The sequence below is a fragment of the Cnephaeus nilssonii genome, assembly GCF_951640355.1.
Source record: "Cnephaeus nilssonii genome assembly, chromosome: 11".
Classification (NCBI taxonomy): Eukaryota; Metazoa; Chordata; class Mammalia; order Chiroptera; family Vespertilionidae; genus Cnephaeus; species Cnephaeus nilssonii.
Genome location: NC_137082.1, coordinates 74387966 through 74502125, shown reverse-complemented (window position 1 = coordinate 74502125; position 114160 = coordinate 74387966). Strand labels below are relative to the sequence as shown.

The 114160-nt window shown below is 44.0% G+C and overlaps 2 protein-coding genes across 4 annotated transcripts; one reads left to right on the top strand and one right to left on the bottom strand.

The window, feature by feature from the left end:
- The first annotated feature begins 13249 nt into the window (after positions 1-13249).
- RPRD1A (regulation of nuclear pre-mRNA domain containing 1A) lies at positions 13250-52222 on the top strand. The gene is made up of 7 exons (XM_079784457.1): positions 13250-13552; positions 27473-27602; positions 31381-31487; positions 31936-32033; positions 34827-34953; positions 35091-35266; positions 50818-52222. The coding sequence occupies exons 1-7, from the start codon at positions 13402-13404 to the stop codon at positions 50965-50967; spliced, it is 939 nt and encodes a 312-aa protein (XP_079640583.1). The 5' UTR covers positions 13250-13401; the 3' UTR covers positions 50968-52222.
- RMP24 (ribonuclease MRP subunit p24) lies at positions 51633-62919 on the bottom strand. Of its 3 annotated transcripts, XM_079784459.1 has the most exons (6): positions 62716-62913; positions 62609-62631; positions 59998-60197; positions 58658-58857; positions 54904-54990; positions 51633-51760 (listed from the first exon to the last, which is right to left on the bottom strand). In XM_079784459.1, exons 1-5 carry the CDS (start codon positions 62790-62792, stop codon positions 54912-54914), a joined length of 579 nt encoding a protein of 192 aa, XP_079640585.1. In that variant the 5' UTR covers positions 62793-62913; the 3' UTR covers positions 51633-51760; positions 54904-54911. The 3 variants fall into 3 exon arrangements, with proteins under 3 accessions (XP_079640585.1, XP_079640586.1, XP_079640584.1); XM_079784458.1 differs by lacking the exons at positions 51633-51760; positions 54904-54990 and adding an exon at positions 55013-57002 and having other exon boundaries at positions 62716-62903; XM_079784460.1 differs by lacking the exons at positions 51633-51760; positions 54904-54990; positions 58658-58857 and adding an exon at positions 55006-57002 and having other exon boundaries at positions 62716-62919.
- Between the last annotated feature and the right edge of the window lie 51241 nt (positions 62920-114160).

The window sequence follows — 114160 nt, the reverse complement described above, 5'->3', positions numbered from 1 at the left end:
GACAAGACCCTGTACCTTCCTAGGGTCTATTGAGAGATAATTGGACCAGCATTTTGTTCCTCAAACCAAACAAAAGAGGAACAGCTAACTTGCAGCTTCGAGTTGGATAAAGTCCCAGAACCTCATAAAATCTCACAGGATATAAATGAAAAAATTAATATAAAATTTACAATTCACAATTCTTGTATCTAGCAAATCAAGCTCAACAGTATATAATGTTATGATCACCCTGGCCTGTGTGGCTCAGTTGGATGTCATCCTGTGCACCGAAATGTTGCTGGTTCAATTCTTAGGTCACATGCCTCATTTGTGGGCTCAGTCCCCGGTCGGGGGTGTGCAGGAGACAACAGATTGATGTTTCTCTCTTCCTCTCCCTCTAAGAAATCAAATAATTTTAAAAAAATATGCCGAAACTGGTTTGGCTCAGTGGAAAGAGCGTCGGCCTGCGGACTGAAAGGTCCCAGGTTCGATTCCGGTCAAGGGCATGTACATTGGTTGCGGGCACATCCCTGGTAGGGGGTGTGCAGGAGGCAGCTGGTCAATGTTTCTCTCTTATCGATGTTTCTAGCTCTCTATACGTCTCCCTTCCTCTCTGTAAAAAATCAATAAAACATTTAAATATATATATATATATATATATATATATATATATATATATATATATCCTATCTAATAAAAGAGTAATATGCAAATTAACCATTGCTCCGCTACGCCCACAAGCCATTCAGGAGCGAGTATGCAAATTAACCCAAGATGGCTGCAGCCACTGAGAGCAGGAGGGAGGCTTGGATTTCCCCGGCGATGGAGGAAGCCAAGCTTTCCTCACACCCTGGCCGGCACAGGCCTCTGCTTAAGGCTACAAAGTTTCAATTATAGAAGATAAATAAATCCCAACAGAAATGGCTGCTGCCACAGAGAGAGCAGAAGGCTTGGCTCTGCTCCAGGCTACAAAGTTTCAATTATAGAAGATAAATCCCAGATACCAGGGCCTCCGCTTGGGTCGCCAGGTGGCGTGGCTGGCCTGCAAACCACCACAGGCCCCTCGCCCAGGCCGCCCCACACCCCAAGGAAACCCCCACCCTTATCCAGAACACCCTTCAGAGCAAACCAGCTGGCCCCCACCCATGCACCAGGCCTCTATCCTATCTAATAAAAGAATAATATGCAAATTGACCATCACTCCAACACACAAGATGGGTGCCCCTATGTGGTCAAAGATCCTGCCCCCATGTGGACACAAGATGGCCAGCAGAGGAGGGCAGTTGGGAGGGACCAGGCCTGCAAGGGAGGGCAGTTGTGGGTGATCAGGCCAGCAGGGGAGGGCAGTTAGGGGTGACCAGGCCGGCAGAGGAGGGAAGTTGGGGGTGACCAGGCCTGCACGGAAGGGCAGTTGGGGGGGACCAGGCCTGCAGGGGAGGGCAGTTAGGGTTGACCAGGCCTGCAGGGGAGGGCAGTTAGGGGCAATCAGGCTGGCAGGGGAGTGGTTAGGGGTGATCAGGCTGGCAGGCAGAAGCGGTTAGGGGCAATCAGGAAGGGAGGCAGGCGAGCAGTTGGAAGCCAGCAGTCCTGGATTGTGAGAGGGCAGTCGGACATCCCTTGAGGGGTCGCAGATTGGAGAGGGTGCAGGCTGGGCTGTGGACTGAAAGGTCCCAGGTTCGATTCCAGTCAAGGGCATGTACATTGGTTGCGGGCACATCCACGGTAGGGGGTATGCAGGAGGCACGAATTTCGTACACTGGGCCTCTAATATATATATTTAACCCTAATATGCAAATAGACCAAACAACCGGTCACTATGATGTGCGCTGACCAACAGGGGGTGTGCACGGATCATGGCAGGTGTCAGCAGCAGGTGGTAGAGCATAGAACATGGCGGGCATCAGCTGCTTCAGGATGGTGGAGCAGGTGAGCGGGGACACCAGACCAAGATGGGATGCTGGTCACTGTCATTGTAGCAAGCCTCTGGTGGTTACTGAAAATTCTTTGCTCCCTCGGTCCTGCCAGGCACTTGCACCTGCTGCCAGCACTGGTCCACTCACACCCACTGCTGGCACCAGAGCCGCTGCTTGCACCTGCTGCCAGCGCCCGAAGCCAGCCCCAATCGCTCGGCACCATCAGCAGGTGCACCTTGGGGCTTCTCCATCTCCCCCTGCTCCTGAGGGGTGATTGGGGCAGCAGCCACCACTCGCACCTGCTGACAATGTAGAGCAATTGGGCCAGCGCCAACAGCACATGGGAGTGACGGTGGTGGGAGCAGGACTGCCAACAGACGGGGGCAGACAGGGGACTGGGGGCTGTGGTGGGAGGGTCCAGGTGGGAGCATGGAGGATGGGCCGAGACCCGCCTCTGTGCCCACAGCAGCCTCGTGGCCCACAGTTCCTTTCAAGGTGCACAAATTTGTGCACTGGGACCCTAGAATATTATGATCAAGTAAGGTGTTCCCAGGAATGCAAGAATGGTTAATCAGAAAACCCATTACTATACTATACCAGCAGATTAAAAAGAAAAAAACTTATAATTAAATCAGAAATGTAATAAAATAATTCAGGATTAAAGAAAAACATTTTAGCATAATAAAAATAGAAAAGCTTTAGAATTCAGGGAGTCTATTAAAAACTTGTCTTCTTAAATATTCCCATCCTATGAAGTCCAGCGTTTAAGAAAAGCAGAAGAGGGAGGGGGAAATGTGTGGAGAGGGAGGAACTAATGTAGACCAGAAAGAGAAACTACAACCCCAAAATGGAGTGGATCTTGGACCTCTCATATAAAGTACTATAAAAAGTATAATGAAAATTAAAGGACTGGCTTGTGTGGACACCAAAGAAAGGGTGTCACTACTATCACTACTTGCCCATGGTAGAGGTGCAGAAAATGTAACTAAGACCTTGTCTATACAAAAAGAAATAGACAGCCAGTTTGAAAGGGAATTGCCATGGACTAGAACAAAGAATATCCTTACATGATATTATTCTACACTGTCATTAAAATTTTTCCCAGATTTGGATCACCCCCATTACTTATAATAGTTCCTTGCACCCGTGGGGATAAAAAAAAAAAATCATGTTTGGTGCTTGGAGACGAACGTAACACATCTCTAGATATTTTAGAATTACAACAGCATATTATACAATTATCCCAAACAAACTTACAAACTAATTCTTTGAATGTCTGGCAGCAATTTAAAAAGGACATGAAAGGGTTTAATCCCTTCCACTGTGTAGAGGGTCCCCTGGGAAGGCACCTGAGCATTCTAAATTGGCCCCTCTTGCCCTTTTGGCCAAGAGGGACCCACTTCTCACAATCCAATTGTCCACAGCTGTTGCCTGAACTTCTGTTCATGCCAAGGTTGAAACCTCATGATGGCTGGTACCATGGATCTGTCTTTCGCCCAGTGGGGTGAGCTGGGCCTCCTTGGAGAAGAAACCTGGGTTCCACAAGATATGTGATCAATGCCAGGGCCCTGCCAGCAGGCGAGGGGATCCCAAGGCAGGTGCTGGGCGTGGAGGCCATGGGGGCATAGGCGACCAAGGAGACAGAACTAAACCTCACATCACCCTGCTTGGCCCCGGAGGATGGCTGGTTAGCCAGAGACGGGTAAGATTCCTCAGGGAAGGAACAACCTAAGACAGGCACAGTCGCATAGGGGCCATCAGGAGAGAACTTGGGGGTCAACAGAGGTGGGGCACAGACCTTCACCCCCCCCAAGTTTGCAGGGGCCTGAACCCTCACCCCTGCTGAGGGAGATCTCCTGCCCCCATGGCTGCTCAGCTTCACATGCCCAGCTCAAATCGGGACCCAGGTAACAGAGACTTGGCCGACAGCAGATGCCCTCTCACTGCAACAAGACTTGATGGAGATGTCTTGCACCCATGATTCAGGAAACTGGGGTCTATGGTATCTAAAGCCAGCCTAGTACCAGGAATGCTCAGGGCCTACTCAAGAAGGCAAATAATCCTCTCCACTAATATTTACAGGGTAAAACAAGATGGTTGTTAGAGTATTAAATTTGACAGTAAAATAGTAGTCAAGTTTTCAGACTAATTTAAATTGGCCAATCAAAATAAGCAAATACTCTAGAAAAATCAATTGTACCAGACAAAAAAGCTGTTACTAAAGTGTTAACTAAAATTTTTATTGCTAGTTCATCTCATGGTAAAATTGCAGAACATATAATGAACCTAAAGCAGTCACATTTTAGTGCAAAAAAGTAAAATTTAAAAGCTATCAAGATTACAGCATAAAATTTCCAAAAGCCTCCTAATATTTAAACCAAAAAAGGGGGGATAGTAGAAGAATATCATGTAAGGAAAAATATCCTGTAAATAAATTACATCTAGAAAAGTTTTACTTTAGAAAATTAACTTTCATTTGTAATGCTAACAGCAAGTCACCCAGGTAAAACATACATGGTGTCAAAACAAGCCAAAGGAAAATCGTTTGGGCAAAAAAAATGAAAAAGGATCACAAGTCAAATTTATAGAAAATATTCCTTTATTAACTTTTGGTCGAGAATATGTTTGTATATTTTCAGAAAACAACTCCGAGACCATGTGGATTCCTGCAACAGAGAGGAATTGACAGGAGTGCTCCAGCCATGAAGACAGAAGAGACACAGTCTAGAGATGGAAGATGCTGACCATGCCTTGCCATACTAGCAGTCAGCAGATGTGCGTCACTGCAGATTGCCCAGGACCAAACCAGAGAGGGTCGGACCTGCATTACCACCATTTGTCCACCATCCAGAACTGAAATATCATTGCTGTTATGTACACATAAACAACTGTTGGACATAGAAATCGGGACTCAAAAGAACTGTTGGCCCAGAAAGAAACTCACTATAGACTGATTCATTTGCCTCTCAGCATAACCATTATTGCTTGTCTCATTTTCGGTTCCTATAAGTGTATTCCTAGTATCACATGAGCTCACTCATCTAGGGGAAAAGATGAACAACATAGACTGAAGAACAAGAACAGCATTGATCAGGTTGTCAGACCTCAGAGGGAAGGTAGGGGAGGGTGGGGACAAAGGAGATAGATCAACCAAAGGACTTGTGTGCTTGCATATGAGCCTAACCAGTGATCACGGATAACAGGGGGATGGGGGCATGCGTGTGGGGGGGTTTGGGATGGGAATGGGGGGGGGTTGATGACAAATATGTGATACCTTAATCAATAAAGTAATTTTATTTTATTTTATTTTATTTTTTATTTTTTATTGAGGTATTATATGTGTACATATCTTACCATTACCCCCCCCACCCCACACCCACACATGCCCTCACCCCCCAGAGTTTTGCGTCCATTGTTTATGCTTATATGCATGCATACAAGTCCTTCGTTTGATTTCTTATCTCCCCCCCCTCCCTAACTTTCCCCCTGTAATTTGAAAGTCTGTTTGTTGCTTTACTGTCTCTGTATCTATCTTTTTGTTCATCAGTTTATAATGTTCTTTATTATCCATAAATGAGTGAGATCATGTGGTATTTTTCTTTCAGTGACTGGCTTATTTCACTTAGTATAATATTCTCCAATTCCATCCAGGTTGCTGCAAATGATGAGAATTCCTTCTTTTTTATGGCAGCATAGTATTCCATTGTGTAGATGTACCACAGTTTTCTGATCCAGTCATCTGCTGACGGGCACCTAGGCTGTTTCCAAATCTTAGCTATTGTAAATTGTGCTGCTATGAACATAGGGGTGCATATATCCTTTCTGATTGGTGTTTCTAGTTTCTTCGGATATATTCCCAGGAGTGGGATTACTGGGTCAAATGGGAGTTCCATTTTCAGTTTTTTGAGGAAACTCCATACTGTTCTCCACAGTGGCTGCACCAGTCTGCAATCCCACCAGCAGTGCACGAGGGTTCCTTTTTCTCCGCATCCTCGCCAACACTTGTCGTTTGTTGATTTGTTGATGATAGCCATTCTGACAGGTGTGAGATGGTACCTCATTGTTGTTTTGATTTGCATCTCTCGGATAATAAGTGACTTTGAGCATGTTTTCATGTGTCTCTTGGCCTTCCTTCTGTCTTCTTTTGAAAATATTCTGTTTAGGTCCGTTGCCCATTTTTTTTATTGGATCATTTATCTTCCTTTTATTAAGTTGCATAAGCTGCCTGTAGATGTTGGAGATTAAACCTTTATCAGTGCTAGCATTTGCAAATATGTTCTCCCATGCAGTGGGCTTTCTTGTTGTTTTGTTGATGGTTTCTTTTGCTGTAAAAAAGCTTTTTATTTTGATGTAGTCCCATTTGTTAATTTTCTCTTTAGCTTCCATTGCCCTAGGGGCAGTGTCAGTGAAGAAGTTCTTTTGGCATATGTCTGAGATTTTGTTGCCTGTGGATTCCTCTAGTATTTTTATGGTTTCCCGTCTTATGTTTAAGTCCTGTATCAATAAAGTAATTAAAAAAAAAGAATAAAAGTGACGACAAACAAACAAACAAACAAAGAAAATTAAAGGAGGTACCAAATTGCCACAATTCCATAGCTGTCACCATAAGTACTATCTCATTGGTAACTAGAAAGGATTTTTTTTGGTAAAATATATATAACATAAAATTTACTATTTTGACGATTATTAAATGTACAATTCAGTGGCATTATATCCACTCACATGTGCAACCATCTCCACCATCTCCAGATCTCATTCGTCATCCCATACTGAACCTCTGTCCCAGTAAACAATAATTTCTCATTCTCCCCTATCCTAGTCCGTGGTAACCACAATTCTACTTTCTGTCTTTATGTATAGGGTGTTCCAAAAAATGTATACTAGTAATACACTTTGAAAGATTATAAAGGCAGTGTTTATTAAAATACATCTCAAAAAAATACATTTCATTTTCAAAATTGAGCTACCAGCTGTTAAAGTGTATATACTTTTTTTTTGGGGGGGGGGGAGACTTTCTGTATTTAACTGTTCTAGGTGCATCATATAAGTGGAATCCTATATAATAGCAGGCTAATATGCAAATAGACTGAACGGTGGAACAACTGGAACAACCGAATAACCAAACAACCAAACAATCAGTTGCTATGATGCGCACTGACCACCAGGGGGCGTGTGCGGAGCATGGCGGGTATTGGCCATGGTGGGATGGTGGAGCAGGTGAGCGAGGGTGCCAGACCAAGGGGGGCACCAGTCACTGTCATCGGGGCGAGCCTTTGGTGGTTACTGAAAATTCTTTGCTCCTGTGTGCTGCAGTTCCGCCTGGCACTTGCACCTGCTGCCAGTGCTGGCCCTGCTCACACCCGCTGCCAGTGCCCAGCACCGGTCCTGATCACTTGGCGCCATCAGCGGGTGCGAGTGGTGGCTGCTGGCCCCAATCGCCCCTGAAGGCTTCTCCACATTCCCCTGCTCCTGAGGGGTGGTCGGGGTTAGCAGCCACCGCTCACACCCACTGATGGTGCTGGCCCTGATCTCACTCGTTGCTGGTACTGGCCCCAATCACTCCACGCCATCAGTGGGTGCAAGCAGGGCCGGCGCTGTCAGCACATGGGAGTGGTGGTGGTGGGAGCGGGGCTGCTGGCAGAGAGGGAACCAGGGGCTGCAGCAGGAGGGGCCAGGCGGGGTCATGGAGGATGGGCCGAGACCTGCCCCTGTGCCTACCACAGCCTTGTGGCCCACAGTTCCTTTCAAGGTGCATGAATTTGTGCTCTGGGCCCCTAGTCATACATATTTGTCCTTGTGAGTCTGGATTATTGACTTAGTATAATGTCTGTAAGGTTCACCCATGTTGTAGCATGTGTCAGAATCTCCTTCCTATTTGAGGCTGAATAATATTCCACTGTATGTATAAACTACGTTCTATTTATCCACTTGTCTATTGATGGTGAAGGGTTGCTTCCACCTTTTGGTTATTGTGAATAATGCTGCTATGAACATGGGTATACAGGTATCTGAGTCTCTGCTTCAGTTCTTTACCCAGAAGTGGAATTGCTGAGCCATATATATCCTATGTAATAAAAGGCTAATATGCAAATTGTCCCCTTGACCTGGAGTTTGACCAGGGGGTGGGGCCAGCCAACCAATGTCCTGCATCCTGTTCCCCCCGCCGGCCCAGCCTGATCAGCCCTGATCAGCCCTGATCAGCCCTGATCAGGGCGGGCCAGCTGGATCCCACCCGTGCACAAATCCTTGCACCGGGCCTCTAGTATAATTATATGTTTAATAGCTTGAGGAACTGCCATACCATTTGCCATAGTGACTGCATCATTGTAAATTCCCACTGCTGTGGGGTTTTTTGAAGCCAAGGATAAAGATATTTGCATTTGGGTAAGTATTATATAATTAAATTACCTCTTAAGTCTAGTTTAAATGTAAAATTCTATAGCTAATTTAATAAAAAGCTTTTTGAACTGATCTACAAAATTAACCATCATTTGTAAAGCTGTTTCTTGGAGAAAATACTTGTAGATTTCTTGTGTTGACTTAGAGAGCTTTCTTATATTTGGGGATACCAGTACCGGGAATATCTAGAATGTATTTAAATCAGTTCACTAGCCAGATATAATGGAACCAGTCTGCCGCCTTGTGGGATTTTAATGAAACTTCCAATTTTTACAGATTGAGAGGATGACAGTAATTTAGAAATGATGTTCAACTATTAGTTTTTATTTATATGTCAATTTAAAAACCAGTTTCATTTAACATACCTATGCAAGAGCTATATGAGGACAACCAAAATACTGCTAATATTTGAATAAATGTAGCGGTATTTCTGTTCTTGGCTAGGAGGAATGCACAAAAGACAAGTTGAGTATTCATGGGAAAAGATTCAACTTGCTTTTCATTATACAAAAGACTAGAGGCCTGGGGCACGAAATTCATGCACGGGTACGGTCCTTAGGCCTGGCCTGCGATCAGGGCCATCTTCCCTAGTGGCCCGCAGCCGGCCCCGCCCCCCGCCGCCACCCACCCCCCGGTTCCCCATTCGCCAATGGGGGATTGGAGCCTGCCAGCTGGGGAAGGGAACCAAGAGGTGGTCAGTGCACCTCATAGTGACTGGTCGAGTGGTTGTTCTGGTTGTTCCGCCGTTACAGTCAATTTGCATATTACCCTCTTATTATATAGGATTACATATTGCAGGATTTTTCACTCATGAGAAAGGTTCAATTTAAAAATATAATTATCTACAACATAGATAAATCTTGAAAACATTATGCTAAGTGAAATAAGCCAGCCACAATATGTAGCAAAACTTTTATTGGTTCCATTTTATTCTATGTGTTACCATTAGCTTTTTACTTCCATTATATATTAGGTAAAAACACTTGGCAAATGAGAAGGGGTTACAAAGTAAGAATAATAGCATTTATTAAGGTCTATTGTAGGCCTCTACACCAGCGATTTTCAACCGGTGTGCCACAATAATTTTTAAAACATGCAATACCTGTCTATTTGGTCAGGAGCACTGACCTCTTTTCCCTTATATTTTCAAATAAAAAATTACAACAGTCAGCACAACAATAGCCATTCAGTGTTAAGTAACCTGTCTCGAATCATAAATATATGGTCATATAATAGAGTTTCGTTTTATTGGTTACATTGCATCTGACTGGTTAATTCTTGGTCCAGAAATCCTTATATATCAGTACAGCCACCTCATTTTTAAAAAATATGTTTTTATTGATTTTAGAGAGAGAGGAAGGGAGAAGGATGGAGAGATAGAAACATGGATTGGCTGCCTCCTGCATGTCCCCTACTGGGATCAAGCCTGCAACCCAGGCATGAGCCCTGACTAGGAATTGAACTTGTGATCTCCTGGTTCATAGGTTGACACTCAATCACTGAGCCACACCAGCGGGCTCTTATGATTTTGTTAATAACATTTCTTTCTCTAGCTTACTTTATTGTAAGAATACATTATATAATACATAAAGTTCAATTAGAATTGAGATGGAGAAGAATGTAGTAGGAAGAGTTGGAATCTCAGGTGAAGAAGACAGGTTAAACTTAGACTAAGTTAAGGTTAAAAACTAGACTAACTAAATAGGATAAACAAAAGGATGTATAATGGGAGGAATGTAGAGACAGAAATAGATATTGGAGTGAGAGGAAGAGAAGGGAAAGTTATTTGAAGTATCTCTGAACCTCAAGTTGTAGTAACATTAGAAATGGGGAAGATGCCTTGGCCCCTGTGGCTCAGTTGGTTGAGCACGTCCCATGTACCATAAGGTCACCGGTTCCATTCCTGGTCAGGGCACATGCCGGGGTTGTGGGTTTGATTCCCAGTAGGGGGCATGCAGGATGCAGCCAATCGATGTTTCTCTCTCTCTTTTTAAAATAAATATAAACATATTTAATTTTAAAAGAAGAAATGGAGAAGATAAACTATACTTATAATCAAACATGCAAATAAATAAACATATTTGATGCCTATTTGGTGCAAAGTTCTTTCTTTTTTAAAAAAATATATTTTATTGATTTTTTACAGAGAGGAAGAGAGAGGGATAGAGAGTTAGAAACATCGATGAGAGAGAAACATCGATCAGCTGCCTCTTGCACACCCCCTACTGGGGATGTGCCCACAACCAAGGTACATGCCCTTGACCGGAATCGAACCTGGGACCCTTGAGTCCACAGGCCGATGCTCTATCCACTGAGCCAAACCGGTTTCGGCTGGTGCAAAGTTCTTGATCAGTGCTTTTCAAAAGATGGTTTAGGAATTTCTATGGTTTCTTATGTGTCTTTCTTGAAGATTTCTGTATTAATATTTAGAATATGATAGTATCTATCTGTTTCCTTTGTGAACTACCATAGTTAAGACAAGTACTATGTCAAAATGTGCTGCATTAGTGATGAGATTTCTGAAATTAATGTTTAATTATGTAAGTGATACATAAATGTTCTTCTTGTAAAAATATGGTAACAGTATAGACACAGTTTAAGGGTTGCAATCCTCTCTGACACCGCTATTGATGTAGTGTGTATTCTAGACCCTTTGCCATGCATTTATACACTTAAGAATTCTTTTTTTTAAAATATATTTTATTAATTTTTTATAGAGAGGAAGGGAGAGGGAGAGAGTTAGAAACATCGATGAGAAACATCAATCAGCTGCCTCCTGCACACCCCCCCTGGGGATGTGCCCATAACCAAGGTACATGCCCTTGACCGGAATTGAACCTGGGACCCTTGAGTTCGCAGGCCGATGCTCTATCCACTGAGCAAAACCCGTTAGGGCCACTTAAGAATTCTTAAAATTTTATAGAATACTAGAGGCCCAGTGCATGAATTCGTGCACAAGTGGGGGTCCAGCTGGCCTGCCCTGATCGGGGTGGGGGATGACAAGGGGAGGGGCCATGGGCAGTTGGCCGGCAGGCCCTGTCCCCTGGTCAAACTTCCTGTCAAACTCTTGGTCAAGGGGACAATTTGCATATTAGCCTCTTATTATATAAGATACTTTTATAAAACAAACTAGAGGCCCAGTGCACGAAATTTGTGCACGGAGGGGAGGGTGTCCCTCAACCCAGCCTGCACCCAATCTGGGACCCCTCGAGGGATGTTCGACTGCTCGTTTAGGCCTGATCCCATTGCCGGCGGTAACCCTAGCCCACCGGGATCGGGCCTAAACGGGCAGTCGGACATCCCTCTCACAGTCCAGGACTGCTGGCTCCTAACTACTCGCTTGCTTGCCTTCCTGATTGCCCCTAACCGCTTCTGCCTGCCAGCCTGATCACCCCCTAACCACTCCCCTGAAAGCCTAACTGCTCCCCTGCCAGCCTGTTTGCCCCTAACTGCCATCCCCTGCAGGCCTAGTCACCCCTAACTGCCCTCCCCTAGAGGCTGGGTCCCCCCCAACTGCTCTCCACTGCATGCCTGGGTCCCCCTGAATTGCCCTTCCATGCAGGCCCGGTCACCCCCAACTTACCTCCTCTGCTGGCCTGGTCACCCCTAACTGCCCTCTCCTGCAGGCTTGATTGCCCCCAACTGCCCTCCCTTGCAGGCCTGGTCCCTCTCAACTGCCCTCCCTGCTGGCCATCTTGTGGTGGCCATCTTGTGTCCACATGGGGGCAGGATCTTTGACAACATGGGGGCAGCCATCTTGTGTGTTGGAGTGATGGTAAATCTGCATATTACTCTTTTATTAGATAGGATAGAGGCCTGGTGCATGGGTGGGGGCCAGCTGGTTTGCCCTGAAGGGTGTCCTGGATCAGGGTGGGGGTTCCCTTGGGGCGTGGAGCGGCCTGGGTGAGGGGCCTGTAGTGGTTTGCAGGCCAGCCACACCCCCTGGCGACCCAAGTGACGGCCCTGGTATCTGGGATTTATCTATCTTCTACAATTGAAACGTTGTAGCCTGGAGTGGAGCCAAGCCTCCTGCTTGCTCTTGGAGGCAGCCATTTCTGTTGCTATTTATTTACCTTCTATAATTGAAACTTTGTAGCCTTAAGGGGAGGCCTGGGCCAGCCAGGGTGTGTGGAAAGCGTGGCTTCCTCCATCGCCGGGGGGCAACCCTAGCCTCCTGCTCTCTCTAGCTCTGTGGCTGCCGCCATTTCTGTTGGGATTTATCTTCTATAATTGAAACTTTATAGCCTTGAGTGGAGGCCTAGGCCAGCCAGGGTGTGCGGAAAGCTTGGCTTCCTCCATCGCCAGGGAAACCCAAGCCTACCTCCTGCTCGCTGCTCCCAACTTTTCACTGTTACTGAGCTGGACAGGAATAACTAGTATAGAGCTCCTTGGGCAAACATGCTGGTGTTTCCCTAACATTGACAGCAATTAGTGAAATTGCAGGGTCACAGGAAAGGTGAACTTTAAAATATATCATATCAAATAGTCTTCCAAAATGCCTGTATCAATTTACACGCCCACGTAGAGATTTTTAATCACTCCTTTCTTTTTTTATTTTTATTGATTTTTTTACAGAGAGGAAGGGAGAGGGATAGAGAGTTAGAAACATTGGAGAGAGAGAAACATCGATCAGCTCCCTCCTGCACGCCCCCTACTGGGGATGTGCCCACAACCAAGGCACATGCCCTTGATCGGAATGGAATCTGGGACCCTTGAGTCCGCAGGCCAATGCTCTATCCACTGAGGCAAACTGGTTAGGGCAATCACTCTTTTCTTGGCACTGAGAATTTTCCCCCAGGCCTAGGAGGGTACTAGGCCAGGCAAACCCCGCCCACCCGCCCTGCTCAGACCGGCGCTACGCCCCGCCCCCTTCCCTGCGCTGCTTTTGCCCCGCCTATGCCTCTGAGGTCCCGCCTCTTCCGGGACGTCCGGAACGTCACATCCGACCGGAGGCCATCTTGCTGGTTCGCGGTGGGTCTCGGGTGTAAGGCCGGCGGTGGCTTGGGCGTGGGGAAGGGTGGGGTGAGGGGGCGAGGCCGCAGCGAGTGCGGCAAAACTCTCCTCCCCTAAGCCCCACCGCGTGCGACGGCGTGAGCGCGGTGTCGGAGGGATGTCCGCCTTCTCCGAGGCGGCGCTGGAGAAGAAGCTGTCGGAGTTGAGCAACTCGCAGCAGAGCGTGCAGACCTTGTCCCTGTGGCTCATCCACCACCGCAAACACTCGCGCCCCATCGTCACCGTGTGGGAGCGGGAGCTGCGTAAAGGTGAGTCCTCGGGAGCCCCATTCCCCCATCCACCCCAGCTCCACGCTGCCTGGCGCTCCCGACCCGGCGCCCCTGGCTTCGGTGTCCCGGGGGCTTGAGAGCAGCGTGCACTGCGCTGCCCGCCAAGGCGGCCCTGTGTAGGTATTGCTGAATAAAGGGGCGGAGGATTAAAAAAGACCTATTGATTTAACCCAGAAACAGTAACTAGGGGCTCAGGACTGCGCACCTCATTGGGGCCAGGAATTCAGGCAGTCGGGCATTTTTTTTCATTCTGCACATCAATAATGGAGGCTGGGCAGGAGAAAGGTAGGGAGGTGGAAAGGAAAAGATTGGTGTGAGGTTGGGAGTGACTGCCATCATGTCTATAACACATCAGCACAGTCTTGTAAAATTAATAAAGGAATCAGAGTTTTAGAACTGGGAAGTCTACAATAAGGTGTGGAATGCAATGGGGGAAATCCTGGATTTATAGGTTTTAGAGGACCTGGGTTGGGGCAAATTTCTTAATTTCGGTATTGAAGTTGCTCCATCTGAATATGAGGTGGTTGGATTAAGTGATCTAAGGTCATTGCTTGCTGATCATGTGCGTCGAGGGCACCGTCTTTATTTTTCAAAACCTTCGATACTGTTTCTGTAAATGAAGTTAACTTTTTTGAGTAGTAATTGACTCTCACTGAAATACCCAGAATCATTTCACTTCTGCACAGCACCTTTATCTGTAAGAACTGATTGTATGTTAGTGCGACTGAAAATTAAAAAAATACATTCGCTTAGTCTGAATTTGTACCTCAATTCTTAATTCATTGAGTAGAGAAAGTGGGCACTCTTCGTTGTTGTTTCAGACATTCTGATGTAGTGAAAAGATGGTTATTTATTAAGGGTTTTAGTAAACTGTTATTAATCAAAATAGATGCCTGTTTACTGACCCATGTGAAAGCCATATATGCTGTATTAATTAATATGAGAGCCCGTGTAGCCTTGGCTATTTAGAATGGAGACAAACTATTTTTTTTCTTTTGTGTTAATTCGGTAGAAGAAATTGATTTAGAGCTCCATTTTTCAGTTCATATATAAGTGTGTGTGTATTTGGCTCTCAAGGAGGAATTTATCTTCAGTGAGTGGCCAGAAAGGTTTGAGAAATCCATATATAAAGGTGTGGAAAATAGCTGTGAACTTTGAGATGGCAGGAATGTCTTTGCTTCTATACCTTACCAGATTTCAAAATCAGCAACAGGTTTATCCTTTTTGGCGGGATGGAGCATTTAAAAACACTAATAGTCAATAGGGGATTGATACCAGACTATTTTCAAGAACTACCACAAATCAGTAGAAAAATGGTGATACTGTTAAACGTGAGAGAAAACTTGAAAGGCCAATAAATGATACTTAAAAAAATAAACCAGTGAGACTCCACTTTATATTCTTTTTTAAAAAATAATTTTCATGATTTTTACTACATTCTTTTTATTTTTTTAAAATTGATTTCAGAGAAGGGAAAGGGAGAGAGAGATAGAAACATCAATGATGAAAGATAATCATTGATCAGCTGCCTCCTGCACACCCCACAGTGGGGATGGAGCCCACAACCCAGGCATATGCCCTTGACTGGAATCGAACCTGGGACCCTTCAGTCCGCAGGCGGACGCTCTGTCCACTGAGCCAGACCAGTTAGGGCTCCACTTTATATTCTTTATTTTGCAAAATTAAAAAGAAAGACAATACCTGGAATTGGTGAGGATAAGGAGAAACGAACTTTATCACCCTGCCGGTTGGAATGTAAAAAGGAGATCAGCTTAGCAACCTTGAATAAAGTTGAAGTATATGTATATCCTTGGACCCAGCAGTTTTCTTTCTAGGAATATATCCTAGAAACTAGTATCTGTGCTCAAGGAGTTACGTTTATTGCAGCCTGTTAGTAACAAAATTAGAAACAGTTTCAAACATCTCGTTAGAGTATGGACAAATATACTGTGATATTTTTATAATGTAGTACTGTCTAGCTTTCATGAATGAACTAGAGCTACATAAAACACGACAGATTAAAAACAACAGTAAACAAAATGTTGAGCTGAGAAAGCAAGGTACAGACCAATATGGCATTTAGTAGTTTTAAAACATGCAAAGCAATACTCTAGTTTATAGATATCTGTAGTTTCAGTTACATGCATAGTAAAGATTAACACCCTATTCTATGATAGTGGTGTTGACATAAGAAACATCCAAATTGTAGAGAATTTTTACAAGAGTTTATTTAGTCAAACTGACGACATATGCCAGAGAGTGAAATCTCAAATGCTCTGGAGAATAACAGTTTTGCAGCTTTTGTGCATTTGAAATTCAGGAGGGGAAAGCAAGGTAGGGATTGGATTACAGGATAGTTAATAAGATTATGAGTTCTCTTGAGGATTAATATCCCCTTTGAGGGGTATTCTGGTATATCAAAGGTGTGCTAACCTAGAATCATAAAAACAATGGACAGGGCTGGTTTAAAACCTTTCACTAAAGAAGTTATAGGCCTGGGGCATGACTACACACCATCACCTTCCAGTTAGGAATTTCTGATAAGATCAACCTGTGAGGTTACTTTCCATAGAACCCCTTTTATTTGTCCATAGTGGTTAGTTACCATAAAGGAGAGCGGAAATGAAAATGGATTTATTATCAATTTTTAAAATATTGATACAAATGTCAGAAATGATAGATGTGTTATTTACCTGTGTTTGGGGATGTTTCCATGTTTAAATGCTTCATAATTAGAAAATTTAAGGTATATAAATAGATGCTTTAGGAAGTGAATGGTGTTGGTGATGATAATAAGGTTGGTAATAGTGGTTACTCTATGTTTAATTTTTATACTGTTAACAGCGGCTGTCCGGTTTTAGATTGCCACTTACACTACACCAAGCATGTCAAACTCAAAGGCTAACACCGGCCAAATAAACAAGGTGTAACTTTATGTGGGCTGCAAAAAAAACAAAAGCTTCAATTTTCATAGAAACGTAGGTTTATTTCCATAGAAACATGCTGAATACAAAGGGCTGAAATAAATGAGTAATCATTAACAAAATAATAGGACATTTTAATAAAAATTAATATTTTTTCTTGAACATTAGCTTACCAGACACTGAATAACTGCACAAATTAATAAGCGTAACTCAAATAAACCAATTTTTCTTGTTCTCTGAAACCAAAATATTTCCTGTTGTGCACACCCAACAAGTCAGTCCAAGACTAATGATGTGGCAATCGGCTGCTAAAATATTCCCCGCTACAGTATTAGTGGAGAGATGGCGCGCCTGTGTAAGCGCGTGAGGGAAATGAATGCAACACAATTACAGTGATCAGTCATTGTAGTTCGTTATTAATAATTGTGTATAACAGGATATTGTAAAAATTAAGTTATGAAATTTTTATTACACTTCTTACATGCCATTATATTGGCTGGGCTGCAAAAATATTCGTTGTGGGCCACATGCTGCCTGTGGGTCGCAAGTTTGACATGCTTGCACTATACCATGGTCCCAATTTCTGCACGTGCTTATTTTGAGTTTTGAAAAGAAGTCAACCTAGTGAGTGTGGAATGGTATTTGCTTGTGGTTTTAATTTGCATTGTCATAATGATTAGTGTGACTATATAGCGAGGATTTATTTCTGGGCTCTATATTCCATGGGCTATATGCCTCTTTCATACCACAATTGACCCTTGAACAATGCAGGGTTAGAGGGATACCAACCCCTAGTGCAGTCAAAAATCTGCAAATAACTTACGTTACCCCCAAACTTTACTAATAGCCTAGTGTTGACTGGAAGCCTTACGGATAGCGTGAACAATCAATGAACACATTTTGTATATTATATGTATTATATACTATGTTCTTAAAATAAAGTAAGGTAGAGAAAGAAATGTTATTAAGAAAAACATAAGATCCCTGCCAGTGTTGCTCAGTAGTTGAGTGTCAACATGTGAACCAGGAGGTTGAGGTCCAATTCCATTTCCATTCCCCGTCAGGGCACAAGCCCCAGTAGGGGGCATGCAGGAGGCAGCCGATCAATGATTCTGATCATTGATGTTTCTATCCCTCTCTCCTCCCTTCCTCCCTCTAAAATCAATAAAAACATTAAAAAAGTCATAAGAAAGAGAAAATATTTAGTATTTATGTTTAAAAATTAGCATTTAAGTGGACCCACACAGTTCAAACCTACATCTTTCAAGGGTCAATTGTGTTCTGATTACTGTAGCTTTCTAGTAAGTCTCCCTATTATAATTTTCTTTTTTAAGGTGGTTTTGGCTATTTGGGATGAGAATATATGAATTTTAGGATGGATTTTTCTTTTTCTGCAAATATGCCCTTGGGAGTTTGATAGAGATTGCATTTAATCTGTAAGTCGTTTTGAGTATTGTTATCTTAACCCTTTGCACTCGCTTGCTTTTTTCTCGATTCCTGCTACCGATGCTAACCGTGTCGAGTCACACTCGACATCCGAGTGCAAAAGGTTAATATTTACTCTTCCAGTTCATGAACATTGGATGTATTTCAATTTATTTATGCCTTCTTTCTTTCAGCAGTGTTGTAGTTTTCAGTATATAAGTCTTATACCTCCTTAATTAAATTTATTACTATTTTATTGTTTTGATATAATTGTAAGGAATTGTTTTCTTAGTGGCCTTTTGTATTGTTCAGTTGTAATTGATAAGTGCAACTGATTTTTGAATGTTGATTTTGTATCTTGCAACTTTGTTGAATATGTTTATTAGCTCTAACAGTTTTTTGTGGAATCTGTAGGGTTTTCTACAAGTAAGATTATGTCATCTGTAAACAGAGATAATATTACTTCTTTCTTTTATTTTTCTTGAGTTGCTATGGCTAGAACTTCCAATACTATCCTATATAATAAAAGCCTAATATGCAAATTGACCGAATGGCAGAATGACCGGTCGCTATGACGTGCACTGACCACCAGGGGGCAGACTTTCAACACAGAACTGCCCGCAGGCCCCAGGCCAGCCAAGGCAGGTGCCAGCAGGGGGCCCCCCCAATCGCCCCACCGGTCGCCCCGCAGAGGGAGGTGACCGGCAGTGGCGGCGGGCGGGGCCAGCTGGTGAACTAACTGGGGGCAGCTTTCACGATGAGCGTCTGCCCCCCCGAGAGGGAGGCGACTGGCAGCAGCGACGGTGGGGGGCAAGGCCAGTGTGCAGGCGGCACCAGGCCGGCCAAGGCCGGTGCCAGCGCCCCTCCCCCCCTCGCCCCACCCATTACCCCACAGATTGGCCCTGATTGCCGGCCAGGCCTAGGGACCCTACCTGTGCACAAATTTCCTGTACCAGGCCTCTAGTGTTGAGTAAAAGTGAAAGTGGACATCCTTCTCTTCTTCCTGAATCTTAGGGAGAAAGCTTTCAGTCTTTTGCAATTAAATATGGTGTTAGATGTGAGTGCATATCTTTTTAATGATCTGTGTGACAAAATGGGAAGTATACATAAAGTACTATGTATGGAACATTCTGGAGGAAATATATTTGTGAGATTGAGTTATGAATGAAACCAGCTGCTTTTTTCATGGTGCCCCATTTTTATTAAAAAAAAAAAAGACTGACAGAAACTAGTTATTCAGACATGGGTATTTGGCAGGTTTTTCTCATAAGTGAATGTAGTGAGCCTGTTTTGTTGAGGAAGAATACTGACAGTATTTGTTGCCCATTATGAAATTCAAAGGTTCAAGCAAAAATTAGAATTTTGGAAAATTTGCATCTGCCACCCTGAGCCTAAAAACTTTCCAATACTTTTTAACACTTTTCCAATGAAGTCAATGATGATATTTACAAATGTGATTTTTGATACTGCCTGATAAAATGTTTCAACATTTGGAATATCTGTGTAACTCATTGAACCAACATTCTTCAAAAGACTGATGCACAATGTTACAAATTTCTGCATAAGTAAAACATCCATTCAAAGAGCAGGGTAGACTAACGGGTTTTAATATAAAAAAGTTTTTTATATGTTTTCAGATTTTATATTATAATTGAGAATCTTAAAAATCACACCTTGTTGGATTTTGGTGTTGCTTTAAAGAAGATACTCACAATTTATCTGTAAAGGCCATTAAAATACTTTTCTCTTATCAGCTGTATATCTGGGGGAGGCCTGCTTTTTTTCATTATTTCCACCAAAACAATATATTGTGGTTAAGTTTTGGAAACTTATTTTTTAAACAAATGTTATTTATGTTAGCATATAATGTTTTTCTATTATTGCTCTTGGATGAATTAATACATATTTTTAAATTTCTAATAAGGTAAGTATCGGAAGGTATAACCCATGTGAACAAAAGCTCTTTAGATTTCTCAATAATTGCAAGAGCATGAAGGGTACTGAGATCAGAAAATTTGAGAATTACTCTCACATTAACAGAGACCATGAATGCTTTACATTAATTTTGTTTTATTTAATCGTAATCTTGCCTAATGTATTATAGTTGTTTTAGTTTCTAAAACTAACTTTTAAATTTGTGTAATTACTATTAATAATCCATAAAAAATATGTACAGTAATGTCTGAAGTTTCTTCCAACCACCCCTTCCTAGGAGTGCTTTAGCTCTGAAACCAGAGGCCTTAATGTGGAAATTTTTTTAAATACTATTATATGTAGATAATTATAGATTCACATTAAGTTATAAGAAATAATACAGAGAGATCCTGTTTACCCCTTGCCAGTTTCTTCCAATGATAACATCATGCAAAACTAGTTTTCTATAAAATTTTAAAACTAGATATTGCAAAACAACACTGCAACTGTGATATTGACATTGATATAGTCAAGACACAGAGCATTTTCATTATCACAAGGAATCCTTGTGTTGACTTTTCACAGTCACATCCACTTCACTCCTGGCACACCCTCTACTTAACCCCAGTTTTTCAAATTTTTATAAATCAAGTTTTCAGTGTCAATTTTAAGAACTCTGCTTAGCCCTGGATTCTGAAGATTTTTTTGTACATTTTGTTCTAAAATGTTTATAGTTTTACATTTAAGTCCATGATTCATTTAGAGTTAATATTTGTATAAGGTGTGAAATTTAGGGTTCACTTTTTGCATATAGATATTTAGATGTTTCAACATCATTTGTTGAAAAGAGGATTTTTCCTTCATTCTGTTGCTTTTGTGCCTTTGTCAGAATTGACCTGGGCATAACCCTTGGCTGGTTTGGCTCAGTTGATAGAGTGATGGCCTGATGACTGAAGGGTCCCGGGTTCGATTCCGGTCAAGGGCACATGCCCAGGTTGCGGGCTTGACCCCCAATAGGGGGCATGCAGGAGGCAGCTGATTAGTGATTCTCTCCCATGATTGATGTTTCTATCTATCTCTCCCTCTCCCTTCCTCTCTGAAATCAATAAAAAGTATATATTAAAAAAAATTGACCTGGGCATATTTGTGTGAGTCTATTTCTGGGTTCTCTATTCTAGTCCACTGATCTGTGTGTCTCTCCCTCCACCAATACCATACATAGTTTTGATTATGATAGCTATATAATAAGTCTTGAAAATAGATAGATTCCGTTTGCTATATATATATATATATATATATATATATATATATATATATATTTTTTTTTTTTTTTGCTATATTTTCAAAATTGTTTTAGCTATTCTAGTTTACTTGCCTTTCTATACAGACTTTAGGATAATGCAACTTTTATCAAAATCTCAACAAAATAATCTTTATTAATACAGACAAGATTATCCTAAAGTCGTTCCCAAGGAATACTTCATTGGAAGTGTTCTGCACTTCTGTTCCATCACATTAACAGATGCATAATGTGAACTTACTTTATATTTAAGGACAAGTTTGATAATTCGATGCATTATGAATCCATTATACAGTTCCCCATCACCTTTTACCCAGTGATTGTAGCAGCCACTGATGACAGTTGGTTTGACCCTTTTTTAAAAAATCAGGGGTTGCCAAAATGTGAATTTCTAATATTTTTTATCATAATACTTATTTTTATTTAACATGTAACAAATATTACATGTATATTGCACACAAATATTGAAAACTTTTATTCCTTCCTGAAAGCATTTGAGATGAAAGGCTTAGACATATTTTTGTCAAAGCCTTTTAAAGTATTATTTTACTTCCCGTATTTCTTGTCTGGGGTACATTAATATTACCTTATACATGTATATGCTTGTAAATATATACTTGTATGTGTAGAAGGTCGAAGCGTAGCAGAAACTACTGAAAAGGGGAGAAAGAGGACAAGAGACAAAACAGCCATGGCATTGGGAGGCATAGAAAATAATCAGATGTGAAAGGTAAACAGTGAATGTCAGGTTTACTCACTGAATGAAAGGCAGCCAGTGGCCTGGTAGAAGTCTCACCTCTCTGGCAGAACCTGAGATGAAGACTGCCAATCCGGAAACTGTCTTTGGGGGTCCAGTAATTCTTTCTGTGTTTACTATTCAGAATTCTTCTGTAACCGAGATTCTCAAAAGTGTGAACCCCAGGCTGCAGCATTAGTATTTCCTGATAATTTGTTGGATATGCAAATTCGTGGGTTCTACCCCAGATCTACATCAGAAGTTATGTGGATAGGAACCAGTAATCTATGTTTTCACAAGCCTTCTAGGTGATTCTGAGGCGTACTGAAATTGTATAAGAACTTTCTTTCATCAACCATTGGTGACTCTGAAATGCAGTTCATATGGGCACAGCAGGATAAATGCTTACTTTTCCCCCTTTGTCAACTGAGTTATTTATTTAGCAACCTCTTTTTTTTTTTTTAAGGTATAATGGCCATAACAGTTTTAATACAGTAACCAGTCTTCACAAAATAACTTTAACCTTTTGCACTCGGATGTCGAGTGTGACTCGACACGGTTAGCATTAGAATAAAGGAATCAAGAAAAAAGCAAGTGAGTGCAAAGGGTTAATATGTTGTGTCTGGGCTACCAGCATCTCGTACTGTGACATTCCTATCCTATATAATAAAAGGCTAATGTGCAAATTGTCCCCTCGACCAGGAGTTTGACCAGCAGGCAGGCCGGCCAACCGCCCATGTCCCCTCCCCCTGGCCAGGCTGGTCGGACCCCACCCACGCACGAATTCATGCACCAGGCCTCTAATGTGTGTGTGTGTGTGTGTGTGTGTGTGTGTGTGTGTGTGTATGCCTAATACGCTAATTATCCCTCCCACCGTTCTACCCTTTGATCAGTTGCTATGACATGCACTGACCACCAGGGGCAGATGCTCCAACCGGTAGGGTCGGGCAGATCAGGACTGGGTGAGGATAGTCAGACATGCCCTGGAACCGTCCCCAGTTCCTCCTGTTAGAAATGCTCTCGCCCTAGCCAGTTTGGCTTATTGGATAGAGTGTCGGCCTGCAGACTGAAGGGTCCCAGGTTCGATACCGGCCAAGGGCACATGCCTGGGGTTGCAGGCTCGATCCCCAGTAGGGGGCACGCAGGAGGCGGCCAATCAATGATTCTCTCTCATCATTGATGTTTCTCTCTTTCCCTCTCCCTTCCTCTCTAAAATCAATAAAAATATATTTTAAAAAAAGAAATGCTCTCAATGATGTCGCAGGAATGAGACAAACACTCAAAACTGTATTGTCAAGGCAAATTTACTTCTGTGCAGAAGGGTGCTCCTGCCAGCTGCAAATCATAGGCAAAAGAACACTGAATGGCAAGTCCGTTTGGGTTTTATTTCCTAATGTGGGGTCTGCCCTGCACCTCTGAGCTCTGACCTGATTGGTCAGGGTTCAGAGCTCGGATTCCCATTATTGTGCCATTGGCTAATTCAGAGGAAGGGGAAGGTAAGGCAGAGCCTAAGATGGCGGCCCCCTGAGAGCCTGAAGGTCATATCAAGATCGCAGAACCTAAGATGGCAACCCCCTGAAAGAATCTGAAGGTCATATCAAAATGGTGGGACCTAAGATGGCAGTGAACTCCTTTCTTTGACAGAAAAGATTGCTGGTTCATTCTCATACTCCCCAGCCCCCAGTGGGGTCCCTCGGCCTGGCCTGCGCCCTCTCGGAATCCGGGACCCCTCAGGGAATGTTGGAGAGCCGGTTTCAGCCCGATCCCCGTAGGCCAGGCCAAGGGACCCCATCAGTGCACGAATCCGTGCACTGGGCCTCTAGGACATATATAAGCATTTTGTCTTAAAGTACAAATGTTAAAAACAGAGTAACTTAAGCAATTGCCTATACAAAGGTAAATAGACACTGTAGGTTATTTCTCTTGAATTTTTGCTGCATAAAATTCCAATTACATGTCAGTATAATGTATTGATTTACAGAATACATGTTGAACTGTGAGGTATGGCAACTCCTTATAAATAGAACTAACATGTAAACCTGAATATTTTGAATGATTTGTTTTTAGCTGATATGAATAGGTAATACAAAAAAAAAAAAAAATCCAGCTTCCAAAGACCCTAGAAATATTTTTCTAACAGAAATAAAATATTTTAGTAATTCTCAGTTACTTCCTAACATTTCCTTTTTTGGAGCATTGTTGAATGGACAATAATAAATGCTGAAGTGAGGCTAAGTTTGTTGTGAAAGTGTGGGTTAAGCCAGTTATTTAAAAAGTCCACTAGGTAGTTGCTCATTTACTTTATATCAGTTGAGATCCTATATAATAAAAGGCTAATAGACAAATTGACCAAATAGCTGAATGACCGGTCGCTATGACGCGCACTGACCACCAGGGGGCAGATGCTCAGCGCACCTCTGCTCAGCCAAAAGCTGGGCTCAAGGGGAGCGCAGTGGCGGGAGCCTCTCCTGCCTCCGTGGCAGTGCTGAGGGTGTCCGATTGTAGTTGGACATCTCCTGGACTGCAAGAGGGCACAGGCCGGGCTGAGGGGGCCACATCTCCCCCCCACCCCCTGCTTAGTGCATGAATTTCGTGCAGCGGGCCCCTAGTGTGTGTGTGTGTATATATCTATATCTATATAGATATATACAGATATCTGCATCCTAACTTTATAATTCTAGATTGCAGTTAAATACTCCTAATTCACTTGAATTACCATGGTAATAGATGATCAGAAACTTTGTACTTTCTAAAAAAGGACATGCTTAACATTTCCTGACATTACTTCTAAATTCAGGTGAAGCACAAATCCCCCAAAACATATATTCTGCTCTAAAATTAAGTGGTTGAGAGTTTGTAGTAAAAGCTATCAGAAATGGATTTAACATTTCCACCACAGAGTACATAAAATAAACAAAAATAACTGCTATTTAAAACATGTAATGGATATACCATGATTTCTTTAATCATCTTTTTTGATGTTATCACCAATATCTTTAGTGATTTCTTTGTGCAGTTATGATGAATTTATCAAGAGTATATATTCATAGAAGTGAAAAATATGCAAGGTCAAGGGATTTGTGTATTTATATTTTTCATAGATATTGCCAGGTTACTTTTTAAAATATATGTGTTTTTGATTTTTTAAAGAGAGAGGAAGGAAGAGGAAGAGAGAGAAACATTAATATGAGAGAGAAACATTGATCAGCTGCCTCCCTTACGCACCCCACTAGAAATTGAACTGGCAACCTTTTGGTGCACAGGAGGACGATCAACCGACTGAGCCATACCAGCCAGGCCGCTGAATTACTTTTCTAAGACATTGCATTAATTTATATTTTAACTACCAATATCTGAAGGTATCTGTTGGTGGTACTCTTACCCATACTCTTGCCAATTTTAGTTAGTGTCATACTTTCATTTTGATTCATCTAATATGTTGAAAATGATAATTGTTTTTAATTGCTTGACATTTGTGTTTCTTTGACCTTCCCATCACAGTACTTGCCCATTTTTTAAGAGGTTATTGATTGTGAGAACTCTGGAATGGAGGGGAAGAAATGAAAATATTTCAGTTCAAGACATTGAAAATAAGCAAGAGCTGCTGGACCTTTAGGAAAGTTTGTCTTTCATAATTTGAAATTGAGGTTGCTGAGAGCAGTGTAATTTTGTAAGTGTTCCCCTTTTCAGCTATGCAAGGTGAGGTTAAGATTGGACGCTAAGCTCTTGGTACAAATAATTAAAGACATAGGTCTAGGCCAAAATTTATTGACATAATAAATACCGAGCAAATTCTGAGTCAGCTGCTAGGCTTGATTTTCATAGATTGGTAGTTGAGATTGACAGTTGTTGCTTTACATGGAACTTAATTTAGTTGGAAAGTACAAGATTACATAAAATAATTATTAAGTGCTTCATAAGAAACGTATGAAGTGTTCGAGAGCATATCAGGGCTGCCTAACCTATGTGTAGAGGAACCCATTTAACAGGTCGGAAGGATGGGTAGGAGTTGAGGAAATTGTAGTAGTAGTAGTGGGCATGAAGAGAGTAGTGTAGAGGACAGACCTGTTAGGGTTTTGAGTTCACAATAATGAGTTAAAATGTTATCTGGAGAACACTAGAAAATCTTTAAAGGGGTTAAAACACAAGGGACGGATGGGCGGCTAAGTCTGAGGCATCCTGGCAGTGATACAGGAATCCACCAGCTCTATCCATTTTTCACGCACCGCAGCTATTAAGGAGCAGTGTTTGACTGAACTCTTTGTCCAATCCGGGACAGATAAAGCCCTTTTAAAAATTACCTGTTGATTATGCACTTTCTGTGGCAAAGAATATTACTAAGTTAAAGTAGATTGTGCCTTACAACCCTCATCCATCTATCTAACATGTCTTCTAAGCTGTGGTGATTCAGTTTACCAGGGGAATAAATGAGGCTATCCAGCAATTAATAATAAATCTTTAATATATTTTTGTTTCAAGATAATGGCTTTTCTGATTTCCTTCTATAAAACCTACAGTAATGCTCTTTGGTGTGTGTTTGTGTGTTCAAATTAAGAAAATATTTTTATTGATTTCAGAGAGGGAGGGAGATATAGAAACACCAATGATGAGAGAGAATCATTGATTGGCTGCCTCCTTCACGCCCCCTACTGGGGATGGAGCCTGAAACCCAGGCATGTGCCCTGACTGGGAATCGAACTGTGACCTGCTGGTCATAGGTCGATGCTCCGTCACTGAGCCACGCCAGCCGAGTTGTTTATTCAATTTTTTTTTGCCTCTCTCCATGTAGAAAGCTTCCCCTGGAGAGAGGGTTCTGAAATTTATAGGTAGCACAATATAATTTTAGCTTTTTGTTGTATTCATCAAATCTGTGATTTTTAAATTTCAATCTCTATGGAAACATGGGTGATTAAGTTAGATTATGATATTCTGCATTATATCAAAATGAGTAGGCATATGGTCTGTACAGTTTAAGAAAATAAGTAATGACCCTACCACTTTCTGATTATGAATAAACAAAACTAGATTATGAACTGATTGTGAATTAGTGAAATTAGATGGCATTTCTAGAATCCTGATTAAGTTTGTTTCATATTGTTTATTTAATATCCCAGACTCTGGTTTTTGAAACCTTGTAATTGATTTTTTATTTGATTGTTTGTGCATTATTTTTAAAAGACTGGATTTCATATAGTGCTTAATAGTTTTAATAAAATTTTATACCAGATAGAGTCACAGAGGTGCATTTTTGCACAGACATGAGGATTTCAGTGTATAAAAGTATTAGTTTGGGAATAGTGATAAGACTACCCATCAATGAAAAGTAGTTTGGTTGACTTAGTAAAACAGCAAAGAAACAGAAAGATTCGTAATTGACTACATAATTGATCTCCAGAAACCATAGAGTAGTTATCCTGGTGAGTTGAAGGATAGTAACTTGATAAGTTTGGTTGTAGAATGAGAAACTAGGGTTTAATATGATAAGTAATGGTTAGTAGGTTGGTTGTAGTTCTCAAACAGGTTAATTCAGGTGTTGAGAAAGTTTGTTCAAGCTAAGTGAGGATATTTTAAGTAGATTTTAAAATTTTTTTATTTTTCAGCCAAACCAAACAGGAAGCTTACTTTTCTCTACCTAGCCAATGATGTCATTCAGAACAGCAAAAGGAAGGGGCCGGAGTTTACAAAAGATTTTGCACCAGTTATAGTGGAGGCTTTTAAGCATGTTTCAAGGTATGATCACTATTTTGGGTACTAGGTAATCTGTTTTAAATGCATAATATGTCCTTTTGCTAAACTTGCCTTAAGCCATTAAATTAAAAACCAAGGAATGTATTTTTTTGAAGTTTTCATTTGAAAAGACCTATCTATAGATGGCATTTGTAAATGTGTTACATATTTCTGTGAAGGATATTTTTTTTAATCTGTTGCTAAGGTGGGCACTTAGAGTACTTGAATTACAGCTTTCTTTAAAGAGACTAAAAGCCGCTGCCATATTGGAATGAACATTGTTCAGAATGAATGACGGTGTTGAATTGAAAATTTGTGGCTTATAAAGCTATCAGTATTCCAGCTAATGTTTCTGGATAAACTTAGTATGTTTTCTCCTCATATTACTTATAATGATTTTAAGGTTTTCTAGTGTGTGGGTATATGTCATAATATTGTTAAATGCTTTGGAAATCTAGGATATTTAAAATAATCATTAACCTGCTGAAAAATTTTGCTACAGAGAGATTCTGAGGGTAGGAGTCTACTTGCTATGTCCTTTTAAAATGCTTATTTCCAAACATCATATGGATATACTTGGTCAATAACTGGGTAAACGTTATTGGGATAGACTATTAGATCAGTCTAAATTACATAGTTCAGTGGTGAATGATGATTTGTGTGGAATGAGTTAAGGATGAAAGTACACTCACCATATGCCTTTACAGTTTTAGACACATTGGATGCATTCTTTTAAAATTACAGAGTGAAATACTGCTGTATGTTGCTTTCTTGAATAAATATTATTTATCTTTGAATTTAGATATTGTCTTGTATCATCTTTTTAGATGTTGGTATTTAAGTCTTAGAGTTCAGTCCTAGGCCCTCTTCTGGGGTCATATTCTTCACTTGCCCTCTGAACGATTTCATACACTGCATGTAACTAGTTATTATCCACACCCAAATAACTCACAATCTTATGCTCCAGTCCAGATATTTTTTCTTGTAGAGTTGTATGTCCAATTGCATATTAATTTTCTAGTTGTCTGCTTCCAAACAGCTCAAACTCACCGTGACTGATAGTGAACTCAGTATGCCCTTGCTCTGTGTTATACATTGCTTCTCCTCTAGGTTTCACTCTATGTGAGAAATTAGGTGTCATCTTTCACTCTGTGACTTATACCATGCTCTGTTTTCTCCTTCTCTCCTCCTATTCCATATACTATGTATAGTTCCCTCAGTTCTTTAGATTTCTCCCCATTCCAATTACCATATTGTCATTTCTGTACAATTTCAGTAGCCTCCACTATTGTTTAATCCTTTTAGAAACTGTAGTCAGAGTTGCAGAGCTGATCATAACACTCCCTTGCCTAGGAGTCATTCTCATTTGTCCTAGAGATCAGTTAAAATGTCCTGAGCAAGACTTAAGATGTTTCTTTAGCTCTGACGGGGTATCTCAGTTGGTCAGGGCACGTACAAGAATCAACCAGTGGCCGAAACCGGTTTGGCTCAGTGGATAGAGCGTAGATCTGTGGACTGAAAGGTCCCAGGTTCGATTCCGGTGAAGGGCATGTACATTGGTTGCGGGCACATCCCCAGTAGGGGGTGTGCAGGAGGCAGCTGGTCAATGTTTCTCTCTCATCGATGTTTCTAGCTCTCTATCCCTCTCCCTTCCTCTCTGTAAAAAAAATCAATAAAATATATTTAAAAAAAAAAGAGAATCAACCAGTGGATGCATAAATAAGTGGAACAACAAACTCATGTTTCTCTTTCTCTCCCTCCTTCCCTCTTCTCTCTCTCTCTCTCTCTCTCTCTCTCTCTCTCTCTCTCTCTGTCTCTCTGTCTCTCTGTCTCTCCCCCCCTCTCTGTCTCTCTCCCTCTCCTTCCTTCTTCCCCTCTCTCTAAAATTAGTAAATAAAAAAGTAAAAGCAAAAAAAAAAAAAAAGATGTTGCTGCTTCATGGCCCTGTCTACCTCTTCAGACTCCTCTCTTTCACTCCTTCCACACTCATACTCTATAGTTTACAGTTTAAGCCAACCAAACCTCTTTATTTCTTTCTGCCTTAGGGCTTTTATATATTGTATCTCCCTAGAATTCAATAAAATATTTATGGACTGCCTACATGTGCTAGGTCCAGAGGATACAATAGTGAACAAGACAAAATTGTGTTCTAGTGGAGCTTACATTTCAGTGGATGACACAGGTAATAACTAGATAGACAAGTGAATATATATTATAATGTCAAAAGATAAGTACTGTGAAGAAACATAAAGTAGGGAAGGAACTAGAGATATATGACGTTGCTCAGTTATATCATGAGGTAAAATATGACTATGTTAGGGAGGTGGCATTTCAACAGAGACTAAAGGAAAGGATGAAATGAGCATCATGTGACTTTAGGAGAGAAGGATTCTAAGTAGAGAGAACGCTTGACAGAAACATTGAGATAGATGTGTGCTGGGCATTTTTGAGCATCAGCAGCAAGGGGATTTTTTTTGTTGTTAATCCTCACCCAAGGATTTTTATATTAAGCAATATATTTTTATTGATTTCAGAGAGGAAGGGAGAGGGAAACATCAGTGAGAGAGAATCATTGATCAGCTGCCTCCTGCACGCCCCCTACTGGGGATCGAGCCCACAACCTGGGCATGTGCCCTTGACCTGAACCGAACCCGGGATCCTTCAGTCTGCAGGCCGACACTCTATCCACTGAGCCAAACTGGCTAGGGCCTGAGGATATTTTTCCCATTGATTTTTTAGAGAGAGTGGAAAGGAGGGGGAGAGACAGAGAGAGAAACATTGATGTGAGAGAGACACATTGATTGGTTGCCTCCTGCACATGCCCCAGCTGGGTTTGGGAATCGAGCCTGCAACCGAGGTACATGCCCTTGACCTGAATCAAACCCACAGCCCTTCAGTCCTCAGGCTGATGATCTAACCACTGAGCAAACCGGCTAGGGCAAGCAAGGAGATTTGTAGGAGAAGGTATTTAGGGAATGTGGACTAAGAGGTAGACAGGAAGCAGAACATGTCCACCTGGTGGCTCAGGGTAAGGATTTTGAGTTTATTCTTGGTATGATTGACAGTTTTTGGAAAAGCAGTGTGATCTGATTCACATTGGTAGAGAATAGTGAGAATAAAGTCTGGGAGACCAATGAGAAGACTTAAATCCCCGGGACAGAGATAATAGTGGCTCAGTCTACATTGGTAGTGATGAAGGCAGTAGGAAGTCCCTTGGGAGTAAGTCTGTTTGCCACTTCCATGTGTATCCAATCTTCAGATCTCAAAGTAAATATCACTTCCTTAAATATCCTTCCTGATCTCTCTGGAATTGGGCCAGGTCTCTGTTATGGCTCTCTTTAACACCTTGTTCTCTTTTGAGGCATTTATAAAAACAGCTGCCATAAAGCTCCTTTGTATTGCCTATGTCAAAGATAGTGCTTTGATTAATAAATATTTGTTGAATAAATTTCAAAATCACCCATTAGAAATCTTCCTTAGCCTCATGTTTAGCACCCGTTAGGTTAGGGGCATCTTCTTTGTAAACCCCTAGTAGCTGGTATTAAAACATTTGTATTTTTTTGGTTCGTTTGTTTAATAATATGTCTATAAACTCTTTAAGGGAAGCAAAAAGTATGTCTGTTTGGCTCACTGCACCCCTGAACTGCTGGTCACATAATGGTGCTCAGTAAACATTTTGGAGCTCTTTTCAGGGAATGAGTGTCTGATTGTATTTAAAATCACCCTTATCTTTTCAATAGCACTATGCTTTTTACTGTTGATATTTTTATTTTTTCTTTAGTGAAACTGATGAAAGTTGTAAGAGGCACCTTGGAAGAGTGCTTTCTATTTGGGAAGAAAGATCTGTTTATGAAAATGATGTATTAGAACAACTTAAGCAAGCTCTGTGTAAGTATATAATCTTTTATCATGATCTCTTCATTAAAATGTATTTTTTAAACAATATCTTTTTATTGATTTCAGAGAAGGAAGGGAGAGGGAGAGAGAGAGAAACATCAGTGATGAGAGAATAATTGAGCGGCTGCCTCCTGCATGCCCCACACTGGGGATTGAGCCCACAAACCCGGGCATGTGCTCTGACCGGGAATCGAACTGTGACCTGCTGGTTCATAGGTCGACGCTCAACCACTGAGCCACGCCGGTCGGGCAAAATGTATTCTTTCATTAAGCCTTGGTTGAGTAGCTCAGCTGATTAGAGCGTCGTCCCGATATGCTAACTTTGTGGGTACAATCCCTGGTACCCACAATGTTGTGGGTACAATCCACTGAATGCATAAATAAGAACAATAACAAAAATGTATTCTTTCATTAAAACCTAAATTTTCTTTCAATTCAGATGGTGATAAGAAGTCTGGGAAGCGAACTTATGAACAGATAACAGTGGATGAAAATGAAAACTGTTCCTCTCTGGGATCTCCAGGTGAACCACCACAGGTAGAAGTTTTTCTCTGTCAAGGGAGTTACTTCATGTGACCACCAAGCTTTATTAATTTCAGTGTTTCACTTTTATAAATTGATTTTTATTATAGTTCTGGGCACAAGAAAGAAGCTACATGAATATCTTATGTTTCTGATTAACATTTGTTATGTTTAATATAATACGTTGCGCAGTGTATATTAGGGCAATATATTGTATAGAAAGGATTTCTGATTGCTTAGTATGATGAGGTCTGGTAAGGTACCTACTACTTAAAACCGTTTCCTTTTAAATAAATATTATATAATACTATTTGTTGTATGACTGAAGTACACTAAGCATTTCATTCCTAGAGATAACACTGCCCCTTTTAAGTATTTTTGCTTTTAAATATGTAAAAACCAGTCTTAGAAGAACAAGTTCTGTGTGACTGTATAGTTTCTTGATAAGATAAATTGGATTAGAATCGTTAACTTAATATTCCATGTCCTCCCAGGTTGATGTAGTATAGCATTCCTTAACTACTAGATGATTCCAGAAAGACATTTTTAACTTTTAATTATGTGGGCATTGAGTCTTAAAGCTTCCTCCTTCTATGTTTCAAACATATAGGAGGGACAGATAAAATTTAAAAGGAGAAAATGAAGACATAGCCATACTCTTAAAACAAGGTAAATATCATGGTGGGCTAGAAATGGTACAGAAACATAACTCTGTGTGAGCTAGGGCCTGATTTCTGCTGAGCTGTGATCTAGAAGCAGACATGGGTTGCCAGAAATTAATATCCTAGAGGGTATCAAGAAACACAGTGTTCTGTGGGAGTTGGAGGACTGGACCCAAATTCTGCATAAAACCAGAGGCTGGTAGAGCTCTTTCCTCATGACAGGAGCTTGAAAGAAAGGTACAATTGGTTCCTTCCTAGAACTGGGAATTTATGTCAGTTAGTACTAGGGAGGCAGAAAGAATCCAACCAAGGTGCTCAACTAGGGCCTGAGCCAAGCTACCTGTTGATGCAGTGACAGAAATGCTGAAGCCAATGTGGTCGCCAAAGGATGAGAGCTAGAAAAGTAGTAAGATCATAACATTTGAATCAGACAAATACTAAGGTTTGTATTTCTTTCCATTTGGTAATAAGACAGAAAATCACTTTGTTTAGAGCTTTATTATGATGTCATGAACAGTAGTTTATCTGAATTCTAGAGAGAGAGGGTCTGACCCTCTCCTACAGTCCCTGATGAAAGAGTAACCTCAGTTGTACTTCTTAGGCGTATCTTTGAGTAACCGTCTGCTTCTCTAGTACTTGTATAAATATTGTTGCTTTTAGTTTTTTGTTGTTGTTTTTTATTTTGTTGCTTTTCGTTATATATTGACCACTTTTAGATTAGTTATACTGCTTAATTCTCAGTGGTTTTAACTGAGAATTAAGCAGTATAATTAATCTGATAAAATGGTGACTACTAGCTTTGTAGTCACCTTTTATTTATCTCATTCTTTGTAAGAATGACTAAAATTTTTCTTTGTACGATCCAGCTGAACTCATTTCATTCTCCTCTATTAGAAAGTCCTAGGCTAGTGTTGTTTCAGACAACTTTGCTTTATTATCTGATCCTTGACTCAGCATCGGGAATTTAGAATTAACTCGTGGGAATGTGAAGATGTGATGAGAATAAGTTGTAGTTAAAGGATGCATGTGTTGTCAAGACCATGAAGCCAGGTTTCTTGGAACTCCAGAAAATTTTAGAACTCTCTAAGACGGATGAAAAAATTACACACACCCCCAGGGGTGGGCAAAAGTAGATTTACAGTTGTTTGTATGGAAAATAATACACTAATTAATAAATAATAATACAAGAATAAACAGAACAAACTGTGTTTGGCATACTCACAACTGTAAACCTACTCTTGTTCATTTTTCAAGTATGAGTATAATTAGTGTCCCAGGATCTAGTTTTAGAGATTAAGAAAAGAAAGGAGGGAGGATGGGATAAAGACTAGTAAAAAGAAAACTTAGTCATTTTTCTTTGGAATCACTGTATAGACATTATGAATTCTGAAATCATCAGCAAAGATTTCCCTTCCCTCCTAATTATAGCTGGTATATGAAACAATGCAACTAAAATTTCTAATAAAATAATTACTATACTGGTTAAGCATTATATAAGTACTAGTCGTTAGATATGTGGAACTTCGTAATATTTTAATGATCTTCTTAACAAACTATAGAATAATTGAAGGCACCATATTTAAGCATATTTCAAAACTACATTTTTCCTATGCTTTAATTGTATCATTTAGAAATGGAGTAGGGGAGACTCTTCTGTGTTGTGATAGGTGATTTGTAGACCCTTCCCCCAATATATACTTTCATATTGCAAAATTCTATTCAAGGATAATGATAATATAATGACTATATCATACATAAAACTTGTTTTGTCCAGGTTTAAGTTATAGTCTGCCTTCCCTTTTACCATTGTGTGTGTTTGGTATATAAATCAACCACATCAATTTAATAGATAATTATTTTTACACTATCTGTCTCTACCACTGGAGTATGAGTTCCTCATGGCCAAGGGCCACATCTCAGTTATATGTTTCCAATTTATATATTTCCAGTACCTAGTGTAGCTTTTTTTTCTTAATATACAAAAGAAATGGAGTGTTTTTAGAGCAATTGATATTTGAAACTTTGAATTAGTAAGTAGCACATAAGGATTAATAAATGTGAAATAAAAATTTTTAAAAATACGAAACAAATTTTGTATTTGTTTAAGCTTCCTTTATTTTGGTTCTAAAGTTGTATAACTTTTTAGACTCTAGATCTCGTTAGAGCATTACAAGATCTAGAAAATGCTGCTACAGGTGATGCAGCAGTTCATCAGAGGATAGCTTCTTTGCCTGTTGAAGTCCAAGAAGTATCCCTACTAGATAAAATAACAGGTAAGATGTCGACAGTGTGATCTGAATTTTGGAGGGAGTTTGGGTGAGGGGTGGCATTGTTTTTGTTTTGTTTTGTTTTGTGTGTGTGTGTGTGTGTGTGTTTTGGCAGTAATTTTATTATTCTGTGCTTTTCTTAGATAAAGAATCTGGAGAAAGGCTTTCTAAAATGGTAGAGGATGCTTGTATGTTGCTGGCAGATTACAATGGCAGATTGGCGGCTGAAATAGATGATAGGAAACAACTTACTCGAATGTTAGCAGATTTTCTTCGTTGTCAAAAGGAAGCCCTTGCAGAGAAAGAGCATAAATTGGAAGTGCGTAACCTTTTCCTTCTTTAATGTTTATTTCATTAATTTCTTTTTTTGGTAGTAATTTATATCTTGATGTTCCTGCACATTTTTTTTAATAGACCTTTTTTAGACAGTGGCCCAGGTAAGTTACTACTTGCATTAATTGGTTTCTTTCTACTTGGATCAAATCAACCTGCCTAAGTAAATTTAGAGATTTGAATTAGCAGAATTGGTTGCATTTAAGACTTATTCATTTGAGATCCCAGTTATAGTAATTTACCTTATGAGTTAAAATCCTTATTTTCAAGAATAAAAATAATGGGAAAATAGCAATTATTACACAGTCTGGTGTCAAATACAGTAAATTATGTTTGGAAATATTTAATTCCTATTCTGAATACATGAAATCTTTTGGGTATACAAAAGATTTAAATAAAAAGACTTTGGGGCATAGCATTTGTTGTGGGTATGCTAGTTCCCAGTCTCTGTTCCCGAACAATTCATCAGTTTTGCTCAGCAAGGTAATCTTTAAGTTATGCCTTTGTTTTATCCCTGATCCTGATTAACATATTCCTACCCCACTCCTAGCTCAATACATACCCTTTAAATTGAGAATTGACACTGTTGATGAGAAATTTGGAGGTGCAGCAGTAAAAAAAAAAAAAAAAAGAGAGAGAGAGAGAGAAGCACTCTCATATTTCCTTTGAGCAGAGTAGCAATTGTCAGAAGTGGATGAGCCAGATTTGGTTTTATTTAAAAGAATCTTTCATTTGACTAGTTCTTGTTTAAATTGTATACTGCTCTAGTAATTTCTTATTCTAATAATACATAAGAGACTTTCTAATTTATCTGGATCCCTTTATTTAGAGATTGCTCTCTGCTAATTTGTAGTAAGTTATAATATCGCTTCTATTAAGTTGCTTTTCTTTATTAGTGTTTAGTCATCCTCCCCTCCTCTCAGGATTAAGACCATATAATTCAAATATTTCTATAGTGTTTAGTTCTCGTTTCAACAAACTCTAATTGTGCCGTAGATTGTTGCCATTTCTACCTGTGAGAGAATCTACCTGATGAAGTACCAGCAGTAGAGCGCTTACCCCCTATGTCTTAGCTCTTATTTTAGCATTACCCCTTTTCAATTTGTTTCTCCTCTGCTCACATACAGGGTGGGCAAAAGTAGGTTTATAGTTGTGAGTATAAGAAACACAGTTTATTCTTTTCTTTTTTAATTGATATATTGTGATGACATGTAATAAGATGATATAGGTTTCAAGTGTGTAGTTCTATAACACATCATCTGTATATTGTATTGTGTTAACCACCCCAATCAAGTCTCCTTCCATCACCATTTATCCCCCCTTCACCCCTTTCTACCTCCCCCCATACCTCTTTCCCTCTGGTAATTGCCATGCTGTTGTCTACCCAGAGTTTATTCTTGTGTTATTTTCCATATGAACAACTGTAAACCTACTTTTGCCCCACCTGTGTATACTCTCAGAACATAGTTGTTGACACCATGCTCTCTCTACCTTTAGAGAAGTTGTCCAGTTCTCCATAGAAAGTAAAAGAATTTGTTTAAAAGATAATTTTGATAGTTAACTTACTAGCTTTTGATCTTGTAATGGAACTTCAGTCTTAAACATATTGTTACTTCTTTTATTGTTAGCAGAATTAAGGGTAAGTAATGTCATACAGTTTTTGTCTTTAGCCTTTTGGTATGGTTTCTTTAACTTCTGTTGAGCTTTTGTTGCAGGTATTGGACATGGCGTATCTTCTAACGGTGTCATCATCATTAGCATATTCTTCCTGCTAAAAATAAATATCAAACTCCAAAGCCTGTATTGTCTCATGTTTTTAAAAATTGAGAAGACTGAAACTTTGTTATTCTACTTTATATTGCTTTCTCACTTAAGTTGGTTATTTATCACTGGTTAGGAAAATAGAATTTATGTTTTAAATGTAAATGTAGAAAATAGAAGATTCTACCCTCCTACCCCCACCCCCTATTCTTAGTATGTGATGAGGCTGATGCTAATAACAATAACACCATGTATATCAGGTACTATTCTAAGCACTTCACATATGTCAACTCATTTAATCCTATATGTCAGGAAGTACTATCATCCCCATTTTACAGGTAAGAAAACTTAGGCACAGGGACATTAAATAACTTGCCCAGGTCACAAAGAGGTAGTGAATTATTTAGAGCCAGGGAATCAGTTTCCAAAAATACATATTTGCTCTTAATTTTTACTTAAAGAAATGTAAGATTAAAACAAAACCTAAGTCCCATCTCTGCAACTGTTCCTGCTTCCTCCTTCCTCAGAGTTAATCGCTGTCTTGAAATAAATTCTTCTAGGAGCTTTTTTTGGGTGTTGTTTTTCAGCATGACAATTTTCTATTACAAAGAAATGACCTAAATGATTTTAAACATTTTTTACAATGTAAAGAAATATTTAGGTTTCTAATGAACTAGGAGGTTATTCCACAGAACTTTTTGTAAATTGTTATTTATAGCTAAGTGATTCCTTTGTCATACGATAGAAAAATATTGAGATATTTGGACATTTTTTGTACTAAGTAGGTGGCATCACTTTAAAGTTGAGACTAAGAGGTCAAGATTTATAATTACCAAATCAGCTGTGATATCATCAAATAGTTTTAAATTCTCATCCATTTTTGAATATCAGCTGTGATTAACCAGGCATTGATGTGTCATTAAATGCTCTTTTATTTTAATGAAACGTAAATGTAAAAGTTCAGGAATTACTTATATTTCTTCAGGAGGCTATTATTAAAGCAGTAGAGGCCTGATGCAGGAAATTTGTGCAAGAGTAGGCCTTCCTTCCCCCTGCCAGCACCAGCTTCTCTCCGGCACCGCACCTGGGACCTGGGCTTCCCTCGCAGCCTGAGCTTCCTCCTGGACGTCTGGTCTAATTAGCATATTATGGTTTTATTATAGATTTGTTATAAATGAAAATGTGAAGTTTTTTAATTTTGGAAATGATGAATTATTTTTTCAACTTATGGCTAACTTTAGCCAATTAAGTAGATAATTTAAAATAGACTTGATACATCTAATATTTTTATTTAGAAAATATTTCATAGATTGCTATGGAAATCATTTTGCCATTTAGAAGTTGAATTTATTGCAAGAACTATTAGTCACTTAGCTTGTTATTTTGGGAGGCATTTATAGATGGGGCCTTATAAAGACATTTTGATTTTTATATTTCTGGAGAGGAGGCAATATGGAGATCAGAAATTCTTCCATATTCAATGAGATAATGTGTTTTTGCTCAATTTTAAGTATTTTTTCATGATATAGTTGAAACTGGTTTTATAAAATTCCTATGTACCTCATAGTACATTGATAAGGAAACCTTTGGAGTGGTGGTCACCAACTGGTGGTCTGAGGACCACTGGTGGTCCATGAGGACTGAAAGGTTGGTGACCGCTGATTAGATTAAATTGATAGGCTTCTGCAGAGAATTGGAAATCACAATTTGATGGCTCTTACAAGGAAAAATCAGTCATAGTTCCGAGTTCTAGAAGTAAGGATAGGAAAGCTGTCAGAGAGGACAGTGTTTATCTTTTTGCAGTTTTGCATCAGTATATTCAGATTCAAGTCATTTAAAAAATGAGGGCATAGTATTTATTGTATGATGTTTGTTTAGTTTCTCATGGTGTCGGATTATATCCATTGAATTGCTTTTATTAGTTTGTGCATTATATGTAGTACATAGAGAACATCCGGGTGCTGGCAGTTTGTATAGTTGTGCAAGAATATTTGCAGGATTTGCTGAAACCGGTTTGGCTCAGTGGATAGAGCGTCGGCCTGCGGACTGAAGAGTCCCGGGTTCGATTCCGGTCAAGGGCATGTACCCAGTAGGGGGTGTGCAGGAGGCAGCTGATCAATGTTTCTCTCTCATCAATGTTTCTAACTCTCCCTCTCCCTTCCTCTCTGTAAAAAAATCAATAAAATATATTTTTTAAAAAAGAAAGAATATTTGCAGGATTTGATTCTCATAAGTAGAATAGAATAGCTAGGTCAAAGGGCATGAATGTCTTTAAGTGTTGATAGTGTACTTAACCCCTCCAAAAGTTAATGCTTTTTTAAATTCCTTGCAGTATGAGTGCATCTTTCCCAATACAACCTTACCCTCTCTGAATTTCAGTGATCTTGTAAATTTTTGTATATCTGATATCTTAAAAATTATTTTTTGTTTCTTCATTGTTTCCTCATCATTTATAGATTAATGGTTAATTAATGACTTGGCTTGTCTTTTACTATGTTGTGAAAAGCCATTTCTGTTATACTTAATTCCTAAATATACATGGGAATGTAGTCCCTCCTCTATTCTATTGGTACATTTGTCTTACCTTTAATTATACAGTAGATTTTTGTATTACTTTTTGGCATTTGTGTTATAATTTTAATCAGGATGTGTATATGAATTTTTCTTTCCATTTATGTTATACTAGAGGCCTGGTGCATGAAATTCGTGCACGGGGGGGGGTCCCTCAGCCCAGTCTGCACCCTCTCTAATCCGGGACCCGTCGGGGGATGTCCGACTGCCGGATTAGGCCCAATCCCGGAGATCAGGCCTAAACCGGCAGTTGGACATCCCTCTCACAATCCGGGACCGCTGGCTCCTAACTGCTCTCCTGCCTGCCTGCCGGCCTGGTTGCCCCAACTGCCCCTCCTGCTGGCCTGGTTGCCCCAACTGCCCCCCACCGGCCTGGTTGCCCCCTCACTGCCCCCCTCTGCTGGCCTGGTCGCCCCCAGCTCCCCCCCCCCTTGCCGGCCTGGTCACCCCCAGCTGCCCCCCCCCCCCTGCCAGCCTGGTCGCCCCTCACTGCCCTCCACTCTGCCGGCCTGGTCGCCCCACACAGCCTGCTATTCAGTCGTTTGTTAGTCCCTCACTAACCCCCCCAGCCAGCCTGGTCGCCCCACGCAGCCTGCTGTTTAGTCATTTGGTTGTCCCTCACTATCCCCCCCCTGCCCACCTGGTCGCTCCACACAGCCTGCTGTTCAGTCATTTCATCGTTTGTCCCTCCTTAACCCCCCTGCTGGCCTGGTTGCCCCACACAGCCTGCTGTTCGGTCGTTACTGTGAGGGCGTCTTGACCAATTTGCATATTACTCTTTTATTAGTATAGATATATATTTGCCTACATGCTTAATATTTTTTTTAAATATTTTTAAAAGACAGTATTTGCTGAGTAGACATTCTTTATGAAATTATTTTTCAGTTATAGTTGACAGCTAAGTAGACTTAACTTACTTGGCCTTTTCCCTGTTTTTGGAAATACTGTTTGCTTTTGTTGTCTGCCCCTCCTTTTTTTTTTTTTTTCATATCACTTCATATTATTTTTTTTTTTAACAATTTCTTAGTGATTTCTTCCTCGGTATTTCATCTGTCCTTTCATTCTTTTCTTTTTCTTTTTCATGGATGCCATGTTCTTTGGAAGCTTGTTTAGACCAAGTAAATGGCCTTTTAGGCCCCTCCATGTGAATAGGAGTTCATTTTTTGAATAATAAGAATTACATGTCATAGGGGGGGCATCAGGATTTTAGAGATGCTTAGGTGGGGCATGGCCAAAAAAAGGTTGGGAACCACTGTGTTAGGCAGTATTTTCCAGGTTTTTCAAGAGTGCTTGCTTTTACAACTTTGTTTTCCAAAACATTCAATTTTCATTTTTTTAAATGCTTAAGATAAATTTTGTTTTACCTGAGATATTTGATGATTAGAAATTTCTGATGTCAGACTCTTTTTAATATAGGAAATAAGAATGTTTACTATATATAGCATATATATGCACATTTTAAATGAAAATTTAAAATTCTATTGCTGAAGTTCTCTGCATGTAGCTTTTTTTTTTCTTTAATTCTCACCTGAGGATATTTTTTAGAGAGATTGGGAGGGAGAGGGAAGGACAGAGAGACACGTCAATTGGCTGGCTCCCATATGACCAGGGCCTGGGATAGAGCTTGCATCTGAGGCATGTGCCCTTGACTGGAATCGAGCCCTTGATCCTTTAGTCTGCAGGCTGACTATCCACTGAGCCAAACCAGCTAGGCCTGCATGTAGCATGCATATATATATATATTATTGATTTCAGAGAGGAAAGGAGAGGGAGAGAGAGAGAGAAACATCAGTGATGAGAGTATCATTGATCGGCTGCCTTCTGCATGCCCCACACTATGGATTGAGTCTGCAACCCAGGCATGTCCCTTGACTGGGAACCAAACTATGACCTCCTGGTTCATAGGTCGATGCCCAACCAATGAGCCTTGCCAGCCGAGCTCTCCCCAAACTCTTGATCAACATAAAACAATACATGATTATTGTAGAAAACTTGGAAAATACCTGAAAAAGCAAAACAAAGTTTATATTAACCACTGAAAGCAATCATTAATATTTTGATGTATTTTGTTCCACTTTATTTCTCCACATTGGGATAAATAAGTTATGCTTATTAGGCCTATAAGTCTGTATGACAAATTAGTGGGGAGATGTTTACTTTCAAGAATATTAGACGATGTTTAATAAGTCTTTATTGCTTCTAAGTCCAATTCCTTCAGTATGCCATTATAATTTATTGGGGGAGTGGTAATATTGGTAACTATACCTTGTAATTAATTTATCTGCTCATCACTTTAAAAAAAAAGTTAGATTTCAGAGGAAGGGAGAGGGTGAGGGAGATAGAAACATCAATGAGAGAGAAGCATTGATCGGCTGCCTCCTCCACACCCTCTACTAGGGATCAAGCCTGCAACCCAGGCATGTGCCCTGAACTGGAATCAAACAGTAGCCTTTTGGCTCACAGGTCCATGCTCAACCACTGAGCAACACTGGCTGGGCTCAGCTCAACACTTGGAAGTATAAGATTTGTGTCAGAACTATAAATTGTCTTTTTTATGTCTATGCACATCAGATTAGCTCAAGCAAAATGTGAACCTCTTTTGTACTTAGGTCAATTCAGTGTAAGGAGAGCCCTGTGTCATTTAGACTAACATGATCTATCTCAGAATTCTGTCAGACTTAACTTATTAAAGCAAGATTGTTTGTAAAGCATTTCTCAGATCTGGTTATGTTTAGATCAGGTTATGGAGAAAGTCATTGCTTAATAACAAAGCCTGTTTTATTCTTTGAATCTTTCTAGGAGCCAGTCATACTAATATAAAGTAAATTCTTGGGAGTTTTTAAGGGTTATTAAACTTAATGCATTTTTAAATTGAGATAATTTACATATAAAATGCACAGATATTATGTAGGCAGCTTCAGTAAACTTGATAAGTTTTGTTATTTATTAAATGCTGGACACATACTACAGTAATGTGTTTTATATTCTAATCTAATAATAGAGGAATATGCAAATTAGCCAGGATGCCATAACGTTACGACCAAACAGAAGGGACCTGAGGCTGCATGGTGCCTGGCCGGGGCGAGGGACCTTAGGCCATGCCCCCCGCCCTGCAGGGCTTGATGGGGGACCTCAGGCCATACCCCCAGCCCCGGTGCCGGGCCGGGAGATCTCAGGACGTGCTCCCCGCCTGGCAAGGCTTGATGGGGATGTGGCTGGCTGGGTCTGGGTCTGGATCTCCTGTGTTTTTGAAGCGCATGTGGGTGGTGGGTGGGGACTTGACTCTAGGTCCCATGGCGTGCCCCAGACTCTGACAGGAGGGAGATTTTCATATACATTTTACTAATTTTCTTTCATCTCTGACACTTCTATTATAGAGAAAGGCCAAATAGCAATATTAAAATATTTCCTGTAATTCCCCTTTTTTAAAAAAAAATATATTTTATTGATTTTTTACAGAGAGAAAGGGAGAGAGATAGAGAGTTAATAACATCGATGAGAGAGAAACATCGATCAGCTGCCTCCTGCACACCCCCTACTGGGGTCGTGCCCGCAACCAAGATACATGCCCTTGACCAGAATCGAACCCGGGACCTTTCAGTCCGCAGGCCGACGCTCTATCCACTGAGCCAAACCGGCTTCGGCCCTGTAATTCCCTTTTAATGTGCACAAATTTTGTGCACCGGGCCACTAGTTGCTAATAAGATTTTTAAAAATATGTATTTTTACTGATTTCAGAGAGGAAGGGAGAGGGAAAATAGAAACATTAGCAATGAGAGAGAATTATTGATCCGCTGACTCCTGCACACCCCACACTGGGGATCAAGCCCACAACCCGGGTATGTTCCCCAACTGGGGATCAAACCGTGATCTCCTGGTTCATAGGTCAACCACTGAGCCACGATGGCCGGGTGCTAATGAAATTTTAGTTACCTTCTGACTTGGGAATATGTGTAACTAAACATAGTTTGATTTAAAATGTGTGTGTGTGTGCGTGCTCATGTGTGCATGAAACATGAAAAAGATTATTGAATATGAGAACGGGCATTCTTAACCTTTGAGTTGCCAACAGCTTTGAAAATGCACATATGCACACATTTGCTTACAACTTCAATTGAATTAGGACTTCCTCTGATACTCATGGCTCACAGTTTAATGACCTGTTGATACCTAACCATTGCACAAAGAATGGGATTGATGTGGGTCTCGTATTACTTTCATTGTCTTCTTTCTCTGCTTAAAAACTTCTGCTTATGCATTTAGATTTTTCTAAGTTAAGTGCATCAATGTGGTCAGAACTAGACTTGGCATCACTTCATGGGAGGAAGCACTGGTCGTGTAGCTACTAGCATAGTGACATAGCTGGTATAAATAATGTTAAGCTACACTGTATGTTCATGGAATGCTGGCTCAACCACAGCGGATTTCTGTTCAGTTCTGGGTTTCACATTAATAAAAGGAATTAACTTACCATAGTGTATCCAGAGGCAAGGACCAAGATGGAAAAGAAATGGAAATAATACCTCAGGAGTATCAGCTCAGGCTTCTGGATAGACATGAGTTACGTTAGGGCAAAAAGAACAGTGGCTGTATTATATGTGACAAAGACCATTCTGCCAGTTAGAACTGCCTAATGCGAAAGGACTATTTAATACAGGAGTTTCAGCCTCTGCCGTCTATACCTACAGCATACCCTAAACACAGTCCAATAGATTAACACAATCCTCACAGATTAACATAAAACTCACCATCAAGGCTGATTTACCTCAGTTCGTATTACCCAATAATCTCAGCTTTTGGAAAAATTACAGCACATGCCAAAAGGCAAGCCACAGTCTGCAGATACATTTTATTTTTTTAAGAAACAGACTCATGTATGATACAAATTTTGGGATTACCAGACCAGGAATCTAAAATAACTGATTGTGAATATGTTAACTATTTGAAGAGTAGACACTGTACGAAAACATTTAAGTAGAGAGATGGAAATGGTTAAGGAAAATCAAGTGCTAGAAACTAAAAAACACACAGATGAAGAGTACCTTTGATGGTCACTTCAATATACTGGACACTGGTAAGAAAAAACTCTGAGCTTGATGGTAGCTCGATAGAAACTTCCCAAACTGAAATGCGAAAATGAACAACCAAAAAGCCCAGAATATTCAAGAATTGTGGGACAATTTGGAAAGGTGTAACACACATGTACTTGGAATAGCAGGAGAACAAATGAAGCAGAAGAAACAATTGAAGTAATGCCAAGTATTTCCAAATTTAATGACAGACATCAAACCACTCATCAGGAGGCAGGACACTCTGGCATATTGTATTCAACTGCAGTAAACCAAAGACGGGGGAAACCAAAGAAGCCAGAAGGATAAGAATTACAGTGGCCTTAGCAGAACCATGCAAGCAAGAAGAGAGTGGGGTGAAAAGTGTTGAATGAAAACAGACCTAGCGTTCTATAACAAAAAGTGAAGGATAAAAGGAGTTTGCTGCTATTGGCGGTGGTCAAGAGGTTCAAGGACAGCATTGAGTCTAATGTTTGCCGTTATATATAAATGGTTAGTTCTGGGAGATGGTAGTACGTATTGAAGTCATTTTGAGGAATATTACAAACCAGATTCCACTCTTGGAGCTTTTCCTCTGTAAATGAGCATATTGAGGGTTGGAGCAGGAATATAGCAAAGACACTTACTTTTGCCCCGAAACAGCCTAGAACCTCTAATTTATGGCCTATTAAAACTTTGTGAAATATGTTCCATGAGACACCCAATTTGGGAAACACCAGATTAGTTGACCTTTATGACCCTGAGATCATGTGATTCTTTAGTAACTGGACATTGTATGGTAAGGGAACGAGGCTAAAAAGGCACACAGAAAATGAAAATAATGTAAATATAGCATGAGTGAGTCTAGTTCCTCACTTAAATACCAGCCAAAATAGGAACATGAATGTGATTTTTGCAGATGCCATCTAGGATATCACATTACATTTATTTGTCATGTCTCCTTGGACTCTTGGCTGTGGCACGACTTTCCCTGTGTTTGATGTCCTTGATAGTTTGGGGGAATGTTAGTTAAGGATTTTGTAGTATGTCCCTCAATTGAGATTTGTCTGATATGGACTAGAGTTATGTGTTGGGAAGGAAGACCACAGAGATAAAGTGCTATTTTCATCACATTTTGTCAAGAGTACATTCTGTCAACATGACTTACCAGTGTTGATGTGCCCTTGATTGGCTGGGATAGTGTTTGTCAACTTCTCCACTGTAAAGTTAGTCCTTTTTCCCCTTTTCATACCTGGAATAAGTTTCCATGTGCAGCTCACACATAAGGTGTGGGAATCCATTAAACTTTTCAAATATGTGATACTTTAAGTGAACCTTTTTCAAATATCAAATTGCAACCCATTTTTTAAATTGAATTCTATTATAAGAATTTGGAGAGCAGATATTCTGAGTTGGTTAAGGAGAACAGCTGAGTTCTTCAGAGAATGGATGTGAACAGCCTTGTTCTCAAAGGGTTGGGTTATAGCCACAGCACCCAAAGCATCTGTTGGGAAAGGTAGTGTTTTCCTAAGATAAAAAGCTCAAAATTTTCCAAATAGTTGCTCACTACTTTTTTCTAATTCACATGTTCTGCTTTTTTTCATTTCTTCCTGACACGGGGAACATTTCTGCATTCTGCTGTTAGCCTAATTCTCTTCCCTTAGGTGCACATTGGAATCATGGGATGTGGGAAATGATAATTCAGAAAACCATGTTCAATGTAAATGCATTTTTCCTGAAACAAACTACAAAATACAAAATTTGACAAAATCGTGGTTGATGGTGGATATACAGAAGATAAGGGTGACGCAAAATGGTTGAAAATCATGGAAAAACACTGCCACGTACGCACTCATAAGCCTAATTGGCTCACACATCTCAAGGTTTTATTTTTTAAAATTATACTTTCTTTTTCAAAAACATCTTTTAGAGGAGAAGGGGGGGGGGGGAGAGAGAAAAATGCCAATGGTGAGAGAATCATTGATCGGATGCCTCCTCACACCCCACACTGGTGATTGAGCTGGTAACCTGTGCATGTGCCCTGACTAGGAATTGAACCATGACCTGGTTCATAGGTTGAGGCCCAACCACTGAACCATACTAGCTGGGCCATCTCAAGGTTTTAAATAGACTATTTGCTCGTGATAAAGCCCAAATCTTCATTTCTATCCCAGAATGCTAGAACTGCATTTCCAAATGCTGCCAAAAGTCCCAAGGATAACTCCATGCTGGAATCGGAACTGTTTCCAAAGGAGTTTCTGCCTGTCTTTTGCTCTCTGACATAATAGCACCTGCATCCAACCACTCATGGAGCCTGAACCCTTATCATTCTTCACATTGTAACCACAACCAAGTCCTGCTGAGCTTTCTCTTTTTTTTTTTTTTAAATTTATTTTATTGATTTTTTACAGAGAGGAAGAGAGAGGGATAGAGAGTTAGAAACATCGATGAGAGAGAAACATCGTTCAGCTGCCTCTTGCACACCCCCTACTGGGGATGTGCCCACAACCAAGGTACATGCCCTTGACCGGAATCGAACCTGGGACCCTTGAGTCCGCAGGCCGACGCTCTATCCGCTGAGCCAAACCGGTTTTGGCTGAGCTTTCTCATTATACAGTTTTTGTCTTTTGAATTAAGTTATTGTACACACAGTATAGTTTGTGAAGCTCTGTTTCTCTTGCCTTGGTTCAGGCCCTAAATCTTTGCTTTCGTAGACAATGAAGTAAACTGGCTGGGTTTCTTCCTCAGATATATTCTCTTCTATACTATATCAACACGAATTCTCTCACAAACTGAAATATGACCGTGTGTGGTAAGGAAATTTACATGGCACCATGCACTATAGTAATAGTAAATTGCCATGTACATATTATGCCCTTTATTCTCTGCCCTTTTATCATGCTGTTCCATTGAACTGAGTGTTTTTACCACTCCTCAGTGGGGCGATAGCCTCCACCTTGTATGTCATAGAAATCAGTTTTTGCCTCTGATGGAACACATTATACTTCATTAACTTGTTTGTTTGCCCATTAAACTGCTCTTCTGTATGAGGATTGTGATTCATCTTTGTGTCTCCAGCACAGTGATGGGCACATACTCTGATAGATGTTCAAATGTTTGCTGACTGAAGTGTGGTCAGTTGAGACCTTTGAGTTCAGATCAAATGACAATGCTATGTTTGAGAATTTTAAATAATATGCAGTAATGGCTAAAAGCTCAGTAGAATACTCAAACTGACATCCAAAATGTTGGTTGTAAAGAGTTATAAACCATATGCTTATTTTCTATAGACTTGCTTTTGACTTTCTTGCCCATCACATATGGTATTCACTATAATACTTGCATTAACAGATAGCAAATTGGTCTTCCCAGGAAGTCAGGTTAGAGTTGGGTGGAAAGTATTTCTGTTGTTTGAGCTTGGTATCTACTGCATCTGGACAGACCAGCTCACTTTTTCCTTTATCCATGTGAGTTTATTAAAAGTGAATTTCTTAGTAAAGTAGCAGAACTTGGAACCCATTTTCCCATTAAAAACAATACTATCAGTGGTACTTATGTTCTCAGACTAACAAAGCCTCCCCCACTTTAACAGTCTTATTGAGATGTAATTCACATACCATGTAACTTACCCATTTAAAGTATAGTTTTTTAGTACATTAACAGGATCACTACAATATATAATTTTAGAACATTTTTGTCCTAAAGGAAATCTCTTACCTATTTCTACAGCCCACCTGAAGCCCTAAGCAATGACAGATCTCCTTTCTGTCTCTAAATTTTTCTATTCTGGACATTTGATATAAATGGAACCACACAGTATATATGGTCTATTTGGCTTCTTTCATTTAGCATAATGTTTTCAAGGGTCTTCCATGTTGTAGCACATATCAGTATTCCATTAATATTCATTGCTAAATTATACTGTAGGGGATATACCATATTTTCTATTAATTGATGGGTAGTTGGATTTTTCCCTACTTTTTGGCACTGACCAGTTACATGGCAATGGACATTCACGTATGAATTTTTGTGCGGACATACAATTTCATCTTTATTTTTTACAAGTAGAATTGCTAGGTTATATAATAACTCTGGATGACTGAGGAACTAACTGTTCCCCAACTTGGTTGGACCTTTTTACATCTCCACCAGCGGTACATTTTTAGCACTGTGCCCTGGATTGTACAATCAGGTAGTTATCAGGCTTCATCTACTTTCATCTTCAGGCTAATGTGAGACAGTTTACCACTGCTACTGAAATCTCCTGTCTTTAAGATGACTTGTTTCTAATGTGGGAAAGCATGATTGTACAGGTTTATGAAGGATGATCTCATAGAGGGGGTTAAATGAGGTTATTTTAATGCCTAGCACATAATAGATGTTTAATAGATTGCAGCTTTTGTTATGTTTACCAGTTTTTTTTTTGCATTCAATGTATCCCAGTTGGCTGAGGGCTTTTAATTGCCACAAATCTTTTTGTTGTTAATTCTCACCTGAGGATATTTTTTTCCATTGATTTTTATTTTTTTTAAATATATTTTATTGATTTTTTTACAGAGAGGAAGAGAGAGAGAAGGGATAGAGAGTTAGAAACATCGATGATAGAGAAACATCGATCAGCTGCCTCTTGCACACCCCCTACTGTGCCCACAACCAAGGTACATGCCCTTGACCGGAATCGAACCTGGGACCTTTGAGTCCGCAGGCCGACGCTCTATCCACTGAGCCAAACCGGTTTCGGCTCCATTGATTTTTAGAGAGAGAGGAAGGCAGGGAGCGGGAGAGACAGAAACATCGATGTGAGAGAGACACATTGATTCGTTGCCTCCCTCACTCACGCTGCCCAGGGCTGGGCATCGAACCTGCAACCTGGGTACATGCCCTTGACTAGGAATCAAACCATGACCCTTTAGTGCTCAGGCCAACGCTCTAACCACTGCACACACTGGCCAGGGTGCCACATATCACTTGAATGAAAGTATTAAGAGAAATCTTAATAATTGAAGAACATCTTATCTGAATGCTAGAGACTAGGATGGGCAGTAATGACCACTAAAGCCATAGATGACATTTCTCAAAACATTCGACATCTAAGTATTGTGCTGACCCCAGAGCGTTTTGGGCATTATTTATTAAAAAATGATTCCGCTAAGAACAATGAGACAGATGGAGATGTGTGTATACCCTCATACTCGCATGTCCTAAGGAAGAAGCATGTGCTGAGTATGGAGGTGTGTGATGAGACCCAGCTGAGATGTATGCAGTTCTGATGTGAAATACCCTGGTACCCATCTTTTGCATGCCACTGCACTACTCTGCTGGAACCTCCCTGGTGTTTGTGTGTGTCGCTGGCGAAGGGGGAAAGGGAAGAGGAAAACCGTGCCTTGAGATTATGGCTCCCTATTAAGCTCTTATTTATTCTTTGTTGCTCCTCATGATAGATTAGAAATGCAGGGATATATAAGACATGGCAAGGATTTACTCCTCTCCCATGTGCCCAAAGCTATCCTTGACTTATCCAGCCTTCAACCTTGTCTGCTTTGTCTGCCAGTGTGCCCAGGTCCCAATGTGTCAGAACCCTCCTTTCCCTCATTCTCTTAGAGCAGTTGGGTTATGGTAATTCTGACCAACCCCTTTCCCCAGTTGTAGTTATTCTTTGAAAGAGAAGGGTCAATAGTACAAAGAAATCTTACTAGTTGATTAAATTTTAGGCAGAACAACTGCAAGGAAGTGGCTCACAATTCTGTGTATCAGCATCATTTTGGGGAGCTTTTACAAAATTCACAAGCTGTGGACCCACTTCCAGGGATACTCTTGAAAAATCTGAGTTCCCTAGGTGATTCTGATGTGCAATCGGGGCACACAATCAATCCCTAGTAGGGGTGCATTCCAAAGGCAGCTGATAGATGTTTCTCTCTCACATCAATGTCACCCCCACTCTCACGTCTTTCCCCCCTTCCTCTCTCTAAAATCAATAAAAGAAATTTTTAAAAGATTGTGGTTGTTCATAAGAATAACAGTTTACCTGGTTGTGTATTTCCAAAGTCTCTTTTGATCCTAAATCTCACATTGTAATCGTTTTTTATTCAGCATTAACTGAGTGTATAGCACTTCTCGGAACTGCCAGAATTCTAATGAAAAGTATTTGATGTTACAGGAATACAAGCGCAAGTTAGCCAGAGTTTCCCTGGTGCGCAAAGAACTCAGGTCCCGGATCCAGAGCCTGCCGGACTTATCTCGATTGCCCAATGTCACTGGCAGCCACATGCACCTGCCCTTTGCGGGGGACATCTACAGTGAAGATTGATGACCAGTCTCTTTCCAGGGCCCAGGACTGTGCGGGAGATGGAGACAGGTTAGGTGGATAGTCCTGTAGCGTTATTTTTGTATATTGTAGAGAGAGTGACACTAACAAACAAAAAATGACAAGTAATTTATAAAATTGTTTAAAATGTTGGTTTGTTTACTATTTTATTGGTAAGTTAACAAGACTTAGTTTAAACAAAGTGATCTCTGTGTATTAATAAGCTCACAAATAGTGGTTATTTTCAAAAGCTCTTTTGTAAATTTTTTTGACCCAGGGCTTTGTGAGAAATTCCATGTTTTTATTTCTTTATGTATTTTCAAATGTTTTTCTTCAGTATCTAATCACTATATAGTATGTAATTCCTGAAGGGTAAGAGCTAATCAGGATTTGGTTGAAACTTAATTATGGTATAATTAGACTTGATTGTAGAAGGGACTTAATGTTTCAACTTAATCTTCACCCTCCTCCCCGACCAAATTATCATTTGTGTGCCTCTCAATGCCTTTGATTCCTTATTCCTTAGATGTCAGTAACTTAACACTAATCATGGATATCATTTTTAGGGTCAAATCAGAGCACCATAGGGGTTCCATTCCAGCTGCCCGTGTTTAACAAGAGGAGTGTAAAGTAGGGGCCCCCTTGATTAAACTGTTTAGAAATAGTTGATCAGAATAATATGAAATGCTTGGGAAATGTTGTAATGTTGACGTTTTGCTAAGAGGACAGCTTTCATTTCGCCAGATCAGTCTTCTTTTAACTTATCGATCCCTTTAACATAAAGCCATCTGTGGGACTAAAAGAAACAAATAGTGATACTTTTATTATTCCCATAGCCTTTAACTTTAAAAGCAATGGTATTTTTAGCTCTAATATCTCAAGGACACAATATTCATTAATGTTCAATAAAGTAGCCTGGAACATTTTCAATGTTTCCTTAAGATTTTTGAATGATTGTATATTTGGAAATTAAGCAGTGCTGCACTACAGGGTAGATCTGGTAATATTATATTTGTATATTTAGAATTACCAAAACAAATGTACTTCTTCCTTTCATCTTAACCCTGTGTGTTAGAGCAGTTGCATGCTCTCCTGCTTTCTTCTTAAATCACATTGTTAAGCTGTGGATTTGTACTCAGTAATGACTTAGGATAAACATTTTTTTCATTCATTACTTTACATATTAGACATTTTCCTTTTTGTTGTAAGCAGGTTCAAATTAGATAGTCAATAAAACATCTTTAAATCCGAAAGCCAATTCTGTCTCACTAGTCTGAATGGCTTCACTCTTTCTTCCTCAGTATGAGAGAGTATAAAAAGAATTTATATGTGAAGGAGAAGGCAAATGTTTATTTTTAATAGCCAGTAGTTCTGGAAACAGTGCTTCTAACAATTTAACCTTTCTTCAAAGCAGACACATGTAAGTGGTCCCCATTCATCTGGCTTCTAGTCCAAAGCTTTTTAGTTACCTTTTGGGAGTTGGGGCACATGTTCTCACAGGAACAATTATAATTAGGTTCCGTGTGAACACCACCACAGAAAACTCACTGGGAACCTAACCCACTTAACTATGGATGTAATTCATGTTGACATAATTAATGTAGTTGGCAAATGATGTGCAGCAGTCAGACTCACACATTGGGGTGTCTGTCTTGTGTCCCCCTGTCCCTCTGTGTAGGATATATAAGAAAAAGATTCAGCTTGGTAGATGTGTGTAACAAATGCACAATTATAAAAACCTAGTTATAACTTTTAAAAGTATATCATGTGAGTTAGGTTTTTTTGTTAAAGTGAAAGCAAAAACTTGTATATTAATTTATTTTCAAAATCTTGACCTTATTTATGATATGCTAAAGTGGTGATTTATTCATTCAAAATATATTTTTTTCCACTTAAAACTAATTTATAAACTGTGTATGCCTGGGAAGCTTTGAAATCTAATAGAAGTTTGTTGAAATATTTTCACCATTTAAGACAGACTTCTGACTTAGATACTGATTTTAATGCCAGTGTCCGCTCTAAATATTTATTATAAAAATGCATTATTTTTTTAAAGAGCTTGATGCAATTTGTTGATAGTACTCAACCTGAATCCGAACCCCAATTCCCTCTATGACCAATCCTTCTCAAACCTTTGGTTGTTGGTTAATTCACTGACTGAACACAAATGATATGGTGTGGTTTAGAAGTTACATTTTCAGCCTTATGACAGTTAAAACATGGTAAGCCTTAGTAGTAAACAGTCTTTTCTAAAAGGTAGACTACTTCTCAAGAAATGGGCTTAGATGTGGGTATTGTAATACCAAATTCTAACTCATGAGCATTTTCTTCACTGTGTATGTGAGGCAAACCATGTATCTTTGAGTGCAGTTTGGCCTGGCCCTCAAAAGAAAAGTGTATCGCCCCACTTGCATAGGGGTGCTGTAGTGTGAATAGATACCATCATTCTTTTCTCTACAAAACAGTGAGAGCTGTCTGGAGTGGCAGTTTGAGCAGATTCCCTGGCGTTCCCTCTGCTCCTTCCATCACTACAGTAAGTAAAGAACCATGTGGGCAGCCGGGAGTCAGATCAGCTATGCTCAGTAGCCAGCCTCCCCTCTGGGTAAAGAGCCCAGATGCAGCTGTTCTGGCACCTTCTCTCACAGGCACTCCAAACCATCACAGCTTTTCTATAGGAACTCCTTCAGAATCAGCAAAAGCTGCGATGACCCAGTCATCTTGATTTGCAAAATTAAAAGAACAAAAACTAGGTTGTCAGTTGCCACTGTAGATTAGCAACACTCAATCTATGAGTGATTGAACTGGTTCTGAGAAATCTTTAGAATGAAGAAACTCAAGTACAAATTAGTTGGGAAAGTTAGAATGTCCTTTCTGAAATTTCCATTCTAAAAATTGACATTATATGAAATAACATAAGCTACTAAACTGCTTTGTATTCTATTAAGAAATAGCTCCTAAAGGTAAAATATTGTTTCATAGTTGTGCTTTATGAAGCTTTTTTAAAAAGTGTAAACCCAGTTCTCTGTGTAGAAAGGGAGCATTGAGTTACCTGAATTTATATGTGGCATTTGTTGCCACCTGTAATTCCAGCCATCCACACGTGTGTTCTTTTTTTTTTAAGCGAATGCAAAGTTGATTGAGAGATAGACGCCCTCTAGCCGGGAGGGGACCCAAGTGGGTTGCCGCACACATGAGTGTTCTGAGGTGGCAATAGCACATGGGAAGATGAAGTTTCCCTGTTTCTTTACCCCTATTTGTTTGGCTTTATCTGATGACAATATAAAATGTTCTTAATAAAGTTTTATGTTCTTTTTGAAATGTGCAGCTTATTTTTGTGAATCTGATTGATTGATTAGATATGGGGTAGGGAGGGAGAGATTAACGGACTGGAAGGGAAGGAAAGTATTGGAAGTATTCAGCGTCGTAGGTGGAGAAACTGCTGAAGGAGATTCCTTTTGCTTGGCCAGTGGTTCCCAAACTTGAGGGAACATCAGAATCACCCAGGCGGCTTAGTAGACTAGAGCTTCTGGGGTAAGGTCTGATTGTTTGCATTCCTAACTACTTGGTGCTGATACCACTGGGACTATATTTTGACAACCCTGCTCTAGACCAACTTTTGAGGTCCATGACTTGCTTCACAATTTAAAATTCCAGGAGATAAGATAATAAAGTATGGGTTTACAGTTCATTATATAGCAAGTTCCTTATGAGCAGAGGACAAGACCAAATCTTCTGTTGTGACCTCCTGCTCAGTAGTGCTTAAGTGCTTTTGAATGAACAGACTCACTAGTAGCTTGAACTCCTTCTTTAGAGCACAGGCCCTCTCACCACACCTTGCATTTAGAGGAGAATGGGGGACTACTTGAAATCTGGGAATCTCTGGCAGTGTTCACCAAACTTCTTTGATAAGACTCGGGACATTTGCATATGGGCACATACCAACTGAATCAGAACTTTCTGTGATTCTTATCATTTAGACATTCTGGGAGATGTAGTCCTCTTGGCCGGTGCTTCAGTTCGCCATTCCTGGATGGGAGAATTACTTAGCTATATATACTGTATATATAATTCCAAGATATTAAAACAAAAGCCCAAAGCATGGATGCTAAACACCATTACCCAATCTTTACGTGAGCTTTGTGTGATCTTTTCCTAAGTTCAGAATAAATAATGAAACAACTAATCTGGAATGACCATGATCTAATGATCTCCCTAGAGAGTTTATATTTTTACAAGTTAAGGATTCAAAGATATGCTTTAAATATTACAAATTATATCTATATTCTATGCATATAACTGTATATTAAAGTTAGTAAGAAAGCCCTTGCCAGTTTGGCTCAGTGGATATAGCCTGCCAACTGGAGGGTCCCAGGTTCGATTCAGGCCAAGGGCATGTACCTCGGTTGCAGCCTTGATTCCCAGTCCTGCTCGGGGAGCATACGGGAGGCAACTAATCAACGTGTCTCTCTCACATAGATATTTCTCTCTGTCTCTTCCCCTATTTCTCCCCCTCCCTTCCACTCTCTCTAAAAATCAATGGAAAAATGTCCTTTGATGAGGATTAACAAAAAAAAGAAAAAAAAATGTTCTCTAAAAAACGGATAGACCTGAAAAGATAAATGAAAGATTTCATATCAAGACAAGGTTTTATGTCCACACTTTAATTTTAATATTCTCTTTAGAGATGCCTAGAGACCCTTCTGCCAAATAGAAAAGAAAGTCAAGAATACATAGTCTTCTGTTTGCAACTGAGGTAAAGTAAATAGCTCCCGGCCTAGGAGTTCCTACTTTTACTGCTTACTTCCCAGTCATGCAGTTGGAGAGGATGTTAGTTCTAAATCTAGTGTGAACAAGTGGGCTAAGGAATTTGAATTTAACTGCCATAGTTTAGGAATATTTGCAGAGCTTGTGCTACGTGCTGGGCAGGAAACTAGGTGCTGAGATCACAGGCAGTTAGGGACAGTCAGAAACAGGAAACTACAGGATCACCAGCACTGTAGGAAGAGTGGCCCTCAGTGCAGTGGGGTTGGAGTAGACGGCATTCTCCAGAACCATGTGCAAAGGCCCACGGCTGGCAAGAAGATAGTACATTCCGAGAACTAGAGCTCCTATGTCTGGGTAAGTGAACAGAAGAGCAGAGAGTTCAAGAGAAACATGTTCCAGTGAGAAGTTAGCCAGAAAGGTACAGTATCTATCGTGACCAAAGTATTATGCCAGCTGCTGCAGCCTGTGGCCCGCAGTCTGAAGTTCAGAATGATGGCCCTCACCAACCCTCTTTGATGATGACACTAGTTAGTGTAATTTCACTTTACACGACTATAAGACTAACTCGCTAATAACCTTGGCCGCCCAGTTTACCAAGCCCTAATGGAAGAAAAATAAGTTTTAAACTTGTAGCAACAGAGAGGCTTAGAAACAGATTATAGTTTAAAATATCTACATTCTTTATTTACAGGTTTTTAAAAAACAAACAAACAAACAAACAAAAACATGTTGAGCCCAGGCTGGTGGCTCAGTTGGTTGAGCATTGTCCTGTATACCAAAAGGTCAGTGCGATTCCTGGTCAGGGCATATACCCAGGTTGGGGTTTGATCCCTGGTTGGGATGCTTATGGGAGACAACCAATCTATGTTTCTCTCTCTCTCCCTTCCTCTCTAAAATCAATAAATATATATTTTTTAAAAACTACCTACAAGGACCTTTCAGAATCACCCTGGGAGATTGGCAGGCTTTAGTTATTCATTCTAATGAGGTGTTTTCTCCATAAACAGAAGACTGCCAAGAAAAGTTTGCTTTTGGACCCTAGTTTTTAAAAAGCTGTTTTTCTGGTAAGTTTGGTTTCAGAAATTGCATTAAACATTTCTTATTTTCATAAGTCCATCCTTTACAAAGAAGATAAGAAATTTCTGAAGTCCACCTTTGAATTCTTTTTGGATTCACTCTGGCTAAGTAACATTTTTAGTTGGGAGAAGTGTTTCTTTGTTCTGTTTACATTTTTTGAGGAGCAAGTGGGTGTCGACTGTCCAGATGTAGGTGTTCTGAAATGAAACATAAAACTACACTTAGGAATACTGACAAAGGACAATTTAATAAGTGTTCTTCCTGCTTAGCCTAAAAGACTGCCATGAGACACATTTTCCACTCTTCTGTATTATGGCCATATATGAGCAGTGGCTGTACCCAGCAGTCACTCCCAAAAACCTCCTCACTAAACAGGCTACAAGCAACATTTAGTTGGTATATTGGGTGGTTCTGGAAGCTTCTACCACACCTGAAAGAGAAGGCTAAAGGTAAAGTGTCATCAGGTTTGAGTTCCCTTTAAGTCTGACATCAAGACTCATGACAAAGCTAAGCAATGACTTTGAAGGATCTCAACCTACACATATAGGTACCATTCCGTTGTATCTTCCCCAGAATGGAAGCTCCACGGGGCAGGAACTCTGTACTAATTGTATAGTCCAGTGCTTTTTAACAGTGTCAGGCACAGAAGAGGTTCTCTAAATATATCCACTTCATAAATGATTCCCCACCTGGTATGTGTATATTTACGCCTCATTCTATTTTATTCTTTCCAATTGTGTTTTATCCCGAACCTTTATTTGGGGTTTGTCAGCCTGACCCCTCTTTTGCCTCCCCATCTATAAGATAAATGTGACATATTTTTCTCAGTCCTGCATGTCTAAGAAGCAGTCTGGTCTAAGTGCAAGTGAATTCTTTTAAATACACCAAATTTTCTTTTATCTATTTTTATCCAATAAAGTAGAAACTCCATGATGAATTCTTATCATACCAAATAACAAAACAATTAAACCAAGAATATAGAGAAAACTGGTCTTGAAAGTTTAATTCTTATCCAATAAATCCAACATTAAAAAAACTCAATTCAGAAAGCAGAGAGAATCCAGCCCTTCCTGACGTTTGTTAGAACGTGTCCAGTCAAAGTTAACTCAGTATCATTTGACAAATCCCTATTTAGTTACATCTCCACAGGAATTTATTAGAGGAAATAGCAAGAACAAAGATTTAGAGCAGGAAACAAAGGGTGAGTTGTTCAGTTTTGCTGACACAGGATACATTAAGGCAAAGTAACACAGGCAGACAGATTGGTGCCAGATACTGAGGGCTGGAGAGCCTGCTGCATGGCCCAAATGGCACAGAGGGAGGTGCTTCTAATCAGAGCTGTGCTTCAGGAGATTAGAAAGGTTAAACAGGAAGATTCACCAAAAGGAGAATAAAGACCTGAACAGATAGCGGCAGTAGGGATGTAAACACCATGAAAGTAGGACAACAGAAACTGGCAGCTGACTGGACAAGGACCAAGGCAATGGTTGTCAACTGAACTCGCCATTTCAGAATGTCTAGAAGAGCATGTTTATTCCCAGAATAAGGAACTTAAGGAGGATGGGCAGGTTTGAGTAGTCAGCCGTGGGAACCTGTAGGGTGAAGTAGATATATTTAGCGTGCAGCTGGGAACAGGGAGAGACTGCAAGTAGAGGAATATACCTGGAAGTCATGCAGAGGTGAGAATGAAAGCTGTGGGAGAATATGAGACTAGAGAAGAAAAGGGTCTGGAGGAAAAAAGAGGGCCAAGGCTTGGACTGCATGGCAAGTTTGGGCACTGCACATAACAGGAAATTGGAAGAAATACTCAGGAGTTAACACTGCAATTCAAATAACTTAATGAGTTAATTACCTGAAAGTCAATGTTGGGCTCTTGCCTTTGGAACCAGACACCCTGTGATTTAGGTTTTCAGAGCCTAGAGACTTTCTCTCTGGGGTCTTCAGGCTGAGCTTCCTCAAAGGCGTGGCAGGATTACTCCTCAGTGCTGACAGAAAGCTTCTACTCTTACCATGATGTTTAACTGTTTTGTTGCATGTTTTACAGGTAATCAACTACCATAAAAAGAAGAAATATATGGCGTGATTTCTCTTACAATTTAGTCAAATAAAGTACATGTTCCTTAAATTCTTATATGCAACGGAGCAGACCAGGTACTACAGGGTGAGTAACAGAGGTTGACCTTGTAATCAGGGAGCTTGTAATCTTGCAGCAGGAATCAGACCAAATACAAATTTAAAATGAGAAAATCTCCAATAAAAAATTAATGCTTAGCCCTAGCCGGTTTGGCTCAGTAGATAGAGCATCAGCCTGCGGACTGAAGGTTCCCAGGTTCAAGGGCACATGCCTGGGTTGTGGGCTCAATCCCCAATAGGGGACGTGCAGGAGGCAGCCGATCAATGATTCTCTCTCATCATTGATGTTTCTATCTCTCTATCCCTCTCCCTTCCTCTCTGAAATCAATAAAGATATATATATAAAAAAATTAATGGCTAAACTTGTGTATTTAATTTAAAACACCTTTTAAAGATAATAAAGTCTCTTATTTCCTCAATGTAAAACCATGTTTGGGGGGGAATGGAGGAGACTGGGAATAATACCCTTTAACACCTGGATGGTTCAGTGTATCTTCTGATATTCGTCTCAATAAACCACAAGTAATTTGATTTTGGTTGTTTTACCCATTTTATATCCCCAATACTTAGCATTATATGACATAAGATAGACCCTTAATAAAGGTTTAATGAATGAACATAAGATGTAGTTACTTTTGTTGGGCATAAACGTAAATACATACTCTGACATGGAAGAAGGGATGACTGAAAAAGTGACACATGCCTTACAAATAAGCTACTGTTGTTTGAAGAAAAGGACCATTAACAAAAAATAATTTAGTGGTAGCTGCAGTTCAGGTGAAGTCACATTGGTCTGCTCAAGAAATCCTCCAATTTGTAAAAATAATTGTGGTCAACAATGAGATCTGAGAACAATTGAGAGTTCGTGATATGTGATTCTAAGTAATTGTAAAAAAACAAAAAAACAAAAAGCTGTACTCTTGCTGAAACAGTAATCACTAGAAAAGAAATATGTATATATTTTGACAATTGAAATATACTACTACAAATCTCTGAGTTATGTTTAGGCTGATTCTCTTATCCTCATTTTGAGTGAAAGTCTACAAACTGAAATCTTACCAGTACACTTTTGGAGTCTTTGTACTTTTTCACAATTTTTGCTTCTTTAAAACTGAGTGTACAATTTCTTGCTTCTCGATTAAGAAGTTTCTGTATTCTTGGTGTCAGTTTGGGCTTGGGTTTGAGGCGTACTCGAGAATTATCCAGAATCAGCAACTGGAAACAGTATGGGCATGTTTCTTCAAAAGTGCTTTTAGCATCTAAAATTATACAAATGGAACTCATGATTCAATAAATTAGAATACTTTTTTCCCCCCCTCAAACTGCCAATTTTATAAAGGTAAAAAAGAAAGGTATGTTATTTAATATAAGCAGATATACATTATCCTTAAGCAAACTCAAAATTTATTAAAAGATAAACTGGCGATGATTTATTTTGCAAAACACTATCATTGTATCCATTCATTCCTTTTAGCAATGGACAGGTAATTCCCCACTCTGTTGCTCCTTACTTGTACTAAGTAAAAAAGGCTGCATGTCCCACCTATTTTTCAAACACATTGATCACAAAATATGAAACTTTACTATGACTCTGTTTCTTTTTAAAATAATTTTGTGGCTTGTGGGCTGGGCTTTGTCTGCAGGTAGCTCTCTCAGTACAAAGTAACAGATATGCCCAAACCCTTTATGCAAACAAGAAAGCATTCCCTGACCAGGCTAGGATGTGGAGACACAAATATGGGAGTGAAAGAGTTGCTCTCTTTAAAGAACTTACGTGTGGGAGCCCTAAACAAATGAAGATAAGACTGGTAAGAACTATAACAGAATATGATGTAAATGCCCTGGAAATTATTAAACTGCATGGACCAGCCAAACACACTCCAAAGAGAAGGCTTGACAAAGTTTGTCATGGATGACTATACATTCTATCTACATTTGGAGCTGGCACCCATTGAAGGTAAGGAGCTTTCAGGAAGAAGTACAGTGAAAAAGAATGCATGGCTATGGAGGGAAAGCTGAGGGCATGAAGGTGATGCAGCTGAAAAGGAAGGTGAGCACAGCATCTATTTATTCAGTGAATATTTATTGGTGAGCAATGTGCTAAGCCCTGGGGACACAACAGCACTACAAAGAGCTAAGCACCATGCTTGTAACTTAGCTCTGCCAAATGTAAAATTCATTCATGTCTATTGAGTGACTGTTAAGTGTCAGCACTGTTCTTGGAGCTGGAGACACAGCAGTGAACAAAGGACAATTTGTGGAGAAAGACAATAAATATAACAACAGCTAGTAAGTGCTGGGAAGAAAAAAAGACAGGAAAAGTAAATGGGGAGTGGCGATGGAGCTGCTGTCATCCTAAACAAGGCAGCCAGGGAAGGCTTCGTGGCGTGACATTTGCAGAGACCATAGGAAGTGAGGGCCGAAGCCAAGCAGACATGTGAGGTCCAGGCAGGAGAAAGGGTGAAGGCAGTGATAGAGCCTAGTGGTGGTTCGAGTTACGTGAACAAGAGGGAGAGCAGCCCTAACTGGTTTGGCTCAGTGGATAGAGCATCAGCCTGCCGACTGAAGGGTCCCAGGTTCAATTCTGGTCAAGGGCATGTACCTTGGTTGCAGGCACATCTCCAGTAGGGGGTGTGCAGGAGGCAGCTGATTGATGTTTCTGACTCTCTATCCCTCTCCCTTCTTCTCTGTAAAAGTCAATAAAATATATTAAAAAAAAAAAAGAAAGAAAGGGCTCTTGGGCACAGTTTTCAAAGACCCATTAAAAAAAAGGGGGCGGGGGAGCAGGTCAGAGAGATGATGCCATCTGTAAGGTTTTGTCGTCCCTTTACAAGAAGTTCACTTTTACTCTGAGATGGGAAGTTATTTGAGAGCTTGTAGCAGAGAAGTGACATGCTCTGGCTTAAGCTTTTACTAGGCTCACTTTGGCTGCTGGATTGAGAATGGCCTGCAGAAATGCATGGGAGCTGTTGGCAATAACCTGGGAGAAAGACCGGTGGCTGGGACCAGGGCGTTAGATGGCTGCGGTGAGAGGTGGCTGGAGTACGGATATATTGCAAAACCAGCAGGGTTTGCTGGCATATTGGTTTGGGAAGGGAGTCAAGAATGGCTAATTATAAAGAGGAGTTATTATTTCTGAAATGGGAAGACTTGTGTTGGGGGATAAAGCTTGGGTTTTGACCTAACAGACATTCAAAAGTTGAAAGAAGGCATCGGGATGTGTCTAGAGCTCGGGGAAGAGGTCTGGGTTGGGGGGATATGAATTTGTAAGTGCTCAGTACACGGAATTTAAAAGCCATGAGACTGGATGAAAAACTGTCACCAAGGAAGAGAGTGCCGCTAGAAAAGAGGTCCAAGGGCAGAGTCCTCGGGCGCTCCAACGTTGTAGAGATTGGGGCAACCAGGAGGGACGGGCAGAGCAGCTCGGATGGACTGGCTAAAGAGGTAGGAGAACTATGTGAAGTCAAGTGAGGAAACTGTTTCGAGAGACTGATCAAGGTGTCAAATCCCGCTAATAGGTCAGGCCAGGTAAGGCACATGAAGCCTGGGGGAGGGTCGTGCGGGCAGTGGGTGGATCAGATTTCTCTGGTCGATCATTCAGAGTACAGTGCGGAACGGAGGGGCGCGGGCGAGGCGAGCCTGACCCACAACCGACGGGCGTTCTCCCTACCGTGTGACGAACTGAAGGCCCAGCTGAAAAAGAGAAAGAGGCCGTGAGGAACGCGGGCACACCACCCCGCCGCGCTCCCGCTCCCGCTCCCCGCGTCCCGGCCTTACAGGAGATAGCGGGCCTGGCCCGGGCAGCGAGCCTGCAGTTTCCGCGCCGCGGCCTCGAGGTAGTGCTTCTGCCTCATCGCCACCACCGTCCCTCCGCGACACCAGGAGACTCCGGAAGTTGGATTCCCGGCGTGGCGGACTTTGACGTCGGGATCCACGCTCCGTCCGGAAACGGGCGCCCTAGATGCGGCGTTCCGGTCTCTGGCTTTGTCCCACGCGGTCCGGCTCTCTCCTCGGCCCCGCCCCTCTCCTCGGCCCCGCCCCTCCCCGGCCCCGCCCCCACTTCCACCCCGCCCCCGCCTGGCCCCGCCCCTGGCCCGTGAGGTATGGCTGTCTCCCTGCCCAGGCCCCGCCCCGCCCCGCCCCGCCCCGCCCCGCCTCTGCCCCGCTCCGGGGCCCAGCGAGAATTCCCCGCAGACCGGAGCCTGGGCGGAGCCGCCTAACCCGGCAGTGGTAGCGACGTAAGGAGCAGAGAGTCCCACGGGTTCCTCGGTCTTTCCCTCCTACGCTCTCCTTTCTGATTCCCCAGTTGTCATTTCCTCAGCCCTCGTCACCCTCTAATTCGCGAGCCCGGGCATGGACTCTGGCCGAGGCAGGAGGATGCAGGGACGCAAGGGACCTACACGAAAGAGCTTACTTTTTTGTTTTCTTTTTCTGTTTTTAATTGAAGTGAAATTCACCCAACATAAAGTTAACTATTGTAAGGTGAAAATTTGGTGGCGTTTAGTACATTTACAATGTTTTGCAAATACCAATGTTATTCTATCGCCCTAAAGGAAACCCCATACCCATTTAGCAGTTGCTCCCATTTTCCCCTCTTACCCAGCCCCTAGCAACCACTAGTCGGCTTTGTCTCTATGGATTTACCTACTATGTACATTTCATATCTAGGAATCATACTTGTGATCTTTTGTATCTGGCCTCTTCTACTTAGTGTAATATCTTTGAGGTTCTTCAGCTTGTAGCATATATTAAAACTTCAGTCCTTTTTATGGCTGAATAATATTACATTGTATATAACACATGTTGTTTATCCATTCATTTGTTGATGGACATTTGATTGTTTCTACCTATTGGCTATTGTGAATAGTGCTGCTATAAACACAAATATGTATTTGTTTGAGTACTTCTTTTCTTTTCTTTTGGACATATACCTAGGAGTGAAATTGCTAGGTCATATGGTAAGTCCATGTTTAACAAGAGTGGTTCCCACCCTAGCTGGTTTGGCTCAGTGGATAGAGCATGGCCTGCAGACTGAAGGGTCCTGTGTTTGATTCCACTCAAGGGTACATGCCGAGGTTGCTGACTCGATCCCCAGTAGGGGGCGTGCAGGAGGTAGCCGATCAATGATTCTCTCTCTTCATTCTCTCTCTCTCTCTCTCTCTCTCTCTCTTCCTCTCTGAAATCAATAAAAGTATATATTTTTAAAAGTGGTTCCCATAGTATTGAATGTTTAAAAAAATAAATAAAAGTGGTTCCCAATTTCTCCATATTCTCACCAACATTCATTATATATATATAAAATTGATTTCAGAGAGAAGAAGGGAAAGGGAGAGATAGAAACATACATTGGCTGCCTCCCTCATACCCCCTACTGGAAATCATCTCGAAACCCTGCATGTACCCTGACTAGGAATAGAACCAGCGACCTCCTGGTGCATGGGACAAAGCTGAGCCACACAGGCCAGGTTTGTTTTTGTTTTTTAATTCCAGCCATATTGATTTTGGTCTAGAAAGACCTTTACAGGACTTCTGACCTCCAGAACTGAAAGACAATAAATCTGTGTTGCTTTAAGTCACTCAGTTCATGGTAATTTGTTATGGTGGTAATAGAAAACTAATGCAACACATATTTGGAGGTTTTTTCTTTCCATGGATTTGTCCCTGGATTACCCCCCACCCACCTATCCACCTCATTTTTCAGTTCTAGTGGCCTCAAACTCTCTTCTCTTCCCTTCAAGCCAGTGAGGCTGTGGTTCTCTGCAGTTAGAGCTGCTCATGGAGTGGGGTTGCCTTCAGCTGAAGAGCCACAAAGTCACAAATCTCATAAATGTCCATTCATCTTTCAAGGGTGGCTCTCCAGTTTTCTGCCTTCTTTTGGTAAATCTCCAAGGCCTTTAAATAAATTTTTAAATATTTTTTCAGATTTTAAAAATATATAGTTTTATTGATTTCAGAGAGGAAGAGAGGAGAGAGAGAGAGAGAAAGAGAGAGAGAGAGAGAAACATCAGTGATGAGAGAGAATCATTGATCAGCTGCCTCTTGCGTGCCCCGCACCGGGGATTGAGCCTGCAACTTGGGCATGTGCCCTTGACTGGAATCGAACCCAGGACCCTTCAGTCCGGAGGCCAATGCTCTATCCACTGAGCCAAACCAGCTAGGGCTTGATCAGATTTTTAACTTATTATCCAAAGGAAGGTTAGTCCACCATTTCCAAAAGCTAGAAACTCGTTATACTCTTCTGCCTACTTATATATTTGCAATTTTCCATAATTTTAAACAGAAGAATGAGGGGAAAATGGTTGTATGCATGTCTTAATTTTTCTCATCTCATTTATCCAAAGGCTGAAAATTAGCTTCCTTCTCTTGACATGGCACTTTAAAAACAAAATGAATAGAAAGGAAAGTTGTCAAAACGTTTGATGTGGCGGGTGGAGGAAGAACCACAACCCTAGCTGCTGGGAAGGAAGGAAACCTTAGTTACAGGTTTGTTCCACCACCTGCAGTTCCTGAAAGTCACCAGCAGGGGGAAAATGTTCCGTTTCCGATGGGTCCCAGCGCATCGCCGCGAATTCCTTAACCGGAGGAAAGAAGGCGAGAGCGCCGGGTGCATCTCGGTGGGTGTAAGGAGGGAACTGGCTTAGAGGGGTCACTCGGACCGCAAAGACCCCGCGAAACAGAGTCCACCTATTCCCAGAAGCCGTCCCTTTCGAGGCACACGGGTAACTTGGCTGGAACTCCCAGCTGACCTCCCAGCCCCACACTCAGGACTGCAGCAGCTCAGAGCCGCCTCCAAAGCGGCCCCAGCGGCGCAGGCAGGAGGGGCAAACCCTCGTCCGGTTCCCAGGTGAGCCCGTGCCCGAGTCCGGGCGGGATCCAGGTGAGCGTGTGCCCGAGTCCGCGAGTGACCAGGTGAGCCCGCGTCCGGGGTCCGGAACGGAACCAGGTGAGCCCGCGTCCAGCCACTCCAGCGTCTGGGTCGGAGTCGGGTCACAGGACTCGAGCAGTCAGTGGGCAAAATGGGTTGAAGCCGAGGACGAAGCCAGCTGGTGCTTCAGGACACGGGCCTGGGCACAGCCGGGTGTTCCAGGGCTGGGGGCAGGAGACCAGAAAGGACCTCCTTCCGCCCAGTGCGATCCTAGGATTACCCTTAAAAATAAGCCACGCGAATGAGGTGCTGTGTGCGGGAGGGGCGGGAGAGGGGTTATTTTATTGGTGCTGAACACGAACCACTTTCTGGCGGACCTTGGCTGGCGACACCGTTCATTCGGAACCAGCGGCAGAGCCCGGGTCTGTGCCCCTGAGTGTTTGAATGACTGCGTGGGTAAATGACAAGCGACAGACGGGAAGAAATACCACCACTTCAGGGGCTATTTTAAGATTGAAAGTCAGTGGAGACTGAAGCAGTGAGAGAGACTGGAAAAGGAAAGCAAGAAGAGAGAGATAAGAAGAAAAGATACAGGAAGTCTGAAAAAGAAGCCGAGGGGACACGGAGCCCGGTGCATCCCCATAGCTCGGTGGGGGCGCGCAGGTTAGGGGCAGAGCGGTGTCCGGGTTGACACGTGGGAGGAGGGGGGACTGGGGGGGCGGGGCTGGGGGGAGGAGCCTGACCCTGAACAGATCATTGGAATTGAGGAGGTCATCGGTTAAGAATCCATGGGTTATCGCTGGAATTTTAAGGTTATCATGGTAGGAATAAAAACGTATGCATCGGAAAGGCAACAAGTTTTATTTTGACAAATGACCAAGTAAGATGTAAACATTTAATTGGATTAGGAGAGAAGTTGTAAGGAGTTTGTGATTTTTCTATAACCTCATGAACATTCACAGAAGATCTCTAGAAAAGCATTTATTGTAAATAATTAGACTTTGAAATTGGAAGTGTTGCAAAACAGCACAATTATTACCCTGTCTTAATAATGCTGTATATAGCATCAGTAGTATGTCAATTATACAGGGGTGGGCAAAAGGGGAGGAGCCTGCAACCAAGGTGGGTGTCCTTGACCAGAACTGAACCAGGAACCCTTTGGTCCACAGGCCCATGCTCTATCCATTGAGCTAAACTGGCTAGGGCCATATTCTTGTGTTTTAAAACTTGCCTATTTACTTGGTGTTTTTAAATTTTGGAATGGGGAGGAAAAGGCAGGCTACATGTCCATGAATCAGACATGGCAATAAAGCCTCAATTATTGGAGAGGGATCCTTAACTGAATGGGAAATAAGAAACTGAGGGGGAAGATGTGGTGACCCCATTTGCACTGTATGTACCATTTCTTCCTAAATGGCGGGGGGTTCAGAATAGGCAGTCAAGCTTAGTTTTGGCTAAAATAAATTAAAAGTATTTTTTTCAGGAAGTGTTTATATGGAAGAATTAAGTAGCCTCTTAACACTTTCTCATAAGGCCCCAGGGACTGACTGACTCCTAGCATCTTAGAAGCAAAGCACTTGTTACTAAACCTTTTACCTTAAATCTTGCTTTAGTATATGCTATATGGCTCTAATAGAACTTACCAATTAGTCAGGATATGTGCTATTAGTTATATTTTTTAAAAACAGGAAATGTCACATTGTAGGCTATGGGATTCCTTCTGTTAGTTGTTCACATTTGAGCCTATGGACCAGGCGTCCTCAAACTACGGCCCGCGGGCCACATGCGGGTGTTTTTGCCGTTTTGTTTTTTTACTTCAAAATAAGATATGTGCAGTGTGCATAGGAATTTGTTCATAGTTTTTTTAAAACTATAGTCCGGCCCTCCAACGGTCTGAGGGACAGTGAACTGGCCCCCTGTTTAAAAAGTTTGAGGACCCCTGCTATGGACACTGGGAAAACCAACTAATTATTTTAAGTAAGACAGAGGTCTATGGTTTTGTTTGTGTGTGTTTTTAATATAAACACCCTGGAAGTAGGCAGTCCCCTGGCTGGTGTAGCAGCTACTCGATCTCCCCAGGAACCTAATTTTTCTCTTTCTTTCTGCTGTTATTGTAACTGGAACTAAGGTTTGGCTGTCTGCTGCCATGAAAGCCAAACTTGTGAGACAAGTGCTGGTGAAAAAGGAAGGAGGTTTATTCAAGTGTCAGCATCTCAAGAAGATGAGGGACTCTTGTCCAAAGCCCATCTCACCATCTCAGTCAGGCAGAGGTTTTTACAAGGAGGCAGAGGGAAAGGGAACAAATAAATCAAGGGGAGGGGTTGAAAAGTTCTCTACGTGCAGGCCAGCACAGCACATCCATTCTGATAAGGACCTTGAAACTGGGCAAGTGATGTGCGGCATCCTGGTCTTCATTATCCTGGTTCTATGTCATCATGGTTCTAACAGTTGAAGGTCAGCAAATCTCCTGGAACTGGGATGACTGAAGGTCCGAGAGAGTGCTTGTGAATACTAGCATGTGCTCAATAAATGGTAGCCATAACTGTTACTGTTTTATTTTAACTTACATAAGCAACTGTGCTTTCCTTGTGGATTTGATGATCTTGAAAAGTTATACTATCAAGTGATACTTTCCTCTAGAGTCTGTCATAAAATGAGAATTCTTTTCCACTGAAAACTTTATTTTCACCGATGTTACTGCATTGAAAAGCTTTTAAAAAAATACTGTAAAACTTGTTTCAAAATCATGAATGGAGAGAAACATTATCTGATAATGTTGGCAGCAAAACAGCACTAGAATGTTACCGGTGATTGGACCTGAGTTCAGCAACCTCAGTACTTGAGTTCTGGCTAAGAAAGAATTCAGAGGCAAGCCTCAAATAAAAGTAAAAGATATACGAAATGAGCTCTGGAAGAAGTGAGCCAGCTGGGCTGTGTGGGCTCAGGAAGAAAATTGTAGAGGCAAAAGAAGAGCCCTTGAAACTTAGGAGAAAGGAAACTAGGATGTAAGGGCCTGGGGGAAGAAGAAGGGGAAACGCTTGGGTGTGCTTCAGAGAGAGTGACACTGGGGAAAAGAAGATGTGGGGAAAGGCACTGAGAGAGAGAGAGAGAGAGAGAGAGAGAGAGAGAGAGAGAGAAGGAGAGGAGAGGAGAGGAGAGGGATAGGGAGGGTGTGCTGCACTGAGGCCTCAAGGATTTTTAAGGGTAGGGATTTTAAGGGTTGTCCATAGAATATTCATCAGCTTTCCTGGGGTGTCCTTTCAGGGTCATGGTCTCCACTGATTGGTCAGTGCCAGGTCAGGGGGTCATTAGTCATTGCAGTTGGTCCTAATGTCAGCCATGGCATCACCCCCACCTGGCGTTGCTGCTTTTCTGGGCCTGGAGCTGAAACACAACTGAGACCTAGATGTTATCTCTGATTTGCCAAAACTCTGTCTCTGGGGTCAAAAGACCCGAGGCTTTGTTCCTAAAATTATCTGATGCAGATCAGAACTCATTGTTCTAGGGGCTTAATGCTTAAGGGAGTGGTTGTGCAAGAGCCTGTATGGGAGTCTATGAGCTGTTCTCTGGAGCCCTTGTGGGGTCTACCCCATGACTAGAGATATGAAAGGTCAGGGAATCTAAACTGAATGACCAGCAATCTGATAGGGCAGGAAAGGTCACCCTGGGGGTGAGGTTCCACCCTAAAATTGTCTGTTGCTAGGCACTCAGGGCTTCTGCCCTGGTGACCTTCTGTACCTGGCCTATGGGTCCTACTCTGCTCATGTCTATCTAACTGCCTACTACAGTGATATACCAAGAGCAACCAAAAGTCTCCCCATGTTGCATGTACCTGGTTTTGCTCTGTCTGGGGTAAGTGGGAGGTTGTGAGTGTGGGCATTTCTCTATGTTCCATGTCACATGATCTCCCAATGCTGTTTTTGGGTGGGATTTAGACTGCTTTTCTGGGACAAAGGCAGCTTAGAGAGAAAACAGTGACATTTGGGTGCTTTTGAAGGCACACTTAATTTTAACTGTTCCGTAGTATCCCTTTGAATGCTTAACCAAAGGTGTATGTGAATATTTCATGTGGGAGGGTCCTTACATTTTTATAAAGTGGATTCTCTCATTGCTTATTTAATAGCTATGGGCAGAGATGTTACAAGTTGTTGATGCATCTATTTGGTACTTTTTGTAGGTGTTTATAGTGAGGACAGGTTTGCCATTCTGCCTATGATGTACCTTTGAAAGTACTGCTTGATTATGTGTTACTTCCATAAAGATACATTTTTCACAGAAGACTTTTTGCCCTTTCTAGACTATAAAGCATCATGTAAATATAGGTATCACAGTAATTCTTTAAGTTGAACACACCCTTACTTGGTTATGACGTATCTTCTATTTATTTCTTCTTATTATTTTTATCCTCACCCGAGGACATGTTCATAGATTTTCAGAGAGAGGGGACGGGTGAGAAAGAGAGAGAGAGAGAAACATCGATTGGCTGCCTCCTGCACACACCCCAACTGGGGATCAAACCCGCAACCGGGGTATGTGCTCTGACTGGGAATTGAACCTGTGACTTTATGGTGCAAGGGACGATACTCCAACCAACTGAGCCACAGGGGCCAGGGCTATTTTTTATTTTTATAAGAGTTTATTTGAGCCAAACTGATGACATATGCCAGGGAGCAAGATCTCAAATGCTCTCGACATATCTTTTTATAATACCTAAGGGGCAGGTGGTACTGCATGTAGAAATTGAGGATTGATTTTGTGAGCCTGAGGCTGCCACAGGCTTTATAACCATTGGCCTGGGTACATACTCACATCCCAGGGCAGTCTGTTGATATGAGGCAAGGAAAAAATATTGCTTTTTAAAAAACAATTAGTTTTTACTTATTTATGATTGAGGCATGTGTGTGGCTCGTGAGCCGCGGTTTGCTGACCACTGGGCTAGCGCAATGTGGTGGCCTTTAAAAGGCTAGAGTAGGGATAGTGCAGGCACCAGATTTACTGAAGGTGGACATGGTGTAGGGTCCCATCCTGCCGTCATCACAATAGTATGACGATGGCCACCATTAGCACATCCTCCACCCACCTGGGTGTTTCATGGGTCACATCCAGGCCCTCTGGGTGGCACAACGCCAGGGCACGTTCACATAGTGAAGGGGCAATGCAGGGAGGAGTGAGATTCCCACAGACTCCCACAGCTGCACCCTAGAGCTCTGCATTGCCAGGACCCTGGTCCTGCTTTGGTGATAGTCCCCACAGGGCTGCACCATAACCTGCACAGCCCTGTCTGTTTGCCATCTTTCCAGACTCCACGCTTACTAAACTTAGATCCTCAGTGCCTAGTACAGTGTCTGGCACATAATTGGGTCTCCAAAGTGCTGGCTAATTGAATGAATAAACATGTCTGCAGGAGCTGGTGAGCCTCAGAAGGTGGTGGTGGTGTGTGTCTGTGTGTGGGCTGGCCTTGTGTGGGGCTGCTGCCCGAAGGCTCAGCTGGGCAGGCGGAGAGGTGCCCAGCAGGCAGACCTCCTGTCTTCTTTCCTCTACCTGCTACCTCCTAAGGCCTCTCTCTGCTGTCCCCTCTCTCTCTGACTTTATGTAGGACTCACTGTCCTTTCCTGAACTCCCTCCCACTTGCAGCGTGAGGGGCTGTCCCCAAATATTCTGGGGAATAACTGTCTCCATCTCACACAAGGGCGAGGGGACTGTGTGACATGGAGACAGTTATTCCCCAGAAAATTCCTCCCAGGGAATGTGGCATCTGCAGATCAACCATGGACTTGTGTGTGGTTCGAAAGGGTCTGGCTGAACCCCAAAGTGATAGTTTAGAAAAATTGTGACCGGCTATTAATAATTAAAGAAACTAATTGTGTATGTGTGTGTGTGTGTGTGTGTGGGGGGGGTGGGATGGGAGGGGAGGGGTGCAAGGTGAATGGGGTGGGGAAAAGAAATTAAATGGACAGCCGAAACCGGTTTGGCTCAGTGGATAGAGCGTCGGCCTGCGGACTCAAGGGTCCCAGGTTCGATTCCGGTCAAGGGCATGTGCCTTGGTTGTGGGCACATCCCCAGTGGGGGGTGTGCAGGAGGCAGCTGATCAATGTTTCTCTCTCATCGATGTTTCTAACTCTCTATCCCTCTCCCTTCCTCCCTGTAAAAATCAATAAAATATATTAAAAAAAAAAAAGAAATTAAATGGACAACAAAAGCCAGATAGAATAACGTTTTATTCATTTATTAATTTTCTTCCATTTATTTATGTAACAGAGTTTAGACAGGCTCAGGACTCGCATCCTCTGTGAGGTGAAGGAGTTCTCTGAGACGCTGATGGAAGCTGCAGACTCCTCTCACAGAAGCACCCTTAGGTGCACAGAAGTCGTGCACGCCGTTTTGGGCTTCACCAGTTGCCTGAGACGTCCAAGTTCCTTGGCTCTTTGTCTGCAGGGGCGGAGGAGGGAGGATATCCTGGAGGTATCTGACTTCTTGAAAGACTAGTACCACATTATAATTACTGTTCCCCTCAAAAGCTAATTAAAGCGCCCACGAAGCATTGAAATTTACTGAATTGGGTTGAGTCACAATGCATAGAAGAAGCTGTTGCCAGAAGCACACGAATGCCAGGTGAAGATTAGAAAAACCTTATGAGAAAGATAAAAGGCATAATTTTTACTTTGAACTTGAAAAATATCCATCCTGCACAGAAGCAAGTGGCCAAAGCTAAATGTGACAAAAACAAGCGACAGGGTCAGAACTAGAATCATAGGCAGCTGGAGCTGGGGGTGCAGGAGGGGGTTAGAAAGTGTGTAATGCATTTACCCTGGGGCATTTTTGTCCATTTATTCCACAATTCCGTCATATTTTCTTATTCTAAACCTAAATGCCCTCTTTATCCTCATTTGACAGGGAAAGGCCGTGCACAGTACCCATGCCAGAGGTCACGAACTCCCGTGTGACTGCAGGGGAGGCAGAGGTTAGTGCAGCCGCAAGGTGGGAAGGGCGGCCAGGGAAGCTGAGAGGTCTTTCTCTCAGCGAGGAGCCAGAGGAGCTGGGTTTCCATCCTGAGGTTTCAGGGTCCTCGCCCTCCCAGGCACTGGCTGTGAGCGAGCACCTTCTCACAGAGGCCGGTTCCCTAGGGTCTGCCGACTTGCTTTTCTCGACCATCAGTAACGCCTGGACTCGCCAGGGATTTTGCATGCAAATGTTCTGGATTAATAAATGTCAGTCCTTTACATCCCCATGTCCTGTGCCTTTGAAGAGGAATTCCAGAGTTGACTATGTGTTGGACCTTACTCACCTGAATGGCCTCTTTTGTTTGGGGGCCTGAGGAGTGGCCCCAGGACAAAGGCCTTTATCACTTTGGGAGGGGGCGCTGGTGGGCTCAGAGCAGTTCCAGGCGCTGGCCTGCTTCCCCGTTTGCCTCCTTCTCACAGATCACAAAGGACAATGTGCATCTGCAGACCTGAGGCAGTTTAATGTGGCTGCTTTCTTCAAAATTAACATGTGACGTGCAGAAGCCATCTTTTCATAGGATCACAACACTTTTTGTTTGTTTGTATTTTTTTATTTAAGTGTTTTATTGTTGACACTATTGCAGATGTCCCCCATCACCCCCCCACTTTGCCCACTTCCCCCCAGTCCCCGCCCCCCTCCCTTGGCCCTCCCCACACTGTTGTCTGTGTCCATGGGCTATGCATATATGTTCCTTAGCGAATCCCTTCACCTTCTTTATCCAGTCCCCCTCATTCCCCTCCCCTCTGACATTTGTCAGTCTTTTCCATGTATTCACGCCTCTGGTTCTTTTCTTTTTTCTTTTTTTTCTTTTTTTAATTTGAGAGAGGAAGGGAGAGAGATAGAGAGATAGAAACATTGGTGAGAGAGAAACATCATTGATGGGCTGCCTCCTGCATGCCCCACACTGGGGATCCAGCCCACACCCCGGGCATATGCCCTGACCAGGAATTGAATCCTGAACTCTTGGTTCCTGGACTGATGCTCAACTACTGAGCTACACCGGCTGGGCTCTGATTGTGTTTTGTTCATCAGTTTATTTTGTTCATTAGATCACATAGAAGTGAGGTCATGTGATATTTGTCTTTCTCTAACTGGCTTATTTCGTTTAGCATAATACTCTCCAGTTCCCTCCATGTTGTCTCAAAGGGTCAGAGAGCCTTCTTTTTTTACAGCTGCACAGTATTCCATTGTGTAAATGTACGACAGCTTTTTTATCCACTCCTCTACTGATGGGTACTTGGGCTGTTTCCAGATCTTAGCTTTTGTAAATAATGCTACTGTGAACATAGGGGTGACAACATTTTCTTAAATGACAGAAAAACTTTACCTTTTCCTTCCTTTCCATGCCCTTTTATTTATTTATTTATTTTAAAAATATATTTTATTGATTTTTTACAGAGAGGAAGAGAGAGGGATAGAGTTAGAAACATCGATGATAGAGAAACATCGATCAGCTGCCTCTTGCACAACCCCTACTGGGAATGTGCCCGCAACCAAGGTACATGCCCTTGACTGGAATCGAACCTGGGACCTTTTAGTCCACAGGCCGACGCTCTATCCACTGAGCCAAACCGGTTTCGGCGATGCCCTTTTATTTTTTAAAATATTTATTGTTGAAAGTATTATATATGTTCCTCTCCCCCCATTAGCCCCTTCTAGCCCATGTCCTTTTATTTTGCAGTGGCATTCACACATTGCCCATTGTGCGTGCATCTCTAACACAGTGCAGGTCTTCAGCCTGCCCTTCTATCTGGTTGATGTTGAAGTTGTAAAATACACAGGCGCTGCATCCCTCACCATCTCCAGTTTTTATCCAAAGCCCACCTGTGAGCTGAGTGCACTTTTGGGGACATGATTCAAGACAACTGTTCCTCCACAGCTTCCTTGATTTTTTACTTTTTCACTGAATTGCTGGCACAGGAGATATTTGCAAATTAGAGCTTTAGTATTCTGAGGATGGTAGTCCTGGAGAGTGCTGTGTCAGTTTCTGAGCGGCTGTCTCAGCGGCAGACCCATCCTGTGCTCTGTGACGCTGGGGCTGGGACCCCCCCTGCAAACCTCCTTTTTGCTTTTCAAGCTGACACCCGTTAGGCTCCCCCAATAGGGGGCGCTAGAGGGAAACAGCAAAAGGGCCGGAGGAAGGGACTTGCTCAGACCCCCTCCCCTGCTTGCTGTTCCTGTGGAAGTCAGTCACTCCATCCCTGGTTCCTCAGGCTGGCGGCCACAGTGCTCCCCCAATAGGGGGCGCTAGAGGGAAACAGCAAAAGGGCCGGAGGAAGGGACTTGCTCAGACCCCCTCCCCTGCTTGCTGTTCCTGTGGAAGTCAGTCACTCCATCCCTGGTTCCTCAGGCTGGCGGCCACAGTGCTCCCCCAATAGGGGGCGCTAGAGGGAAACAGCAAAAGGGCCGGAGGAAGGGACTTGCTCAGACCCCCTCCCCTGCTTGCTGTTCCTGTGGAAGTCAGTCACTCCATCCCTGGTTCCTCAGGCTGGCGGCCACAGTGCCTCCCCTGGAAGCAGCTGGATCCTGTTTGTAGTTTTCCCAGCACTTGCAAAGCCAGTCTCATCCTGCACCAGCTCCCCAGTGCCTCCTCCCGGAACTCTGAGTCCCAGGCCCCCTGGGTGTCCATCCAAGCTCAGAGACCCCGGCACCGACTGGCCAGCGACCCTCCCCAGGACCCGGGGTCTCAGGTCTGGATCCCCTCTTTCTCTGGGCAGCTCAGACACACCAGCCTCAGTGGCAGCTCTCACCCTCTGTGTCTGAGGAGACTAGCCTTCCCTTGCTGGAGAACGTTCTCATTAAATGTCCCATGAAATGAAATTCTCTAATAGCATATTATTTTCTGAATAATGTCTTGGACCATAAGTTGAGTCACCGAGGTAAGCATGATGGATAGAAAATAATCTCAGACTTTCCTTGCTCAGGGGGAGCCCCCACATCTTGTCTGGCAGTGGAGTGATTTGCTGTCCTCAGGTACCCCTGGTTCCGAAGTGACCGCGGGATACAGTTGCATGAACCCGATGCCATCGTGAAAGGCCTCTTTCTCAGCGCGTTGGCGCACACCTCGCAAACAGCTGGTGGGAAGGGTGGCACCTTTGAGAACTTGGAGAAGATTAGATTTCCTCTCGGGCAGCAAAGGCTCTATTTTCCTTCTTCCTTTTTAAATGGGTGCTGGTAGCCTTAGAAGACGCAAGAGAGTCAACGTGTTATTATTTTTTTTTTTTCTTGCTTCACAACTAGGGCCTGTGCTCCACTCAGGAGAACTGGCAAGCAGCCCTACAAAGACCCACTTCTTCAGCCTTTTGTATACAACTGCCCGAGAGAAGGAGGACTTTGAAATGCATTTATTGAAAACTCCACGCACAGTCCAACACTCCATGGTCTGGTGACTCCTGTCATGACTTCTTTGGAAATGAGTAAGTCGACCTTCAGAAAAGACGTAGTTCAGCCGGACGTATTTGTTCATTGAAATCTTTTGCCTTTGGCTGAGCAGCTCATTTTCCCCTGAGAATCGCTTCCTCCTCTGCAGCCTCTCCCTCCGGACACAGCGGGGCAGTGGGCAGTGGCTTTAGCAATAAGAGTCTGAATCTGCTAAGAATTTGACGAGCTGTCCTTTCTGATCTCTAATGTCGCTCGCAGATGTGTTCCCTTGGTTAAGTTTGTTTTCACCAGAGCCCGAGACAGGCTTGCTGCCGGCAGTTTATTTGGGAGGTGAGGGGAGAGTGAGACAGGGGCGGGGCGGGGCGGGGGGTGGGGGCAGTGGTGGGTGAGCGGAGGGTAGAAAATGCAGGTGTGCGGCTCCCTTCTGTCAGGACCTGGGGAAGCAGGGGGATGCCTCGCAGAGCTGTCTAAGACCTGAGCCTGCAGTGTTGCGTTTAGTTGAAGGCTCTGCCCTGCTTTGGGCCACAGGTAGAGTGAGAATATTGTGGGAACGAGGAAAGGTGCAGCACAAGCTGGCGGGGCCGTCACAGCTCACAGGGACTGTCTGTCCCCTGCAGCTGCGTGGGGTGGACATGGTCACCAGAGGTGAGCAGTGGGCTTTGCAACCACCTCACATCAGACCCCGAGCTCCATCATGAGTTAGCATTGCTCACCTCATTGGATATTATTATTCTTATGGGGATAAAAATAGTACTTTACCTCCTAGAGTGTTGGGCTCCATCAAGATTAGCTATTGTTGCCCGGCCAGCGTGGCTCAGTGGTTGAGTGTGGACCTATGAACCAGGAGGTCATCGTGTGATTCCCGGTCAGAGCACATGCCTGGATTGCAGGCTCGATCCCCAGTGTGAGGTGTGCAGGAGGCAGACGATCAATGATTCTCTTGACATTTCTATCCCTCTCTCCCTCTCCTTTCTCTCTGAAATCAATTATATATATATATATATATATATATATATATATATATATATATATATATATATATATATAAAATCAAAATTATTTAAAAAAAAAAAGATTAGCTATGGTTACCCAACAACAGTCTCCTAGTCCAAATTGAGTCCAGAGCTCCCCTTTCTCTTTCCAGGCGAACACAACTCTGTTTGCAGATTTTTCTCAGGGAAGGTGGAGCCCTGTGCGAGCACACACTGATGAAACATACCTCCTCTTTCCCGCTGCATGCATCAGGGTCCTGCACCGTAGCTGCCCTCTGAGGACTCCCGTGTGGTCTCCCTTCTCATTTCTCATTCCTTTGCTTCTCCGCCTTCCTGCCCCGCTTGTCCTCGAGGTGCAGAGGGGCTGCGGAGCTCAAGCCCTCAGTGTGCCCTCCTGCAGCTGCTGGCTGCAGTCCTGAGCTGCTGGTATCCCACTGTACGTTCTTCAAAAATTTACTGCAGCCCATTGTGCTTCCTTAGAAATGCTGACATAATGTTTCTCCGACAGAATCTGTAACATTCGAATACTGGCAATACTTAGATTAATGCTGACACTTTTGTTGACCCTCGAAATACAGATAAGCTGAAGTAGTTCAGCTAATGTCAGCATTCAGGGGCCTAAACTTTCCAAATTGACTGCAGCCACTCTAGAGCATCCTTACTGCTAGGAAAAGTGTCATATCTTCTGGCAAACAGAGGTGTTTTTCTTCTTCAGATAAGAGGTATATAAAAATTAAGCTACCTTTTTTTTTTTTTTTAAACATTGGCTGCTCGGATTCTCTGAGCCAAATTGTATGTTCCAGTGTGAGAATTTATTTACTGTTCTATTCATCTCCTCCCCTGGATATTTAATTCTTGTTTTAATTATCCTAAAACATAGGTCTTTTTATTGTAAGCCGACTCTAATCCTCTTAGAAGCATTAAGTAGAAAATGATGCATGAATTATTAGAAGTGTCATCACCCCCATGAAAATATATAGTCACTGTTGGTTGTTCTGTCTTCCTGGGTATAACACCTTTCTTTTCTTTCTTTTTTTAAAAATATATTTTTATTTATTTCAGAGAAGAAGGGAGAGGGAGAGAGAGATAGAAACATCAATGATGAGAGAGAATCATCGATGGGCTGCCTCCTGCTCACCCCACACTGGGGATCGAGTCCGCAACCCAGGCATGTGCTCTGACTGGGAATCAAACTGTGACCTTTTGGTTCCCAGGTCAATGCTCAATCACTGAGCCACACCGGCCAGGCCTGAATAGAACACCTTTCAAAGCCAGGATTCCTAAAGCCTGTTCTATAAGACGCTGGTAGTTTCCATTCCATTAATTGTTTAATAATTTCGAAGGCATGGGGTATTTTAGTTGGGATGTGCTTGGTTGCAGGTGACTGAAAAGCCCATCTACTGCACAGGCTTGAGCATTAAAGGAGACTCACTGGGTTTTATGACCCAAGTGTCTCATGAACTCTGGGGGTGATTTGACCGAGGTGCTGCCTCTGGCTCTATTGCTTAGTCTCTCCTCGCTTGGCCCTCTTCTGTGTTTGGCCCTCTTCTATTTTTCTTGAGGTTGCTCCCCTCAGCAGGGGCGGGGACTGCCAGCTGCCTCTGAAGAGCCTATCCCTGACCCAGACGCCACAGCAAGGGGACCGGAAGCACTCTGAATGCCGGCCTGCCACCCCACCCAACATCTTCGGGGCCGCACATGAGGGTGGGAGGTGGAGGGGAAGATGGAGGGAGGTTTAGTGCTCCATCTGACAAATGAAAAGGGAACAAGGGAAAGACTTTGACCTACCATGAGCAGAGCTACTGTCAAACTGGGGATGTGCATTTATGTGGGTGGACAATGCCAGAGTTTGTCTTGTTGGGCCTGGTTATTTCTATCAAAACACTCATAAGGGGTTCTGGACACCTTTTCCTCTTAACCAGCCAAGAAATAATCCAATTATTTTTAGAAAATATGCTTTTATTCCATTTTTATATTTTCCTGTATCTGGCTGACACCTATGTCTGAAGTAAGCAATTATTAGAAGGCTGTCAGAATTTATGGAAAAGAAGAAACCCCGTGAGTTTCTTCTTGTTGGCCTCCAGAAGAATTTGCCTTGGGTTGTCTCCAGAATGGGCAGGTGGGAAGCTTCCTACAACAATATTTATTTTTTTTAAAAAAAATATTTTTAAATTGATTTTAGAGAGAAAGAAACATTAATGATGCGAGAGAGTCATTGATTTGTTGCTTCCTGCATGCCCCCTACTGGGGATTGAGCCCACAACCCGGGCATGTGTCCTTGACCGGAATAGAACCCAGGACCCTTCAGTCCACAGGCTGACACTCTATCCACTGAGCCAAACCAGCTATGGCCCTATAACAATATTCCTTAATGTAACATGTCTCTACCACAAGTTTGTAGTTGTGTGTGTGTTTTTTAAACATATTTTTATTGATTTCAGAGAGGAAGAGAGAGTGAGAGAGAGAAACATCAATGATGAGAGAATCATCAATCAGCTACCTTCTGCTGGCCCCACACTGGGGATCAAACCCGAACCCCGGGCATGTGCTCTGACTGGGAATTGAACTGTGACCTCCTGGTTCATAGGTCGATGCTCAACCACTGAGCCACACAGGCTGGGCACAGGTTTGTAGTTTTATAGGGTTCATCAATCAATCAATCAATCAGTAGCTGGTGTGAGATTTGAGTTTAGTGCATCAGAGGGGAGGTTGGTTCCACATGCCCAGGAAGCAGACTGGTGCTTGATTCAGTGTACCCACTAATTGCTTTCCTCCAGAAAGACCCTAAGGGTCTGAATACACTCCTGCAGAGAATGCTCATAAGGGGTTCTGGACACCTTTTCCTCTTAACCAGCCAAGAAATAGTCCAATTCTTTTAAGAAAATATACTTTTATTCTGTTTTTATATTTTTCTATATCTGGCTGACACTTATGTCTGAAGTAAGCAGTTATTAGAAGGCTGTCAGAATTTATGGAAAAGAAGAAACCCCGTGAGTGCATGCACACACACACAGACACACAGATGCCTCTCCTGACCTCAGCAGCTTTTCCCTGCTGGACTGAAGGTGGGACAATGGCCTCTGTCTAATGCCTTTTCCCCGAGGAGCACTGTGGCCTTGCGTTCCCATGCAGAGCTATGAGCTTGGCCGTATGCCACGGCACAGACAGCATAGGGTTCGCAAGAAACGTGACCCGGGTGGAAGAATGGGCATATTGGCTGGTGAGGCTGGGCCATGCCCCAGGAGATAACCTTTGCCATTTCTGAACCCAGATGCAGATGTCTTAAGAGACTGTCTGCTGCCGGGGGAGGCCAGGGCCCCTGCATCTCACTAGGGTTTGGAGCACAGTATGAACTTTGGTGGCTTTGTCCTCAGCGAGGAGAACCAGACCAAGGTGGCCTGAGGCACGCTATCACAGGTGCTCCAGGTGCAATCATTTCGTAATTACTGTCCACTGCTTAACCCCTCTCCCCACCTGTCTTCACTTCCACCTAAAAAAGCAGGAACAAGGACATCAAAGGCCATTTGTTGAATCCTGTATTTTTAAAAAAATATGTATATTTTTTATTGATTTCAGAGAGGAAGGGAGAGGGCGAGAGATAGAAACATCAATGCTGAGAGAAAATCATGGATCCGCTGTCTTCTGCACGCCACACACTGGGGATCGAACCTGCAACCCAGGCATGTGCTGTGCCCTGACCGGGAATCGAACCGTGACCTCCTGGTTCATAGGTTGGCGCTCAACCACTGAGCCATGCCAGCTGGGCAAATCTTGTATGTTTTTGGTGATGGTACAAGACAACTGAGTGACCGAGGACTGTTTCTTGCCCTGAAAAACAATGCTGCATGCTCATGCCAATAAATGCAAGCCCCTCACCCCCCTGATGGAGCCAGTTGGTGGAGGTGTGTGCTTGTGCTTCTATGAGCTTAGCCATAGGGCTGCCCAGGATGAAAAGGGGAGGCCTGGGAGGGGCAGGTGGGGGCTGGGGAACCAGACCAATGAGGGCTCTCCCTCAGAGGGAGTGGTCAACCTTTCAAATTACAAGGTTCAAAGGGTTGGGGGTTGATTGGTCCCAAGGCTCTGGATTGACCTGGCTGGGACAGGAACGGACTTGAGGTTAAAGCTGTGGTTCTTGGGCCCCAGCGTGTTGATCAGGGCCCCGGGGCAGACGCCCCATCCTTCAAATGTTGTGAACACTGGGATTTCTAGAAAGACCCTCAAGTAGGGAAATCTGCCTAGAAGAGCAATTTCAAACTTACCACGGTCTGGTCTTTAGCAAAAGCCGGGAAGGTTACTCCAAGGCTGTGGACTCCATCCACAGCTCACCTGCCGGATGGAACTGGCTGGGCCCAGCATCCTGCAGAGTTGCTTTCACCTCCCTGCAGTCTCGAGGTCAGGCCACCCCCTGACGTTGATGAGGACATTCACTATGTGACACGGTCTTTGCTTCCCAGGCTCCCTCAGGAGAAATGTGACCTACTTGAGGAACAGGAAAGTGGCACTTCTCATCATGAGACTTACTTTCATCTTAAAGTCTTCTTTCAGTGTTCCAAGTTTCTTAAAGGCAACTGTCAGCAGTGAACCGGTGCATAGGCTTTATAATACACATTTTTATATTTATGAACTCCTCACTCCATTTTACACCTCTATCCTTATCTCATTCTTTCTTTCTCACCTCCTTTTTGTTTGTTATCTTGATGCATTCGATGTATCCTTTACGTTGCCCCCCAGTGATATGCTAGAAACTTTGTTAAATGTTCAGGAATTTTGTGTGTCCCTTGCTAGACAGTTGATAGCTTGAGATCAGCCACAGTGGGAGTATTTACACCATGGATATAGGTAGACACTACAAAATAGGTCTTTTAAAAAAAATTTTTTTTTTCCTTCCAAAGAGCTAGTTTACCAGCAAACCACTGTTTAATCCTTTCTGGAAAAGGTGGAGTCTTAATCAATATGTAAAAGTATTATGAAATTATCTACCTTATTTAAGTGATATATAATTTTAAATCTTTTGAGCAGTGGCACTGTTTTGGGTTGAAACATGTTTCAAGAGTAAATAAATTTATGAGGTTGGGTTTCATCACTGGCGAGGGAAGAACAGGATTCATCTAGAAAGTGCCTTCTAGGCAGCCTGGCTGTCGGCAGCTGTTCAGTAAAGGAGGGTATTCATGCATATGGATGCGGTGACAACTGTTTACGTTTCTGTTGATCACACTTTCAGTTGTGCTCGGCTAGAGCTAAGATTTGGGTAAATCTAGCAGTAATAGAAGCCGGTTGATATCCCATCCAACGTGGGATGGTTGCTAAGGGAGCAGTCAATGCAAATTAGAAGTAATAATAGCTCTGGTTTAAAAGGGCAAAGAATTAGGGCTGGGAAGGGGAAATGACTCCCTGCAGAGGACAGGGGTTTTGCGGGGACAAATGTGATGCTTGCTGTACAGCTCGTCCTTCTGCTTGTGCCCCGGACAGAGAGCCCAGGAGGCATGGATGGAGCCGAGGACTGGGGAGCTGCAGTCACCGCAGGCAGGGCCTGGCCGCTCCGGCCTCCTCTGGCCATGGAATAGGTTCAGATAGACACGGATGCATGCTTGTGACCCAGAGTTGGCAGCCTTGCAATCATAAACGTTGGCAACAAGAGAAAGAGAAGAGAAAAAAAAAAATCTGACAGTAAAAGAGCAATTCCTAGGCCACAAACAATGATGGGGAATACAGCTGGAAAGTGCCCCAAACCTGAAGATCCCCGAAGGCATTGCAATAGGATGGCTCATCAACCACAGAAGAGCTCATGGTTATTGCATCTACTGCCTAAAAATAAAGTGCTAATAAGCCATTTAATTCTCACGACAGACCCAGAAATGGAAGCATGGATAGATGACGTCACTGCCCAAGGTGCTCCGTGAAGGAGAGAAGGAGCCAGGATTTGAGGCTCTGCTCTCAACTGCTCAGGTGAGACAGAAAGAAGGATTTGTGTGGATGGTGATGGTGTGCAATGCAATCATCAGGCCCAGGGAACAGGTAAGTGAAGAGTCAAGATGTAAGTAGTGTAAGAACAGAGAAAGAGTGACCAATGGCAGATTGAGGGGTGGGGACAGGACAGGGCCCAGTTCAGGAGACATACAGCCTTGAACCAGAGGGATACAAAACCCACCTAGAAAACCTAAGCAATCTGCTCTCTACTGGACAAATAGCACCATATATTCAGGCATTGCTGAGCCTCCACATAGTTAATGGCAGCTGCGCATGTGGATTTGAGGGGCTGGGGGATTAGTGAAAAGGCTGGCCTTCATCTTCCCTTTAGTAGTTCTGTGTTCAGAGAGAGCCCATGCCGGGTTAGGGCAGTTTCTTTAGGGGACCATGCTGAGCTGTATGTTGGGAGTAGTGACCTGTAAGCCAAGGGGTGGATTATCCTATAGGGCAGCGGCTGGGACAGTCAGGAGCAAATCCATAAGATCACTGAGCTGAATCTTAAAGGAGAAAGGGGAGTGTCTGTGTCACTAGAACAGGACGAGTGTGGAAACTTGGTTGGCTGAGCACAGCCTTGGTCCTTCCTTGTGAACTCCATCTACTTACTCCTGTAGACGGCAACTAATGATCACAGAGCACCAGCTGATCAAAACCTTGGTGGGTTGCTGGTCAAGTGCAGCAGGTCCTTGATTAACATTGTTTCATTCAATGCCATCTATAATAATAAAAGCATAATATGCTAATTAGACTGGAGGAAGCCGTGGCAGTGGGGGCTGAGGCAGAGGCCGCTGCAGCCGTGGGGGGCGAGTCCCTTGCACGAATTTCGTGCATTGGGCCTCTAGTTTTGTTATAATGTCGATGAGATGCCTTGGAGACTTAATTCTTGTTTATAACAATCAGCCTATGGTAAATTGTTTCATTATAGTCGTCATTTGACGTTAAGTGAGGACTTTCTATAATTCTTGATTCAGACCTTGTTTTGTTGGAGGAGCTCATTGGACAGAGCCCTGACTTCTGCTAGGTGACTTTGGTATTTCCAGATCCAACACCACTGAAGGCGAACTCTGGCTTCTGTGGAGTGAGCTGGAGGGTGGCAGCATCCCCTCCCAGCTTCCTCCCATGTGGCCCATGTCTTCACTGAACACTTTTCTTGCTCAGTTTTAAGAACAGCTTTATGAGATATAATTTCCACACCATAAAATTCAACTGTTTTAAGTGTATATGCAATTCAATATTTTTGTATATTTAAAGAGTTGTATATATACAACAAATGTAATTCTAGAATATTTCCATCACCCCAAAAAGGAACCTCTTTGCCCATTTGTATTCAAACCCCATTCTTTTTTAAAAAAATCTTTATTGTTCAGATTATTACAGTTGTTCCTCTTTTTTCCCCCCATAGCTCCCCTCCACCCGGTTTCCACCCCCCCCCCCCCATACCCTTACCCCCCCCCACTGTCCTGATCCATAGGTGTATGATTTTTGTCCAGTCTCTCCCTGCACCCCTCATACCCCTTTCCCCCCGAGGATTGTCTGTCAGTCCAATCCCTTTCTATGCCCCTGATTCTATATTCATCATATATATTATGAATATAGAATTATATTCATCATTCCATTCTGTTCATTAGATATTTTATTCACTTGATTTTTAGATTCACTTGTTGATAGATATGTTTTTGTTGTTCATAATTTTTATTTTTACCTTTTTCTTCTTCTTCCTCTTCTTAAAGAATACCTTTCAGCATTTCATATAATACTGGTTTGGTGGTGATGAACTCCTTTAGCTTTTTCTTATCTGTGAAGCTCTTTATCTGCCCTTCAATTCTGAATGATAGCTTTGCTGGGTAGAGTAATCTTGGTTATAGGTTCTTGCTTTTCATCACTTTGAATATTTCTTGCTACTCCCTTCTGGCCTGCATAGTTTCTGTTGAGAAATCAGCTGACAATCGAATGGGTGCTCCCTTGTAGGTAACTAAATGTTTTTCTCTTGCTGCTTTTAATATTCTCTCTTTGTCTTTTGCTCTTGGCATTTTAATTATGATGTGTCTTGGTGTGGTCCTCTTTGGATTCCTTTTGTTTGGGGTTCTCTGTGCTTCCTGGACTTGTAAGACTATTTCTTTCACCAGGTGGGGGAAGTTTTCTGTCATTATTTCTTCAAATAGGTTTTCAGTATCTTGCTCTCTCTCTTCTTCTGGGACCCCCATAATTTGGATGTTGGTACGCTTGAAGTTGTCCCAGAGGCTCCTTACACTATCTTCATATTTTTGGATTCTTTTTTATTTTTGCTTTTTCGTTTGGGTGTTTTTTGCTTCTTTGTATTTCAAATCTTTGACTTGATTCTTGTGTTCCTCTAGTCTGCTGTTGGATCTCTGTATATTATTCTTTATTTCAGTCAGTGTATGCTTAATTTCTAGTTGGTCCTTTGTCATATCCTCGAGGGTCTCACTAAATTTATCGGCCTTTTCTAGAAAATTCTTGAAAAACTTTATAACCGTGATTTTGAACTCTATATCCAGTAGTTTGCTTTCCTCAATTTCTTTCATTTGTGACCTGTTTCTTTATCTCTGCATTTTGGCTGCTTCCCTGAGTTGATAGAGTGGCTTTGTGTGCTAGGTGTCTTATAGGGCCCAGTGGCTCAGCCTCCCCAGTTACCTGAGGTGGACACTCTTGGTGCACCCCTTTGTGGGCTGTGTGCACAGTCTTGTTGTAGTTAAGCCTTGATTGTTGTTGGTATCACTGGGAGGAATTGACCTCCAGGCTAATTGGCTGTGAATATCAGCTGTGTCTTCGCCAGGAGAACTTCTGTGCTGGAGACACCCTAATGAGGCAAGACTTGCTTCAGTGGGGCTATGTTGCTCATTGAGTCTGCCCCCTGAGTGTGTCCCTTATGGATTTCAGGAGTTGTAATCTGAATGGTCACACAGGGGGCACTGGCTCTTGGATCTCCAAGGAGGTGCTAATTTAGCCTCTGCCTGAGGCCACCCAGCAGGAGCTACGGAGAGATCTGCAGATTCCTCATCTTTGTTTGGGTTTTGGAGGTGCCCAGATGAGGCCCAGCTGTGAAGCAATGCAAGCGCTGTGGGGCCTTGGGCCTTCTTTTGGATGTTCTGGGTCTCTCTGACTCAGCTGCAGTTTGTGAGGTAAGTTTAGATTTCAAAGGACCAGGCCATTCTTATGCAAAAGCATCTGCACTCAGTTTGGATGGGGCGGAGTCTCAGGGCGGAGCAAACAGCCATGGCTTCCCGTCAGCCTTGCCCTAAGAGGCCCCTGAGTCTCAGTGTCCAGCAGTAATCACTGCAAGCACCTCTGAGAGAAAGCCGCCCTTGAGTTCCACCCTCTGCCAGACAGTCCAGTTTCTCCCCATATGAGTCTGGGTCCCCAGAGTCTTGCCCAGGACTGGAGTTGAGAGCAGTCAGGAGCTTGTGTCTCCCTGTGGATTGAAAAAGCCAGCCGCGTACTCAGTTGCCAGCCCTCTCCGCATGCGCATCTCCATAACTCTGCCTTTACTTCCACACCTCCTCTGAGTCTCTGTGCTTTTCTCTTCCCTTCTAGTTGTAGAATTTCCACTCAGCCAGCCTTCCTGTGGTTCTGGATGATGTCCGTTTTGTCTTTTAGTTGTAGTTTTGAAGTTGTTGTGCTAGGCAGCAAGTTCAGGTGTTTACCTATGCCACCATCTTGGTTTCTCTCCTCAAATCCCATTCTTACCCCCAGACCCAGGCTATCATGAGTCTACTTTGTGTCTGAACAGGTTTATGTGCTGGAAAGAGGGGATGTTTTGCAAACACAGTATCTGCCATGCAGGTGGGGTGGAGCAAACACAGATAAGTTGAGTGTTTTTACATGAGCTGAGGTTCAGTCCCATAAAATAATATATTTGGTAACTTGACAAAGTTAATGTGCTAAAAGATACAATTGATTATCTATTGTTTATCATCTTTGAATATATTCTATGAAAGATAAGAGTCCTTGGCTGACTTGAAGGTCCAGATTTTGTATTGCTAGAGGATTGTAGAGCTGCCCAGGAAAAGTAGGATGAGTACCTATTTTTTTGTTTGTTTACCTTTTTTTTGCTGTTGTTATTAATCCTCACCTAAGGATATTTTTTTCCATTGATTTTTAGAGAGAGTAGAAGGGAGGGAGGGAGAGGGAAGGAGAGAGAGAAAGAGAGAGAGAAACATCGATATGAGAGAGACACATCGACTGGGGCCAGGGATTGAGCCTACAACTGAGGTACATGCCCTTGACCGGAATTGAACCCACGACCCTTCAGACCAACACTTTAACCACTGAGCCAAACAAGCTAGGGCTGTATTCTTTCTTACATGAATGCCCAGTGTTGGCTTTATTATTATAATGCTACTTAAATACATAAAAGCTTATATGCAGCTATAAAGCCAAAACAAATTTCCAACTGAATATAATAAAATCTACAAAACCAATAAAAGTCAAATTAGTGGCATCAATTTAATGCTATGAATGATGCTGTTGTGCTGACACTTAAGTTGCTGCTCACAAAGTAGAGATGACACACTGCCACAGAGCTTGCCTCCCGCCTTCGTTTGGAACTGGGATTTCTTTACTTACAGCTTGAACTTTCTAGGGAGCCATGGAGCAAAGGGCAGATCTGAGACCCTCTTTAAGGACCCCTAGCTCTGTATCTTAGTAACATGCATCTTGCTGGGACACGGCCCTGACCAGCTTGGTTAGCTAGTTTTCTGCCCTTTGCAAATAGGTGGGGGTGGCACTTCTGCTGACCTAATGAGAGGACCACAGAGAATCTGAGAGTCAGAGAGAGATTGGAAAATTATGAAAAGCAGATACAGAAACTAAATATTTTAGCAAAAGAGGAAAAGGCACAGCACTTCTGAGAAAACCACAGTATGACTGCACAGCACAATAAATAACGTTCATGATCATGACCCTGAGCAATGAATGGAATGTTGAATTAGGCTGAGAATCTCATGTGTAGGAAGACCAGGCAGTCCATCTGGGTCCTTATGTGGCTTTACGTTCTGGCCCTTGAATGAGCAAGCAGACTTCGGTTAGCTCTAGACCTGTGCATTTGGGGACCCTCCCTCCCAGCAGGGAGTGTGTGTGCGTGTGCGTGTGCGTGTGTGCGTGTGTGTGCTGGGATGGGGGAAGGTGACTGAATTCTATGACATTCAGAACAAATGACTTCACACATAATTAATTGTGCCCCCCACACGCCCTACACTCAGGGCTGCGGTAATTGCCCCATTTCAGGATTTGGAGGCGGCACATCTGACCTTCTAGTTTTCATCTCCACACCTCTTCATGCCTCTTCTGACAGATAATTACAGCTGAGTGTGAGCATCAACAGGAAGGCAGATGTCTTACCTTCATGTCGGGCACTTAATGAGCATTTTAAGGCAAATTATTAATAACAGTGCTCAAGAAAATGAGATCAGCCAAAGCTTCTGAGAGATATTGACTTATATTGTGACTGTGGAAGAAAAAGGCCATTTCCATGACAAATAGGGGAACTTTTATGAAGTAATTAAATATTAATATATCCAGCAAATATTTATTACATACCCTCAATATTCAAAATATCTTATTGGGAACCACAGGGTACACAAAACCATACATGATTCAGTTTCTAATCTAATGGTGTTTACAACCAGGGAGTTTTTAAAAGATATATTGTTCCAAAGACATGCAGTGTAAGGAAGTGTCAAAAATGTAGTTCAGGGGACCCTTTCTCCCTCCCCACGTGGGATTCTGTGCTGTGAGATTCTTTCTTCTTCCCCATGTGGGAGTCTGTACTTGTTCAATAAATTTCCACTTTTGCTATTAAAAAACAACAACATCGTAGTTTAATCTTAGCACCCGAGGAGGTGAGGAGTGGGGGTGTCTCAGGAGAAAGGACCCCTGAGCTGCCCCGGAAGGGTGGGTGGTGTGGTGATGGGCAGGAGCAGGAAGGGGGCATGCCCCGTGGAGGGATGGTCTGGGCAAAGTCGTGGACTATGAGATACTGATGGAGCAGCAGCTGGAGGTGGGCAGAGACCAGATTATAAAACATTTTTTAAAAATATATTTTTTTATTGATTTTTTACAGAGAGAAAGGGAGAGGGAGAGAGAGTTAGAAACATCGATGAGAGAGAAACATTAATCAGTTGCCTCCTGCACACCCCCTTCTGGGGATGTGCCCGCAACCAAGGTACATGCCCTTGACCGGAATCGAACCTGGGGCCCTTGAGTCCGCAGGCCAACGCTCTATCCACTGAGCCAAACCGGTCAGGGCTATAAAACATTTTTTAATTGTTTTTTATTGAGAGAGAGAGAGAGAGAGAGAGAGAGAGAGAGAGAGAGAGAGATTTGTTGTTCTACTTATTTATGCATTCATTGGTTGCTTCTTGTATGTGCTCTGACCAAAGATCAAACCCGAAACCTTGGTGTATCAGTACAACAATCGAACTAACTAAGCTACCTGGCCAGGGCAGACTATATTTTTTAAATATATTTTTATTGATTTCAGAGAGGAAGGGAGAGATAGAAACATCAATGATGAGAGAATCATTGATTGGCTGCCTCCTGTACACCCCACACTGGGGATTGAGCCCCATCCCCATGCCCTGACCAGGAATTGAACTGTGACCTCCTGGTTCATAGGTCAACGCTCAACCACTGAGCCACCAGCTGGGCTGTAAAGCATTTTTAAATGTCAGGCCAAGGAGTTAAGCTTTACTCTTTGTGAAGTGAGTGACTAATAGAGGTGGTGTGAGGGGAATGACTAGAAGGCCGAGGCAGGGGTCCAGGTGAAAGACCTGGAGAGGGGGAGTGGAAATTTTTAGTTTCATGGAGCCTGACAAGTTTATGCCAGGCAAGGTCAGGAGGACAGCGAGCTTCCTTTTTGGTCAGAAGATAGCAGGACAGAAAATAGTGGTTAGTAAGGCTTTATGGGTTACAGCAAGGAGGGGGATTCAGCCGCCAGACACTCTCTGCCCCAAAGGGCTTCCCCAACATCAATGTCTTGAAATCTACAAAATCTATCTTATCTGCAGGTTGACATTTTGCAACTTTGAACTGATCCCATCATCATATGATGTCATAAGAGGTGCCTTGAATCTCCCCTGAAGGTAACCCATGCCTGGCGGTGAGTCCCAAACCTGTTGCTCGAGTTGGTCAAGACCCTTCTTTCTCATGTGCTCTGAGTGTGCCTGGCACCCCGTCCATGCAAACGCAGTAGTTTGTAACTGTGGCTTCTATGAAAGCCTCGCTCAGGTCAGACCTTCATTTACTGGTTTGTTCATTCGGCCGAGTATGCTGAGCCCTGCTGTGTACAAGGGGCCAGGCCATGTCTGTGGCCACCAGCCACAGAGACCTTCCTCTTCTCTGAAACCCTGCTCTGAGGAGCATGCGTGGTACCTCCTTGGTTTGCTTCACTGGCAAGTCCGACCTTCCGGGGGCGAAGGCAGTAGAGGTTCACCAGTGGGTAAGACCCAGACACTCCTCCAGGGAGGAGTGGGTGGAGGGTCCCCTTTGTGGGGAGCCTGGGGAGTAAGCCATCACGTCACTTCTAAATGTTTCGCCGTGAAGAAAACAGCATTGCTGGTGCATGTGGCAGCTGGTACCCGTGGGTTCTCCATCTGGGCCAGCCACTGAGGTCCAACCTCTGAAAAGACAGAGAAATTAGTCCTTTGCAGGGACTATGGGATGTTTCCCAGGTTACACAGACTGTAAACTCGGTTTGAACCCGCAACAATTGGGCTCCAAAGCTTAGGCCCTTTAGATATGAAAAAGGATTGCGTTTGGCGGCAGGTAACAACCCAAGCACCATGTCCTGGACAGTTGCGGGGTTCGCTGCCTTATTTCTAATGCGTATCACAGGCCCAGGTACACGCTAAATGATGATAAATGAATAATAATGAGATATGAATACAGGAGCGAATAATTCCTTATATAATACTTCCACTAATACCTTGCATCAATGTAGGCAACTTTATTGTTAGTGCTCCCTCGAGTTTCAAGGTAACGGAGAAGACCCTGTGCTGCTCTGTCTGTGAACACATTTTCTGCGGAGGACGGGACAGGTTTTCGTATTCCCATTTTGCAGAGGAGGCAACGGAGGCATAGGAAGTTCAAGTGACTCGCCCGAAGTCCAGAGTAAGGGCATCACTGTGTCGAATTCAAAAGCTCTTCCTTTAAGTAACGTGGTAGAAGCTAAGGGGCCTGGCCTTTTCTCACTAGCATTCTTTTTTTTTTAAAATTACTTTATTGATTAAGGTATCACATATTTGTCATCAACCCCCTCCCCCCGTTTCTCACTAGCATTCTTTCCAAAATCGGTGTAGAGACTTTCCCAATGGGCCGTCCTATTAAATGCCACAAACCAGGAGCTCCCAGCCTTCGCTTCCCTGTGGTCCTCCGGCCTGCTTTGGAAAGCAGCTGTGAGCCTCGAGTTCCGAGAGCAAGGGGAGAAAACGCATTAGGTTCTCTACTATGATAATAACATAAAAGAAATATATGGTGCCCCAGAGGGAGAGCATTACAAATGGATGAAAGGTGCCTCTGTGATGGAGAGGCTTCTGTTATAGGATATAAAAGTGAATCGCAGGAAAGAGTGCAAATAGAACCTGGAGCACACGGAAGGCGCTGGGCCTATTTCACCGGCACGTGCACTGCAGGGCGATGCCTTTTTTTTGTTTTTTTTTTGTTAATCCTCACCCGAGGATATTTTTCCATTGATTTTCAGGGAGAGTGGAAGAGAGAGGGAAAGACAGAGAGAAACATCGATGTGAGAGAAACACATCGATTGGTTGCCTCCTGCACAGGCGCTGACCAGGGCCCTGGCCGGGGAGGAGCCTGCAACCAAGGTACATGCCTTGAGCAGAATCGAACCCGGGACACTCTTATCCACTGAGCCAAACCGGCCAGGGCGGGTGATGCCTTTTAAACATTTCCTGCCTTGTCATTTTCCAGGAAGCCCCACAGTCTTCTGCCTGCTCGCCAGTCTTCCAGACCCTCTGGAGCGTCCAGTGGACGGGACTGCCTTTGGCCGGGTCTTGGCTGCCTTTACTTCTGCAGGCCTTGGCTCACCATCTCCCTCAAGGTTCTGGGTTGTTCCTTGAAGTCAGACCCTGGCAGGCAGAGCTGGGTGATGGCTGAGGCTTGCTTCTCATGTTCCCGCCGCCGAGACCGCCTGCCTGCCGTGCCAGGACAGGTCTGTGTGCTCGGCTGAGGGCATGCGAGGAGCAGCCCTGGTGAGGGACAGTGAGGGATCGGGAGCTCACCTCCCAGGGAAGCCAGAACTTGCGGACAAGGTCAGGCTCCTTCAGGGTCTCCGGCACAGCCACTTTCCTCCCAAACTCCCAGGCAGGCGTCACGAGTACTCCCCAACGGGGAGCACCTAGGGGCCTGCGCCCCAGATGCATACTCCATGGTCGGGTTCTGCGCACTGCCCTCTACTGCAGGCCTCGGTCTGCCTTGCTTGCTCCATCCCAGCCCTGCCCAGTGGGAAGCTACCAGGATGCTCCCAGCAGCCCGTTTCTGCCCTGAAACCCAGCTGCGCGTCGCCAAGGCCACTGGCCATCCAGGAAGTAAATCCTCCTTTTGTTTTTCCCAAGTCTTACCCCTTCCAGGCTTCTCTGTCCTCGAAGAGGCTCCTACAACAGTCTCCACCTGGTACAGATGCTCTTTGGCTTAATTACTGAGCCTCTTTTGTTGTTGTTGTTAATCCTCACCCGAGGATATTTTTTCCATTGATTTTTTAGAAAGAGTGGAGGGACGGCGGCAGAGGGGCGGGGGAGAGAAACACTGATGTGGGAGAGACACATTGATTGGCTGCCTCCTGCACGTACCCCCGACTAGGGCCTGGGATCAAACCTGCCCTTGCCTGGGAATCGAACCTGTGAGCCTTCGGTGTGTGGGCTGACACTCCAGCCCGTGAGCCAGACTGGCCAGGGCCTGAGCAGCTTTCCTCCTTTGTCCTCAGACTGTGGCTCTCCTGTCCTGCAGGTAAGCTTTGCATTTTATTCTAAGCTTTTCTTTCTGATTCCCAGTCTCTTCACTCTGGCCTGTTGTTGGCACAAACAAGCCAGGCCGCCCATCTCAGCGTGGGCCTGGAGGAGACGATGGGTTCCCTCCAGGACCATGAGGGCTGGGGCTGGGGTGGAAGGCCCCAGGCAGTGAGGGGGACAGGAGGCTTGTCTTGTCCTCCTCATCCTGCAGCACTGCCCTCTTTCCAGTGCTCAGCCTCCCCTGCCCCACTGTCCTGCACTCGCCTTCCAGCCTGGCTGCGCCCAGAGCTTCCGGCTGGGCCCCACCTCCGCTGGGGCCCACCTCTCCCTTCTGCTCAGGGGGGTGCAGACCACCCATGCCTGCCCCTCTGCTGTTCCAACCAAATGCCTCATGTGGGCCAGGCTTCTGACTGGAGGGTAAAAGGCCCGGCCCTCAGCACCCAGAGGATGTGCCTCATTGCGCAGGTGCGGGAGGGCTCCCAGGGGCTGAGGCTCAGCCCTGCCTGGCCTACACCTGCTGGTTCCTCAAAATACATGTTCACATCAAAAGTGCTGATAAGAGCCCTGGCTGGTTTGGCTCAGTGGCTAGAGCATCGGCCTGGGGACTGAAGGGTCCCAGGTTTGGTTCTACCCGCTTGTGCAGAAGGCAGCCAATCAATGTGTTTTTCTCACATTGATGTTTCTCTGTTTTCCCCTCTCTCTTCTGCTCCCTCTAAAAATCAATAGAAAAATATCCTCGAGTGAGGATTAATATCAACAACCATTTTAAAAAAATCGTGCTGATAACAGTGGGATACCGTCACTCTCTTCAACCAGAACTCAATGCTGATTTCCAAAGGTGAGGTCACCGTGTGCAGATTTCCTTCTGAGTTTACACACACGGAGCTGGCCCTCTGAGCCTGGCTGCCCGGGACACAGCCACCATCGGGCTCTCTAAGCAGAGGTCCCAGGGAGCGGGGTCCTCGCCCAACAGCCAGCAGCGGCTACTGCCCAGTGGCTCTGTGATAGGTTCTCCTTCCTCAGAGGTCTGGTCCTTGGCCCCTCGAAGGCAACAAAGTCTCTGACGAGACAGAAAAGCCTGGAAGTCCTAGAAAGCGCTTACATAAGCTAGAGGCTGCCACCCACGTGCTCTGAGCTACCGGAGGGCAGGCTCCGTGGAGCCAGAGCTTCCTGGGGGACGTGAGCAGAGAGCAGAGCGAGCCTTCCCAGTGCTCAGGGCTGTGAGGAGAGGAGACCCCAGCCTGTGGAGCCACAGGCCAGTGTTCTCCGCGCAATCACAGGCAGTTTCATTTAACGCACCAGGGGCAGAAAACAAGACACTGATCCTTTTTGTCTCTACCCGATTTTTTTCTCAAGCTTGCAATATGGATGCGATTGCTGCTCTCCCTGCCTCCCTCTCTCCCCCCTGGAGGCAGGTGTCACAGGGTCTGGGCCCCGTCTTCCTTCAGATCTTCCCAGGGCACCTTCCGGCGATGTTTCTCCCAGCGGCACTCCTGCTCCGCACTTTCTAGCCCCCTTGTTCTGCTTTACTTTTCTCCCAAGCCCTTCTCTCCTCCCATCATATCTTTGCCTTTTCATTCATATTTAATCTGTCTGTCTCCCCTAGAATGTGACCTTTATAAGGATGGGGGTCTTTGTTTGCCTTGCTCCTGCTGTATCCTCCGTCTAGAAGCTACTACGGTAATATTCCCTGAATGAATGCTTGCGTGGAACTAATGAGAAGCCCGGAGGCGGGAGGTCAGGGCTGGTGTGAGGCCCATCAAGGACACAGGCTCCTTCTTCCTCGTGCTCACAAGACGGCTTCCAGGCAGCACATTTATATTCAGGGCAGAGAGAGGAGCAGGCCAGAGGCTCAAATTCACGGGCTTACTGTTGTCAGCCCCCATGACAACAGAAAAAGAATAGCTTACATTTGTCATGGTTACAACTGTGTCACAGGCCACCAGCTGCAAGGAATGCTGGGACACGACCACTGGAAACCCAACAGGCTCTGCTGGAGAGGAAGAGGCAGGGACAGAAGTGGGATGGCAGCCAGCAGGGCCCAAGCCGCCCCGGGCCTTCTCTTGCTTCCCCAGGACCTGCTGTGGTCCTGGGTAAGGATCGCCTGGCTTGCAAAAGGAGTCTGAGGGGCAAATTACCTTATTTGGGGGATGCGTGCCTCCCGGGCATTGCACACGCTGGGATACCACGGTGAGTATCCAGGTCACCTGGGAAGAACCCTTGCCAATCTCTTCAAACATTTAGGCAAGAGAAGGAATGTTTCCCCTTTCCAAAACCGTTCGATTTTCAGTTTCTGGACAAACGTGGGCACGATACAGGCATACCTCATTTTATTGTGCTTCGCTTCACTGCACTTTGCAGATGTTGCCTCTTTTACAAATTGAAGGCGAGACCCTTCGCCAGCTCAAAGGTTTCACCTGGCTTTCTTGTGGTCGGGAAGGGAACCGGCTGCACCTCTGAGCTAAGCCTGTGGGGTTGTCCCTCTGCCGCCTACTCGGTGAGTCCGTGGAAGGCTTGTCGTCTTTCATTGGTAAAAAGCCACGTGATATTTAATTCCTGCACTTTGAGTTAGTGTCTCCTCTGTACTCACAGTCTGCCACTTTCTCCAAAGACGGGCTGAACAAAATTCTTTTTCTTCTTTTTTATTTTTTATTGTGGGCTGAACAAGATTGATGGGAGGGAGAAGTCAGTCCTGAAGCCCATGATTTCGCCACAGGCTGAGCCCAGCGGGATTCTGGAGGAGACATTTCAGTAGCTCCCCTTTTCTTTTTTTGTTTGTTGGTTTGTTTATTCTGGACCGACCTCTTTTTATTTTGTAAGAAAAACCAGAAATGGCCCACCAAAAAGAATCTACCTAAAATGATATGTAGGAGTCTTTGAATAAAAATCAGCCACAAACAAGCAATAAATCCTCCGTAGGCCAATAGGAAATGGATAGCAATAATGTGTTTCCTGCCTCACTCCCAAAGTACAGATATTTCTTACAATTCAGGGCAATTCATTGTGCTAGTCTGGCATTTATAAAATTCTCATCAGAGTATTAGAGTAAGAACCCATTTCCTAGGAAGTATTGTTGCATTAAACTGTAATTAGTGGCTTGTAAGCAGCTGTAATTAGTTTTTAATATTAAAGGCACGTGGACTGGGCATTTCCAGCAGGCCCGGCAGCTCACCTGGGCACAGGGTTCACCCGCTGCTGGGGCAGGGATCAGGGCTGGACGCCCAGCCCGGGCTGCCCCTCAAGGGTACCGTTGGTTTTCCTCTGTGGCCCCAGGAGCCCAGTCCCAGCGCCCAACCCCAGCGCCAGCCTCTGTTGTTTTACAGATTGCTGGTCCAGATGCTCAGCACGTCGGATTCCCCAAGCCGAACCGGGCGCCCACCTGGAAGCGGGGTAGGCGCCCCCAGGCCGGGCTCACCTTGACACGGTGTGAGACCTCGGGCTACAACACGGGACCCGGGCGCTGCTCCGACCCCTCGTGTCTTGTGTTGCAGCCGGAGGGACGCAGGTCCGCAGCAGAGCCTGCTCCTTCACCCGGAACCGACGACCGCAGGGACAGCGCGAACGCCTGCCGGGTACCAGGTGGGTGAGGTGCCCCAGGAGTGGCCGTGGGCAGCCTGCCACGTGGGCTTTTCTTGGGGCGCGATCAGTCTCGGTGCAGGGGTCCGCCGCACCCCTAGTTCGCTCTGAGGATGCTCTCTGTTCCTCACCCCCGCTGCTCCCAGATCAGGAGACTGAGGCTCCACAGTGCGTCTTGGAAGGCAGCAAGGAAGGCAGTTGCTCCCCAAACACCTCTCCCACCATTGGCCTGCGTTGGTGACTACCAGCATCGCACTTTTAGCCGCTATTACAGTGTATTTTCTGCAATTTCAGGCATCAGCTGGGTTTCCTTGATCCAATTACTTTCCAACGTGCCAGGGACTCAGAGGGAAACGAAATCGGATGTGAATTTCAACAGGGAGCCAGTTCCAAAGGAGAGCCTGACACTGGAGGTGGGAGGCCTCAGAGGCAAGCTGCCTCCCCCACTCCTGTCAGGCCACTGGGGCGGAGCTGGGGACACGGCACACTGGGTGACCCCGCCTTCGCAGCTGGGATCTGTGGGTCACATTTGCAAAGCGTGTGCCACCTGGCAGCGTCCTTCTGCCAGACCCGGGTCGACCTCCTGGCCCCACCACCACCCAGGGGTGACTCCACACCTGCCCTGGGTGGTTTATCCCCTCACTTTTCACCTGCCGCGTGGTGCTCACAGACCCTCCTCTCTTAGAAGGGATTTACTAGATTTTGCTAGTAAATGTAATCAGCTTAGCATTTTCCCTCTTTTTGGATGATTTGGAGGGCAGTAGAATAAAATGAGATTTATACCAACCTTTAAATGGAAATGACGGGGAAGCAGGTGTTGAGAGGATTGAGATGAAGGGATGGCCTACAGCTGGAACTGGGATTCTTAGGCAATTGTCTTTCTTTAGGAAAATACCTCCCTCCCGATGGAAAGTGAGATCCTGGAGGTGTGGTTTGGCAGATATCATGGAATCAATAGAAATATCTGGATTGGTTTTGATTAGAAGTGAATAATAACTTGGGGGTAGGGGAGAACAGAAAAGAAAGGGAGAGAGATGAGGGGGGGTCAAAATGGCAGGGGTTTTATCCGCAATTCGAAGTTGTTTGTGTTGCTGAAAAAGAACCATCCTGTCTCCCCCAGCGTTCGCTGAAGTCTGTTACACCCACACAGGCCCGTGTGAACCGTGTTCTGTGGGTTTCTTGGTTTTGGGGGAACTTGGTGGAAGGGGCTGAGTCTCTCAAACTATTCTGGATGTTTCTGTGAAAGTGTCTTTTTGGATGAGATTAACATTCACAAATAAGGAGGAAAACTTGCAAAGAGGTTATCTCAAGGACGTTTATCGCAGCATCCTATATAATAAAAGCCTAGGTGGCATCACGCAACATCATCACAGGATGGCCATCACAATATGGCCATCACAAGATGGTCACCACAAGATGGCCAGCAGGGGAGGGAAGTTGTGGGCGATCAGGCCGGCAGGGAGGGCAGTTGGGGGAGACCAGGCCTGCAGGGGAGTGCAGTTGGGGGGGGCCAGGCCCACAGGGGAGGGCAGTTGGGGGCCATCAGGCCGGTAGGGAAGGGCAGTTGGGGGCAATCAGGCCGGCAGGGAAGGGCAGTTGGGGGCGATTGGGCTGGCAGGAGAGGGCAGTTGGGGGTGATCAGGCAGGCAGGGGAGCAGTTAGGTGTCAATCAGGCAGGCAGGAGTAGGAACTGCTTTCTGTTTGCCACGTCCTGTGCCAAGAGCCAGCAGTCCCAGATTGTGAGAGGGATGTCCAACTGCCTGTGGGATCAGGCCTAAACTGGCAGTCAGACATCCCCCAAAGGGTCCCAGATTGGAGAGTGTGCAGGCCGGGCTGAGGGACACCCCTCCCCTCAGTGCACGAATTTCATGCACCGGGCCTCTAGTTGTTTATAATACCAGAAGGGGGAAACAACCCAAATGCCTATCAATAGATGACTGATTAAATACATATCATGAGTTCTGTACAACAGAATGCTGTACAAACAGCATATTTATATTTAAGATCATAGGAAATGTGTTCATCATGCATTAACTGAGAAAAATTTACTAAAGAGAGTATATAACATGATCCACTTTATATTAACAAAAATGTTAGATTGTATAGAAAAAGTCATTATGTATGTGTGTGTATATATATGTATTTAGTCTATCTAATATCTATATCTATCTAATATATATGTATATATATATATATATATTAGGTAACACTAGAATTAGGACAATGAATAATTTTTGTTTTATTTTTTGTACTTGCATTGAGCATCCCCAAGATCATCCATTATGTCCAATGATTTACTAGTAGGACTCACAGGACTCAGAAAAGCTGTTATACTCACAGTTACAGCTTATTACAGCAAAAGGACACATATTAATATCAGCCAAGGGACAAACCAGGACAAGCTACCATTTGTCCTTGCCTAATGGAGTCACAGAGACAGAAGTCAATTCTTCCAGCAACATGTGTAACCACACATGTGAAGTGTTGCCAACCAGGGAAGCTCATAACTGGCGAAGCTCACTGAGCCTTGGTGTCCACAGGTCAGTCACATAGGTATGTAGACCCCACAATCCAGAGTTCAAACGGATACAATGTGGCCCACAGCTTCAGGCATACTTACAAACAGTGTTCCCCCTAAATCACATTGTTAGCAGACTATCTGGTGTCTATCAGACATACAAAGACACTCGGCAGGCAGGATACTCCAAAGGCTCAGAGGTCGTCTCCAAGGCTTGGGCCAAGGGCAAGTCCTGAAGATCTTGCAAAGGTGCAGGTTCAAGCAACCCAAGCCTACTGAAGTAACTCTTTACTGCACGATGCTTTTCTTATTTTTAACTAGAGGCCCGGAGCACAAATTCGTGCACGGTGGGGTCCCTTAGCCTGGCCTGCGATAGGGGCCGATTGGGGCTAGCCGGCCAGGGGAGAGGGACTGCGGGAGGTTGGCCAGCTGTGGGGAGGGATTGTGGGAGGTTGGCTGTGGGAGCGCACTGACTACCAAGGGGTAGCTCCTGCATTGAGCATCTGCCCCCTAGTGGTCAGTGCACATCATAGCGACCGGCCAACTGGTCGTTTGATCAACCGGTTTTAAAGGTTGATTAGGCTTTTATATATATACTAGAAGCCCGGTGCACGAAATTCGTGCACGGCGGGGGGTTGTCCCTCAGCCCAGCCTGTACCCTCTCCAATCTGGGACTCCTGAAGGGATATCCGACTGCCCGTTTAGGCCCGATCCCTGGGATCGGGCCTAAACGGGCAGTCGGACATCCCTCTCACAATCCAGGACTGCTGGCTCCCAACTGCTTGCCTGCCTGCCTTCCTGATTGCCCCTAACCGCTTCTGCCTGCCAGCCTGATCACCCCCTAACCACTCTGCTGCCAGCCTGTTTGCCCCCAACTTCCCTCCTCTGCCAGCCTGGTCACCCCTAACTGCCCTCTCCTGCAGGGTTGATCACCTCCAACTGCCCTCCCTTGCAGGCTTGGTCCCTCTCAACTGCCCTCCCTTGCAGGCCGGGTGCCTCCCAACTGCCCTCTCCTGCTGGCCATCTTGTGGTGGCCATCTTGTGTCCACATGGGGGCAGGATCTTTAACCACATGGGGGCAGCTATATTGTGTGTTGCAGTGATGACCAATCTGCATAGTACTCTTTTATTAGATAGGATAGAGGCCTGGTGCAGGGGTGGGGGCCAGCTGGTTTGCCCTGAAGGGTGTCCCGGATCAGGGTGGGGTTCCCTTGGGGCGTGGAGCGGCCTGAGCGAGGGGCCTGTGGTGGTTTGCAGGCCGGCCACGCCCCTTGGCAACCCAAGGGGAGGCCCTGGTATCTGGAATTTGTTTTCCTTCTACAATTGAAACTTTGTAGCCTGGAGCGGAGCCAAGCCTGGGGCTCCCTCCAAGGCCGGCAGCCATTTGTGTTGGGGTTATAATTGAAACTTTGTTGCCTTAAGTGGGTGGGCCCGGCCAGGGTGTGCGGAAAGCTTTGCTTCCCCTGTTGCCGCCGGCAACCCTGGCCTGCTCTCTCAAGCTCCATTCTGCTGCCATTTGTTTGAATTTGTTTACCTTCTATAATTGAAACTTTGTAGCTTGAGTGGAGGCTTAGGCCTGCAACGGCTATGGAAAGCTTGGCTTGCTCTGTTACCTGGGAAACCTTGCTCACTGTGGCTGTAGCCATCTTGGATTGGGGTTAATTTGCATGCTCGCCCTGAATGGCTGGTGGGCGTGGCTTGGCTGGTGGGTGTGGCTTATGTAGTGGAGTGATGGTTAATTTGCATATTACCATTTTATTAGAGAGGAGATATATATATATATATGCTTTGCAATAAGCACATGTTGCTCTTATCATCACAAACAGTAATGAAACTATTTCCATTTGCAGAAAATGGAATGCATCAGCAATGTTTGTGTGTCCTCATTCTAACATCCTTAGATGGCATCAAAGCAAAATGACCACTTTCCCAGCTGCCAGAGGGGACATCTCAGTAACTATAGGTGAAATATATCCTTAAGAAGTAACTTCTTGCCAGGAATTCTCTGAACTTTATAAATAGTCTCATGGACTTATATTCCAGAGAAGGCCAAGCGCCGACTTTCTTACTTCATGTTGAACAAGAAAATCTCAGTCCCATGATCTGACGGCCAGAGCAGCTGGATAAGGAGGCACCTGGGAGAAGTATTTGTCACCCCAGCCACTTGAGATTCAAATAATTGCAAATCATTTCGTTCTGGCGCCTGTGTTGAGAATTAAGGAGGGAGGATTTCAGAAGTCTGGCCTGCTCCGAGGCTGTGACGCTCTGCTGTTCAGTTGCAGGCAGTTCCCATCCTAGATTCAGAGTCCAGCCATAGTGAAAATACGCTGCTCTCTCACCACTTCAGTCATTGCTGTGCTGCCTTTCTGGGCTAGCAAAAAGTAAGAGTAGGCACTGCTTTCTGTTTGCCACGTCCTGTGCCAAGTGGTCAGATTATACTCGCTCTTTACAACAGCTTTGTGGGCTGTAAAATATCATCCCCACTTTACAGATAAGGAAACCGAGGGTCAGTTCAAGCCTCAGTGCAGTGACAATGGCATCAAATGAGAAAGGGGCCTCCCCATGGTGACGTCTGAACGAACGCCAGTAAAGCCACACAGTTCAGAATCCTCACAACCCGGGAGGGGTGGCGGCACCTGAGAGCCATCTTGACGCCCAGCCGTCACATGTTGCGACCTCACAGGGGAGGCATAAATATATTAACAATTTTAGGAGAAAATCTTTCTCTCTCAATTAGAGCAAATGGCACAACCTGAAGAAAAATTCTTAAGAAAAAGGAGAGAAAATCACTGAGTATTCAGCCCACAGTTGACAGGGCTCCCATAACATTTGGAATTTAGATTTGATTGCGAGTTAAGTTGCAAGGGGTGACAAATTCTGAACAAGTAGCTTGAAATGAAATAAACAGTTGTTTCATCCTACTCCTCAGCAGTTAATTATAGCAAGAACTCTGCTTCCTGGGAAGTATTGTTATAATAAATTATAATTAGTGGTTTGAAGCAGATCCTTTTTTCCTTTAAAAAAAAAAAAAAGGCTGTGAGTACCAGAGTAAAAAGCTTTGTTGGAGCTGTTCTGTTTGCATTAGAAAAGCGCTACAGTAGAAAATTGGTTATTCTTTTGGCGGCTGAGAAAAGGTGTCTGTCAGTCAAGACCATGAGGCAGGAGCCCCGCATATTATTCAAACAGGAAGAATGAACCCTGTAGGATGTTCAGGTGTGGAGAGGCCCTCTGAGCCTTGGAGAATGTTCTGCGTTGCTTAATGTCGGATGCTAATTGATGGATCTCTGCTGATTGCTGTTGGTTTTAAAGCTGCATTCAGATTAGGCTTTCTCTGCCTCGGAAAATGTGGCAATTAAAAAGTGCTTTAATAGAACCACGAATGGGCCCAGGAGCGGCACGCATGGCTCCGTGAGCTCATCCAAAATGACGGCAGATGTGGGCTGTTGAGGTGCTCAGGGTGTTAGACAAACAGCTCCATGCTCCGATTTTTAAGCAAAGGCGCAGCGCCTAGTTTGACAGCAGAGAGCTTCCCCCACTCGGCTCCTGTTTCCTCCCAGCCCTGCCTTTTCTCTCTCTGTTGCCTTTCTTTTTCCCTTTGCTCTGGCAGCTTCCTTCTATTGCTGTCAGAGCCCTGGGTTCTAGTTAGAGTGATGGAAACTGTGTGTCTGCCATCCCTGCAAGAGCCTCACCATATCCAGTTATTTCTAGAACTACTGGGGACAGGGGCAAAGCAGAGTGGGGAGGGCTGGATATGGTGAGGCGCTGTGCCTCCATGCTGAGCCTCCAGAGGCTGAGTCTGTGGGCTGCATCAGCTGGGAGTTCTTGCCCCTGGATTCTGATGGGAGCCGCCAGTGGGAGGCACCAGCAATAGATCAGAGGGAGCGAAGGGGAAGAGGTGGGGACACCTACGCGCCACCCCTGCACCCAGCTCTGCACAGCCCTCATCAGCAGACCCTTTCCTGCAGCTCTCCCCTGGTTCCAGCCACAGCTCCCTCCCGTCCCCTTCCAGGCTTAGGGTTTAATGACTTCTGTATCCCTTGGTGCTTCTCCCCGCGTCTCAGTCCCCTTCACCTCACCCTCCCTCTGTAAACAGTCCCTTCTTTAAACTCTCTTCAGTGACCCTTTTGAGCGGCTGGGACCCTAACCAACACATGCAGCAACGTAGGTCCTTTCTGCAGAGGGGACGCAGGCGAGCGTCAGGTCGCGTGACGGTGTGGGAGAGCCACGGGTCCCCTGGGCGGTCAGGGAGCTGTCCTCCCTGCCATGCTTGGGTTCCAGTGAACCTGTCACCCAGTCGCATTCCCAGGTGCCCAGTCTAATAGGCTGTGGGGTCACGATGTTGGAAAAGTCGGAAGGAACAAACAGTTGGGTGAAAGGCCCCCGCTGCAGCCGTTTCTTCATGCTTTCCTTTGTTAAACGTCTGACTGACAGGGCGCCCACCAGACCTCGGTTCTCCTGCTTCCTTCTCAGTCCTTATCGCTGTTCCATTATGTCACCATCAGCATGGCTCTGCTGCAACTGCTTTCTTAAAGTCACCAAGTCCCAGGCCACAGATTCAGGGAAAACAGGCTCCTCAAAGCTCCTCTCCCCTCCCCCTCCTGGTGCTCTGGATAACATATCCTGCACCCTGGCTCCTGGCCTGCTATCTGTGTGTGAGTGTGTGTGTACATAAGTGTGTGCCTGCCTCTTGTCTATGTAAAGATGTGTGTCATACGTGATCTCTGCGCTCAGTTTTTACTTCCTCTGGGGCACAGGAGGAAGCTAAGGGGAAGAGGTGGGGACACCTACGCTCCACCTCAGACACAGTGAGAGCCTCACTTGGTGTCAGCTGAGCTCTGTGTTAGGCAAAATAATGGGCCCCCAAAGATGTGCCCATTCTAATCCCAGGAACCTGTGAATACGTTATGTTATACGGCAAAGGAGAGCTAAGGTTGATGGAATTAAGGTGGCAAATGAACTGACCTTAACATTGGGAGAGTGTTGTGAATTATCCTAGCGGGCCCAGGTAATCACAGGGGTCCTTCAAAGGGGAAGAGAAGGTCAGAGCGCTGTGATATAAGAAGGCATCACCTTCTCTTACTGGCTTTGAAGGTGGGGAAGGTGGGAACAAGCCAAGGAATGCAGCAGCCTCTGGAAGGACACGGTGCTCCCTGGAGCTCCCAGGAGGGAACACAGCCCTGCTGACACCTTGACTTTGACCCAGGGAGGCCTGCGTTAGCCTCACAGCTCACAGCTGTGAGGTAACCAATTTGTATTAAGTCACTGGGTTTGTGATGATTGGTTGCAGTAGCAACAGAAACTAAGACAAGCTCCATGCAGATCTACCCACAGGACAGGACCTAGCGATGGAGCTAGAATCAGAAGGAGTCAGCGGTGGGCTGGGTTAGGGTGGGCTGTCCCTTGTACAGCAACGGGACTCAGCTTACCCAAGGGTTATGGCCAGAAAGCCAAAGGGTACACAGGTTGGAGGTCCTTAGAGACGCACAGGTCAGGGGTTTACATCCCTCACCCTAGTTATTCACCCTGAGGGGGCATCATGGTGGGTAAAATGTGATCTGTGTATGTGTGTGGTAGGGTGAGTGCCTTGTATGGTAAGTGAATTATATTTAATAAAGCTGTTATACAAATTTAGAAAGATACGTAGAGAGAAATGGATAAAATGCAGATAAAAAACAATTGTGGTGCAGTTCAATCATGTATGCACAGCAGATTACTCTGTGGAGCACCGAAAAGGCCCATCGACGTTCACGAGCGCCGGGTGCGGCCTGGCCTCTGCCGCTGTGACAGCCCATTGGCGCAGTGTGCAGGCCCTGCTTCCAGTCCCAGCGCCTCAGACCGACTCACTCCGGGCCCTGGGAGAGCCCCTCGACCTCTCCAGGCTTCAGTGTCTTCACCTGTAAAATGGGAAGGGAAGAGGCCGTGTGATCACTAGGGACCTCCTGCTCTGACATCCTTCGAAGGGGTTTCCCTGGGGTTTCCCTCGCTGTGCTGTTTCTGTGAGCTCCGTGACACTGAGAGTCCTGGCACCTCCTCCCAGGCGGGCGTTAGAGTCCCATCCACTCAGCAGCAGGCACCTGAACGGTGGCTGTGCAAAGAGGAGGGACAGGGTGTATGTCGGTTTTACTCTGCGGAGGCCACTGCCAAGCCGGACCTGTGTCTGTTTTGGTTTTTGAGAAATATATTTTTCCCTAGCCGGTTTGGGTCAGTGGATAGAGCATCAGCCTGCGGACTGAAGGGTTCCAGATTTGATTCCAGTCAAGGGCACATGCCCAGGGTTGTGGGCTCAATCCCCAGTAGGGGGCATGCAGGAGGCAGTCGATCAATGATTCTCATCATTGATGTTTCTCTCTCTCTCTCCCTCTCCCTTCCTCTCTGAGATCAATAAAAATATATTTAAAAATAAGAAATATATGTTGTTTTCTACTTAAGGCATTGTGTTTGTATTTCTATTCAAGAAATTTAACTCTTATGAATATTCCTTTCTTTGCATTTTCCTTTCTAGGGGTCCTATGAGTTCGTTTGGTCCTTTTAATTGATTTTTATTTTATTTTTTAGATAGAGGAAGGGAGAGGGAGAGAGAGAGAGAAAGAAACATCAGTGCAAGAGCAACACATTGATTGGCTGCCTCCTGCATGCCCTCTACCAGGGATTGAGCCCGAAACCCAGGCATGTGCCCTGACCAGGAATCGAACTGGCAACCTTTTGGTGCACAGGACAACACCCAACCAACTGAGCCACACTGGCCAGAGCCTACAAATTCTTTCAAAAAATGTAAGCAGCATTGATCAGAGGTGGAAAAGCAATGAGGGACTTTGCTACTCTGCACTGAGTTCTGACTAACCAGGTGGAAACAGGGTGAACAGGTGGAAATGGGGGGACATGAGCTGGAAAGCCAGCATCATGGCCTCATGGAATGAATGTGCAATTCAGAATCAGATCTGGGTTGGAATCTTGGTTCATCTAGTTAATAGATGTATGACCTTGAGCTTGCAAATAACCTCTTAGAGCCTCAGTTTTCTTGACTGTAAAATGAAGACAATATGTCTTACCTTAAAGAATTATTGTAAGAATTAGAGATAACAACAGGAAATATTATCATTTCCAACTACTAAATCCAAGAGCCCTTTTACAACAGCTAGTTACTGCTCAAACACTCCGTGCTGGGGAACCCCCTGTACAGCGTGGACAACTGTGATTGCTGAAAATGTCATCCTTGTATCGAGGTGAAATGGCCATCCCTTTAACTTCCATCTACTGCCCGGGTTTTCCTGTTTGAATTGCTGTCATCCTCATGACACACTTTGTGCACTGCATCATATCCCACCCAGGCGTCAAGCGTTCTCTGGCTGAGTACTCCACATTGCCTCAGTTTCCCCTTGTAGGCAAGGTTTCAGATTCCCCGCATCCTGGATGTCAGCTTCGTAACAGCACTGTGATTTGCAGTTGGGACCAATGGTCTAAACATGGTCTGATTAACGCAAGAAACACTGAGGCTGTTTCCTCTCTTGGTAATTCTAATGGAGCCTGGAGTGTCATTAGCTTGGTTAGCAGCCTGGTCACATCTTTAGTTCCTGCGGGATTTGTACTCAGCCGAAACCTGCAGGGTTTTTCTAAAAGACTCTTTTCAAAGTCCAGATCCTTGGTCCTTTTCATCCAGTAGTTGGATATATACATTTTAAAACTATATAAATGTTATATGCACGCACACACACACACACACACACACACACACTGGCTTTGTACTTCATTCTCAGACAAGGAAACACATTAAATAGCTTGTGAAAAAATATATCTATTTCTAAACTTACATCTATGTTTGTTTACATGAAGAGTTCCAGAAAGTACTAAACACAGCATACAAATAATATCTAACATTTATTGAAAACTTGCTGTGATCCGTCACTGACTTTTTTTTTTTTACCCGATTTTCAGATGATGAAACAGGATAATAATAGCTTGTGCACATTTCATGGCGTGTGAGTGACAGAACTGGGGCCACCACTTGTACCCTCAGCCACTGCGGTGTGCCGGTGCCAGACCTGGCACCAGACATGCACCTACTGCGGCACCACGCCCGTCAGGCTTGGGGAGGCTGAATTTCAAGTCTCAATTAGGCCACAGTCTCTCTGGGCCCCTGGGCCCTCACCTGTACAGTGACTGGTTGGGCTAGATCATTTCTAGGTTTTGCACAGCCCTCAAATTCTGCGCAAATCCACCAAGACTCAAGCTAAAGTGTAGAAGAGAAGTTAAATCTTGGACTATCTTTCTCAGGGATTCTGCCTGCCCTTGAGCTCACATACAGACCTCACAGTTGCCCCTGTTGAATTTCATCTTATCAGGTCTGTTGGGGTGCTAAGAGCTTCCACATGCAGCCACACTGCTGTCCCTCCTCCTGGGCGCAGCATCTGCTGGCTGATGCCCGGATCCTTTGGGTCTTCTTCCAGGTCACTGGTCACAAGCAGCAGCTCACACGGGCCTGCAGGGTCCTGGCACAGCCACTGGAAATGTTTCTAGGACACTGGGACAACTTTGCCTACTGCTGTCGCCAGAACTCTTTAAAACATGGGCCCCAAACTGATCTTTCCTGGAATAACCCTCTATGGGGCAAGCCAAGATGGATGGTGACCAGTCTCTGGGTCAGAGTGCGACTCTGAGCAAGTCCCTTCACTGGCTGGCGGTGGCCAGTGGGGTCAGCTTCGAGGAGACCCTGTGAGCTCCCGGGTAGAGGTGGGGTCATATTGAGGGGACACTGAGAAGCTCGCTCACACCTTACCCCACGATCGTGTCCCCTGTAGGTTCAGTTCCACAGCTCTGTGGGCCACTTTCCCTTCTTGGATAAGCTTTTCGCGTTGGTAGATCAAAAGCTTTACTCTTGGCAAGAAGAAAATGTTGGTCTTTTATTCTTGCCCTTCTTTTCTCTCACCCCCAAACCTGAACAAAATCCTTGTCTTTCCTTAGTCAATACACATCCCTTGATTCCAAGAAAGAGAAATCTGTTCATCACAAAGATGAATGTAAGCGCAGACCAAGTTGGTGCTAGATTTGACTAGTAGAGAGACCCTGGCACTATTTCAGGGAAACCTTGGGGGAGAAATCTGCTTTTTGGTGATGGAGATTTTCTTGCTCATTGACAGCAAGGGGATGAATAGAACTATTGTCTTTTTCTTAAGTGACTGTATGATGAGGGATGCATTACTTTCCCAAGGCATGTACTGTGTATCTGCAACAAGGAAAAGTACCTGTAATTTTGCACATTTCCGGTTTATTTTCACCTTTGCTTAGAAATTATGCTTGCTTGTTGAAAACATTTGTGGTCAAGTCTATGGAGAAGTGTGTCTGGCCATGTCTGCCCCATAAGGGGGAAGAGCATTCTGATTAAATGTCACCTGTAACCCAGAATTTCGGCCTTGAAGAAAGAGCTAGAAATAAGTTGGGATCCTTTGCCCCAGGAAAGGTGGCCGAGGCACAGCCTCAGGGGTAGCCCTCTCTCTTTTTCTGTTCCCAGAGACAAGGCAGGGTATTTGGCCAACTGTAGAATCTCCCATTTAGACAGAGGAAGTTGTAACCAGATACTGTGTGGATTTTCTCGGACTTGCCTTTCCTAGGATGGGAGATGGGAGCCCCTTGTCTGCTGTCTGTCTCTCAGAGTCCTAGCTTCCTATCACATCGCGTTAAAAAGAACGAGAGTGCGACCTGGCTCACACAGGTGTGGCACCCCCACTTGGACAGGTTCTGAAATAAACACCAAGAGTTTAAGTGCCTTAGCCAGGGTCACCCAACACCCAGGTCAACTCCGGACTAGATCCAAAGACCTTCCCACTTCGTCTCAAGGGCCAGGTTTCCTTCAGCGGCCGGGCAGGCACATGCCACAGGGCAGGGTTTCTAGGGTGGGCCACCCTGACCTCACATCTCCCCTCTTGCCTGGGAGCCCAGCTCCGGGGGCTGCAGGGAAGGAGGCACATGAGAAAGAGATTTCTGCCAAACACGCCAACTTGGCGTGCCAGGGGAGCAAGAGCCTTTCTCCGCGTGGAGAAAAGCGTAAGAAAGGACCGCGGGTCCTTTGGACAGTCTGTCTCTCTGGGCCGCTGAGAGCAGCTGCTACAGGGCCCTTCTGCCACCCACCACGGCATTGCTCTGAGCAGCCTAAGCCTTCCCACCCAGGGAACTGTGGTGACAGCAGTTATTCTGCTTTTCTTGCTCTCCCTGGTCCATTTCTTCCGTTGATTGATCTGTCTTTCATCGCCGGACCTTCTCAGAGCTCTGTCTCCCTCATGGCGTGGTCAGGGGACCATCGGGAGCGGGTCAGCTTTCAGCCCCATGGCCGCCCACCCCTCGAGCCCCACCCATCACGCAGGGTCTCCCCCTCTCCTGGCTCTGGCCAGGGAACAGGCACTCCCACCCAATGTGCGGTCTGAGAAGAGGGCCCCTAAGGAAGCATCTGGATGCCATGGGGAGGCTCCGGCAGCCATGCACCCTCAGACCCTCGGACCACAGCGCAGTCACCCGGCCTGTCCCAGCACACAGCGGCAGGCGGCCCGAGGAGCCTGCCTTCCCCGTGGCAGTGGGACTGGGAGCCCTGGCTCCCGGAGTGCGGTTTCATGTGGAATAAACAATAGGTGGCCCTAATGTTAACCTAGAAGCAAAAGGCCTTTCCAAGTGAGAGGCAAACAAGGATTTATTTGAGAGCAATAAGAGCAGCTGTTTGGGAATCATTAATTCAAGTAGACGCCCAAGTAATGCTCCCATTAGGTAACGAAGGTGATGGGTCTTTATGAGAGAGGGGAGGGGGGGCGATTACATCCGTAGATGTCAGGCATTTCTCTTGGTGCAGATGAGCTAACATCGTGAACATTGTTAATTCTGAACAATGCCTTTAATTATCAGGCCAGTAGTCATCAGCCCTGTTGTCTTAATAACGGCTTTCTTATCTTTGCCACCAGCTCTTTGGGAAATACGGTTGCCCAGGCCTGGTCCAAAGGTCACTTTGCCCAGTTTTTGCCGTTCTAAGGTTGAGGTATAAGATACGCCAGGCAGTTCCTCTGGCGTGGCAGCTCCGGCTCCATTTTAAAGGGCTCCGTTTATAGACTTGTTTACACAAAACTGGTTGCTGGTTGTGCTCCAGATTTGCAGGGGCTCTTACCTTGGTCCAAAACAAATCATTTCCTCTGCTTGATCTTGGTTGTTATGATAAACACAGCCGGGGAGGGGTCGGGGGTTGGGACGGGGGAGAGACCGACACAGACAGGCAATGGCCAGACCTATGGGACAGTGAAACTGACCTACAACCTCTGCAGCAACCAGTCCTGAAGGGTCAGCGCTTGGACGTCTATGGCAGCTTTCCTTCTTTTTTATTTTATTTTTACCCCCCACCCCCGCCCCAACTCAGGACCAACTCAGGAGAAAGCCAAAACAAGCTCCCCAAACAACCCCATAGGACGCCCCACTTCTAGTTAGCCCCCTCCAGCGTCCCCATGTCAACCACCTCCAGCCACAGCACCCTGGATCCTTCCTTTTTCCACTATAAAAGCCCGTTCCACTCCCCTGCCTGCCTTTGAGTCCCTGCCAAACCCCGAGTGACAGTGGCTGCCTGGCTCCCTCCCCGGAGCAAGTTCTGAATAAATAGCCTCTGCCGCTCTCCTCCGGGAAGTCTGTTTGTTTCCACGCTGGGTAAGTCATAACAGCTCTTCGGCTCCTGCCGCCGCCTGCCCTGAACTGCTCAGAGGGAAAATATCCTCGCGAATGGAAAGGGAGGGATGTTATGGGCTCCGTTTCCTTTAAAAGAATACAATAAAATGACAGCAGAGAAACATGCGTATGTTTTTTTCTCAGCATTTGGTGTTGTCTCTGCATTACCTGCCCAGATGTCAAAAGAACGTGGCCACCCTGGGGCTGGGCTCTCTGGTGGATGGAAAACTCAAGCTCTGCGAGGGAATCAAGCTGTAAAGAGTCTGAAATCAGTGCCCTTTTGTATTTATGGCTGAAGCATCACCCCACCCCCTCGTTTTCTCTTTGGACACGATTTTTCTTGCCGGGGATTTACACCCAAGAATACCTCCGTGGTCCCACTGGGAACCTCTGATTAGCAGCAATTAAAGAAAGGTCTGCCAGCAACTTGACACGTTTTGAAATGCTAATGGATGCTCAGCAGAGCAATCTACGGGGCTGTCTTCCTCAGTCCCGGCCCCAGGCTTTTTTGCATATTTGAATCAATATGTTTCTGAACCAAGGCAGGGTGAGGTATGGAAATCTCTCCCCACTGTCCTTGCTGAGGTGGGGACCTGCGGGCCCAGGACATTCTCACAGCACCCTGGGTGGGCAGTGTTTTTGACCGTGTTCTAACTCCTCTGCAGGCAGATGCTCAGATCACCCTGGGAGAGAGACTGTTATTAGAGCTTTGTTGGAGTATTTGCATAAACTGGTTGGCAAACACTTGTTCGGATCTGTTGCCTAAGCAATGAAATGTTTTAAAACGAAGCCAGTGGGTATAACCAGTGAAAGAAAGAATTGCAGAGATGAGATTGCTAAAGAGGTCCAGAAATAAATGATGTCCACAGGCAAGAAAACCATAACCACTGGATAGAAGCCATTTACAACATACCGGTCATCCACACGTCAATGTCTGCTGTCACAATATGATCAGTATTTGACAGCATGTCAATAATATAGCAAACCAGGCGACATTTCTGTGGAGCAGCAGATAACCTGACGCTTGCCAGACAGTGATCCCACGTGAGTTTAAAGGGCCGTGCAGTAATCTTCTGCGTTCGTTTTGAATACTTTCAGAGTTTTCCCCTGAAGGGGAGCAGAATGTCACCCCAAAATAGGCCTTTGGCATCAGGATTATTTTGAGCTGAGAATGTAACCAATCATGCCAAGTGGGCCCGTTGCCTGCTGTACAACAGAGAGACCAAATAACGAGGCAACAGTCTTTTGTAGAGAAAAGAACATATTGCAAGGCTGCCAGACAAGGAGACAGGAAACAAAACTCAAGTTTGTCTCCCTGACAAATTGAGATAAGTGTTAAGAGGTGACGTTAAGAAAAGGTTGTCCATATTCATACATTCTAATTTGGGAGGGTCTGATTGGATGGTTCTGGAACTTAGCCAGTTAAGGTAAGGCATGGGAAGATCAGGAGGAAGCGCAAAGGAATTCCAGTTTGGCCGGGTTTGATGGGCTGAAATCATGCATTCCCTGTGGTGTTGGTTTTCCTCCTGGCTGGGCAACAGTTTCAGGCACCCATCACTTTGGAAGTGGGTCCTCGGGGACCGCGTCTTCCCTCTAGTTCCCAGGAGTGTGACATTTGGTTTTGCTGAGCTCTTGAAGGCACATCAGTCGTTCCATTGCTAACTGTGCAGACTCAGTTTGACTAGACTGGCTTCAGCTCTTGACATAAGAAAACTCCAGAGCTGTAAAGAATGTTCATAAGAGTTTATTTGAGCTGAACTGATGAGATGCTGGGGAGCAAGGTCTCAAATGCTCCCCAGGATGACAGTTTCTCTTACGCATTTGAAATTCAAGAGGGAGCATAAGGAAGATTATGTGAGGGTGGGAGAGCAGGTGGGGATTGTTTTACAGGACAGTTAACTAGATTATGTGCTCCGGTGAGGGTGGTCGCAGCTTATTTCAAAGGTGTGTTAGCCTAGATGCACACGAACAATGGACAGGGCCGGCTTAAAACCTTTCACTAAAGAAGTTATAGGCCTGGGTGTGACTACCCACCATCACCTCCCAGTTAGGAATTTATGATCAGATCACCCCGTGAGTTACTTTCCATAGAACCCCCTTTTTTTTTCATCCACACAGCTGATGTTAGCCGGTCACACTTGACCCTGGGGAAGAGCTAAGGTACTGCTTCCTGTTGTGTTCTGCAAGATACTTCAAAAAACTTGTCACCAAGGAAAGACAAGCATGATTAGTGTGTCTGGTTAGTGTCCAGTTTCAATTATTTCTCAGAGAGAGCAGACACTGGAGAAGCTCTAAAATCAGAGGAGCATTTACTCTTTGGTAAGGGACATTTATTTCCATTTCTAAGGGAAATCTCCATTTGCAAAGATGCCCCTCAGTACCTGGAAGAGAAGGATGACTCTAAGCATAAGAAACTCTCATTGGTGAGCTAACCCTTCATAACAACTTTGTCCCGTCTCCTGAGACCCTCCCAGAGCTGGACGCCCCACCCACCAACATCTTCCTTTGGTCTTTAGCTAGAGATGACATTTAAGGTGGTGGCTTGGGCCATTGGGAGGAAACTTGACTCAGTTTTTCTGGATGTCTCCCATGTGTACAAGAGGTGTGCCTGTTAGTCAACCTCTGTGTTTCTCTTGTCTATCTGTCTTTTATTACAGGGGGGTCTCCCACAGAACCTAGAACTGTGGTAGACAGACAGACATGAGCAGAACCAGGACGGATGGGCCAGGTACAGAAGGTCACCAGGGTGGGAAGCCCCAGATGCCTAGCGATGGCAAAGCTGGGAAAACAAGGACCTCGCCCCCAGGGTAATCTTTCCCCTCCTAACGTATCAGGTTGGGTTCCTTCCCTAACTTTTCCTCCCCTGGCATGTTGCTAGTTATTCGGTTAGACCTCTTTAGAGGGGGAACAAATAAGGGTACCAAAAAATAGCCCTTAAGCATTAAGCCCCCCCTCTCCCCCAAATAAGGGTCTAGCCCACATCAAATACATTTAGGGCTCAGTTGTGTTTTAGGTCCAGGCCCAGAAAAGCAGTAAAACCTGGCAATCGATGCCACAGGCTGACATCAGGAACAGCTGCATTGACTAATGACCCCTGCCCTGGCACCGACCAATCAGTGGAGACCACAACCCCGAAAGAGCACACCTGGAAAGCTGATGAATAGTCTATTGAGATCCTCCCTTGGACCTCCCTTAAAATCTCCACCCCTAAGTCCTTAGGATGGAGGACCCAGCATGCTCTTCCTCTCAGGAGCACCCC

Bases quoted from the DNA above. Each gene is read 5' to 3' on its own strand.
- RPRD1A (XM_079784457.1), top strand. From the start codon at position 13,402: ATGTCCGCCTTCTCCGAGGCGGCGCTGGAGAAGAAGCTGTCGGAGTTG. The intron at 13,553-27,472 runs GTGAGTCCTCGG...TTTATTTTTCAG, and splicing joins GGAGCGGGAGCTGCGTAAAG to CCAAACCAAACAGGAAGCTT. The intron at 34,954-35,090 runs GTAAGATGTCGA...TGCTTTTCTTAG, and splicing joins CCTACTAGATAAAATAACAG to ATAAAGAATCTGGAGAAAGG.
- RMP24 (XM_079784458.1), bottom strand. From the start codon at position 62,792: ATGAGGCAGAAGCACTACCTCGAGGCCGCGGCGCGGAAACTGCAGGCT. The intron at 62,632-62,715 runs GTAAGGCCGGGA...TCTCTTTTTCAG, and splicing joins GGCCAGGCCCGCTATCTCCT to CTGGGCCTTCAGTTCGTCAC. The intron at 58,858-59,997 runs GTAAGATTTCAG...TTTTTATGGTAG, and splicing joins AAGACTCCAAAAGTGTACTG to TTGATTACCTGTAAAACATG.